Source organism: Anopheles moucheti, chromosome 2 (assembly GCF_943734755.1).
Source record: "Anopheles moucheti chromosome 2, idAnoMoucSN_F20_07, whole genome shotgun sequence".
In the NCBI taxonomy this organism is placed as follows: Eukaryota; Metazoa; Arthropoda; class Insecta; order Diptera; family Culicidae; genus Anopheles; species Anopheles moucheti.
Window position 1 is genome coordinate 52570976 of NC_069140.1, and position 141882 is coordinate 52712857.

The 141882-nt window shown below is 44.9% G+C and overlaps 7 protein-coding genes across 7 annotated transcripts; 5 read left to right on the forward strand and 2 right to left on the reverse strand.

Annotated features, from left to right (window-relative positions):
- The first annotated feature begins 734 nt into the window (after positions 1–734).
- LOC128310318 (endochitinase-like) lies at positions 735–3395 on the forward strand. The gene is made up of 4 exons (XM_053046932.1): positions 735–922; positions 1049–1435; positions 2045–2740; positions 2813–3395. Exons 1-4 carry the CDS (start codon positions 735–737, stop codon positions 3393–3395), a joined length of 1854 nt encoding a protein of 617 aa, XP_052902892.1.
- A 28688-nt stretch (positions 3396–32083) lies between these two features.
- Positions 32084–33682, forward strand: LOC128298968 (probable cytochrome P450 4d14). Its single transcript, XM_053034793.1, has 2 exons — positions 32084–32715; positions 32782–33682. Exons 1-2 carry the CDS (start codon positions 32084–32086, stop codon positions 33680–33682), a joined length of 1533 nt encoding a protein of 510 aa, XP_052890753.1.
- A 355-nt stretch (positions 33683–34037) lies between these two features.
- Positions 34038–35637, forward strand: LOC128310326 (probable cytochrome P450 4d14). Its single transcript, XM_053046944.1, has 2 exons — positions 34038–34675; positions 34746–35637. Exons 1-2 carry the CDS (start codon positions 34038–34040, stop codon positions 35635–35637), a joined length of 1530 nt encoding a protein of 509 aa, XP_052902904.1.
- Positions 35638–36682: 1045 nt separating this feature from the next.
- LOC128297292 (39S ribosomal protein L17, mitochondrial) lies at positions 36683–37829 on the reverse strand. The gene has a single exon (XM_053032911.1). The coding sequence runs from the start codon at positions 37710–37712 to the stop codon at positions 37089–37091; it is 624 nt and encodes a 207-aa protein (XP_052888871.1). The 5' UTR covers positions 37713–37829; the 3' UTR covers positions 36683–37088.
- An 869-nt stretch (positions 37830–38698) lies between these two features.
- LOC128298275 (serine-rich adhesin for platelets) lies at positions 38699–105427 on the forward strand. Its single transcript, XM_053034021.1, has 6 exons — positions 38699–39165; positions 47338–47818; positions 53853–57760; positions 69933–70106; positions 96169–96370; positions 103374–105427. Exons 2-6 carry the CDS (start codon positions 47509–47511, stop codon positions 103883–103885), a joined length of 5106 nt encoding a protein of 1701 aa, XP_052889981.1. The 5' UTR covers positions 38699–39165; positions 47338–47508; the 3' UTR covers positions 103886–105427.
- A 657-nt stretch (positions 105428–106084) lies between these two features.
- On the reverse strand, positions 106085–106902 carry LOC128298277 (uncharacterized). Its single transcript, XM_053034023.1, has one exon. It carries the CDS (start codon positions 106846–106848, stop codon positions 106210–106212), a length of 639 nt encoding a protein of 212 aa, XP_052889983.1. The 5' UTR covers positions 106849–106902; the 3' UTR covers positions 106085–106209.
- A 570-nt stretch (positions 106903–107472) lies between these two features.
- LOC128298276 (dual specificity mitogen-activated protein kinase kinase hemipterous-like) lies at positions 107473–115359 on the forward strand. The gene is made up of 9 exons (XM_053034022.1): positions 107473–107984; positions 108070–108302; positions 108364–108771; positions 108840–109273; positions 110718–111547; positions 111621–112217; positions 112856–113258; positions 113982–114068; positions 114155–115359. Exons 1-9 carry the CDS (start codon positions 107750–107752, stop codon positions 114291–114293), a joined length of 3366 nt encoding a protein of 1121 aa, XP_052889982.1. The 5' UTR covers positions 107473–107749; the 3' UTR covers positions 114294–115359.
- The last annotated feature ends 26523 nt before the right edge of the window (positions 115360–141882 follow it).

A 141882-nucleotide genomic window follows, 5' to 3' on the forward strand; every position in this document is an offset into this window, starting at 1 on the left:
CTAGTACATCAATTGTAATGGCATTTTATTTAACAGAAGAACAACATTTATCATACCGTATACACACACACACTCTTTACTGCATTTTGTAACTGCTCTTCTAGGCGGTTGCTTGGGCTGGCCACGCGTGGAATTTTCGTAGCGAATAGTAAATTGGTCGTCGCAGTTAGACATGCATTTAAAAGTATTCAAAACAACTTAATTAAAAGGTATAATATAAACCTTTAAAATAACAATTATTTGGGGGAAAAAACCCCGGGCACCACATTACAGATGGACTGCACTAAACGATTCTGCCCATTATTATCAATATTTGCGCTTGTGATTGCATTTTAGTTGCTTTTCTCGCGTACTTCAGTACGGTTGTGCATGCTGTTGATGATCAGAGCAACATTATCACAGCAGTGATGTTTGGCGCTCTCTCTGTATTGTCCTTGCTGATGTTCTTTATGTCGAATACACCCAAAAGTTCTGTTAATGCCGAGCGTGTAGTGTGCGGATTCTCAACCTCTTCCACAAAAAGAAGTGGCGAATATGGCTTTGAAGTTGCAGACATTCCAACATCTCTCTGTACCCATATAGTGTACGATCGAATGGAAATCGACCTGCTGGCTAGTGAACTTCTTTCCGGCATTCCTGTCTTGGATGCGTTAGACAGTGGATGGGAAAAGTTATCCGAGCTGAGGCGCACCAAACCGGAACTAAAACTTCTGGCAAGCGTGTACGATCCCGCTATGTTGGAGGTGGCAGTTGAGAAGAATTCCAGAGCAACCCTTATCAAGAACATGCTGCGATACATGGAATGGTTGCAGCTCGATGGTATTGAGGTGTTTTTGGGTGGAGGTTCACGGGAATCAGATGAAGCGGCCTTCACGTTGTTGCAGGAGCTTAAAAGTAGTTTCATAGCGGCCGGACATCCAACGTAGGAAGTGATCGTGTTGGTCGAGATCGACCGAGGAACTACCGATTTTGCGCGATTGTGTGGGTGAGTAGCATGTTCATTCTTGTCCTTCATCATGCATTTCTAATATCCGCTTCTTCCTTTCAGATTGGTCGACTATGTGCATGTTTTGAGTAGACCTAGACGATGGCCAAAATATCACGACAATAGTTCGATACCGGTGGCCAAAGCTACGTTCGATATAGATGATCATACAAACATTACTCTTCAGCGAGCCTTGCAGTACTGGATCGATAACAACTGTCCCGCGAACAAGATCGTACTTGCAGTCATATTTGTCGCTCGGATATTCAAGCTTGCGAACGTGGCGAAGAAATGGGAACAACCGCCAGAGCTTACGACAATGTGTTCCCTCTCGAAGGGAACGGGCTTTTGTCCGTATGTTGAGCCTTGCCAGAAGTTTAAAGAAGGCGAATGGACCGTGGGCTATGACGATACGGAAGGATTGGCACCGCACGCATTTCAGAGCGATCGGTGGGTGGCCTACGAGAATGAAGCGTCGGCTGGAAGGAAGGGTGAGCTGGCAAAAAAGAAAAAACTAGCTGGTGTGTATGCTTTTACATTGGATATGGACGACTTCCGAAATATGTGTGGAACGTTGTACCCGCTAACGAATGCCTTGAGCAGTTCATTCAAATCGACAACAGTCAAATTGGACAACCAAACTAATTAATCCGGAGAAATTAATTAAAAGATGGAAAAAAGAAAAAAAGAAAAGAAAAAAATTGTTTACGGTACTAAAGTGGTAAAATTGTTATATTTAGTACTGGAAATGAAGATTTATGTAAGACATGTTCTGTTAGTGTTGTTTAATCGATATTTTTTTAGAAACATTACTCATTAAGCATCGTCAATAACCACAGTGTTATTGATCAGCGTGAAGCAATACTACCAAAACCAAAAAAGGCGCTTGTTTGATTTGATTTAGCATCCAACTAGACGGTACAATCTACGTTTACCACCTCTTGTGACCTCGAAAAAAATTGTTACGAGATAATTTTGTTAAAGAATTCCAACACACTGAATGTTTAAACAAAAAATTCACTGAAAGAATCTGCACATGATAATCAATATGTACGCTAGTGATAGCATTTCAGTTGTTACTCAGGCGTGCTCGAGTACGGTTGTGCGTAGTGTAGGTTGGGACTCGAACAACTTTACTGTTGAAACAATGTTCAGTAATCGTAGCAATCGATCAAATAGCCTCCACTCTGGAGGAGTTTCTCTCCTTTCCTTGCTGATGTTATTACTGTTGAACCCTTCCAACGGTTCTGTGAATGCCGAGCGAGTAGTGTGTGGCTTGCAATCCTCCTCCACAGAAAGACGTGGTGAATATCGCTTTGAAATTGCAGACATTCCAACATCGCTGTGCAGCCATATAGTGTACGATCGTATGGAAATAGACATGTTCTCGAGTGCACAGCTTTTCGATACGCCCGACACGGAGGAAAGTGATTGGAAAAAGTTATCCGAGCTAAAGCGCACCAAACCGGAACTAAAACTTCTCGCAAATATTGGTAGCCCACGTATCATTGAGCTGGCTACTGAGAAGAACTCGAGGGAAACCCTTATCGAGGACATGCTACAGTACATGGAAAGGTTCCAGATCGATGGTATTGAGCTGTATTGGAGTGGTGGCGTATTTGGACCTGACGAACCATTGTTCCTGCTGATAGAGGAGCTTAAAAGTCGTTTCATAGCGGCCGGACATCCAACGTGGGAAGTGAACGCGATGATCGAGATCGAACGACAAACCATCGATCATGCACGATTGTGTGGGTGAGTTCACTGGTTGAGGGATATTTTTGGATCGAATATTAATATTTCTAATATCCGCTTCTTCCGCTTCAGATTGGTCGACTATGTGCATATCTTGGGTTTGGGTCAACGAAAACCCACTTATCGCGACAACAGTTCGACACCAGTTGCCAAAGCTACGTTCGATATAAATGATCATACGAATGTTTCACTTGAGCACGCCTTACAGTACTGGATCGATAACAACTGTCCCGCGAACAAGATCGTACTTGTAGTTTTATTACTCGGGCAACCGTTCACGATTGTCAACGGGATGGAGAATGAGGAAGAACCTCAGGAGCTTACGACATTTTGTGCCTTCTCGAAGGGATTGCCTGTTTGCCCGTACGTTGAGCTTTGCCAGAAGTTTAAAGAAGGCGAATGGACCGTGGGCTATGACGATACGGAAGGATTGGCACCGCACGCGTTACAGAACGATATGTGGGTAGCCTACGAGAATGAAGCGTCAGTTGAAAGGAAGGGTGAAATAGCGAAAAGAAAAAAAATAGCTGGTGTGTATGCTTTTACATTGGATATGGACGATTTCCAAAGCAATTGTGGAACATTGTACCCACTGACAAAGGCGTTGAGCAGATCGTTCAAATCAACATCGGCCAAAGCAGAGGCTACATCTTAAAACGATCATTGCTTGACGAAATAATACAACAATAAATGCCTTCAAAGTGGTGTGGTAAATAAATTGTGTAAAGACGCGGAACTGATTTGCTCGAAATTTTCATCTGGTGTTCCTTGCATATTGTACTTGTTCTTGATGAGAATTTCTAGTTTTTATTCATTTTAATTTTGTTTTACAGTGAAATTGTTTATAAACTTCCAGTCAACAATTTTTCTCTTTAAACGTTCATCATGTTGCAAAAAAATATATAATCCGAGTTTCTCTCCGTATATCTCTGCTTGAGGATGAAGTTTTTCGATGGATAGTTTCAATTTTGATCCACTTCTGATAATGAATTGTTCAAAATCGACGGATATTTTTTACATACAAAACATATTTTGTCGCTCTGGCTATGATTCTAGATTGGTTATAAATTGTTACCAACAGGCAGGAATAAACCATAATTATTCATGTGCTGTCATCGTTGCCTTTAAGAATAAATGTACCCCACTAGACAAAACATTACAATATTGAACACCGATAAGGATGGCTCGGGAAGGATTGGGAACGCCACAAGTTCGCACGAAAAGTTCCCCTGCCCCCCATACCGAATGCTGGTGGCAATACTTATCGCAACGAAACACATAAACAAACGCACCCCAATCTGGCTCTCCGTTCTGGTGGAGGTCACGAAAATAATAAAAAAAAAACATACGCTGATGAATCTTCCGTGACTGCGAGCACCGAAGAAAGGGGCCGGTTCGGACGCCAATCCCTGCACCCTGCCGTGGCGCGGATATGAATGAAGAGAACAATGAATGAGTCAGTTATAAGAAGGGTCGACATGCTGTCGCGTATGTTGAACGTGGCGTTACGCTACGCGCCAAACTTTTTGGCAAATTGCCCTAGCGAATTGGGTTGGACTTTTGGGTTTGGATGGCAGTGTGCGACCGTGGATGGGGTCATCGGCTGGCCGTGCATACGCGATCCATCTACATCGCCACTGACGCACGCGTATGGTCACGCGATGCTGCGGACACGGGGTTGGAGCGGTTCCGATTTGTCCGAGGTTAGGTTCTCGTTTTCCCGTCGCCAATTTTCTGGGTCACCGTATTTTGGCTCCATGTTGTAAAACAAAACAGTACAATCTTTAGTACGAAAATCGGAGAAAGCAGTCAGCATTGCTTCCGCGCCTTCACCATTGTGGCTCAAGCACACACTTTCCTCCCAATCGCTTTTCCCCTGTTCGAATGGGAGAAGATGTACAACATCAGTAAAAAAAAAGAACAGAAAATCTCAGTCCATCCTCCCTAACCTACTCGGCACAATCGATTTTGGCAGATAACAAGCACAGAAACACACATAGTGTACTAAAATTAGAAGCAAAAAGCATATTTTTTTGCCGTTTCGTTTAGAGTCGTAGCAATGCGAAGAGGAGGCACGGGTGAGTTAGAACGCGTTCTACTTTGCTTTTGACACAGATAAATATATTCATTTGTTAACACACTGTTTAGCATAAAGCATAGGCACACTGGCTGGGTGTACTGTAATGAGGCTCATTTGTGAGTATTTCGTCGTGTTACGCTTGCTTGCTTTCGGTGCCTGCGTTCGATGGAGCGCCGATGCAGAGCGATGATAACAAGATGTGTTTCCGTATCGATTCAATAGAAAAAAAGCTAATGAAACAAAAATTGATGTAATTTAAAAATTGTTTCTACTAAATTATAATGTAACTGTACTTATTCTAACTTTTTATAATTTTCACAAGGCAAGCTAATGCCATTATTCCGAAAAAAAATCTCTACAACATTTCATTACCTTACCATCCGTGGATTAAGTGGATGCGAACCATTACCATTAGGCACGGTGGCATTAAGTGTCCTTCCGTACGCCTTTTGCTTGTTAATATCATTGCTTTAAAATGGAAACGAAACAAATGGATTACTCCTTTTCGCCCAGGAAAGGGCAACATGTTCCGATTGCCAACAGCTCACAGCAACACAAACCCACGCAAATCGAGCATAGCGAAACAGGAACTGTTAACCGAGGCGAAGTGTTTCCACGGTGTCGTATTTCTGTCGACTGCAGGTGCCGTGTGCTTCCATTTATTGCAACCCTTCACCCACTGCTACACGACCAAAACCGCAAACAACGTATTCGTTTCGGCATATATCTTCTTTATCGGTTCATCGGAAATTGCACAAAAAATTCAAGGGTTGCCCAGAGAGTGTGAGAGAGAGAGGGTGCATTAGAAGATGCAGCTGTAACGCAACGTGACCACGCGAAAAAGATAGTGTGTAAAATGAAAAGTAGATAGAAAACAAACAAACAGGCGAACGGGTTTGCCGGGAAGAAAATTTCCATCGAACCGATTGCATCCGGACACGACCACAAACAAGAGGTTATCAATTTCCATTCGCCTATGAACTGACGAACGACGGTACTAAAGGCGCACGAATCCCAATATCCATAACCAAGTGTGCATGGCTTATCCAGGCACAGTGGGCCATGAAACTAAAATACTATCACGTTGGATTTTATTCATCTTTATCCTACAGACCATCTTTAAAATATAGGCTACGCACAACACCGCCAAACCAATGGGGTGAAATTTGGCTCTAATTTCTTCAATATTTCAGTTGCAAGATAAGAATACATTAATGATATTATAAAGAGTTCCTCCAAGTGCATCGTCGATACCTTTCACTCGCTCATTTTATATAATCTAGCTAACCGGCCCGGTTACAGAGCCCGGCATACGCAAACTCAATGATGTTTTCTTCCCAATAAGTGAACGTTAATTTTATTTCATTAGGTTCAATAAGTTGTAACATTTTTCATCTCGGGAGACCTTAGGTCTCATAAACTATTCGGTAAAGCATATCCCAGGACGCATATAGCTAATATTGTTGATATTGGAATTAAAAGACCTTGAACGTTAGTGGCTTCGTTCGTCTCTCAGTCTGAATATAGCCATTCGTCTGATCTGGACATCTCGTGTCTTGTTTTAAATATTTGGTCGTTGTAGTTAATTTGTCCCGAACCTTGATCAGTTATCACGAATGAAATGTATCGTAAATATAAACGACACGTCCTGTTTGCGTTCAGCTCCCACCTAGACTATGATGCTCATATGCAACATATCATTTTAACATGAGTACTCCAAATTACACCTAACCGTAGAGTTGCCAACCAAATTAGCGACTATGCTCCCCAAAATTGTGCGTCTCCAGACTCTTGGTTGTCTGATTTGATAAAATTTGCTCTATATAAGCAGAGAAGTAAACAATAGAGCACAACAACAACAACTTCTCATGAAACAGTAGTATCTGATGGTAAAAGTATGAAGAATTGCAGCAAATCAAGCAATAAAACAGCTTCTTAAATACCTATATAATAAAAGATGCTGTAAAATATGGTATTCTCTTCTATACTGCTACCTTTGTGGGTTTAATGGTCATTTCCTGTTATGGTCCTGCGTACGGTGGGAACGTCTCGAATAGGATTTTGTGTCAGTTTTCTCGTATAAGAAACCGTTAACACTGTATCACCGACCAAAATTAAAATCTTTTTGAAAATCTTGTACAGGATCCGAATGAAAACTGCTAGAAAACGCGCGATTACCCAAGGACAACAAATAAAAATATTCTGAAATTGCGCGTCTATGGACGTCGATACGCGTAAAAAACTTCTATTTGGTAAAACCATAGTATACATAGAAAAATAAACTGTTAGCGAGGGGATCATAGAAGGCGTTGCAAGAAAGGAGTTTAAAGAAGAGATACGAAATCAAAAATGCTCCACACAACAAAATGATCCATGGATGTGGGAAATAATGTTACCATGGAAACGTTATACAAATGACATAAATACCTGCATGAGTTGCACCGTCTTACAGTGGAAACGCATTAAATGCCATGTCGTACTAATAACGTTTAACGCCTATCATATCGGTTATCACATAAAGTATATCATGGCCTCTTATTATCTTAAAATAATTTATGGAAAATATTGAGGATTGAGAGGAAACTTCCAATCGGTAAGCACATGATTCTGCGCATCTTACAATAAGTTTTTTGCATTAAAACTTTCTCAAAGGTAACAATTACTAATAATTATTATCATGGTAATTAATTTAAACAAAATCAAAAGCAAATTAGGCTCTAATTTTAATAAATTTCAATAATAAAGTATGGATAATTCATATATTTTCAATTCCACCCTAAACATGTATTTGGCAAGAAATTGACATCCACATGACCACGGTTATATACGGACCGCTAGCCTTAGAGAACGCTTAGAGAAAGGTTTTCGTTATCACCTCCCCCCCGCCCTTGTACATGGGATGGCTGAACAAAGCATGAATGATGCTAAACAAAAGAAGAAGGAAAAAAAACGCTAGTGCAATACCATGCCAGTACGGTGTCGCTCCCATCGTACGGGTGACTTTCTTTCTCATTTTCCGTACCAAGACCAGACCACCGCGGCATGCTTTCGGCGCGAAGCAGAAGAAGACGATCGGTAAAGACGGTGACATTGTTTTGCTTCTCACGTTTGCATCGTGGCGGAATGCAGCAGTGCTTCTAAAATGCATAGAATCACCCTCATCCTCCATGCTGCTTCGCGGGGGACTGCTTCGTGTTCGCAATCTTAAGCAGCCTCCTGCTTATCCTGCTTATCTCATTCTGACTAATCCACCAGCGCCGACTGGTGTTGTTTGTTGTGTACGTCTGCAATCTTGGGCCGCCGCTTCAGAACCGTGCACCATTTTTGCAAAACCGTTCCGTTGCCCGTTAAACGCTCACATCCATTAGGTGCCATTCGGGCTGGGAGCACACGTTACCGGACCACGCTCAGTCTCGTTCATCAATGCCATCCCACCCTGGTTGGGTCCCCGGGTGAATCTGTTTTCCCTTCGAGCACAATAGTTGGCTCGGGCTTTATTTTGGTGCGCTTTCCATCACACGCCAACGCTTCAGATAGTGAGGTAGGAAAAACGTTCATATAGACCGTACTTTCTTACACCTTCATCTCAGCTGTGAAAAAAAAACCCCATTCGCGGTCGGTCAAGCGGAAGGTTTTAACATCATCCGTCAATGCAAGTAGTCACCCACACGCCACCACATCCAAATCAACTGCGTCATCAAAGCTTTTTCCGGTACGGGTGCGCGTTCAAAGCGGTGCTTTGCTTCACTTCCCGTTCCCACTAAAACACCGACACAAAGAAGGACAGCGAAAGCTCACCAGCTCGTCTTAAGAACGTGCCGGTGGTGTGGTACACATTCGTGGTCACTTGCATTGATAAATATGACAGAGTAATTAAAACTCAACCCACCGTCTCCTTTGCAGCGCAGCGAGGACAGACACGAGCTAAAGCGGGCACCGCAATGGAGTTTCCTTTTAAGCCAAAGTGACACGAGGACAGAGGCCACGTGCCCTGGCCACTAGTGGAATGTCATTATAATGTTTTGATGGGAAAATCACTCTATGAGACTTCCGTTCCCCTTGCGTTCTTTCGGATTGACTGTTCGGCTTTACTCTCTTGAGTCTTCGCAGTTTTGCTCTCTCAAAGTTTATAATTAAAACCATGTGCCTGCTGGTTCATGCTGCAGAGTTGCCCTTGCTTACAATGTTTCGGGTGTGGCAAGTCTTTTTGAATCGTTGACATTTAATGTTTGTGGTTTTTGTGGTTAATCATTTAAAAATATGACATTTGAGGTTCATAAGTAGGAAATTGGATATTAACGTTTGTGGTAGCTATGTTCGTTAGAATGAGCCCTTTTTGTTCGAGATAAAAGTATTACATTTAGAAACTCTTTGCCTGCATTCTCTATTATATGCTCTATTCATTTTAAATATGTTTATTCAAGCTGACATGGACTTGGGCTGTCAGTTAGTCTTGTTGTTTGGAATGAGACTTAATAGACCGCCGGTCATAGATCGAATATCAGCTGGAAAAATGAAGTTCTGACAGTTTTGTGGTTTCACGCAGTTTTATTCACCTAACAGACATTAATTCAAAGTATCCGGATGTATGGAGGACACCGGCGAATATTTGTTTTGAGTGTTCAACATCGCATTTGGGAGCATGTTAATGAAGATGTGATAATCAAGATTTCATCAACCTGATGTCGAAAAGTACTAATGTCGGTGCTCTGTAATTGTACATCTCTAACATAGCTAAAGTTTCTTAAGGGCAAACATGGCGATCTAACAGGTGGGCCGATAATTGTTTGGCCTATGATAGACCGATTATAGCCAGGTTTCAATTTTTCGATACCATTTTTGTAGTATTATTTGCCCCTTGCCTCAAAAAAGGCCTCAGTTTCGGCGAACACCTCTTTATCCGACGAAAATTTCTTCTCAGAGGACATCCTTTTGGGATCTGAGAAATGGAGTTAATCACTGGCAGCCAGATCTACGAAATACGTTGGGTGGCGAAGCAATTCGTAGCCTAATTCATGAATGTTTGCCATTGTTTTCACTGATTTGTGGCGCGGTGAGTTGTCTTGTCTTGAGAACAAAACTTTTTTTTCTTCAAATATTGGCTCTTTTGGCGATTTCGTCCTTCAAACGCTCACATAACTTGAGATAGTAGTCGCTGTTAATGGTCTTTCCTTTCTCAATATAATCGATGAAGATTATTCCTTGCGAATCCAAAAAAAACTGAGGCCATAACCTTGCCAACTGATTGTTGCGTTTTTACCCGCTTTGGAGCAAGTTCATCGCGTCCAGTCCACTCGGATGACTGTCTATTGGACTTTGGAGTGGAGTGGAGAAGCCAACACTCATCCACAGTAACATACTGACGCAAAAACTCGGATTTATTTCGCACAAACAGCTCCAAACGGTGCTTCGAATCATCAACTCGTTGTTGTTTTTGGATAATTATGAGCTCACGCGGCAGCCATTTTGCACAGAGCTATCTCATATCCAAATACTCGTGAACACGCTCCTTAGACATCTTTAGGGTGTGAGCTATCTCGATCAACTTCACATTACGGTTGCATTTAATAATGTTGTGGATTTTTTAAATGTTTTTTGTCTGTAACTACCTCTTTTGAGCTTCCACTGTGTTAACCGTCCTCAGGGCTCATTTTACCACTTTTAAATTTAGCATACCAAAATTTTATGGGTGATTTTGGAGGAGAATTGTCCAAAAACTCTTCATCAAGCCAATTTTTGGCTTCGACTGTATTTTTCCCCTTTCAAAAAGCAATACTTTATCATCACGCGAAATTCCTTCTTTTCCATGATTACTTAAAACAGAAAAGTTGCGTCACACAAAATGCTCTACCTCATTAGGTAATGGACCGAGTGCTGTCAAATTTGGACAGAACTCGTTTGAAGGTTGTTACAAACTAAATATGATATGGATTTAAATCTACTAGCGCGATCTCTGTATTAGGCCAAACAATTATCAGCCGACCGCGTTATAATTAGCAAAAATACCCAACAAACCCTAACGCGCAAGACTAACGAGACCTGTCTTTTACTGTCTTATGCTTTATTCTAACTTCTTGCACATAAATATGTCACCTCGGCAACATATCCCATACGAAATCCACCAAGTTGTTCTACATCTTCTAGAGTTATTGTATCGTTGTGTCGTAAATACAACTGCTTTATTCACAGTTCTAAGCCATAATCTCTCCCTGGATGTGGTAAAACATACATCACGATCCTAGTTAATTTTTCTTTCCGTTTTCCCCCATCCGCGGCTGGCTGTGCCACGTGTCACACAAAGGCTGTGCCGCTTTCTCGCCCAATTTACATCCCGCCCAAAACCCCATCAGTCGTCCTGCAGGTTGGAAGCTTCCGGTCGTGCTTTATCTTTTCCCACGCTCCCAAGATGTCAACCGATACGGAACCGGGTACCGATGGTGCACACGCGAAAGGTTACGATTAGCTACCACGGTAATGACACTCATCAGTCACTTCTGAGTGGGCGCGGTAAAGCGGTAAATAAATCCTTCCCAGCAGCAACGTCATAGGGTATCGCCGCGCGTAAACGCGTATCGGTACAACACGAAATGACCTTGGCCGGTGACGTTCGATGCCATCAAGGTCGGTCTGATTCTGAGTAAACCGATTGCCTTGAAGGTAAAGCCGTACTTGGTTTTTGGTTTTTGTTTACACTTTCACCATTTCCTCCACTTGCCAGATCGCCTTTTCATCCTCTTCCGGTGGACGATTGTCATGAGTAGTTAATTCAATATTTGTCTCCCAACTGTCGGCGAAGAAACAAATCGGCCGACAGAGCTTGCCCGCCGGTGTGGATGGATCGGTGCGCTGTCCGCTTTGGCTGTCCACACTATTGAGCAAGCGGGTAAGCGTATTCTAGACGCGTTCCACCAGCCCAGGCACTGGCAATTTTATCACACTGCCGCCATGGGCCAAGTACCATCCATCCACGTTTGTTTGCTGTGCTATTTTCCTGTCCGTTCCTTAAGGCAGCAGCATACGCGTCAATTGTCACGGTGGATTTTGAGCGATGGAAAAACGTATCGTCCGTCTCTTCCCGTTGGGCGTCCTTTTGCAAAAAACCATTTTTTGAACCTTATTTTTCGCTCAATACGGAAGTCTCAGCGACATCCCAGCGGAAGGGAATGACGCTTTCCAGACGCTAGATGCTGTCTACTTCTGACAAGTGCTCGGACAGATACGCAGCGGATGAAAAGATGATTGCGGTTAGGCATAACATGATTTTGTCATGCTTTTTATGCTGTAGGGTTTGATCACCTCGCGGACGGTGACGAAGGATTCGAAGCAGATGTTTTGGGTTTTTTTAAGAATTTTTTCAAATGTACCTTTTTAAAATGAGTATGTCAATGTGTTGTACATTTATATTATTATTTCTTTTATTATTATTATTATTATTATTATTATTATTATTATTATTATTATTATTATTATTATTATTATTATTATTATTATTATTATTATTATTATTATTATTATTATTATTATTATTATTATTATTATTATTATTATTATTATTATTATTATTATTATTATTATTATTAAAGCTTTTCGTATTACTTTATTTAAACCTTTATTTATTTCTATCGAGTTAGTTAAACCTTGGTTTGTTATTAATTATTAATAACCACTGGACATTATTAATTTTTTAGTTAATTCTCGCATATAACATGGATATAAACATTAAATTTGTGTCCTACTTTATCATTCATGTCAAATCACAAATAGCATCGATAAATAGCAATAAAACTCTAATAAGAAACAACATAAATTTCAAAAGTATAATATAATGTTAATATATAACAATATTTATATACCTTAAGTATCGTCGGAAAGACCAAAAAAAGCAAAATAAGCTTCATAAATAATAAAAAAACACGCCATCAGTCAATGGCTGATGGCTTCCTCCGAAGCCTCGCGAAAAAAAAGCGGATGAGTGGTTCTCGTCGTGGATCTCGATGGTTCTCGTCTTGGATCTCGACACCACCGTACCGGCGCAATTCCTTTGGATAATTTTTCAAACTTCTGCACCCAGAACGCGGAAGGATTGACACACCACTTAGCACTGACACTTCCGTGTGAAAGGTTATCATCTTTCCCGACTCTCTGCCCGTGCGTCGTCCATACATCCGTGGAGTGGTTCTACAACAACAACAGTTGTTGGTAAACGTGCGACGTTACTGCGACGAAATGCGATAAAAGTAAAAGTGATACCGAAAGCCTAGCCCGAAAGATTATCTCCTTTATTGGACATGGATTCACAAAACATTAAGCTTCCGGTTGTTGGTGTTGCGTGTGGCTAAGCAAAAATAACGCTCCATAAGCTAGGTTTCCGTACCGGGGAAGGCAGTGCAGGAAGAAACATTGCCCTCCACTCCAGAAACCCCGGCAATGAATCATGGAAAAAGTTCTAGTTAGCCACCGGCGCACCGCACGCACACACGCTGTCGCACACTTTCTGTCGTGAAAAATGAGACATTTTGGCAGCAATCGCAGCGTCTGCACGTCCGGCAATAGAAAGCAATGCAGGGAAAACATTAAGCTTTTTCGGGTTCCACAATTTATGGTCCACAGGCCACGAATCCTTTCCTCTTGCGATCGGAATGGGAAGGGGGTGGATGGGGGGGGGGGGGGGGGGGGGGGAGGTGGACAGAATGGGGGGCCAGTGGTATCAGATGGAAAGTAAAAGTAAGTTTCACCCTCGGTGAGGAAATTTCGATGACAACACACGCAGGAGCATTCGCGCGCGCGCCAAGCATATAAATCAATTCCACCGGCTAAGCACGCCGGAAGAAAGATCCCGCAGCGACAATAATATGGGACGCGAAGCGCGATGGGAAGCTAAAATATGGCTGCATCATCGGCTTTGATGGGTCAGCTGAAACGAGAAGTCGGTCAGATTTGTGGAGGAGCGATCGATATCCAATAATCGTATCGTGCATCTTGAAGCGAAAGGGGAGGAAAAAGTTTCTTCTGCGCCAAGACCGGCTTCTAACGGGGTTTGCTTCTTTTAAAGAGTCACCAAAATATTGGTATTTCACTGTACACGGGCAGGTGTATCTGTCAGCTAGTAGGACAGGTTTGCCGCATTCCAACGTTCACACAAAATGACCCACTTCAAAGATCTGGTTATAAACGCTTAAGACTTAAAGAGTTTGAATTCCACCACTGAGAACCATAAAGCAGATGATACTCACACCTGCTTGATTGTTTGTAAAGGGCCTTACGAAACGCCCCTTCGACAAAAAAAAAGACAAACGCTCCACAGCATCCGTAAATGGGATGTTTATTGTTTAAAATGAAGTACGTACCGCCATGAAACTTTGCTTCCATTGATGTTAAACAAGACGATGTAGTGCGATTGACCACGCGGAAGAGTTCAGCGGCACGAAAAACGAATCAAAAGAGTCATCATCAAAGAGATATTAAAACACGATAAAACGGCGCACTAAACAAACTCGCCGGCCAGGGCATACTACTACGTTCCTTCAACTTCAACCGTTCAACTCCCCAGTGTAAATGTATTCATGTCCGTACAGCGCTTACTATGATGCTTCGTTGCATGGCTCAAATGATAGTTAGTAAAAACAATTCCGAACACTTTAATTCCCACTTTGTTCTAAAACTTTACCTCCGCTTTTGTCTGGCCGCCGGTTCGGGAGAAGAAATGTCTGCACCAGCTAAAACTGGAAACCGAATTTTATTACCGCACACCGAAAGAAAAAAAAGAAGCCAGCCTGAACGAATGATAACGTGCGTTAACACGGTGAAACGTAATTTTATGGTTCTCCCCACACAGACGACGCCTCCACGCCAAATGACTTCCCATCAATCGTACCCTACTCCGGTCGTGCGGGAAACGACCGGGTCGTCCCCGCTTTATGATGGAAGTGTTACCGGGCGAAGGTTGAACTTTTCACTCCATAAAGCGCTAACCGGCAAACTCGGTGCGAGAGTTTAGACGCCAGTCAGACTTGAGTTATAGACTTCGCCTTCGCCAGGCAAGAAGGCAAACCACACTCGATCCACATCCTTTGAAGTCCTGACCGGAAGCCAAGGGAAAAAACTTCCTTTTCGAAGGAGATAAAAGCAGCATGCATACGACACGAGAAACGGGGCAAACAAACTAGGTCACCCCGGATGGTTTGTTATCAATCATATGTTAACTCCTTTACGGCAGCTATTGCCGTGAAGTTGCTTGGGGTTGAAAGGGGAAAAGGAAAAGGAAAAAAAACAGACCACGACAGCTTTCAGATGTTTTGGGCAGGTTGTCCGTCACGGCTCCCACGTAAGCAAACACCTTAAAGCCGTGCGTATTACTGCATTTGGCCTGGATCATTATGTCCACAGTTCCCGCCGTACCCGGGTCGAAAATGCTGTCGAAAAGGTGGCTAAAGATCTGTATTATTTTATTCGCTTCACAACAGCAACACCTACCAGCAGGCCAGCGTTGTTTGTGTGGTATCACCACCATCATCAACAACACGTGCTACTTCGGTCAATCCCTTGATTGATTTCTCTCCATTTGAAATTCAACCCACCAAATGTGGGACGATGTGTAGCAGGGTAAATGACTTAGCATGAGCAACAGCACCAAACGGCAAGCTTACATTTTGAGACCGATTGCCGATGATGATGTAAAAGAGCAAACAGGTATCATTGCACGCTAGAAAGTATCATTCCAGTGCACCGAATGGAACTGAAGAACGATTGTGAACTCAAAAGGATGTAAATATTCAAGCAGATGACCCCTTGCACTGTGATGTAATAGATTTCGATGTAATAGAAATTTAAATTAATCATTCCTTATGAAGATTCTTATCAGCAACAGACCGGTGTCATGATGGTGTACAGATGAAACACGCAAACACAATCACGACACCTTTCCACAATTGGGACTTGATTCTTCAATCTTCGACATTGACATTTCCTTTGAAGTTATTCCCTCCGTTTGGGGATTACTCGCGCGTCGCTCTGAGATGCTGCGGTCTGAAAAGTCGATGAGACGATTTATTTTCGACCTAACCCTTCACCTTCCGTTCCGTAGACGGTGGGCAAGGTGAGCACAACATGGTGCCCCCAATTGTGCCCTTTCGGTAGCGTGCAGAGTGTAGATTGATGAGGGTTCATTTATCATGGTACGCCCCATACCATACCCGTACCAAGTGGGGAACCGTGACGATGACGATGTCGTCGTACGGTTTCTGACGAGCGTGTGACGACTGCTGCTGCTGCTCTGCTCTGATTTGAGCAGATAATTTCGATTTCAACACCGCGCCTGATGTAACGATTTGCTAAACGGCTAAGCCGGAATCATGCTGCGGTCAAACGTCAAAACAGTCGCTGCGAGAAACCAATATCTTAATCGGTCACCTTCTGCTATTTGGCTTCCAATTAAACAAGCAACAAACGCGCGTGGCTTCACAGTGGGCACGTGGTTTCTTCCCTTTGTGGTAGCAACATTTAACGACCATTCGGTGTAAAACAGAATCCGCTACCGAATTGTATCAACCACCTGTTTCTGCGGAAGAATATCAATAAATTTCATCGACTTTTTCGAAGGTTCGTGAGAAGCACACAGATCGTGGACAGGGCAACATGCAAATGCTTTTCCACCCACGGGTGCAAGATTTCGTTACGTTTGGCCGGCGAGAAAAGAACCAAGTCAGGACCACCTGACATTCGCCGTCTAATGGCGAGAAAGTTAAACTTGAAACCGTTGGGAAATTTATTACCTCACTGGCGGCGTGTGGCCGTGCGTGCTTCTCGCGTTGCAGTTCGACTGTTCGACGGCGTGATGGATTTTGATGGTTTAATATTTGGATGTGTACAGCGAAAGGGCCCAGCCTTTTATCGGATTTGATTTATTATGTAAACGGACGATGCGGACTTAGTGGGGGACGACAGGTTTGAGAAATAATTTTATTGCACGAAATGAACCTTGCTGGTGGTCAATGCAATATATAATCGAAGTTGGCTGTTGGTGATCGAGTTTTGTTTTGAAAGGACTGTAAAAGATCTATTAATTTGTCCAAAATTTATGTCCATCCATTTAAGCGCGGTAAAACGGCAACAGGTTGTTCATTGGATTAAGGTTTTTTTTGCAGATTGGATGCAAGTGCATTGCTTATTTAGTGCACTGAAAAATTGCATTGTATGTTTTGAATTTGAGTTCAGTTTTATGTCCATTTTTTATGGGTGTTTATAGCAATATTCATTCTGTTTGTACAATCAATACGTTCCCTGTGTGATTACGGAATTTAATGATCTTAAACTTATTACTTTTTGGTGCAGTCCGGTGATGTATTTGAAGCAAGGACTATTCGGCTATATGGTCTAATATTCGATGCGGTCTAACGAAGAAAAAAACAATTAACTTTCTTTCGTTTAGAAATTAATATTTATAATAACAAGCTAATTTGTAATGCATTTTGACCCAACAAAAAATGTTATATGAAATATAGGTAATACTATAACATAATAATCCGTGACTGCAACTGATCGGCGACCTTCTGCAAAAGTCCTCTGATTAACTCAATTTGGAACAACGCAACGATCGTCGATCACATCAATCGTCTATCTCGGTGGTTCGTCGTGCTGGTGGACCTTATAATGAACATCACCACTTCATCCAAGTTGTGATCGACATCGCTTCCTCTGGGCATATGGCATGACCGCCTGTTACAAAATTCCACATTGTAGCGACTCCACGATTGTCTAAACACCTTTTCAAGTGACTTTGTTCGTTATCTTTCGTATAGACTCTGACTAGTCCATGTCCAGATGATTTGAAAGAATCTTCGAAAAGTTAGTGAACCGACTTGCGCTTAGCTTCCTTCAGCGTATTGATTAAAAACAAATAAAATTTTGGAACACTCTGAAAGATGGCGATCACGTCGATGCTCTGTATCTCATCCCTACATCAATCAGAATTAACAGTCAGGATTGCTAGCATTTGTGTACTTGTGACTGGAACACAATTAAAAATATGAAGTCTCAAAGCGGGTTTAGTTACATAGGTTACACGTTTATTACATAAAAGAACTAACTTAACCGCCTAGCCTAATCGCACACGCACCCTGCTTGATCGCCTGCCAATTGTCGAGTCCTTGGTGTGTGCTCGTCCTGCACACACACGATCCGCGATAGCCGCGCCCTGACGTTGCACGTGGACCGCTGTCAGCCTAACGTCTGATGGTTTGTCACCCGTAGTGACAAACGCAGTGTTGCATGTCGCGCGACGTTCTGTCCACAACACTAGCTATATTCTTTTTCGATTGTTTCTTTCACATTATTATTCACCGCATGGTTTAACCGACAGTCTGTCTAATTTACTAATAGCCATTGTTGGAATTTCAATAATTTTAAAAAGCAGAATCACGTTTGTGAAGAGAAGAACTCAATCCATATATATCAACAGGAATAGAAAAGTTAGGACAAGAAAGATTTGGATCAACGCAACCATATAGCAGAAGGAGAGATGGAAAATCAGTTAGTATCAGTTAGTAGTGTAGCGACCGTGGTAACGGTCAACGAGATTTGCGACTGTGGTGACAGTAGCTGTCACGCCGAACAAAACGATGCAAGACGCTAACTGTCAGGAGCAGACGTTTCCTGGAAGACGCAAGGATCACCCTTCCTTCTCAAGTGGCAAGAGAGAACGACACGTGATTTCGCGAATAGTGAAGAAAAAAGTGCGTATAGCAAATTACGAGATCTAAATATAAAAAAGCTTTATACAGAAGCTAAAGTAGTATTAGGTAGTACTGCTTGAGAAGAAAACATTGTAAGAGATTAATGGCAAGAGGTTATTGCAATATGGAGGAAGGAGTTTGGATTTTTAATACAAAAGAGAACACAACGCAGGGTATTACAAGCCAACAGCCATTGTTTTTGTGCTTATATTCATTGCTCATATTCATTATTTATAGTATGAAATCAAATTTTTATTATGCAAATAGAATTATTAGCGATCATTCGTGAGGTTATATTTATATTGAAGACCATAGCAATTTTTGTTTAAAATCCACCATTTATTCATTTAACCACCCCGTTTCAAATCTGATCCAATGTAAATGACAAATACTCAAATAACCCGTCGCATTTTCGTGCGGAACTCGCAGCACATTCCATGATGTGTTTATCTTTCTAAATAGTGCAATGAATCATGACATCCCATTCGAATCGTTTTGTCCTTGGAGTGTTCGATTGTCATGATCAAACATGGCCAAGGTTTCATGGACTCTGCGAATGCATTCTTCCGAAAAGGGTCACTGCCCTTGAAACCGAACAAATGACCAACCCCTAAGCGTGTGTTATACCAAATAATCAACCAAGATGATCCAAGTCATTATTAACAATCAGCGTCCACGAGAGCGTCCGTCACGTGCTGAAAGATAAAACGGAAGCTTGAAAACAATCGACAATGATTGGACAGAAAGTTCGTCGCTTTGATGAAACGGGCAAGCGTACCGGGGCGATTAGTTTGGAAACTGGTTGGAATATTAATTTCCCTACCACACCACACCCGAAAGGAAGCAAACTAGCCGTCTGCTGCTGCTGCTGCAAATAAAGACCCTTCGATAAACTATCGGTTCAAGCGTTACATGAGGTGGAAGCATTGGGATAACGTGATTGTGAGTTTTCCGCCCGCCAATGGCCGCGCCATACGAAAGACAGATAACGATCGCACGATCGGTCCTCGGTGGGTATTGAAGGAACCACATCTTTGTCGAACACTGCGCCAAGAAAACTTGCCTCTCTGCGTTCCTCAACCGAACCGAACCACAACTAACGACAAAAGCCACAAATTAATTTTCCAAATCCAAACACACTCCCAACGGGAAACCGACGGTGCCGGTCGTTGCCTGCGGTTTAAAGCCAACGCAAACTCATCTCACACAATGTCGGCGATCTAACTTGCTTCAGCAGCCGATGAATCCATTTTCCACGCTATTTTAATGTGGACCGTGGGTAAAACCGCCCATAGTGTACACGCACACACACTAGCAGATGCTTCATTTCGCAGGATTCGGTTCCGGAAACGCGCCTAAAAGCCAGCATCCTTCGTTCGTGTGGCGTCGAAAAGTTCCCCCGTTTGGAGATGGAATCCACCACACCGTACCGGATGATGTTGAATCTGCATCCATTTCCGACGCTTCCGCCGGGCCGTGTGTCAAAAATGAACTTGTTTAAAGGATGCATGCTGTGATACGTCCTCACCTTGGCTCCGCAACACAAGCAGTGGCGTTTTGCACGATCCGTCGCTTTCAACCTCCGCTGGTTGTCATTCCCATGCCGTCGGTGTCGGCACGAAGTTTAGCTGAGCGGTGCAAGTGGATTAAGATGATGGGAATTCATAATGCATGTGTCCCATCGAATGCATGCAGGTGCCGGTGAGAAAATGGTGCCAGTACCACACATCGCCTTCATCATGTTCTACAGGCTTCCATGGTGTCACATTCATCTGCCAACGCTTTGCCACAAGGCGTGTGGGCAATCGATAAGCATCCTCCAAGATGATTAAGATAATAGGATATATGACGGGGTACCAAGAAGAGTGCAGAACAAATGTTGCTCTAGCAGTTGTACACTTGGAAAAATATGCACTAATAAATTGATTTTAAGAGAGCATAATGTATTATTTATGCTTTACGACGTGTGTACTATACATATATAGACTATACAACGCAATATCAAATAAGATTCTTATGGACAGAAAGAAGATGTTCAAGCTTTAAAGAGCAAAATAAAATGGCTAAACCATCTCGATGTGCCCTCTACTGGTTTCTTTTCATCTATGAATATGAAATAAGTCATGGCATGTGAAAATCGTACAAGTACGTCCCAAACACATCCTTCGTCCAAATTTTCCAGAAAAAAATCTAGTCCAAGAAACACAGCAATGGAAGACTTCACATAAAAATGTTGCTTCCAGGAAGCACCATTGAATTTGGACCTTCTGCCATCTGAACTTGAAGGACTCAGTTGATTTGTGGTGGCAAAGCAAAGAAAAAAAACTGAACCAAACAAACGCATATGCTTTTTTGGAGCACGGACGGCTAACTTTCTTGGTCACGAATTCTCGTAATCCTGCTTCAGGACCCAGGACATTTCCATTTGCGATTGCATTTGCTTCCCAAAGTTTGTCTTACGACTGCACGAGTTCGACGTTAGAAAGTGAAGACACGCCATTGCTAGACAAACACCGCCAAGCAGACCACCGAGCATGGTGAGAACACGAACTCAGGCCCTTTTTTTTCGTCTAAGATTATGAGGTTTTGTGGTTTTGATTTGTCCCCGGTTCTGACACTAACCATGACAAATGCGCTTCCCAAATCGAACGTTCTCAATGGGAGTTTGAATCTGCACGAGCAGTTTGGAGTTGCGATGAGCACCCGTTTTAAACACGGCACGTACGTGAACGATCAATTTTTATCGGCTACAAATCTTCGTTTTGGGAAAAGGACATTCGGGTGTTTTTGTTCTCCGTTTTGTTCCACTTACAGCCAATAGTTAGCTAAAACACAAGAAGAAGAACTTAGATTATTGTCAACAAAACACCGTAATTACCAGCTGGTTTTCATCGACCTTCTGCATTTTCAATTCAATCGCTGAATTAACAATCGTATAATAACGGCGAAGGATTTACTTTCAATTATATTGTTTACCCCGTTATTGTAAGAAAAACTGAAAACCCACGATTGTACGACAGTAACTAAAGCGAAAAAACTTCCAATGGCCCGTGGAAAATAACCACAAAAATGCAATAGATCCAAAACAGAAGAGCAAATTTGAAATGCGGTTCAGACTGAAGGTCGACAAAATGGCGAACGGCATGGTAACATAAAGAATGGTTAGAGTGGTTTTATTTTTAGCGATTGTATGCTTTAGTTTATTCGTTTGTTTTTCACTTAAAGTACGTGTAAAAGGGAAGTAAACGAACAGATCAGCTGGTACTACAGTTTGCTTTCAGTTTTTTTCAGGCGAAAAATAAATTAAACGTATTTATTGGCAGTTTAAGTCTAACGCACTGTAACGTCAGATTTCGGTGAATTTGGATACGAAATTGGAGATTAATGGTAATGTAATAAAAACACAGTAGGCAGGGTTGGATCACCCACTACGCAAACTAATCTACCGCGGGGACCTCGAGGCATAAGCTTTAATAGCGTTTTTCGAAGTTCGTTTGTTTCTCGTTGTGTGTAGTTGAAGCATCATGTTTTCATAATCAACGGTATGTTATTTTCCGTTCTTCTGCTAATTTTCTCCACGTACTTGTGTATTTTTTTATTTTTCTTTATAGAATTGTTTAGTATTTAATTAGTTAATTTATTATTTATTTAGAGCGGCTGGTGGTGTATTGGTACCGGCGCCAGTCTTCACACCACAGTACCAATCCAAAATCCCATCCGGGCCAATTCCGTAGCTAGTATTGACTATCCGGCTACGTGGTAAAATTAAGTCTAGTGAGCCAGAAATGGTAGGCATGACCCCAAGAAGAGAGAGGGATTAATTGGTTAAATGGATTTTGTTTATAATTAATTTATATTTTGTGTTTGATCAGAAATACACAATTATAAACCGATGCTCCTCAAACATGATTGGATTTTTGGTCCTTCTCAATCCTATGCTGGAACAGCTGGTGGAACTTATATCTACCATTATTTTAAATTGCCATGCAGCAAACTTATAAAAGAAAATTATCTAGAAAGTAAATAAATGAATGCTTCCAAACAAATGTGTCTATCTGTCTGCTCTTTATTTCATTTACCGGCGTGCCTCATTGCTTACCGCATTATTTCTTTTAGTTACTATTATTCCTTAATTTTAACCAAAATTTTAAATTACTATTTTGTTATATTTTTTTTTATTAAAAGCTTCATTGTTGCTACATCATCATTAATTTCGTGTTGGTCAACTAATGGAATACTTCAACATTCTGCACAACATCTTAGTGTAGGATACGATCCATTTTGAGCTTCAAAAATCCAATAAGTAAGCAATTAATTGAATAAATCATGCTTCACCATACCGGATGCCATGCGTTCGAAACGGGCACTTACCAGTGTATACGTTTCACCAAATCGGATGTAATGTGTTCCAGGAATTTTACTTCCCACTTTCTCTCTCACGAAGGAAATCATATCGGTAGATTTCTCCATTACACTGACAGACTTTAAAAGTGCCAGGCCCACCGGCAATTGGGGAGATGAAATTAAATTGCTTTTAATTCGATTCTTCATAAACACACCCCATCACGGGCCCGGCACCCAAACGATGGCTGAAAAATGCTTACACAGCACAGCTGATGTCGTGTAGTACGGCGTCTGACTTTTTACGCTGCCAGTTTATTTAAGACAACCGGTCGGGAAATGGTTTGTCCTTGCCGAATGATCGCATCAGTCGCACCACTGACGCTGTGAACGGAAAGTAACGTGAAGGATACGCTTGATAGGAAATGGTTTCTTTATTTTTTATCGGTAAAAACTCGATAGGCATCTTACCGGCGGAATCGACGGAATGATAAATCAACATACGCGAGCAATGAAGTTATCAGTGTACACCAACAGCCAGTCAATCCAACCAAACCTTGGCAGTCGTGCCGTTAGAGGATTGATGAAAAATGGCATCAATAGCAGGCTGTCATTGTGTCGATAATAATCTTATTTTCGATTCCAATTCCAACGTCTTGATGGAGATGTACTGGGACAGCTATAGAAATTCCAACAAGTCTCAGTATTATGAATCGATCAATGATCACGTCAGGAGCGGTTCAATTGCACTTCTTCTTAGAAAATTTAAAAATGTTAAAGACAACTCAATCAAGAATAGTTATTTTTGATGCTTTGTTTCATATTTTACATTTGAAATAAACCAACGATAGGATGGAAACTAACGTAGCAATTTATAGCTGATTGATTATAAAGAAAATAAATTTTGTATTTTAACTATAATACTGTGTTATTATATATCTTGCCTCATTTCTATCGTAACGTTTATTAATTTGTTTTATTTCCTTTTTGGTTAACTGATAATGATAACTTGTCATTTTGTGGATTTTTTTCTTTAGTTCTTCTCTGATAGAGTAAGTTGACTGGTCGGTCTGGTAAACAAATTTCATCTAGCGGTCTTGCCGTAAAATAATTCCATTATACTTCAACTTTGAAATACTGTAACTAGTCGTTCATGAAAAAATTGATAAACAAATACTTAACATGATTTAAATTTGTAAAATAATTGAACAGTGAAGCAATTTCTGTTCTAAAATTGTTCTAAAAGCGTTACATTTTTATAAACAATTCAAATAATTTACGCTTAATCTCTCCCTAACAACATTTCCACTGTAAGCATCTTTGTTTAATAGTTGGAAATAACAATTAATAAATAAATATTTATTACAAGCACGGATATTGGGTGTTACGAAATAATATTTACCAACAAAAAATCAATCATGCCTTAGTTCCAATTCCAAATCTTGTACTTTCTGCAACTGAATGCTGTTGATAAGAACCATAATTAACTCAGACACAAACTTACCAAAGATAAGTCAAAGCAGGTGACAACCTTTTATCAAACGTTTACAAGCTTACCTTTTTCCATCACGACCCAAAACGTCCAACACATCTTTCGTCCGTTCAGCCGGATAATTAAACAAGTTGCGACACCGGACCATCAGCAAACCTGTCTTCCGGGTTCGGAACATCGGTTCTAGTGTAGCCGTAAAGCTCATCTCGTTCGCCCGAATGCTTATCTTACTCGCCTCCCCGGAACCGGATCATCTCCCACCGGTTCCACTCCGTGCAAGTTTAGTTAGTTGACCATGAAAACAAATCGGTTCCAATTAAAACCGAACCCTTTTTTCGTCATCACCCGGACACCCGCAGTGGGCTGATGGTTTACGCTGGCGTGCGTTCCATTTTTGGCTGTCACAAAACCAAGAGTTAATTGGGGTTTAATTGTGACAACATCGCCGTTTCGCAGTGTTTGCCAGTGTTGGTTGCTTTTGGAAGTTGTTTTGTCCGGTGTTGACAGCGCTGTGGAAGGTTATCCCTTCGACGGTTTCATGCTGTGAGAAGAAGGATATGCCACCGAAGGGACCAAATGAACCGACAGTAGCTCATAAAGCAAATGGAACGTAAAATGTGTGGAAGGAGATAGGGAAAAGTTGAAACAAACGCAAACAGCCAAGTTGGCAAAAGTTGCCCAATTAAACAACGGAAAAGTGTTGGAAAAGTTGTGATGCAAAAGTGTCTAATATTTCACCAAATCATTAAGCATTGTGGGCGTATTTGATTAACGTCGATCGCTTCAGGATTTTTCTCCTAGATCTTTTGCCTAAACTTTTCATCCCATCATCGATAGATTGCCACCAACGCAAACCGTACACCGTGCTAATGGTGCTTTATTAACACAACCTGAAAGCTATGCAAAGCGACCGACATTTCATTTTCAGTTGGCCCAGAGGCATGGCTTGCGGGGATCATGAATTACAAAGCTTTTCCTTCCGTTTTCGGGTGACGATGGGCTGGGCGATAAGTGGCGAAACCAGCCACAACAAAAAAAGGCCAAGCTATAAGGATGAATGCATTTTGATGGCCGTCAAGGGTACGATAAACTGGCGGTACCGTGGGCTCTGTCTCGCAGTCAGCGTGTGGTTGTGATGCGTGCCTAAAGTGAGCCGAGAACTTACTGAGAGGAGCTCCGTCATACATTTCTTCACATTCATGCTTATTTTTTTTTTCGATGGTATTTTTGGTGTGTCAAGGTTTCGTTTACCATCAATGATTGGGGCATCATCGTTCGAACCGTCTTGGCACCAGTGCGGTAAATCTTCATCTTCCCATTTCACCAAGGACGGATGTCCGGTTTTTAAGGGAATCAACCAATGGACAGTGCATGAAATAACAATACTGTTAGTGAACGTTATTTCCAGATATTTGTCACTAATAAGCAAATTTTATAGCAAATCGTTCAATGAGCTTTTAAAGTAATGGTTTCATTTTGGCTTATCAGCTCCATGTTTCAGCTTAAACCCACGAATGTTTAGCCTTGTTGTGGTGTTCCTATTGGGACCCCAAAATTTAGACATTCTAGTTAAAATATTTATGTGATACACACTGTATTTAAAATCCCAAAGCTTTCATTACAATCAATTAATTCAAATACATCAAGTAAATACAGTGTATCTCCTTTCGGAATACAAAAAGTGTTTCTACAAAGAAATTTAAAAATGTCATTCACAATTCATTCATGGCAAGTTTTATTTCTTACTTAAATTTGCCTTAAAACAACCGTGAGCAATTAAACACCAACAAGCGGTTTTATCACCTTTTTGATGGTTCATTTAATGATTCCAAAAAGAATGACAAATTCTGAAGTAACCTCAATTCAATTTAACAAGCGCCAACAATTGCTTTCGCTATCGCCATCTCTTAGAAATTTACATTTGTAATGCAATATTGTAATTGCAATTTTAAAGTACATTTATAATAAAATTTATACTAAATATATCCTTTTCATACGGCCCTCGGCCGTCAGAATGGAAAAATAAAATAAAAAATATAACCTTTTATGTAATCCAATAATATTATTAATAATAATAATAATCAAATAATAAAATAATGATAATAAAATTTATATTAAATATACCCTTTTATGTAATTCAATATTATTAATTATAAGTAACATGATATTTACCATTATCGCTTATAAGATTAGCAACCACTGTGGCTAGACGTGAACGGTTATCCAACCTTCATTCACTAGTTGCACAATCACTTACGACTCATTGAATCGGGTTCAGAATGTGTTTTGTTCCGTTTCCTTTAGAATTTTTATTTCCCGTATTATTTCTCCACCCAGAGCAGGCAGAAACCGTACCGGATCGATTTTATTTGGCCGCAAGGCGATCAGAACAATTGCGACGGATCTTGGACGGAAAATATATAATATTCAAAATTGGAAGCAAGAAAAACAATGCCACTCGTCAAAAAAAAAGCGAAACTTTTGTTTGAAAGTTTAGGCTTTCAAGTTTAAGGAGCAAAAGAAAGTTTGCTCCAGCCATACCTGCTAGTCGGTGAATTTTATTACCATGCCTTATTGTGGAGCAGCAACAATCTGGCACCAATCGGAGGGAATGGTGGTGGATGCTTTACAGTGATTCTTTCTTTTTGGTAATGATGGACGAGTCAGCCAACGACGGTGAATTGGAAATATTGCAAACGCAACCTTAATGTTCAGCTATTATAGGGAGAAAATGTACATTCATCATCTTGCCGTACCTTTCTCGCTCCTTCTCGTACCACTCTATATAACTTACACCTTACAATTTCTGTAGATTGCTCTCCGGGAGGGAAGAAACAACTTCATGGCTTTTTTTTTTCATTATAATAACTTTTAACTTACCACAAAAATGTTGGACAAGTCTGCTTTTCGTTCGGTTCACACACTTCATCCCGATCCCGAGTGAAAAAGCTTTCAAGCACCGGCGATACCTTTAGGCTGAAATGTATCGATTAGGAAGGTTTCTATCCAAGTTTGAACACCATTTGCAAAAAAAAAAACACCATTCCAGTTCATCCATTGTGATGAAGCGGCATTTGAAATGGCTTTTAATTATTATGACGTACCTTACATAAGCTCTTAACCAGCATCGAACGCCACGATGGTATACTCTGGCTCGAAAAAAGCCACACAAACAACGTGTCTACGCTGAAAGATCCATCCAAGCGTTATCAATAATAAGATTATGTAGCGCTAAGCCACAGGACAAACTCTCTGCCCTGTTGTCGTTTGGGGGGGATTAATTCGTCAAGCTGCAAAGCTCATCTCCGAGCAGCATCACGCATCAGGCATCAAGGTGCTCACGCTCAAAGGAATCAATAATTTGATTTGTTTGCCAAATTAAATCGTTCGGTTTGCCATGCTGTCACGATACCAACACCTTCAGCCCTAAACGGAGCCACCTGAAAAGCTGTTCCTCGCTGTAAGGATCAATGGTGTGTGTGTGTTTCTGTGTGTTTTTTTTTGTTTACCCAAGCTGCAATACCTTAAATTTCTTCCAAAAGCTAAAACGGAACGCCTTGAATTAGCTTTCTCCGATACCGTCCGACTTCCACCCACCGTTGGCATTACATGGGACAGACGGGTGGAATTAAACGTGACATCAAAGGACGATTCTGTTCGTCATTCGATCGAGTACGTTTGAACCGGCCGGTGGACAGCATTATAAGGGACAGCTCGCGGCATTCTTGGAAGCCGGTAAATTTGTCATTTGATTATTTTCTCCGCTTTGCGCAGGACACCAAAGGAATGTGGCCCATTTCTACTGGCGGCGGCTACCGATCTGGCATGCTGCTTTTATGCTCAAGGTGTATGACTTTGAATTTCATCGTGCACATCCATGATGCATGTGTTGAATAATTAGTTTTCTGAAGAAATTGGTAATCATGTATACCGTACGTCTTTCAGGATTGCTGGTAGCTTTACTAGTACTGTACTATACTGGTATAATCAATTTCTTTCGATTTTCTAACGCGATAGGATATGTCACTAATCAGTTCATCTTTTCAGGGAATTATGTTACACCATCTGTTTGCGTTGAATTGAATGCATTTTGAAGCGGGATGATTTATCAGCACTACCTTGGAAAGTTCCTATATTTTCCACTCAATTACCTTATTAGCACCATCGATCAAACACTGTCCCAATGCAAGACCTTCCTATTCGTCGCATCGATGGATTTTGTGCATTCGAGATAAGTAGCTTGACGGCTGCACGGTTCAAGGTGGACGAAATTTCACCAAACACCTGACCACCCGTACTCTGCGACAACCCTCTAACCCTGTGGCCCCATTGATGATGACGGTGGCTTATGCTGCATAAATTTTATCCTGTTTCGTACATCCCCGCCAGTAGCGCCAGTAGGTCCACCATCGCCAACGTGTCAGTATGATCGAAGACAATTGAGAGCGTTCACTGTAGCACCCATCTGCGCGCCCTTTCTCCGGCAGGATTGTCTTAAGCGGATAAATCAAACACAAACAACATTACACGGTTCTCGTTTCTACCACCGTACCTTTCACTCGGTGCGTTCGATAGCACGTGGCGTGGAGCCAGTTGTAAAAGACGAACAGATCCTGATTTACGAGACTTTACCCCACCGACAATGCCACCTGATCAGCGGCAGCGGCTAGGTATTTTGTGCTAAGGACACCTTCGTCCGCCATATATTCCTGTGTCGGTGCGGGTGTGCACTTTCCTGTTCGAATTATTGGCGGTTGATGTTATAAATTATAATCAAAGCTTCCCGGGCTAACCAACGGGCCGCAACGTAACCAAACGTTCTGCCCGTTCTGAAAATGGTCTAGTAGGAGATACCTTCGAATGGCGCTAACTATAAGGCAACACTAAACCCCGGGCACCTGTATTCATCATCGCCATTGCCGAGATTTCCGAAAGGCTATCCAGGGATGGCCAAGACCATCCATTGTTTATGGGTTCAGATTGTGCTTTTCGACGATTCGATAAATAATTGTAATAAATTCTGGAATGCCATACACGACGGCGACCAAATCCAGCCGACTGCTTCGCAAAAGGGCCTCCGCCGACCGCAAACGTGAAACACGTGTAGCTTTTAGACAATCGATGAATGAAAGGATCCGACCCGCTTCCGGACAAAACATCGTTTAGTATCACGTTTCGGTTTGCGTGCAAGATGTGTGGCTTTTGTAGGAAGAAGTCGGACTGTGATAGTAAAGATCAGCAATTCATTTATCGCGAACCAATTCCTGCTTCGCTCGGCAGATGACCTAGAAATCAACCCCATCGTGCATCGGAAACGAACTATAAATTGATAACCATTTCATATCTCGTTCCGTTAGAAGAAGCGGTACATTTATTCTCCTGGGGAGATCCGCACACAAGAGAGCGAAAAAGGTTATATTACATGCAGAGTATTCAAGCCGAACCACAGCTTTCCGAACCACATCAAGATTTGTGAAGGGCTTATTGATTTTTAACAACATTTTTCTTCTCGATGCGGCAACGAGATGCTGAATATAGCATCGAATAATAAACAAATAATCTGCAATCTTCCATTTCCGGCTTGATTCGATAGGTAAAACATTCATCCTGAATGTGGGTGGTTCGATTGCCGCGAACCGAACGCAGCAAGCTGTGACGTGGTAAGCGAATACGAAAAGAATACGACACAGCTGGAGTTTCTACTTGATGTATCCAGGAATTTGATGCGGTTTGTTGGGTTATGTTATCTTCTTCTTCCTGTTATGTTGTTCACTTTTGCCCCTACATCAATATTGATATTTGATTTAACGCCTGTCCTCAGCGTCTACTTCAAGAGTTCCATCACAAGTTACTCCGCTGCAGAACATTCTGTTGCCGGATAACCATATTCAAATTCATGCATTTCGATGCATTTTTCCACACTTCTCTCTCTCTCGCCACTGCACAGAGTTCGTTTATCCCCGTGCAATCATCATTGTATTGATGCTTTTGCAGCAGAAATAGGTATCTGATTGAGTGGATGGCAAAACTTACTGGTGAACGGCATGGCCATTCAAAACTGATCTTCCTTTTCGATGGGATGACAAAATAGCAGTAGATAAGAATCGTATCATATCTACTAGAATATGGATCAAAACAATCATATCCGGTTTCTTTATACCGTACTATTTGCGTTTGTGATTTCATGCAGTGTGAAATCTCCTGCATCTGCTTTTTTATTGCTTTAACGTTAATCGGAATGTTGATAATCAATGAATAAAAACAATTTGTTTTTTTTCTAAGGAAAATCTGTTTGTAGATTAGTTTATTAGTAGTTTATTAGATTGTTCTTGTTTGAGTTTGTTGCTGTTTAGTACGATGCGTCTGAAAATTAGTCAGTCGCTGCCTCGAATGTTCTAAAGTAAGGCTCCAACATTCCTAAGGCTCCGGATAAAAAATCCCTAAAAACGCAATGCACATATTACTTATTACTTATATTAGTAAAACTATCAACGAAAGCAAGTTGTGGGTTTGAAATGACAAAAAAAAAAGATAAATATAAACTCACGCAACAAACAAAAGCAATAGACAAACAAGCTAATTTTACACTCGTCACTTATTCCTTCAATGCTTTTCCTGCTGCGTTTGTGTAAAGACAATATGGACCTCAATTTCGACTTGAATGAACCTTTTAGACTACTTCAACTGTTTGAGAAACCGTTTCATTTAATTTGCTGTGAGTAGAAGGTATTCCACGGTGGACACGGTTCACAATAAAACATGCTGAAATCTGGATTTAAACCGCACAGCATCGATAGATAGCTTTAGTAATATTTTCATCAGTTTTGATATAGTTTGAGGTTGAAACAAGCTGTGTATGGATTTTCAATCATTCAGATTATAGATAATTCGCTGACGTAAATGTCCTAACGGGCCTCCCGGCATAGGTTACGAGGCTTGAGGAGTTGTTAGTCCGTAGGCGCTCCGGCGAAACGGACAGTTTCCTGATTATTGTGGTTGTCAGGATGCACTAAGCAAGCTTCCTTGGCTAAGGATGCGGATTCTCTATGAAGTTTCTCTCCTCTGACAATCCAAAAAAAATATAGATCGATATTTAAGTTCAATTTCAGTTGCACATAGTATTATTTCATCATTCTTATTACTCAGGTGTATCATTGATAACGTAAAATCTGAAATCCAGTCCCGCTCATCTGTATCCAGCGTTTCTTAGTTTCCTTTCCATATAAATAGAATAATACGTTTATGATTTAATAATCATAAATCATAATCATGAATCGAAAACTATTCGAAATCGTGTGTGAGTGAAATAACGTTTGCATCAAAGCGTGTATTTAAAAACAAACCACATGGTTTATTCCACGCCATTTCTATGCTGCGTCTAACAACTACTGCCTTGAGCGATGTATATTTTGGAACATTCCAAACCACAATAAACGGTCAACATTACACGTTCACCAGCATAAAGAACCGAATTAACTGAACGCACTGAAACGCACACTCACGCAGCGAGATAGCGCCCACCGGAGTATATTATTGACGGTCACGGCTAAACGCAAAGTTAGTTGTTTTGGTATACGACGACAGCAGCAGGTGTCCGCGTACAACGAGGTGCCCCTTTAATTAATCATCCGTTACGTCACAGAGCTCTCGAGTGTCACATCTTATTCTCACTATTCGGTGTAACCTTGAAGGTGGTCAAGATGTTTCTAGCGCTGCTAGCAACGCTCGTCGGCATTGCCATCGTCTGGGTGGTCACTACCATCATCCGGAACCGGGCTACTGTGGCCAAACTTGCCAAGCAACTTCCAAGCTTCGCAGTCGTACCTTCGATTCCGGTGCTTGGGTCGGCGTATCACTTTAAAGATCCAACACCCGAAGGAATCTTCGCCACCTTTACCGGGTTCCATAAGCGGTACGGTCGGAATCTCATCACCCAGAGTCTGTTCAATTATCCGTCGATGCAGATATGCGACCCGAAAGTGATCGAGCAGGTGATACAAGCGCGCACGATCGAGAAATCGATCATTTACGACTTTATGGTGCCGTGGCTCGGTACGGGGCTGGTCGTATCGACCGGTTCGAAATGGTCCCAGCGTCGGAAGATCATAACGCCTACGTTCCACTTCAAAATTCTGGAAGACTTCCTTGTGATCATGAACCACCAGACGGATGTGCTGGTTGAGAAGCTGAAGAAGAGCCCTCACGATAAGGATTTCGATATCTACGAGCATGTGACGTACTGTGCGCTGGACATCATCTCCGAGTCCGCCATGGGCGTAAAGCTGAACACACAGCTGCAACCAAACTCGGAATATGTGATGGCGGTGAAAGAGTAAGCGGAATTCGACTGCGTGTCAGAAGAAAAGTTCTTTTTGTCTAATTTCACTTTCATTTACAGAATCTCGGATATCATCCTGAAGCGTCTGTTTTCCTTCCTGCGTGAGTACAAATGGGCATTCCAGTTTACCAAGGCACACAACCGCCAGGAGGATCTGTTAAAGGTGGTGCACGGTTTCGCGCATCAGGTGATAAGCGAGCGCAAGAAGCAGCTGCAGGACGAACGTGAACGGCAGCGGGCACAGGAACAACTCGAAGAAGAGGACGTTTATGGGAAGCGTCGCATGACGCTGCTTGATCTGCTGCTAAACGTCACGATTGATGGTAAACCGCTATCCGATGCGGAAATCCGTGAGGAGGTAGACACGTTCATGTTTGCCGGCCACGATACAACGACGTCTTGCATCAGTTTTGCCGCTTACTATCTCTCCCGTGACGCCACCATCCAGCAGCGAGCGTACGAAGAAATTCAGGTCATTGTCGGTCCGGACGCTAAGAGCCAGGAGCTTACATACGGTACACTGCAGGAGCTGAAGTATCTCGACATGATCATCAAGGAAACGCTTCGTATTAATCCGTCCGTACCGATCATAGGCCGTCGATCGGCAGGCGATATGCTTATTGACGGTGTAACCATTCCGAAGGGTATGGATTTCGGCATTCTGATCTACGCGCTACACAACGACCCTGAACTGTACCCCGACCCGACCCGGTTCGATCCGGAACGGTTCAGTGAGGAAGCGTCGGCCAAGCGGCAACCGTACGGCTACATCCCGTTCAGTGTTGGTGCCCGGAACTGCATCGGGCAGCGGTATGCGATGCTGGAGGTTAAAACAATGCTAGTGAAACTGTTGGCCAACTATCGATTTATGCCGTGCGACGCCAATAACGCTCTGCGTATTAAAACCGACATGACGCTAAAACCGGTAAACGGTGCGTTCGTTAAGATTGTTCCAAGGTAAGGGGAGTCGGCCGATGAGATAAGATAGGATGAGCGAAGAATATGTATAAACCCCCACATAGCTCTAGATAAGTAGAATGCGTATGCGTTGAAACTATCTGGAAGCAATCGATTGCAATGCGTCAATCATATATAATAATAAAATGAAATTCTGTGGAATATTTCGCAGAATGTAGCGATTACACGAGCATAACGCGGAGAACAAGATAAGCGATGTAGTTCAGTTCTTGAGGTGATGACCTCATCACCAGTGATGATTGTCATGTTTGCAATTGCTTCTTTCCAAAATACATAAAAACCTTCTTGCCACGCTGTGCGATGGAACATTGCGAACGATCATTTGAAGTGCAGCAACGATGGCGATCAGTGTCCTACTATTCCTTGCTCTGTTACTTTACGCGATCCTGTACATCACATGGAAAGTGCTCCGGAACCGACGTCGTGCGGCGGCACTGCTGAAACAATTGCCACACTTTCGGACACTACCCTCGGTTCCGCTGCTGGGCAGTGCGCACCTCTTTCTGCACACCACATCCGACGGTGTACTGCGTGCGATAGTCGACTGTCACAAGCGGTACGGGAAGAATCTGGTCATGCAGGAGCTTTGCAATGAGTTCAAGCTGCTCACCAGCGATCCGCGCGTCTTCGAACAGGTGATACAGTCGAAAACGATTGTCAAGTCATCTTTCTATCGCTTTTTGCAATCGTGGATTGGCATTAGCAGTGTTCTGACTAGTGGATCCCACTGGACTGCGCGGCGGAAAGTAATCAATCCGGGCTTCCACTTGAAGATGCTGCAAGACTTTCTGGGCACTATGATCACTCAGACGGACGTATTGATGCTTAAGTTGGCCCCGCTGGCTGGTGGTCGGGACATCGACATATACGATCCATTGCGGTATTGTGCAATGGACATTATCTGTGAGACGGCTATGGGTGTACGGTTGGAGTGTCAGTCCAAGCCCAAGGTTCAATTTGTCGAAGCAACTGAAACGTAAGTAGCAAGTGTTCGTGATCTTGAACCATGATCGCGATAATCAGCAGTGCAATGTGTCTTCCCACAGAATGATTGACTTGGTGTACAAACGGGTCTTCAATCCGCTACTAACAAACGATACGCTTTACGCATGCACCAGTGCTGGGCGGCGCCACAAAGATGCCTTACAGGTAATCCACCAATTTACGGATTCCGTGATTCGTGAGCGTGTGAAGCGGATTCAGGATGCTCCTGCCAGGGCGGCCCGGGACGAAGAGAATCGTACGTGCAAGATGACGTTTTTGGATCTGCTGCTGGAAACCCGGCACGATGGTGAGGAACCGTTGACCGATAACGATATTCGCGGTGAAGTTGATACGTTTATGTTTGCCGGACATGAAACTGTTTCGTCGTGCGTTAGCTTTGCCCTGTACCATCTGTCCCGCAATCCGGCCTGCCAGCAACGATTGTACGAAGAAATTGTGGCCACTTATGGTACGGGTGAGGTTGGGTCTGTTAACTTGACGTACTCTTCACTGCTGGATCTGAAGTACGCGGAGTTGGTCATCAAGGAGACGCTACGGTTGAACCCTTCGGTACCGATGATTGGAAGGCTATCGGCCGGCGATATGGTTATCGATGGTGTTACGATACCGGCCGGTACGGAGGTGATGCTCAACATCTACGTCATGCAGAATGATCCGGACTACTATCCGGATCCGGACCAGTTCCGACCGGAACGGTTTGTAGAAGAGCCTCAACCATTCACCTATCTACCGTTCAGTATCGGCATCAGATCATGCATTGGACAACGGTTTGCCATGCTGGAGATGAAAACGATGCTGGTTAAGCTGTTCTCTAGATACCGGTTTCTACCCTGCGAGGAGGAAAATGCAATGCAGGTAAAGGCCGACCTCACACTCAAACCGTTCGGTGGGGCGTTCGTCAAAATTGTGGAAAGAAACTCATTAGTAGTTTAATTTTCGAATGTAACATGATATAGAACGTTCTTGCAAAATACACAATATTCCTCTTAACTAATCCAAAGGGATGATTTGCTCAATACTGAAGGTCGTTAAGCCCACGGTCCTGTGGAACAATTTGTCCCTCGGTCCCCCAACCCAGTGAAGAGTGTATGCCATCATAATTATGACCGTTGCACTTTCCGAACCATAAAAAACAGCTCTCGGCCTAACAGCCATTACGGTCGTCATTGTCTGGTCTTGCTGGCGTCAGACCGTCCATGTCTGAGGGCATGATCATGTCACTGCCATCACTTGTAATCAAATGCAAACATCAACTACAGACGGTTTCTGGTTGTACGGACGTGCTCCCCAAAACACATCTATCCGAACAGGATGTGAAGGAGTGAAGCTTGTCCAAATTTCAGCGTACATTTCCAAACGACTAGAGTCGGAACCAAGAGGAATGATATTGTTCCTGTTTCGGAGGGGAAGTCGTTTGTTAAATTGATATCTTGCGGACTTTTTATGAACTTATCGTTTCGGGTTTCTCTCGCATCTGCTGGTACGGAGGCTATTAACGTGCGTGCTGGTGCAATTTCCGGTAACCTGCCGGGTTTTCGGTTGGAGGAACGAGGAGTTGAGGGCAAGAATAATGAACTGGGTATAAAAATGTTGATTGCGTGCACAATATTTCGTTTGGCTGTTCCAATCATCAATATGAGTTTGCTGAGCATGGAGCCTACGCTGTTCATGTATCATGTGGGTATGGTAATTTGGCAGCGTGGCAACAAAGCACGTTTTCGACAATTCCCCCCAGCCACACGGTGCGTCATCTTTCTAGGTGAAGAAAATTTCCTGTTTGATGAATGGGTGGGCAAAATATGTATTTGTAAAAAATAAATAAAAATAATGCACAAAATTTATATTTTTTTCTTTGGATTGGGCCAAAAAAAAACGGTTGTCTGTGAAAGACTCAATGTTCGTTCCTCGCGGTATCGTGTTACATCCAATTTATTTTGCCCCATCCTCAAATACTAGTTTTCGGATGAGAAATGGGGGGGAAATCAAGCCTGCTGGATCCCATAATGATTCGGTCCTGCGTGTACTACACAGTTTGGTGAACGCACTACGATGCCTAACATCCTTGACACAGTTACGATTGTATCCTTCTAGTGTACGTTTGAATCGTACGAACAATGCATACACACAGCACCAGAATGATATGCCATGCGTTGTCCTCTCGTCCCCAGATAGCGATTGTAAATAATCCTAGCAGCATCCATGAGGCACCCAAAACGCAGAAAATCGATAAGCGTGCAATCCCGCCACACAGTATTACATTTAATCTTAGCGAGACCAGGAATTTTCTCCATTGCTCGCTCTGCTTTATTTTACTGTTATTTATCGTATTCGCGTTCTACTATAAATCTAAACAAATGACGTTATGGCTACAGATACACACTGAACTATGTTTGGGGTTGTGTCGCTTTTGGTTGTTCGCTGCTGGTCATATTTTCCCCGGCCGATCCTTGTACTGGCTGCGAACCTTCCGATCCAATCTGGGATGCTATTTCCGCATACTTTTCCCTCCGGTAGTCTTTCTTCGCTTCATCCATGAGCACATTATGCAGCAGGTTTCGATTGTTGGATTGGTTGGGAAGCAGCGATGGATAAGGATTGCCTCGGAGCTCCAAAACCGCTCGCTTTCGATACCAGCCCGGGTATTCTTTGGGGGCTTTGTACATTCGCGTTGCGGACACCTTGTACTCTTCGAACCGCGGTACGAGCACCTTGAACAGCTTGTGCACCAGCTGTTTCTCCAGCAGCCAATAATCGGCCATCTCCATCGTGGGTTTGTGGCAATCCCCGTGCCGTATCGCGTCCGATATCAGCCGTTCCGCGTATCCGCGTGCTTCGTCCGCCCGCTGATGATTTAGCTCGATTCGCTCGTGTTTCACCAGCGCCGTCACCGTTTTGCGCAACTTGTTTAACCGGCCTTCGGGACCGTCGGGATTTTTCAAGTTACGATGTCGTGGGCGAATCGCTATCCGCAGCTGGGACATTAACTTCGTTACTTCGGCTTGATTCATAGCGGAAAGCTGCCGTACTTTAAGTTGCTAGTTCACCAAAAAAAGACTGATTTGATTCAGTAAAAATGCACCGGCACCAAGATTCACTTGCGTTATTTAATCAAAACAGCACATTTTGCCCGGCTGTTCTTGTTGACAGCACAGCTGTCAAAACACGCAAAGGCACAGTGGTATTCGTTGCATCACGGTTTTTTTTTTGTTTTTGATGTGCAATATAGTTGTGGATAATTAATTTTAAAAAACGCGGATTTTTGAGTTCCTCAGCTTATTGTGTAGTAATATACCATTTTTTTTCATTTAACACTTTCAGGCTCCAAAAAACGGTAATTAACAACGAATGAAATTGTCAGCCCAGTCCCATAGTGCTAAACAGTCGCGCAGTAGTCGTACTCCTCTCGCAACAGTAAAAAATCGGCATATAAACACACGCTCTCTTTCACTTCGCAGTAAAGCCCGGTTGAAGCTCGGCAACATGCAGCCACCAGCATGTATTGCTAGTTTTCTAATTCAAAAGTTACCAAGCCGCGAAGGAACAACAGTGTTGGGCCGGCGTGTCTATTGCCTTTTTTCGCGTACACGCCAAAGTGGACACTATTAGTGCGAAAGTGCCGTGCGTGCCGTGGAGAATAAGGATTGGGCTCGCGTAACTCTTGGTTGTTCAAACAAAGCATCATCAGTGTGGAGATTATCAGCATTTTTATTCGATTAATGGTATTCATCCTTTGCTTCACATTTCCACCAACACACATGCACCTATATATGCGTGCTCCTGTTCTCTCTGGCACTTGCTCACGCTCTCCCTGTCTCTATCGCTTTGTGCAACGGTCCAGCGTATCTCGTTCTCCACCGTGATCCGAAACCGGTCAGCTATTTCCAGTTCTTCGGCGGTCCAGCGTGTCAGCAGCCTCCGGGAAACAGAACAAACAACCTGATCCAAAGAGACTCCGGAGTTGCAAACGCTGCAGTCGCAGATAATATCGATCCGCTCCATTGCTTGGCAGTTGTCGCGACAATTGTGTGCGGTAGTGTTTTGATTTGATTTAGAGTTTTTTTTTTGGTAAATTAATGCTAAAGATTCTATGCTTTGTGCAGTGAAACAGCAGTAATTGGGAATGTCGCGGAGTGGATAAAATCCACGCCAGTGTGTGAGTGAGACAGAAGAAGCTTTCTTCTGCGCAACCCGTTTTTTTTTCTTCGAAATCATCGACGAAGCGAGGAAATTCTTACCGAAGAAAAAAAGGAAAAGAAGCCGTGCTTTTCCAGCCCGCGTAGTGCGAGTGTGTGTTGACGTGTGCTGGCGAAGCAACAAAAAAAAGCGAAAGAAGGGTAGAAGATTTCTAGGCGAAATACTATATTTACGTGCTGAAGAAGTGCACCGTAGTGAAATCCGAAAAGTGCTGTTGTGTGCGTTGTAAAAGGACGTCACAAGGAAAAGCTTAGTGTGCAGCGACGAGTAAGTGTGTCCTTTTGTGTATGTGTGTGTGTGTGTGTGTGTGCAATTTGTATGTGTGCGTGTGTGTGTCCCAAAGTTCCTCAAATTCGGCTGGCGTGGTCGGTGGTTTGTTATTCTGAGCGAGTGAAAACTTCAAATATGGCAAACGCCGAGTGGTTTGGTTTGTCCGACGACCACCATGCCCGTTATAATTTCCTTCAGCCGATGTGGCTACACATTGAAAACAGTGCGAAAGCTGTCTGTTAACTCCTAGTTGTCTGCTTCCGTTGATGCTGCCTGCTGTTGCTGTTGGACCCCAAGGCTATTCCGCACTGCACTTGTTTTACAAGATCCGCGAGGCGTTCCACCCTACCTCAGCATTGAAGAGTCCTCTCTGGGCGGAAAATAGAGCTAAAGAGACGTTGATGCTAAATCTTCATTCGCTTTTATGATGAGGCATGAGAAAATACACGCGCTGGTGTGAAAACTGTGCAGTGTAAATAAGTGGGGCTGGGAACAAGCGCCCACAACGATGCGTAGGGGTTTGTTAGAATTGGTTAAAAGAAGGTTAGATATCATCTATTCAGCTGTGAAACGGAGACACGATGGTAACCCGGCCGATTTGATGACGGATGCAGCTAGAAAGGCGATATAGTAGTAGCCGATGATGGGATGAAACTCTTGAGCCTGCTTCCGTTCACATTCACGCAATGGCTACCTTGATCCGTTGCGTTCGAACAACAGCGTAAAAGCCCTGCTCGTTGCCTGTTGGCTAGACAAAATAAGCGTGGCCAGAGTGAGCGAAACGCAGGATGCAATCGGAACGGGAGCAAAGAACCGAAACGGGCCCCCAATGCGTGCGTGTGTAGAACAATGCAACACACACGGCACACATGCACGCAACCGGTAAGGGAGAGGATGCCGTCGATTTTGGAATCCATTCGCAGCAGCCATCGACCGGAGGCACGTTCGCCTGTGTGTGCGCCTGCGTGTATGGAACAGACGAAGCAGGCAGGGAGGAGAAAGTGCGATATTTAGAACGTGGCAAGAGGAGGAACGCCAGAACACGGCGTTAAGCTTGATGGGTATTATCCACCATCCGCACACACCTGTGCCTCGACTTCTGGTGGGAACGAGACGGGAAGAAGATCTCCGTTCTTGATCTAGTCGTCTGGCCGGTTTCGATGTGCTCTGATGTTGTGGGGGAAAAGGGTTTGTGGGAAGGGACTCCCTCTTCCTGCCACTCCCGCCTCTCGGATACCGGATTGTGTCCGGTTGGTAGTGGTTGGATAGCAGTGAAGCAAAAGAACAAAACAATAGGCTTTCCCAAATATCTCGCTGCGCGGAAATTGGAAGGAAAACTAGACAACTGTTTCCTATGTATGACACAACCGCCGGATTTTCCTCTCGCTGTGTGTGTGTGTGTGTGTGTTGGTGCGTGTTAATGATTTGGTGTGTTGGTAAGCCTCCCGCGTGAAGTGCGGTGAACCCCTGGTGCGCCATGATGCAAATGTTGTTCGATCCAGTTTCTGCTTTTGCGTACGGTTTTGTGCGCTTGCGATGAATGTTGTTGAAAAGGGGAAAGGGAAGAAGGAACACATGGAGGAGAGTCCGCAAAAGAGTTGTTTGAACTTTTCAGCTGCTACAGTTGCGGTGTGTTGTTGTTCGTTCCAACGCTTCGCTGAACCGCTCACATCCATCTCGTTCTCGCACCGGCATAGCAACAAAGATGGAATCGGTTGATCTCTCTTCCTCCTTCTTGATGTGACGTATCATCATCCTGTCTCTTTTCTCTTCTTGCATATTTAAGTACCGCACAGGGCTAGGAAAAGGATAGGGCTGCTCTGTTGTGATCGGTCCCGTGGACGGGTCGGCACTTGTTGTGTTTTCCCTTTTCTTTCCTCTCGTTCCATCAATCCCGCACACAGTTACAGTGCGATTTTTCCACACACGCTAGTGCGGTGCGTTGCTTTTCGTGCTGTCGATATACAACAGGGCGGCTTGTTTTCCGCCGCCCGCTTTTTGTTGTTTTTTTTTTGCTTAATCTGTGTGTGTGTGTGCCTATGAACTTTTGACAGCTTTTTCTCAGCGCCACCGCTTCGGGAGACACGGCTTTGCGTTCGTTCGGATATTGTTTGCCCATGCCGCTCCGGATGTTGTCCGTGGCTGCTGTTGTGGGGGCGGTGTGTATATATTTTTTGTTTGCTTCGTTTTCCACCAATGTGTCGTGTTTTCCCCACATTTGGTTGGGCTCTGTTGTTCCGATCTTTCCCAGGCGGTCACCCGCCTGTGGAGGGTTGGAAAAGTGGAATCCATCGCCTCCAACACACCCATTTTCCCGGCCCGTGCTTTAACCCTTGACACGGGTCTCGGCAATAGGAAGTGGCGTTTGCTTGCTAGGTTTGCCAAGTTTCCTGACCTTAATTAAATGGGCAAACTGTACCGTCCGAGTGTAACTTCGAACGGAAAGAAACCAACAAAAAAAATATCGCTATCGAAAGTTGAGTTCGCCATCAAAATTAACTGACGCGCGCACGGCCCAGCTCTTTTTGGCCAGTTTGATTTATCTTATCGCATCACGCTTTTCACGATGGTCGCGACTGGCGATCATGATTGACAGGCGGTAGTTGCGGGTTCGGTTTCAGCCGCCAACTGCGCACAGTGTGATGATAATGGTACAGGGCCAAACTGATAAAAAAACAGCCATCCAATAAACATAAAATAATACGAATGTCCAAGGTTCCGTCATTTTCCGACCTTTTCGGAGCAAAATATTGAAAGAAGCTTCACATTTGCTGCTCTCTATCTTTCGGAACTTAGAAATAGAAATCAAGCGGATCACGCTATTCCGTACGCTAGTGGCTTGATTTATTTTCGTGTTTTCTGCTCTCTGGATCGCCTTTGCCCTTTATTGATTTCCTATATACCGTCTATCGCAAGTCTCATCGATAACGGATTCCATTTTGATAAGGGAAGTCAGTTCAGCTAGCTGTCCGGAAGTATGGGTCGGGAGCGTACCGTCAATGAATAGCTCAGGAAAATTTCGATGTGGCTGATGATTCATCGAAAGTATTCGTTTATGGGTGTAATGATTGATACCATCAGGTGCTAGAAAAACACATTTCAATGGGAACATGCATAGCTCCAAACATTGGAAAACAAGATCCATAATATGCTAATAATTGAGGCCAACTATGAAACTTTTGCCCATTTGAAGAAAGGCCAGATCGCCAAACAGATATTCTATGCAGAACACGCGTCAACAGTGGTCACCGTTAACTCTGCAGAATTTGATGTTAAAGATCGAGGGTAATGTGATCTTGTTTTCTCTGGAGTCTGGATCAATCCAACAAACAGACAAGATGATCAATCGCACCTGACCAGCAGACCGATCTCCCAGAGGAGAGACCTGGGTCTCCCAGAAGGTTCTGAGTAAATATTACTTTACGAATGGTGAAGAACAACGTTTTCCCGTAGATCTCCAATCCTGTCAAAGCCACTCAGATGCAAAGGACAGAACTGTGCATGGCCAACCTCAACAGGGAAATTCAATAACTTTGATGCCAGTACGGAGTGACAGGAGATCACCAAGATCACCAATAATTGTGTTGGGTGGCGTTAGCTAATTTGTTGGTCAGGTAACGTAGACTAAACAAGAGATTTAAAAAGAAGATTATTAATTACACAAACCTTGTTGATTTTGAAATTTATTTGAGATTAAAGGAGGAACATTGAAGGAAACATTGCTTTTTTCCGTAACTCCGAGGATGCGGTATCTATAAGGTCCACCGATCAGTAGGTTACCATCGGAAGTCCTACCGAACGAACATATGTGTTCTATTGTTGTCATACAAATATAGTTCTTCTTATTTATCAGCATAACAACCTCACGAGGTCCAGTCCTACCATTTATGTCTTGCTTTGACTTTATTTACCCGTAACTGGGGGGGTCAGTCCTGCGGAGAGTATTGGTCCAAACGGGAATTTGGACCGGTTATGTTATGTGAAGAGCGGTGCTGTTACCAAATTCATCACGGGGTGCTTCATTTATAGTTATTTGTAAAAAAAAAAACGTTGAAGATCACCTTCCTCCACTTGCTGGATTATGTACATTATTTAACCAAAGTATTCATTTTCCAATGTAACGCTCGTTCAATTATCAGTATGATCGCCTCGGTATTTCCTATTACTTTCCCTGATTGCTCGTACTTTTCCGGTAAGAAAAGGGGGAAACAAAATATCTCCAATAGGTGTGGAATGCTGGAATGTAATTGATTTAGTTTTTCCTTTTTACACCATAACGTGTACCCTCTCCCATTCCAATTAAAGCTCCATTACACCTAGTTCAGTGACTTGTCCGTCCGTAATGGGCAGCAAGATTATCAATTAGGGATGGTGGTAGATCTTGCACCTTGGGCCTGGTGAAGCTAATAAAGCAAAACAAAACAAAAAAAACGAAGGAAAAACCCTCTAAACCCATCCTGAATCGGCGAGTAATCGGCTACCCATTGACTAAAACCAACCGGCCGGACGGTTTGAAAATTGATTCCCATTGGTTGTGTTTTGTTGGAGCCGTTGCTTTTTTTTTTCTTTCACTTGCCCATTACTTTCCTTCATATTACGAAACAGATTAAGGGTATCCAACGAACATAAGCCCACAAACCCACACACACAGACACACTCATCCTCTAGAGGAAAAAAAGTGAAGTCTTACCCTCAATGATACCCCACAATTTTCTCACCCTCTTCTGGAGCTAGGGGAGGGTGGTTTTTTGTGTTATCGTTTCGTCCAACCAATCGTCCATACCCAGCAGAAGAACATATTTGTTACGCATGAAAACACGCATAAACACCTCGCCGGTGAGGTCCACTTCTATCTGGCGTTTTTTTTTTGTTTTCTAAGCCAATAAACCGTATGTGCCCTTTTACGCACACCCACACACTCACACATGGTATGGGGCACTCTTCAAAATGTTCGCGCGAGTATGCACGCAAACAAGTGTGTACTGGTCATCCACCTGCGAAATGGTTGAATCGAGCGGCGCACGGGTGAAAGTACTCCCCGGGGTGATTGCAAAATAGGAAAAGACACAGTGCAAAACCGTCCTTGAAAATATTATACAAAAATCCGGTCTACCCGGTTCCACCGCGCCTGCCAGAAAGGGCAAAAACTGGCGGACGACGACGATGTGTTGAATGGAACTGTTTGGCGAAGATCGTAAGTGTGTTATGCTGACATGCCATTTTATTACTGCTGACACACACCACATTGTAAACCGGTCACAGCGGTTACACGCCGTATTTGTGGGGATGGGGGACAACATAGAAGAGGCTCCATATTTAACATTTCAACGACTCCCAACCGAGAATTGGGGAAGCTTTTTATGGTTTTGCTTTGTTTGATACATGCGCCAACGTTACCATTCGGAGCAGCGCGCATTTTATCTCGGGAAAGTGGACATTGGATGGGTAATAGGTAATAGGAGAAAAAAAAACACAACATCCGATGTCCAAATGATATTGTAGATCGGCAGTCAATGATAAGGGTGTGGACACTGACACAGAGAACCGTGCCCAACCTGTGTTGCGGCAAGTGTATGGGGGGGGAAAAGTTGTTTTAAAAAATGTATCGCTTCCACTTCAATTAGAGAAGTACGATCGACTTGTTGCTGACAGATAGAAAAGGGTTTTTTTCTGCTCTGGTGTTCGATACGAACTTTACGAAGTCAGGTTCAGGTGGTGTTTAATGAAGATAGGTACAAATGCAAATTGTTATGTAATATATTCGACGATGATGATCAATCAATTGGTTATTGATTTTTGTGGCAAATATCCATCATTCTGATGATCCTCGTGGACTCATCCCTTTACTGTTGACGTCTAGGAAATCTTGCTTTATATTCTCCTTCTTCAGTTTGCATTCTTCTATTCTATTAGAAGGATGAATGCTGCCTTCGACCAATGCTCACTTTATTTTGTAACGTATTGTGGACGCTGCTAGGATTGCATAAAAATTGGGCTGTAAATTGATGAATTTAATTTTTTCCCTCAAGTCTAAATAAAAGGTTGCGAACCCTTGCTCGAAAAATGTCGCAACAAAGTAATTTTCGCATGTTTTTAAAAGATTTTACGCATGATGATAGATTGTTGTTGATTAAACAGTGAAATGTTGCATGTTCCGTGGAAATTCTTCAACAAATTGTTAAACATACAAAATTTTCGAATAAAAGGTATCAAATAATTCAAGATTGCTGACAGATACCTTATTAAAATGTAATTTCTCTAACTTAACACCTCAAGGGTTGTAGGGGACCTTCGATTCCTGGCTTTCTCTAGCTTTATTTACCCGTTGCGGTTTAGTCAGTTCTGCATACGGGGCATTGGTCCGGTCCTGTCGTGTGAAGAACGGCACCGCTCCAAGGTTAAGGTTTTCGCGTATATAAAATTACGTGTTAAAGTATTATTTTTTCTATAGTTTTGTGGATATATTATCATTTTTTAAATTTATTACATATAAACTGGACGAATATAAGCTCTACACCAAGCAACACCAATAGCCGATATGATGATACATTAAAAGTAGCTATGGTATCTTTAAACAAACATAGATTTCCATTGATTTTTCCTTGTTTTTTTTTGGATTATGTAGACCTCTCAACATGACTTACCTCCAACATATTTGTAAGAAGAATAGAATAAGTTTTGCCACCTTCCTGTGCATTGCACTCTTTGCCACTGAGATTCTAATGGGATTTTAATCATAATCCTCCTTATGTTCTTCGTTGTTCCTGGGTGTGGAATCAACATCCATTTGCAAATAGAATTTTATTCTTGTATAATATTAGTAGGATTTTACTAGTAATTTCAAATGGGAAGGAATATTTTTTTGTAGTTTTCATCTTAAATCAATAACTACTTGTATAACATTTAACTAAAATCTCTATTGATGAACTCTTCTCCAAAACAAACTGTGAGATTTATCTCCCATAATACCCCCTTTCCTCCGCTTCTCCGCTACTTTCTCGCACAACAAGTCATCTTTCCGGGATCCAGGAGGGATAATTTGTACTTTCCAACAATTCCCTTACCCCAAATTGCACTTGTCGGAGCATAATGTTTTTATTGCCGCACCAAACCAACCAAACGATGTAACCCCCCCCCCCCCCCCCCCAAAGCTGATCACACTGATACTGTTTCCGCAACCGGACCTCGCTCGGAATGCACCCAGCTATCGGCTCGAAACTTTTCCTAATGAACGAATCGTTTAAAGCATTCCTCCCCGGATCTTGCCGGTGGTGACGGTTTGGGAGGAAGTCGCAAGTGGCAATTGCAGTCCACCAGCGCCCGTTTACAATTGATGCGATGCTGTGCTGCTTCGTATATCATTTCACACTGGAAAATTGGCCCCCAAACCCCGAGGGGGGGTTCTATCCGTAACAGTTAAGGTGACCGACACCACCCTCCCTCTTTTCCTTCCTTTTTTGGGGGGTGGGGGGGGGGGGGGGGTGATAGAAGATGAAGCGATGGGTGGCAATCTGTTTTCCGATTTTAGTAGAAAATAATGACATATTTGCATTTGAATGGTTGAAACGACGAACGTCGGTTAGATGGAGGCAGACCGCGGGTACAGCTCGCCCCACCATCCCAGCCTGGGTTGGGCTGGATTATTGTACCTTTCTCACGGTTTCATTGCGTGAAAATCAGTGGCAAAAATGGGTGAAGATGGGTTCGTCGAGGACAGGGAATATATTTCAAACAGTGTCAGCCGCACAAAAGTAATTAAGTTTAGATGGAAGAAAGAGAGAAAAGTAGACACAAACTTAGTGAAAGCAGCCGTCAACAGCGGCATTAGAAATGCGGACAGAATGGTGTGGAAATTGAGTAGGGGGTTGGGCTGCAAAAGCGAAACACACCGGTAGTTCAAACTTCCCAACGACCGCAGCCGCGCCGTGGCCTGATGCTACAATTAACCTGTTTGTTTGCATCTGTACGTCCGTGTGTTTGTGTGCATGTGTGTGTATGTGTGTTTGGTTTTATTTAACGTTAAATATATTAAATCGCTACGTTGGAAAATGAAATTGGATCGTCGCATTCTCTCTCTCACACTCTCTCTGCAGCTCAGCTTTATCTAAATCGCCTAACCATTTTCATCTTTCGTTCATTTAAATTTCGGTTGCCGGCCACTGAATTAAGGTGAAACATCCTCTGTCGATCAAAGGACGTAAGCGAAAGCAACGGATAGCAGTAGTAAAGGACGGCACAGGACGCAAAAGTGCCGAAGTCCGGTGTGACGATTTCCCATCAGCGGCTGCAACACTTTTGCACCAAAGCGGTAAACGCCTCCGCGCGCCACCCACTACCAGCATGATGGCCGATGCAGCAACTAACAATGGTGGCGCTTTGGCAACAGCGGCCGGGCAGACGGCATCGACGGTGGGCGGTGGCAGTGGCGGTGCTCTCGACCCCAACGTTATCCCCCAGTGGAAGAAAGAATTGATCCAGCGGCGTAAGAATCTGGCCAAAACGATCGGTGCCGTCGCGACACAGGTGCACGATTCGGCGTCTACCGTGGCAGCGGCCATTTCGGCATCATCGCCAGTCCAAACCCACCCGCGCACTCCCACCGGCGGCTTCCCCGTTGGCAGTCCATTTTACGCCGGAACCGGAACGAAAGGTACGATTTCTAAACCTCCATTGGTGAAGGGATTAAAGTTTCTCCACCCAGACCAAATTAATTTCGGTAGTTTTTTGTTGTAACATTAATTGTCATGATATCTATTGTTTTGTGTCCAATGCTCGATAACGTAGCTAACATTAATGCCACAATAATTGTTTGTTTTACCAATCAGCCACTTTTATTCTACTGCAAAAGTTATTGAAGCGAAAGCACACATTAATATTAGACAAATGATTAATTTCAGAGAATATTGCTAAGGAAGGTCAAAATCTTTTTTTTTTGTTTTATATTGGGCTTTACAAGTGTAGTAGAAGTAGAGATGACCTTTGTTCCTCAGTTTGCGATCTGATATACCGAAAGTTCATGAATCCGATCTCATCTGGGCTGGATCCTCCTCCATAAAACAAAAAGAAAACGAAGAGACGATGTAGAACTTGTGATTGATGATTCTTCTCTGTTATTCTTGTCTGCTTATGACTGACAGTACTTTTATCGATAGTGAAGTCGATCATACCTCAAGCTATTTTTTATGTATGCGTTTTTACATTTGGAGCCCGATCTGCAACAGGCCAAGTTAACCTTTCAATTGAAGGTTCGATTGTTTTCCTAATGTTAGTTTCAACCCTAAGCGTGACGAATGTGAAAACACGGCTGTTCCAGCTTGTTTGACCCATGTTAAGTTATTTGGCAAGTATCGCCTTGAATCTTTAGCTTTCTAGCTTAGAGTAGTACAAGAAAAAAAATCAATTACACGCCCAGAGGATCTGTACGTATTTTAATTTGATCATAAGCCTATACAGGAATACTGGACACCACGGCTTATTGGTGGGTGGAGTACGGAAGAGGTGCCGATCTTTCACGCGGTAGAACCAGTACCAAATGAAATTTGGGTTGATTTCCCCTTCTGAGTGCGCCCACCCTCCTTCCTAAGGGTAAATTCAAGTGATGGAAATCTTTAATACCGAACTTTTTAAGTTGAAGTGCCACAATAACACTGGTGTTACTGTGTATATAGACACTTAAACAATTTATTTTTTGTCATGTAAGTCTCTCATGCACGAGCACGATCCAATCGTTAACTGAACCCAATTCTGTGATGTAGTTGAAGATACTGATAGATATACCCGCTAGTATCGATTTAAAAAATTTCCTCAATTTAAATTGTGCCATATCCAATACCTTGCATCACAAAACCAAGCATTATCTAAATAATGATAAATTTATCTAACATCTGTATTACTTTTGCACATTGAAATTGTTCAAAAATTTCCGTTTTGCTTTTTGCAAATACATAGAATATTTCATGTTTCCCCATTATCACGGTGGAAACCACTTACACGATGATGATTCACTGGTGCCAATTGTTCGCTAATCCCCTGTTGTATGTTCGCCTCGTTACAACTACCAACCCGCCGCACTAAATCCACAACGGGCTTAAGACCGATCGATAGATCCTGGCACATAAAATACATCTCCCTCGAACACTGAGCGGCATGACAAGTGCATAAAAGGGGGGCCCTCACACACCGGCACGATAAGAATCCGCGTCTCATCTTGTTTACTTTTGCTATTCTCGTGGGAGGCTTAAGCGACGATTAGCTTATCGGGTGCGCTTGTTGTATGTGCGAGTTTTTCATCGCCGACCTACCTTTATCAGCTTGCGGTAGCGTTTTCAACTGCGCTCTGAACGCGTGACAGGTTTTTGATGAGTTCTGAATTGTAGGAAATGATTTTTGTTAGCATTTATTTCGCTTTGAATTTAATGTAGTATTTTACAGGGTAATTTGCAAATTATGAACTCAATACTCAATGCATTTGTTTCTCCAATATTGTTAATATTTTGAATGATTTTCCATCACACTTTTTTATGGGGTAATGTTAAAGCATTCTCAAATCAATTTTGTTACCCGCACTTCTGCTTGAGTATCCCATCAACTTCCCCTAACCTCTGCCAGTAGGCGAAAAAAAAGAAGCCAGCACACGGTGATTAGGAAGTATTCTTTCCGCCACTGTCCTTCACTGTGCTGTTAAAATGGTTTCATTTCATTGAGCCGCACAGTAAACGTGTCGTCGATTTGTTTCAATTTACCACCGGCAACCAAAGACAGGGACAGAACCGGCAACCGTCTCGCGATTGCTGGTGATAGAAGTTCACCCGTTGCAAAATGCCGTTGCCCGCACGATGGCGCTTCGACCTTCGCACGTACGAAAATGTGGTTTTGCTCGATGGCCCAACAGCATTCACTAGGGGTGCACAATTGTCTCACAGTGGCTCATCGGGGGATGTTTTTTTTTTGTTTGTTTGTTAAATAAACAAAGCAACCAGAGCGAAATTCAGTAGCAGCGCGCGCACATTCGCGGGGAGCTAAAAGCTCCCGCGCTTGTGTGTGCGGCTTCGACTGCCATCGGATAGAAAGTACAAAGTGGAATTCGCGCTTGAGCTTGCAATTAAATTCGGTGCTCTCGTCGTCGCCTCACACGACTTTTGGTAATTGATTATGCATTTTTGGTTTTTTGTTTTTGGAACAATGTTTTGTTATTCTTTTTTGTGGTGGTTGCTGCTTACGGGGGGAGGGTTGGCTGGCAGCATTAGTGATTTGTGCTATGGACACATTAGTTGTGGCCCCCGTTGTACCACACATAGTACGGCGGAAAGATCATGCTGGTCGGTGCGCGAGGTTACTGAAGAGCGAGGGTCTCATTAATTAGACGTGTGCTGCGCTGTGCGCTAATGGGTGATCATGGGCATGCTCGCGTCATCGAGTGTCAAGTGTGCGACGGCGGGGAGAATGGACGGTGGTAGAAGAGAAGGAAAATCCAACGTTCTTCAGTTAAGTGTGATGAAAAATTCATTAGCCCAAGGGAGAGGAAAAAAATCGGATTGGTATCAGTGATTAACCGAATTCAGGGGAGGAGTGGTCACAAAGTGATCAACGAACTAAGTAAATATTTTTTTTGTTCTAAATTGGAATTGCATTGGAAAAAATAGAATTTGGCACCGCTAAAAGACACACAATCTGAAATATAATCTAGAATTTGCTTTTTTTTGGCGACCAAGTGGGGAAACTTTATTTTTCTTTATTGTTGAACCACTCTGGCTGGATGGTCATTCCGTATTCTTCATTTACTTAAAAGATTTAAAAGCTTTTGTGTTTTGTCTGCATCGACAATAAAGTCAAGTGTAACCGAAAAATCAATCCGTTCCGATTGTGGTTTTGTTTTAGCTTTCGGTGAAATAATGTTACATTCAATTTGTGCTGTTTCTTCACAATATATTTTGTTAAATTCTCTTGCTTTTACTTCATCGGATGTAAAAAAAAAACAAACAGCAAAAACCGGGTGACAAATGCGTTCGATTTTGTTTGATTTTGGCTTGGTTGGCAGGGTTGCCAGCTTTGGTTGGTGAAAAAAAAAGAAAAACTATTACCACCGATGCAAATTTGCTGTGCCGGAATGCAAATGTGGCGCTGTGGCAATCTTCTTTTTTTGTTTGCATTGTCTTTTTTTATTGTTGGGTGCAGATAAAATTCCGTACTGGTCGAAAACCGGGTCCCGGGTAAACGAGACCTCCCAGACACCTCGGTGGACAAGAAGGGGGCTTTCGGTAGTTCACTGTGTTGCTCGATGTGTTCATATGCAAATGTAGACGCTAGGATAGTGTTGCTGAACCGAGTGACAATAATCGACCAAATGAGTCGAAATGTGATGACGCCGACGACGCCCCTAGAGGTTTTTTTTTATTTATACGAACTTTAAAAAAAGCCACCATCTATAGCATTATGCACACAAGATGTGTGACGATCTGTGGAGAGACAATTCCAAACAATCATTTTCATCGAAAACGTGTTTATCCGGTACGTTGGCTACGAAATTCGCGTTTTTTTGGTTGCTTTCTACCATTTCGGAACACTTTTTGTTCGCGAAATATCAATCGGAGTTTTTTCTCGTTTTGTTTTTTGGAATGTTTTTCTTGGCACCAAAATGGTTGGAACGGAATCCACGGCACACGGGGATGGGGGATCGTAAACGGAGCGGGGGAAAGGATGTCAAATGCAAAACGCGGGCCTGTGTATCGTGCTTACATATACATTAGTGCAAAAAACGCATTAACTCACGCGATTAATCGGATGTTTTGTTCCATTGCTTTCCTTAAGCATGGCAAAAACTACAAAAAAGCTTTCATGCAATTTGTCGCATTGGAATGGATTGGTAGAGTTTTTAAACCGGGCGCAAGCACTTTTATTTGTCTACTCAACACTTTTTACCGAGCCGTGCAGTGCGAGTTCCGCACAGTGCGGTGTACAGTTGAATTACCAATCGAAAGATATTTATAAATGTTTATTTTTCCCTTTTGCCACTTATTTAGCTTGTGGCGCACGAAACGGTTTAAAATTAAGCATTTCATTAACGAAAAAGGTCACCGTTGTTGTTATAATAGGATCTTCATTAGATCTAAGCTTAGTCCATTCGTTAAAACCGAAGAATGCACTATTGTTCGTGAAAGAGAACCAGAAACAGTGAGCGATAGCGCCGCACTGATGCTTCTTTGCCAGTTCCATTTTATTACACTGCTTATCTGTCCCTTTCCCTTACATTTTCCCCAAATATCGAGACCTCGGAGGCATATGATCATTCAGCATGCAACGTTGGACGGATGGGAAAATAAGCTTGTTGTTTACGGGTTTTTTACGGATCCTAATAAACCGTTCTACGTAGAGCGATTTCCATACAGCGAATGCCACATTGAACTTTTGCCGAAGACATTACGATCATTTGCAATGTATATTACTGTAGTTTAATCCTCTTTTTCCATGGATAAAACCACAAAAATGAGAATTTTTTTGTTTAAACGAAATGCTTCCATCTTCGCTTTCATTGAAATCTTTCGTAAGTCGTACGCGAGAATCAATACACACCATCAAAGAATTCTGATAATCTCCATTAGTGTTAAGGAGTTTTCCTTCGTATCGCTATGTGTTCATTAGTTTGTATCCGTAAATGAATACCTATCTCTCGCTTGGCGAACGATCGCGATCGTTTCAATGAACCTGCTACCATGCCATAGCCCAGCAGCTCCAGTGCCCTGTGCTCCGAAGGCAATGAACTCGGGCAGCGGTACTTTGATTTATGTTTAGACTTTGCTTCTCGTTTTCCCGCGTGTTTGCGATCTCGTTCCCACTCGCCTATAGGAACTGGCTTGTGCACTTCATTTCTTTTGCGTTTAAATGATCGTATTCTGTACCGAAACCCCCACCATTGCGTTGAACGAACGTGAAGTATAGGAACGATCGTGTGCTATAAAAAATAACCCTTTTGTTCACTCGATTATGGCTGTTTGGTTTATTGCAATTGTAGCATCATTGTTTACCTTTTAAAATGTTTGTTAAGTTTAGTTATTAAAACCTTGGGGGACGCACTGAATTTTAAATTGGTCGTATTTTAAATCATAAACATTAGTGTATTTTATATGGTATACATATAAAGAAGATTTAAGGTACTGTTTCTAAAAATAATCTTATTTTCTTATATTGGCTGTTAAATGAAAACCTTGGTAAACAAACAAACTTAAAACACTTAATATAGCTATGTTATCGTATTGGTGTTGTATAAATTGTAACTTAACGAAGGTATCCGGTATATGGTTTGTGTCTCGGGTAGTTTATAGCAGATATGTGTTTTCGTTGTGTTATCGCCTAACTAATTATTCGTTGTTGTTTATTTTCCTCTTCCCTTTCATTATCTCGTTTCCTCGCTGCGTCCGACATTCGTCATTGTGTGTAAAAATTCCTACTGCACCCACCACACGTCGTTATCATCAACTATCCGCACCGGGGGTCGGGCCTTCCTACAATACATGTATCCAATTTGAACGGTTGATGCGATCACTAATACCATCCTAATGCACTCTCTCTCTATGTGTGTACATATCGATCATATGTTGTGTGTGCGCTCCTCATCATCACCATTCGCGCACGCAATGGAATTTGTTTATTTCCTCGTTTCGTTCACTCTGTTGTGGCTGTGTGTGTAGATACCCTCTCCATAAACACAAGCTCCCCGCTCGATGGTACAGTGCCGGACAGCGAAACGTTGCACCATTCATGCCAGGTGGAAAACGAGCACGATAAGCACAACTTCACGCAACAGCTGAACCCCAATAATGATACGATTCCACCAGCAGTTTCATCACCGACAGCGACGACGCCCGGATCGTTCATCGGAGTTCATTATGGTGCGAATGAACATCTGCAGCAGCAACACAACAACAACAACCACCACCACCAGCAGCCGCATCGCGGTAGTGTTGGTGGTGGCGCAAGAGCCACAGCAAGTGAAGCCGTAGTGGTGCAGCCGACAGCAAGTGGACCATCGCCAACGTCGCTCCCGACGGCTAACGGAGCTCATTCGCATTCCAATGCCGGGTCGGAACACAGCGGCAGTAGTGCTGCCATCGTAACCGCAACGAACCGCACGGGCTCTGGCAATAGTGGCGTGATCGTCGAGCGTGAAAGTTCGTCCACCGTGTGCAATAGTGCCGTCGTGGTGAGCAACAGTAGCAGCAGTAACAACAACAGTGGCAAATCGGTAGTGCCCGGTGTGAACGGTCAAACGCAGCAGCAGCAACCCAATTCGAGGGACGGCGTCGCAGCAAGGAAGATGGTCGCAGCCACGGCCGCGGAGGAGATCGTCGTCGTCTACGAAAAGAACACGCTGCTCGGCGGTGGCCTGGATGCGACCGGTGGTGGTGTGGTAGGAGGCGGTGGCGGCATCGGTGCGATCGGTGATGCCGGTGAGGAGCTGAAGTACGGGCCCGGGATCGTGTCACGGTTGCGCTGCCGCTATCTCAGCCTGGCCCTGCGCCAGTCCGTCACCAAACAGCGCCCGTCGCTTAACAGTATGCGCCGTGCGACCAGCCTCAACAACCTGCTGGACGAAGAGAGTGAAGATCTGAGCGAACGCGAACAATCGATCGGCAGTGAGGGTACGGGTGGCGGTGGTGGTGTCGGTCATCAGCAGAAGAAGTATCAAACGCAGAATTATCACCACCACCACCAACAGCAGCAGCAGCAGCTGCCGCAACGCGAACACTATAGCAACGGAAACGGCAACAATCATAACCATAACCATAACCATCATCAGCAGCAGCAGCAGCAACAGCTTCATCCAACGGTAGTTCTGCAGCCACCTTACCAGAAGCAGCAACACCATTTCGCCCCAAAACAACAGCCGTGGATTCAGCAGCAGCAGCATAAAGAGGACGATCAGCAGCAGCAGCAGCAGGGTGGTGGAGTGGTCAAGACGGCACCGTTTCTGCGCGGCGTGCAAAACAGTTATACGCGAGCGAGCCGCCAGGTGGAGAAGAAGAACGAGTACAATCGCTACACCAAGCATCATCGTGGTGCTAGCGGTGCCGACGCGGTCCTGCTCAAGCGTGCTCGCTCAGTCGAGGCTCTGGTGCGCTACGATCACAAGGCTTGGGAGCGGGACGGTACCAACCCAGTAGTACCAGCAATAGCGACAGCACCAGCGCCAGCGGCCCTTGCCGTGTCGTCCTCCGCCGAGGTGGGCAGCAATGTGATCATACTGGACGAGATCGCGCTGGCAACGACGACGGTGGCTGCGACAACTCCGGCTGGTACAGAGGGGCACGGCACAACCAACGGTATTTCCAGTTCGGTCTCACCGACGGCGATGCTGATGAACGGCAAGGGTACCGCTGGTGGGGCGGGTGGCGCATCGGAGTTGCCGCTGCTGGTCAGCGATTGCGTGACGATCGAGGAGAAGATCATCAACGGGCGCGAGAAGGGCGATCCGAAGCCGAAGCGGCTGACCTCGATCATCGATGCCGACGAACGGCCACCGCCCGATGTGGTCAAGCAGACGATGAAGATCTTCGAGGCAAATGCAAACCGACGCGGTGGCCGTGGCGCAACCGGAACCAACAACGGTGGCAGCGAGGTAGCAACGAAGGTGGCTAGCTACCGTTCGATCATCATCTCCGGTTCGGCAACGGCCGGTGCGCAAACAGCGGCTGCTGCCGTCTCTTCCGCGGTCGGACCGGGTGACAAACCACCGATCACCCATCCGAAACCGCCTCTAAGCCCCAAGAAGCCAAATATCAAGCCACGCACCGCTAGTCCGAAGCAGCAGCAGCATCAGGCCACCTCAGCCAAGCCACCCCCGACACCGAAATCGTTGGAGGCTGTCAACAACCTAAAGAACGCACCCGGTGCAACTGTCAAAAACAATAACAAACCGCCACCGATGGGTGGTGGCACGATGGAATCCACTCCACCGTCACCGCCGGCGAGAAGTAAACACACGACCGCAGCCGCACTCAACGGTAGTGTTGGTGTCGCACTCGCGAAGAACATGCAAAGCAGCGTCGGGGGCGCCGGTAGTGATGGGGGAACCGCGACGGGTACGCAATCCGACCCGACGGACGCGAAGACGAACGCACTCAAGAATGGAAGTACGGTGCGCGATCACCACAACTACGAAAACGGCACGACACAGACACCGCCATCGACGAAGACGTCGACATCGGCGACGTTGCCTCCAGGGTCAGACGGTGGCCACCAACACAAGCACAGCAGCAATACAGCACAGGAGGCAACGGCAACAGTACCGACGGCAGCGGTGCTAGCGTCGTCATCGCCGTCGGGAATTTGCGATTCGCCTTCTATCCAGCAGCTCACGAGCAAGCTTGGCAGTCTACATCTGGCGACCTCTACGCCGACTGGAGCTGCGAACGGAACCGTCTCGTCGGTGCTGCACGATCGACGTAACCTCGAGTACGTTACTAGTGACGAAGAGGAAGAGGACGACGACGACGACGACGACGACGTGGACGGAGAGAACGGTAGCGGACGGCGCAACACCACATCCTACACGGTCAATCCGGAGTCGAGCGAGAGCGAAGACGCACGGGATAATCCGGCGGGTGGCAGCGAAAACGACGCGGACGACGACGAAGCGGAGGAGGAGGAGGAAGAGGACACCGACGGTGAGCAGCGCTCGGTGCGGAAGATTTCGCGCACCGCAATGGAGAACATTGCCCGTGCCGGCACTACGACGCAGTTCCGATTCAATGGAGCTGTCAAATCGTACCTTCCTGGGAGCGGAGGTGGTGGTGTGGCTGCTCCCAGCACCAAACCACCCGCCCCACCCATACCGAAGTCTCGCGAAAGCCTCGCCGGAAAGGCTAACGGTGCTTCGTCGGCGGTACCGATCGAGGTCAACGGGCGCCTACCGCCAGAGGGAGCTAGCGTAACCTCACCAAACAGTGCGAACAGTGGTGGAAATAATAATCATCATAGCAGTGCTATTGTCGGTTCTAGTGCGGTACAGGTCGTCGCGAGTGGTGTTGGTGGTGGTGGTGGTGGTGGTGCCGATTCTGCTGGATCCGCGACGTCGGTCGCGCCATCCCTGACGCGGCGCGAGATCGAAAAGAATCAAATCAATCGCGAAAAGAGTGGTGAACCCGCCGGTCCGGCGTCGACCGGCCCGAACAGCATCAACGGTAACGGTTCGGCCCCGCCGGCCAATGCTGGACCCGGTACGACGACCGGCAACGGTGGTGTTGGTGGTGTGCTAGTGGCTAGTGCGAATAATCCGAATCATGGCGGTGCGAGTGGTGTTGCGAAACAGACCACCGCCAACAACAGTATCAGTGCGGTCCCTGACAGTACCACATCGTTCGTGGCCAAATGGGGTACGGGTGGGGCGGGTGGGGCAGGCGTGACGGCGGTGGCCACTGCTGGACAGTCGCCCCTGGCCGGGTTGGTGCCGGCACGCAAAAAGGTGAAACCACCGCCCAACCATCAGCAGGACGGCACCAACACGATGGTGTTTAACTTCAGCGACCGCAAGGACGTGCCGGACTACATCGAGAACGATGGTGTCATCATCCGGCCACGCCCGAGAGAGCTGCCCAAGGTAAGTTCGGGTTCCATTCCGCGCCTCTGATAATACGCATGGGATTACGTTTGTGTGCATGTAATATTACAAATCTTACTTCCCTGGCAGTATCCTGGCCCGTGCGATAAGAGGTGGCTTGGGTCACTCAATCACAAACATTGACTCAATCGTGCGACGCTGCCCTATCTTATCGACCTAAATTTGTTTCCCTCGGTGCTTAATTCGGTCCCGTCTACAGCGGCAGAAAGAGCAAGAGCAAAATCATAGCCAATTTTTGCTGGTGGCTTGGTATGCGTGCCGCTTCCATAGGTCAATGCCGAGCTGCACCTTCTTTGCCGTAAACGTAACGTCACGATGATTCATACCGTGATTATTCGACCGGAAACATTCCCCTAAGCGTGCTGTATCAGTAGAATTTGCAAAACGGCGGCTTGATTAGGGTTCAGTCATTGTGATTTCGTGGATGGAGGTGATAACAGACCCACACTGCACAGGGTGTGCGCAGATGTGAGTCTGTAGCTCTTGGTTTCAACAGCACAACAGATTGGTCTACTTTAAACCGGAACGTGCAGGTTGTGTTAATTCCTCGTGCTGATGTGATGTTTTCTATCCGCGAGGTGCTTGTTGACATGTTTTGGACGAAAATAGACATTGAGGAGATGCGGCTAATCATTGGATTATTAGACGAATTTTTGAGCTCAGTTGTTACGAAACGATGGTCAAGATTATCTAATAAACCCAACATTATTTGCGTTTTTATTTCTTTATTGAAAGATGTCTCTTCAATGGATGTCTCTGGTATATGGTTAGCTACTATGTGGCTTAGTTGACATATGTTTACCAGTTTTTGCCATAAAGAGACCGATTCGGAATGGTGAAATGAACTACCAAAAATGTTTTTTTTTGTTAAGTACAAAATAAGTGTTCTTCATGATAAAAAAACGAGCGAATGAGCGAAAGTCACATATGTTGAAATCTGCTCTCGGCGCTTGAGTTAAAAAATAAATTTACACAGCAAAAAAAAGATGATTCTGCTTGAAGCTGACTCTTTGATGGCGTCTATTTCTTACGCTTTATGTACACACACTTTGCCCCCGGCAGCATCGTCCAAAATATTTGTGTGGTTGATTCATTCTTGCACCGCACTTCCGGGATCGATGCTTTCTTGCGCGCTGAAAAACGAAAAGAGCAAAAACATAAAGTCAAAACAAACGAAAATGACAGAATACAACTAAAGGTTACTCTACCTATCGTTACCTTGCAGTTTTTGGCGGCTCATATGAATTTCTGTCACGGTCAGCGTTATTAGCAGATCAATCAACGTTTAATTTTGAATGCGACTGGTTCTATCTGTGTCTGCGCTTTAAATCACCGATAGCTTTAACTTTTTCGATGGCGTTGGACTTCCGTTGGCAGAATCCGCTCGGTGTGCCTGTTCGTACTCCGTTACGAGTGTTCTCAGTTTGATGGCTTTCTCCAGTAAAAAGTGAAACCGTTTGCATACTCGGCAACCACCGTCACCAGCGTCCGATCGCTGATCCAGTTCAAACTCCATCGATTTCTGCGAGTTGACAGGACTCATCTGCGCTGTGCTTTGTGGTGTAAGGCCAAGTGAAACGCACCGCGCCGATCTGCTTTTCCGCGGCAGATCCGATTCGCTCGAGCTGGTATCTTGCACACTCGTGTCGGGCGAACGCGCCTCCTGGCTGTCGAGCTGCTCCTGCCAGATAAAATGTATTTTGCGCATCGGGAAGGACGGTTCGTTGCGGCAATCGGGGCAGCAGTCGCTCCGCATGGCCCAGTGCACGATGCACTGTTCGTGGAAGATGTGACCACAGGTTGTGGCCAGTATGCGCCCACATTCCAGCGATTCCCAGCAGATGGTGCAGATGATGTCCATGGTTGTTGTTTACGGTACTACGCCAGACACCAGTGGAAGGTTCAGGAAACAGAAAAGTTGTACAGTAAAATAAAACAAGACTGGGACAAATGGTTGCTATAGACAGCAGTGTTGCAATACGCTTGTTTTCTATACGTTGTCACAGGTTACTAAGGTTACGCCTATTCTGTATCACACTGCACACTGTGCTCACCCGCTGTCAAATTGCCATTGGCTTGCTTCGGTTTGATAAACCACACTCACGATCAAGATCGATCGTTTGATTAAAAGGGTTTTCACATTGGCAAAAGCTGTGGTGCAAAAGGTCTTCCTTTATGCGGGCCTGCCGTTGCACCGCGGCACACTCGTGGTCGTAGTTGCAAATGCAAATGTCAGGCAGGGTTTCCCGGGCATTGCTCCCAAGAAACAGCACATCGCGCACTACATTCTCGTGAGCAAAAATTGAACGCCGTCTCCAGCTGCCACTTTGCAAATACACAGCCAAGTGCAGGGATGCTTTTGTGTGCAAACATCGCTCCGTCACGATTCATCATCGTTCGGTAAGGGTGAGGTTTGTTTGGGGAGTTTTACCAGTCCCGATGGAGCACGACTTTGGAAGCAACCACCAATAAGTACCCAAGGAGACCTTTTGGCAACAAACTGGCTAGTTGTGAAATATGATCGTTTACCTGTTGTACCTTTCCACACCTGGAAAGAATCCTTCGCATTCCGAACGAAATGTGAAGCACTGTGGCAAATCGTCATCGCCCGATGTCCCCGGTGGAGGCTACTGATTTGCATTTTAGATTTTCTGCACACATTCCGACCAACGTTCAACTCCTCTGCCAGAGTCCCTTTCATTGGTGGGCTCAGTTTGACGGGATGATGTCCGTCTGCTGGCACCGCCGAGGTTCGTTCTTTTGCGATGCGTTTCCATCATTCATGCGTATTGGTCCCGCATCGCACCTTACACAGCCAATAAGTTATTCCACTCACTCGCATTACGGCCCGACCGCAGGAAAAATGTAATCGCGAAATGAATAATTTATCACAAACATTCAAATGTGTTTTGTCGCCAACGGCGGGCAGGGGAAGCATTGGAATTTGTTTGAAGTTTTTGTTTGGTGCGCGCCATTTTTGTAGCATAGCTGAGCGGGTTAGAATTTGAATATTTAAATCTTCCTAACGGCTTATGCCTTGGACGGGTGTGGCAAAAGATTCACTTTCGTTACGCTAAATGGCGCTTGGAATTGTATTGGGAGAAGATGTTTATGAACGAAAAAACCACATTTGTTTATCTCCGTCCCTCGTCTTCCACACTAATGTTCCGCACAGCGTCAAGATACGTATGACATAGCCTTGGATTTTCCCACAAAGTGACAAAGTAGATTAACGCAATGTCAATCTTCTTTGTGCAATTATGAAAGAGAAAAAAAAAACACTGCCGTGTTGTTAGTAATTTTTCTCCATCATTCCCCCGCTGCCACCTTGCACGTTCTAGTCGATACGTTGTTACGTTAACCCCTGAGTATGAGTAATGAACAATAAACCTTCGCACCATGACGCATCAAACGTTGGGCGGTAGTTCGATGACTTATCGAGATAAACGCTTCAGTGTGAGGAAAAACGTTTACGCCGTGCTAATAGAAGCGATTCTTAGGATCGTGTCGAACTGGCTAGACAACAGCACATTTTTCGCTCATTCGGCAAGAGTCTGATGTTTTTTCGGTGACTCACCACTGCTGTGTGAGGCAGGGAAATTTAATTACTTTTGCAATTTATTTTTTCATATTTCTTCGCTTTTGTATTATTTAAAACTTTTATCTTTCCTTTAATTTCTCGGAATAGAGCAGAGAAATATGGCACAACATGACAGTGTCGTCAACAAGACTTATTGGACTCCCTCAGTAAGCCTTTGCCGGTAGTATAGCTGCAATTTAGAACACATCACAGACGATATTTCAACTGAAACTGGGCGAGCTGATTAGCCGCTGCATAGCGGCCAATAGCGCTGTTTAATCGCCCCAGATGTAACCCGTTCGATTACATAAACTGCGTAGTAGGTACTCCTGACGTCTGTTTGTTACTCGAGTCTACAAAGTGAGTTTCATGAGCGAAGATAAATGAACCTACGCCAAATAGTCGAACCAGTTGTTTAGCAATAAACATATGCTGCTACTGGTAGACGGTACGCTAAAACGTGTAAACAGTCGTACGGTGTGTAGATCCAACCACTTGCAACCCAAATGTCATCTAACGAGCTCCACCAGTTTTTGTTTCTTCTTTTTCGTATACGATATGTCAATAATTGTCATTAGCCTAATTGATGGAGCAAATGGCGCAGCTACATCAAGTTTTTCGAGTGTGTCAAGTGTGTCTCGAGTCGGGTGTGGTTAGGGTGATAAAACGACAAACCCCTGATGTCCCTTGATGTGCATCACACGCTCAAAAAGTTTTCCCATACCGGAGGGTAGAGTTCGTGCACTACGGATGCTAGAACAGTGTTTGATTGCGTTAGCACCTGTTTTGTTAATTATCATAAACTAGAAGTGTACTTTTTTCGTTACTTTCTTCTAAAGGAAAATTAGAAAGTGTTTGAGTTTTGTGGCCCATCCGGAAGCTGCGTCTGCGACCGTTTCGGTTGGTAATGAATATGCCACGAAAAATATGTAAAATGTTTAAGCAATCACGCCCTGTACGGGTTTGTTTTTTTTCGGAACATCTCCTCCATATGAGAACATCCATTTTGGCAGCAAAGGAACGATGACACACATTCTTTCCCATCGAATGTGGGTCACCCTTGAGCCACCACACACCTTCTCGCTGTCTCTCGGCTCGCAACCGGTAGCGAATGTGCTTGTTTAATCCCTTTTTCTCTGCTAAGTTGGACGCTTTTCGACTGCGTTAGTGCAAAACACTGCCCCGGTACCGAATCGATCGGTCGGGTTGCCGAACGTGATGGGGAGTTGATCGCCATCCCCACACCGTTGCGTTTCATTGCACTCCACACGCCAACATTAAGCTTCTTCCTCCCTTTCAGTGCGAGAGTGGCCAGAAACGAGTACGAGATGCCGTGTGCCTCATTTCGCCCTGGCTGGACGCTGGGTGCGCTAATGTACGATGACTGGGTGCTGCAAGGTATCTCACCCAGGGCCGATCGTTGGAGAGGATACAGATTAAGATGGTACTTCTTCGCTGCTTGATTGCGAATGCTGTTGAAAATAATCTCCACGATGGGTACGTTGCCTGTCTGCCTTTTGACGTTTCCGTTTTCGTATCCCCCGGTTGATGAAGGGCAGGGAGGGTAGGGCAGGGCGAGTGCAAAACGGGAGAGTCGATTTTCCCCGAGATCGATAACCGAAAATGAGCACTCAAATTCCGACTGTGTGCGATTATCCGCGTTCCTCTCGTACGCTTCCATTTTCCATCTGGAATACTGGAGAAGATCACTCGAGAACCGTTCGAAGCTCCGGTGATCATCCGGCAGCCACCAGTCTGCCGTATACTCTGGACCGGAAGTTAGCCGTAGAGGCAATACCTCGGAATAGGAGTATGGGTAGCGTGTTCGGACGTCAGACACGATCTCGTTTCCTTTCTCGTACCTACCGTTGGGTCAAGTGGATGGTTTGCGAATTGGCAATTCGCAGCGATGTTACGGCGCTTATGTGCAGAAATAAAATAGAGATAGCAGAGTAGAGTTCAGGAAAATTGTAGAATGGGGTGCAAGAGATTTCGGAGAATAGTTTTCTGATGGAGAATTGCGAAATGTTGATGAAACTCAGTGGTACTATATCCCGTAGGTACATTAACTAATGTATCTTGGAGTTGGGAAATGGTAAATATTTCCACGATGATTACTTACTTGGAGCTTCTCGAATTTTGTAATTAGAAATTCCATTCACTTAACAATTACCTCGCAGAGAGAGAAGTTTCTTCATGCGCCCTGGGGTCTCTTGTTGTTGTGTTTACAGCCATCATCATCCCGGCTTACCTTTATCAGATGCTTACTTACGAATCCGCTTCCTGTTGCCCATTAGCACGCCTCTTCCTCCGGATTACCTTTCACTTGCTTTATTTTGCAATTATTTATTTTAGCAAACCACTATACACAGCCTCACACGCCGCGTTGCACAATCTAAAAGGCCAACTCGCATTTATCGTTGTGCTTGTGGTGAAAATTGAGTTGTTGCCGAGCGTGTAGCGTTGGACAAAGAACCAACGAGCTACGGCGGCTCTAAACCTGTTCTACGTCGACCAACATTCGAATCCGGTTATCGAAAGATTCTCGTATATATAATAAAAGAGCGCATGGCGCGACGGTTCCCCGTCAGCATGGGAAACGGTCAACACTGCACACGAAACTACGACAAGCGCAATGCGCGCCCTTCTTTCAGGAGGTGGAGTTGAATATTGCTTCGTTTCATATGGATGTGGCCAACCTGGCTGAAAGAACTACTGGAATCTTTGGATTCTGAGTCGAGGTTTTTGTTTGCTGTGTTGTGGGGCCAGTTTCGCCCCAATGGCAGCTGTCATTTTTCGCGATCTTCAAGGACATTAGCAGTAGTCACCAGTATGCCTTTGCCGATTTTGAAAGCGATCGTCTGAACATTTTAATTTAAAACGTAAAAAACTGGAAATTTCTCGAGGGACCTTCACGTCCCCATTGTGAGCAGGACAACTTTCATCCAGCAGCGCTTGTCATTTGTTCCATTCTGCCGATCGCCATTGGAGTTTGGTGGAGCTTGATCAAATCAGTAAGAAGTTGATCACCAATGGTTAAGGGCCCACCATAATTAAACATTATGTTGCAACATTGTTGTTTTGCGGGTTCTGAGGCATCTGTAAATAAAACGTCTTGTCGATTCGTGTTTTTTCCTTCCAGGTTCCCTTCAGGTTCGCTCTTTCGTACTCTTGTTCCATTTGTAGAAGTTAAACAATGTATTACGCTAACCGTATTGCGCAAACACGCGAGTATCGATTGTAGGGAATAGTGGTTGGAGTATGATGCACTGTCTACCTCCAAAAAAAGGGGAAATAACTAGCCGTGTGTGAAGCTTTCCACGATGGACGACAGTATGCAGACGCACTGATCCAGCAGAGAGTTCCTACGATTACGTGACATTGTCACATAGGAAACCGGGGCGGTTAGGCGCTCCACCACCGACTTATGCCGGGGGGGAAATTCAACGCCGCCCCCTGTGTGGAACCGCGCGTTACGCTTGGAAGAGCCTGCTCGCTCGGTACAGTGCGTTACGAGCGGTATGCCACTACTGTGTGCCACCCACAACCACAAGGAAACTATTGCCGCAATTGTCCGCAGTGATTTCAGTCCTTCCGGTTGACGATTCATGTGTGCTTAGTAGTACACGCGGCGATGCCGTTACGCACAATAATCTTTCCATGCTGCAATCCACCGTTGCTCCTTCTGTCCCCGCAAACTTGCCGGTCCTAGGTCGGTGAGATATTATTATGAAATTTTGGAATTAGTTACGCATCGATTACGGCGCCCTAGAGCACAAATGTTCGGTACCGCGGCGGAGTAAGCTACGTTTCCTCGCCCGTAAGCGTTGTTTAACAAACCAGGTAATAATGATATACTGTCGAACTTGTCGAACCATTCGTCTGGTTCGCAAACTGACCGCAGAGCATGTAGTGAAGCATTGCCAAGTAAAGAAACCCTACAAGACTTTCCCCGAAGCCTGCCGGTGTCAAGTTCTTCACTGGGGGAATCTTTACTTCCCGGGGCTGTAGGTCACCCCTTCAATCCCAGGAGCCTGCCGAGGGTTGTAAGTGCCTCAACGCAGTGCCCCAACGAGGTGCAAATTTATGCCCAATAAAGAAGCGTTCGCAAAACACCACCGTACGCAGAGACCGCCGTGCCCTTTTGGGGTGCGAGCAGCTGTGTGTGTGTGTTGCTGGTGGGAAGAAGCCGGAAATACTCTCACGAACCGATCGAATGGATGAGGAAAAACGAATCCAAAAGCGCAAGTAACTATGGGAGGGTAGCTCTGGCTCACACATCACCATCGACAGCGATCCGCAAGGCTCTTTGTGCTGCAACCAGTTCCGAAGGCACGAGAACGCTAGCGGAACCTACTAGCCCCCCTCCGGGAGGGGTGTAAAGCAGGCGCGCGATAGCAGGGAAGGATGACGGACGGGGTCGCGAACTGCCTTGAACTTATTTCATATCGCGCTCATGAGCTCGCACTGTGCACACGAAGCATGTGCACCACAGACCTTTTTGTCTGGCAGCAGGGGGGAGCTACTGGTTGGGGGAGTTGTGTGGCAGGGGTGAATTTTTATGAGGTATGAAGGGAAGTCTGTGCAGGCTTTAGTACCATCGTTTTATGCAACGTCCAATAAATCTATAATACGCTCTGATTCTTGGCTTTACTGCTTTTTTTTAAATTAAATAATTAAATATTCTTATGATTTGTTTAATGTTTTGCAAAAAACCAGAAATAACGTCATGCGTTATCTGACAGCTGTCAAATATAATTTTGACAGCCTTCAAATATCTAAATTCAGTGTGAACTTAACTTACAAGCGCTATAAGTTTATTCAAATTATTTTAGAATATTTGATATTTATGTTAAAATGTCAAAACCACAACATCCAGATCATAGCTTGACACTTGAATTGATCGACCTTTTTCTGATTTCTCCTCTTGTTTACCAAAATCATTTAAAAAACACACGTTTATTGCCGCGAATAGTAAGCCGAATTTTATGGCTTTTATGGCAGCTCAGAACGTGAATTGCACTACGAGCAGCATGTTGCGTGGAACATGGAAAAAAACTTCTCACATCACAGTTTACGACAACCTTTGTGCCGCTTAGTCACAGCGCGCGGCATGTTCGTTGACATTGCCCCTCTTGGCCCAACAGCCCCCACCACCTCCCCTCCCGTTACCTTCCCAGGTGTGCGCTAATGATCAGGGTACCGTACTACGCACCGCGGCAGCAGCAGCGATATCGACGATCATAGGAGGACAATGACATCGATCATGAGCTTTCCCTTCTATCCTCACCGTTTTTTTTGTTTTGCCCCTTTATCGTTTTCGTGCAGATCTTGTTGAATGTCGCACGCGCGATCGCAACAAAGCAACCGCACGCAAGCAAATTGACGAGTCGGGAAACCATTTTAAATTGAGATGATTAGACGTTCGTCACAAGTTTTGACGTTCAGTAGCTGGATCAGTTCCCGGGGTCTCTATCTCGTATGTCATCGACCTTTGAAGTACGCTGTCAGTCGAAGTTCTTGAACCATTTTTAACAGTGTTCGTGTTCGTGTTGCGTATCGCATCGTGCACCGTTCTAGCATTCTACAGCGCAAAAATCCGCCACCGCCAACACACGAATTCCATTAGCTCACATTATCGGACCACTCACTTTTTTGCACTCTTTACGCGTGTTCGTCCAACAGCTTTGCCCGGGAGATAATATTTATAGCTCCATCCATCGGTGGCTATTTATTATGTGCTATCGGACGCTTTCGCACCATTTGGCGCGGATCACTCGTTCACGTTGTACCGTGGCCACGGAGGCGCAAACATTAGTCACGTTCGTGTGACCGGTGACCGGTGTGGTTGATTCGTCCACCATCCATCGCAGATGGAGTCGACGGTCAATTGGCGATGCGCTATGAGCACCCACGCAGCTTTGGATGGCGTTTTTATCCTCGCAATATTTAACCCACTGTGGGTCATATGTTCAAGGGAGTTCTAGCTATTTTTTATTACTTGACAAGAAGAGCTTAAGGCGCATGTACACCTAACCTAAGGTTGCATTATTTATTACGTTTGTTACTAAAATTTTATTTACCAAATGTATTGATATACTAACTGAAATACCATAACCGGTGTTAGTGGGATTCTTCGTGCTAGGGCCAAACTTGTGTCCCTGAAACATTCAAATTGTTTGGCTTTTTCGTTTTCAGGAAATCGCAGGGAAATCGGAAAGTGGCAATATATTCAAAGAAAAAGACGTTACTACGCTCAAAGGGAAGCCATTTTCAGACCCAACTAGTGTCACGTGTGACAATTTAATTCGTGGTACAGATACAAACCCACCTCTCCCTGCTTAGTGGATCGGCTTTGTGGCAGCGATTGTGCCGAGTGGGAAAATTGTAAACATCTGTTCATCATTCGCCAAAGTGAACTTGCCGCCGCTAAAGCTAAAGTGTACATGGTACGTTTATAGCTGGCCACAGTTTGTTTACGAAAAAGAAAAGGTTAAAAGGGTTACGCGATGGAATGCAGCGGTGATCGATCGATCATACTTGCTGCTCCTTAGGTAGGATTTGTTTTGTTCCATTCCCCATCAAAGACTGCGGCGGTGGCCGTGCCAAAAGGGGAAATGGTGCTGGCGCGTGTTGTTGGTAGCGCACAATACAGTTTACGCCAATGAATATTAATTGCCATTGCGCCATCAAATGTAGGGGGAACCTTCACACCAAAACAGCGTGATATGCTGCTTTTACTTGATCGTGTGTGCGTGGTGGGTCTTTATTCGCAATTCGAAAATGTGCTGATGATGAACGTGTTTTTTTTTTTGGTACGCTTTATTTACACTTCTTAGACAAACAACTGATTCGTTGTGTGTTGGTTCTGGTGTTTTTTTTCTTCTCATTGGTACTAAAACTTGAATCGATGGAATTGAAGAAAACAACTGGTGTCTGGGGGGTTTTTTTGTATTATTGGGCACTCCAATTTGGGACGCCCTAAAAAGTAGTTCTGGAGTTGCAGCTAATAAATCACCCCTTGTCATCAAGAACAGATAGAAAAATTCATTCGATAAATGTGTTCTTTTGTGCTGTTTGAATTGAAGCAAACTCGCACACAACTCGTACAATTATTTTAACATTTTGTACTGCTCGTTACACTCCGTGTTTTATTTTTTTCTTCAATTTTTGAATATGTGTTTCCGGTTCGTTTCCTTCCTTTCATACCGCGGCATATTACTTCCTCTCCACCTCTCACTCGCACTGCGTTTGCCATCGATTGTTACCGTAACAGAGCTTAAAAAATCCGAATGTCATCTTAATTAAAGCAACACTCACTTCGCTTCTGCGTCGAACTCTCTTTCAGGCCGGTGTGCCTTAGGTGGCGTAATTAGATGGGTAATTATTATCGCCATTGCTGCCACACGATGGATCCCCTACACCAGTGTTTGCATCAAAATTTAAAGTGCAGAATATTGAATCACCGAAAAAAACAAACGGTCATTTGCTTGATGATATTATGCTAACACACACTCGCGTTGTTGTACGCCTCTTAGGGAAATCATCACGAAACGAACGATTTGTTTATTACTGGCCTTCCGAAAAAAGCATTTGCTTCCCGTTTTTTTTCTGTTAATGAAAACATGAAACCCCCATGCTTCATCATTAGCAAGAGGTTGCTGGTAAATTAAATGGACAAACTGCTGCTCGGCCGAATGTTGATCGGAATGGACAGTGTTGTTGTTGGTTTTTTTTTGTATTCTGTAGCTTGAATCAATGTTTTGACAGCTTACCACTCTATTTCGTCGGGTTGGTCGGGTGAGTTTCATTGGGATTGACAATTGAACTCGCGTCGTCCGGTGCTATCTTACCCCAGGATGGTAGCAGTCGTAGTACTTTCCGTTTTCGGTTTACGAACCTTGAGTTCCAATTTCATTTTAATTAAAAGTCATTTCACAACCACTTTTTTTTGCTGTTGCAAATCTTTATCTGATCGTGTCACGTTAGGCAGTAAGCATACTATCCGACACTTCTTCTTCAGGCGAGCCGGGCTTTCCACTGGCGATTCATTTCCAATGACCGGAAGCAACTATGAAAGCAAAAAACATCATCATTAAGCAGCGTTAAGCGATTCTGAACCATTTTCGTCTTCGGCTCGCCCGTAATCAAAAAGATACAGGGGGAGGGAGGTGGAGCGAGAGAAAATACTTAAAACGTAGGAATCCGCACGATAAACCTGTCGGATTTGGGACCCTGTTCGTGACCTCGTTTTATTTTTGCGCTGGTTTTTTATTGCACTAATTGCCATTTGATAACTTTTGCTAGAATTTCTAATTTACTTGCGCCGCGAAGTTGTGTTTCACCTTTCCTTCGCAAGAATCGAAAAACAAAAACGCCCACGGCGGAAGTAGCGGAAGTGGTCGTGTAATTTGTTGTTAATTTGGTGCTTTCGCATTTTCGCCCAGTGGAGGGAAAGATTTGAAGTTTTTGTTTTCCTCCTCTCTCTTCCTTCTTTTGTTTAAAGTTTGTTGTCACACAAATGATGCAAAACATTAATGAAAAACACTTATTTTATCTCTCTTCTTGCAGCCTGGCGAATCCGGTTTCGTGGTGTTGGGTGACCTGACGCTAGAAACCTCGACCGATCCGGATGATGGGTTGCCTACCGGGCCACCATCGCCGTGCAACGGTGAATTTGCCAACGCCTACATCGTGATCAATGGCAAATCGAGCATGAGAAACAAGACTAGTAGAAGTAATAAGGTAAGTGTGCGAAAGACTGCAGTCGAACGACGACTAACCATGGCCGAAAGATGAACGCTATTTTTTTACCATTTTATGCTATGAAATCTAATTAGTTTCAATTATTGAGCAAATTTATTACAAAACAGAAGGCACTTTATTGTCTGTCTTGGCAATGACAACAATTCTGTTTTGGATTAGGTTTGGATAATGGATAATGCGAAACTCAGGAAAGATCGCTCATTCTTGTTAAACATTTGTGGGTTCCAATCGTGTGTGGTACAATGGTCTAGTACAACAGAGGTCCGTCTGGTACACCGACATCCATGGATCGAATCTAACTCCTCGATCAAACCTCCCATAGCCAAATTTCGGTTAAAAATTCCACAATACTTCTCAGCTCAATGATAAAATAAAAAACTAAGTTTGGGTATGAAATTTACCGTTTCTTATGAACAAAAATTTAAAGAAAAGCGATGGAAAATTTTCATTCGGCAGGTTTTGTTTTTGTTGGTTGGTATGTCCAGTTTTTCAGTGAAGCTATTTTGCCAATAGTTATGAATTGTTGTGTCAACATGGACCGCGCTCGCTCTTATCATTCTCTTTTCTCTTCAAACAAGCAAACGTTTCTAATAGTAAATATTTCTGTTTCAACGCGCCTGACCCCCCCCCCCCCCACCCACTGTATGTGGCCAGTTTTGCAAACAGTTTTTCAAAAGCCTGGATGCCGCTCCTACAGCGCTCACTCTCTGCGATCACGATCACGTGTGTGAGACGCGAACAAACATTGGCCGTGTTTCTTTCCATTTTTGTGATAAGCGCTACACCACTCCACCGGGCGGCGCTACGACTCGTTACTACTATTTTTCCTTCCTGGTGGTGTGCACAAGCGTACGCCACTAAACCACGGCGTGTGTGTGTGTGTTCACTATAAACGCCCCACCTGGGACGTGGTGCAAATTTTGGGATTCGGCATGCAATTTGCTGGTGAAGTGAAACTTTCACGGTTCTCTGTGTGTGTGTGTTTTTTTTTCTTCTTCTTTTGCGCGTAACGTGGCACACGTCGTCGCCGGAAAATCAGCTTCATTACGGGCGCACCGTTTGCTGATGGCCCCGCGGAAAGGAAAAGCCGGGCAACGAGTGGCGTGTGCTGGTGGTGTGGTGCGTTGCTACTGAAAAGGAAGCAAACGGCGGTGTGGATATTTGAGCATATATTTTGAGTGGTTAGCCACTTCTCTGTGCCACCAGCAGTGTGTTGGGTGGAAAATTGCTCCACCATCGTACGATCGTGGAAGCCCATCTGCTGTGCACCACCCTCCCGCTGGCCTTTTCCTTCCAGTCCCCCTCTAAACATTTGCCGTTCCAACCGTTTCAGCACGCATATGCTGCACTCTTGATGTAAGGCAGACAAACAGAGGAAAAGCGGAGCAAGACGCCAAGAAGAAGAAGGAACTGTGGAAGCAAACCTTCAAACAAACAAAAAAAAAAGCAACAGCAACAAAATCCAACGCTCACAACCATCGATCGCGGTCTCTTTTCTCTCTCGTCTGGAAGATGGTTTTTCTTAATGAATGTTGAAACGCAGTTTTCCGCACCGCCATCGATACATATGCTCAGCGCAAAAAAAAAAAACACCACCATGTATGCGTCTGGGGGGTGTGCTGTGCAAGTGAAGGCGCGTTTGGACTTGTCTCCTGCGCAGCCTCCCCAAACGTCGCTGCCTGTGGCCACCTTTTTCGCTCGGCAGCATAAATTCAGCACCAGGCGAGACGGCGCGGCGTGTAAAATTCCGTTTCCTTATGTTGAGGGATGAGATTTTCTCCCTCCCGGACAGTAGTGTGCACTTGTTCGCAGTCGACTGTACGCGCACAAATGTACTGTAACGAAACCGAGTTGAGGACGCATTGCTGCCGCGGATGCAATGGTTTCGATGCCACCGGAAAATGCCCTAGCGCTGGCGGCGAAGCGCAGCGTTTTGGTCTACCAAGGAAAGCGAAGAGGTTGATATTGGGGAAAATTTTATCGCCATTTATCGGGTGCGCGGTTGGTTTTGGTTGGTGTTAGCTGCCGGGGAAGCTGGTGTGGTACTTTATGTCTGGCTCTTCTATGGAAGCATGGAGACCACATTTTAGAAGAGGATTCAGCGAAATGATTATCCATTCGAGAGATCGTATCGTAGCATGGCTTCGGGTGTTAAATGGCAAAGAATAAATTGAGACCGTTTCGTTTATGAGTTTTCTTTCGGACGGTTATGGCTTGAAGGCGTTATGGGGAAATTATGTCGTCCTTCGCCCTATCTGATAATTAAATAATTATAATAAATGTGAGGATACTTTATTTATCTGCCAGCGGTATTGTATCGATACTAATATTGCCTTAAATCTACAGTGCGTACCATATTTGTATAAACACATGAACTTGTTTAAAAGAAATAGCTAGTTCTTGGGTGTTTCGAATAGAGAATGTTTTTTTTAATATTACAAAATATTTAAAATCTAAAAATCTCTTAGATTAAAAAGAAAAACCTTTTGAGAAGTTCTTATATCTTTTTTAATTCAAGGCTTTTTGTTTAGCTGTATAAATACTTAACAATAATATTTCAGCTTTTTATTGGTACAAAATTAAAAAACCGAAAAAAATACAAAGTAACCATTTAAGACTGTTATTATCGTACTTCGGTTTAGCTACTACAAACAGAGCCCATGTGCAAACATCACTCTGCTGTACTTTTGATCTTGTGTTACTGCAAGCATTACCCATGTTTTGTCGTTCATCTGTGCAATTTGCAAACCAAAACCATTGTCTCGTCGCTTAGACTAATGAACCTTGAAGAGGCTGCAAAAGAGAGAAAAAACAAACCCAACTCGCAACCGTCCAGCAAATACTTTCAACGCAAAAGCAGCAGCAGCACAAATAAACTATGCGGTAAATCTTTCTCTAAACGAAGAGTTTTCAATTTCCCCGACCGAAGGAGAAGAGCAATTATCACAACCACCCACCCACCCACCGGTTTTTGTGCTGTCGATATTGGCCGACATCACGTCACCATCACCTTTTCCTCCCTTTTGCGTGCGCGTCTTTGTGTACCGAAGAAATGATGTGTCCATTTGCGGCCACATTTTGATCCACTGTCTGGGCCCGGGCGCGTGGAACACTCTGTTTAAGTTGAAGAGAAAACTCGTACCGTGTGCGCGTGTTTGCTAAGCAATTTTCCATTTAAAGACAGATCAACTTGACGACACGGACACGTGGATGCAAGCATCATGTCGCTGGCAGCTGGAGAGAAGTTGCTCCGCGAGGGGTTTCAGGTCCTTTCCAAGCGCTAAATCCGCAGACAGCTACTTGTCAATTGAAAACCGATCAACTCGTTATGGTGATGACGGTTGGGAGTGAAACTTACACCGATTGTCTTTTTACGATTGGAAAGTGAGGACATTAACCATTGAACGGACAAATTATTAGCAAATACTGTACCAAGTAAATAGTGATAAATGAGATAACTATTTTACACATTTTTTTGAACAACACTGTTGTTGAAATGATGAAAAAATTAGGTTAATTAAATTTCGATCCAAAATATGGGACATTTTATATCTTATCTTAAAACATTTGAAGCCTAATGAGAATTAGATATCTTATTATAAATACATCACTTTGTATTTCTTCCCGGCTTCGTACAATAGTTAGTTGATAAATTAAAAGAAAGCAATCTTCCTAATGATATTCTAATTTTCTTTAATACTGGATAGTTCCCAACATCGAGTAATAAAATTGAAAATCCCACTCAAATTCCTGCCGCGTTTAAATGAATCACTTGACCACATAGGACCCACGGAAAGATAAGAAATATCAGTGCATGACCGTAACGAATGTCCGAGTCCAACAGAACAGTGCGGTGGGGTGTGGGTTGTGAAAGGAATTCGACCGGCCGAACGAACTGCTGTTGCAGCAGAAAACAGAAATGTTTCGCTGTTTCTGCTGATAAGCGACTGTCATGTAGGGAAGTAAAACCGGCAGGGATTACAATTGCAATCACAGTCAGAAAACAGTGGTTTGTTGTTTCTTTGTTTTCCCGCGGCGACACGGGGGTTGTCAAGCTTCCTCGGTGCATCGGGTTTAATAGATTACACAACCACAAAAATTCAAACAAAGAGTGAAGAACAGCCATCAACAAAAGAAGATAACGCGGGTGGCCTTAATTAAAATATTCTTTTCAGAGATATTCTGCATAAATGTGTCCTTTAAATTAGAAAAAAAATTGATAATAAATAATTGGTCCATTATTCAAATGAATTACCACAATACCTATCGGCTTAATTGATTAATATTTCCACTCACATAAGCACATAAGCCTCAGCGATGGGTGAAACCACCGCGTAAAGACTCGAATATAAAAAAAAAATGTTGATAACAATACGAGAACTAGTTTTGTTTGTTTACTGCCTCTGCTGGCCATGCCTTCACACTTTGATCCATCCGTTTGCACGATATCGAAAACTAATCCCTTCAGTGAAAGTGATGGGTGGGTACCGTTTCGATGGCGGCTCCGAGTGGTGCGCTTTTATGGCTGCATCGTCGCATCGTTCGTTTGATGCAAACGGCGCTGTTGTCAGTGGGCTTTTGGGGTTTTGCTTTTCATCTAATCCATCTTTTGATGGGCCGTAAAACTGTGGTCTTATCTACTTTTCATAATTGCCCATTCGCTGCCTTTTCCCCGCTATCTTGGTAGACTAAATGTGTTGGCTTATCGGCGTTTTAAGCAGTTCTTATTAGTCGCCGGGCTACATTTAATTGGATCGTTGAACATTTCTCACGGAACTCAGCTACCCAAAGTTTTGTTGGTCGTAAAGCGGTGAAGCGATACCGATTCTACCTGGTCCCATGTATTGAAAGCCAACAGCTCTTTCATTCGCCAGCGCGGGACGATTTTTGTAAACCAAACAGCTTATTTTCTCGATTGACAATAGCGGAAATGGTGGATGGGGCTCTGGATGCTCTCATCAAATAACCCGCCCGCGATCCCGGCAGCAGCTTCCAAACGTGCAAATTAGTGCAATTGTTGCGGTTCAAGCGCACTTACGAAATTCACGTAGCCAACAGCAGAGCCATGCCGCGGCGCGCGCATGCAAAGAAAGGTGGAAGTTCGCGTACACGACTGGTACGATGAAATAACACACATTAATGCGCTGTGCACGCGTGCGTGTAAAACAAAAAAAGAGGAAGCCAGACAATCGAGTGACGCTAACAATGTTGCTGGGAAAATGCCACCATAGCGCCCACCCGACTTCACCGGGAGTTTGGCTTCAACTGTCTTGATATTGAGCGTTAATTTTGTTGTTCCACGGTAGTTTCGATCGAGCAATCCAAAGGTGTTATGTTTGTCTGTCACGCATCAATAAACATCCATGATACAATTTCCCCTTTTTTAGTGCAAAAGAGAAGTATCCAGCAATAGTCGTACAATCGGACAGTTAAAATTTACCAAATATGCCAATATACCAATAAATAATATACACATTGGTAGAAAATGAATAAATACGCAAAAAGTATGTGATTTGTCGAGAGTTTCCTTACAAAAAATGAAAAAATTAAAATCGCACTCCAGCGCCTCTTAGAAAAATGTATCAACAGATCGTTACCGATCAAACGATCGCCTCGGTCATCCTTTAGGTGAAAGTGCTACAAAATGCCCTTTTCCTTCACTGGCATCCAAATTCGGTTTTTGCTAGCGAAAGGCTGCAGCGTTGCACGTTTTTAATGTGATTGATATTGCATCATGATACCCAATGATTATCTATTTATTTATTTTTTTCAATATCAGTCGCGCGCCCCCTTTCTGATTTGCGATTTTCTCACCTTTGCAAAGAGCAAACACGGAACATTGCGCAAGTGACGCGAAGCATAAAATAGCATAGACTGTGCCCGTGCAGGGAGACAACCGTGAACCGGCCGGGGGGAGTTGGCACAATGGTAGCACGAGTGCAATTGGGTAACGGACCAGCATATTGATTGCTGTGGTAATCAGCAGCAGTACATCCAGTTACCAGAGCTTGTTAGCAAGACATTGTTCAAGAACTCAGGGTGCCGACTGTGAAGTTGTTTGAATATATCACTATTGGCAGTAGGGCATACGATGCCTCAAGCCGGAAAGTAATCAGTATTAATATTTCCAAGATCATGGATTTATCCTTTTAAAAGCAACACATAATATTCACCGATAACTCAAGAGAGATCGCAGTAACATGTAATACTATCAAATACATTTGCGAAATAGATAACTGGGGTCCATATGTAACTATACACCAAGACATTCCCTGGAGGTCAGAATATTTTCAAATCTCCTCTGCACGATAATTCTCTTTTGCGAAAGAAATCAGATTGTACGGTGTTAATTTCATGACATTAATATCCGATCATAACCTCTTGCACTGCTCAGTAATAAAGTGACTGTTCTACAACAACAGAGCTACGAACAGGTAAACCATAAGAATGAGGTCACAAAACAGCTTTCGGATTCGAAATTTGATCTAACTTTCGAGATTGTGGAACACTGTCCGCCATCACCCCACCAACCAACAACCTTGCGCTACGTGAATATTAAGGGGCGGCCCCCAACATTCTTCCCCTGCATATTCATGCTGTGCGTGTTCGTGTTACATCTTCCCCCCTGGGCCCCCCCCCAAAAAAAAGGACAGTTAAATCAGGTTTTTGGTCGATCAACCAACAAAAACGGCCAGCCAACGGTCAAAATGGGTCGGCGGCGACGCACCTTTTTTCCGTGGTGGTGTGTGCCGGCTTTAAAAATGAGTCCAATGACTGTGCACGGTTCATCGCGAATCATCGCGAACGACGAAGAACGACGCGCGCGCATTCCCCTTCACCGAAAGCTGTGCCTGAAAGCGGGCCGAAGAGGAAAAGTCGCTCAAGGAATCGTGTTGCGTGTCGTTGTGCGCTCGGTGTGCGGTATTGTAAATTGTGCTCACTTGTTTACTTGCCTCGATTAGTCGAATGTTCTTCACCCCACCGGGACGCTCGCTAGCGCGTCAACCTGCCGTCTTACGATGGCATAATTTCGGGACACTGGATGCTGCCCAGTGGGTTGGAACACTTGCTCCATGAACACGACGCCGTGGTGTTGGAGTGCCGCACCATGTGTGTATGTGTTCGAAAGGAAAAGGCACGGAGAAATCCTCGATCGGCGCTCATTGCCGCAGTGGGAAAGAAAACAGGCCCGAAAGAAGAAGGTCACTCTTCGTCTCCCCTTTTGTTGGTTGGTATTGGGGGTTCGCAGCTAACGGGAATGATCTGCTACATTTACACTACACCCCAACCCTCGGAAGAGACAAACCTCCATGAAGGGATCGCCATTGGGTTCCGGGTTGCTCCAAGACACCACCCCGTACGTCAATCTGGAGGCAGAACCCTCCTCCCCCCCCCCGCGATCAGCGAGAAAGTTTGTGGAAGCAGACGAAAGGAAAGAGTTGTAAGCAGAGATCGTGATCTTGCATGCGGTGTAGAATGGAGCACGAGATCGTCTTAACCCGTTGCTTTCTGATCTGAGTGTGCTGGGCGAGAAATCGTATCGCGTTTCCTCCCAAACCCCCACGTGTGCGTTTGTGTGTGCATGTGGTTCTGCGTAAACTGCGATCCCCGCACACACACATACACATCTTTGTGCACGCGCGTACTGCAACGCATCAAGCGAAAGACCCTCTGATTACGGCAGCACGAGATGGAAAGAGAACAGCCACCGGAACGGAAGAAGTCAATCAAATCCCTTCGGGTCCGTTCGCTAGAAGTCCGTTGCACATGCACGATGATGAGGCACACATACACTTGTGCGTCATTTCGCGGTTTAGCGACCCGCGGGGCCCAACTGTTCTTGGTACGACGGCGGCAAGCCTAACTGTACTTTATCTTTCTTTTTTTGCGTACTGCGTAGCGGTCCCCTCTGTGTTTGTGATCTTCGTAGTGTGCTCTTTAAACTCGCTGGAGCAGATTTTAACATCCACGTTCCCAATTTACGCAATGCGCAATAATTCTGACCAGATGGTCCCGAGTGAGCGTAGCTTTTTGTGCTCAAGATGCTCATGAGGTCTATCATAGGTGTAATATTTCTACGTAGGAGTGTGACCAGCGATCGTCACCTTACAATAAACCACATCGTCCAATTTCTGTGGCTGGCCCCATTTCGTAAGCTACACGATCATTTCACTAGAACAGGCTGTAAATCATGGTACAAACGCGGCATGTTGGTGTTGCTGAATTTGGCCTTCTTAAATTTAAAGCTAATTAACATCTTGCGCCTTTCAATTCATAGGAACTAGCTAACTTTTTTTGTGGAGCATTCTTTACAAGTGTTTGCAGTATTGAATGTCTACGATAATTAAAACTCGAATCTTGAACTTCGGCTGTCATACCGAGTGATATCATAGCAGCACCACAAATAACGCAAAGCCACCAGATGATATCACAAATAAAGCATTTTCGGATAGGATCAGAGTCAAACAGGCATTAATAACACGCGCCGAATTGAATATTTAATTTAATGTGTTATAACAAGTTAATCAAATAGCTATCAGTTATGATGAACACCTTTCATTTTCAAAATGTTCTACAATGCTTGTCGGTCTTTCGGCCCACATTCTCCTAAAACGCAGCATATTATAACAATGTGCTAATATAGTAAAACAATGTCAAAGTAGGGAAAGCAATAAAATTCTTGCCCGCATCGCGGGTACAGTTAAGCACTTTATCAATGTCCATAACACAAACGGCTAACTGAAAATTAGCCGACGCGCAGAATGTGATAAATCGCTTAAACGTGTGGTACTGCATCCATCAGAAGAAAAATGTTATTCAAAAAAAAAGAAGGAAATTAAATTCATGTGACAAAAAGTGCTCCCGCACACGTGCTGCCTGGAAGTGAATTCGGTGCGGGAAAGAATTGCGTTGTGCGTTGAGGAAGTGTGTGTGGTCAAGCTGCGTACAGTAGAATCATAAAAACGGGTTGGAAAAAAAAAACATTAAACATAACCCCGAAGCCTTAAAGGTAACGGATGGTCAAATTTGATTCCGGCCAGGGGCGTAAATTCGTGTGCCATTTTTTGTTTTGCTATTCCATCTATTTGCCCCATTCGCACATTTATCAACGTGCCTCGGCCGGCGGTTTTTTTTTGTGTTTCGCTGCTTGGGCGTGACAGAACAGGGAATAAAAACTGTTTCTGTCATTTTGTTAGCCTCAATTCTCTATTCATGCATTTTTTTGTATTAAGCTCATATTTCAAATGTTTCGTGTTGCTGTTGAAAAAGCGATTTGAAAAAAAGAACTAGCGCAATATACCCCCTTACCCAATGAAATATATTTCAGTTACCCTTTGTTTGTTTGTGATATAGAAGGAAATTTAAAAGCCTTTCCCGCTTTCAATCGACTCATTTAATTTTTTTCATATTTTTTCCGTTTTTAACATAAATCCAATTTAATTAATTCCCTTTAAAAAAGGAAAATTTTGCCCTGCAAAAGCTTATGTGTTTTTTAAACACCGAAAACCATGTACCCGGCAATGTTACTGTGGCAGCAAACTGCATTCTCTCTTTTTCTCTCTCATAATTCACCTTTCATTCGCCAAAAACGAATTGCGGAAGCGGGCACGTACCAGCACACGGTCGTACATTACAACCATCCGTCCCACTTCGGGAAGTTGATGAATGCGCACAGATGCAAATGATGCAAGCGCGTGAAATGCGATAGGAAATTTGTATCAAAAAAAATGTATATCGCATTCAATAGCGAACATATACGCCTGCCACGCAAAGTGCGATCAATTTTACTCACCGGGCGTATGAAGTTACATTACATAAATTAATTGTGCTTTAATTTGTTTAAAAACGCTCACCGACAGCTGGCAGGCGGCGACTAGGGAACAGTGGCTCGGTGTTTGCCTTGCCGTCACACCACTGATGATCGCTGGAAGATCGCTCGGATGTTGGCATAAGAAACTGGGGGCCTTTCTATTTGTAGTGCATAACTTCGCACGGGATGTGCCATTTGTAGCGATTGAATGTGATTTGTCCTTGTTTTTATTGTGTCAACTAACTTTCTACGTTGATGTTTTATTTTTTCGGCTTTTGCTGATGATGAGCCAATGAACTTTGCAACTCTGTACGTAACCGTACGCAAGCATATAATACAGGCTTGATTATTCGGAACGTACATTAATTTTCATTTGTTCTTCTCCGGTTTGCACGTGATGTTCCGCGCTTATTCGAGGGCTACAATCGCATGCATATTAATACACACACCAAACCGAAATAAAAGCAAAAGCATATAATCCACACATTTGCACACCACATCATTTAATGCACAAAGCGAAAAGCGCGTCTTGTTTTGACATTATTGCCACACAGCTTGCGTACACGTGTGTGACGCCTTGGGACTGATCTCGTCCGTTGCTCGTTGCTGTGTGTAATCAAAAAGGGGGTGGGATTTTGATGAATTTACAACAATGTGCTGCACAAAATGATGCATTACCGTCCTGTCGTCGTCATGCACAGTCAGAGCATCATAAATTCTATGGTTGATCTTTTTAACGGGGAGAACACGGTACCTAGTTGCAGTTCCTTAATCCCGATGCTTGGCTTTGTGTGACACTGACGAAACGGACTGGATGCAAATAATAAAACCGAGCTTACACAACCCCCCGGGATGGTTAGACGAAAGGATGGCAAAATGAAGTCAAAATCACTTGCATCGTTCGATGCATTATGCAGATGATGTAAGGTTGCAGTGTGTAATTTTAACCTTACCCTCTGCGTTCCCCCATTCATTTCGCTTTGATGCAACATAACAAACATAATCATGTGCTATTTGACGCATTTCAAAGTTAGAGCCATCTAACCAACCGTGCGCAGCAAATGATAATGACATGGCATGGCGGTATGAAAGTTGCGGCGTACCCGATTATCCCAAAATTCTAACACTCCGATGGAGGAAAATGAGATGTTTCCAAAATGTTTATTCGTACTCGGCAAAAACAACTTTTTCGGGTTACTTTTCCCTTTCCCATCATCCCCGCTTCAACTGTTTCCGTTCGTTCTGTGCATGATTTGTGTGCACAGAGAGCCATGAAGACATTAGGGCAGCGCTATGCGACCACTTGTACGTCATCGTTCGGTCCATCCCGATCCAATGCCGAAAATCTCTAACAAACCCAGGTGAAGAGGGGCTGAATAGTTTTGCATAATATGTTACACTACTCACTTTTTGACACTCGGTGACAAAGTTCAGCCAGGTTCAGTGATCCCACACTGTTTGAAAATGTTTGTGCACAGTCAAGGTCAAAAGTCACGTGAGAGGACACGGGTTTGGGTTTTTTCATGTCCACACACCACCACACCAGTCACGTAGAATTTTGATAAAATCAAAAATTCCATAAGAATTCACTCTCAAACAACGTCTCGACACAGCGCACAGATCACATCATTTTTTTCTTCCCCCGATCTGCCGTGTATCTTCACCGTTTGCCGTGAGAATGTGTTGTCCGGAAAGGAAGACGACCGACGATGGGTTAGATTTGTTTCACTCGCCGCCCCGCGTGTTGTTGGTGGGAGTTACCTTTTGCATTCCGTGGCGTGCGGTCCGCCACGCGGTACGCCAACATAAATGATGGTGAGAATTGTCAAAAAGAAAAAAAAAGCTCGGAGAATAACTTTAGCTTTCACACACCATGGCCCAAACAAGTAGATGGAAATGTTTTCATTAAACCATTGCGCCGAAAAATTCGGGGCGGACGGGCAGATGTTTTAATTCTCCCCATTTGCTGTCTGCTTGTTCTGTTTCGTGTAGCGAAGAACTAACGCATTAATGTGTTTGATAGTTATGAGATGCAATTTCCAGGAATTCCTTTTGAACATAAATGGAAATGGTGTTTGGTGGTCGCGCGCTGTAAGTTTTGTCGAGATCAACAAACACTGAACGATGTTGTGATGGAATTACAACATTAATGTCACTCGTCTATCAACGGCGTCTTAATGATTATGCTGCTTTTTTGCCCATTCTTAAGAAATATAATTTAATTTAATATTTGTGGATGTAGTTAGGAATTTTCACGATTGTGAACGTGAAACATGACACCTGACTTCCTGAGGGTATTCTAGAAGAGAAAAGATAAATCAAGATCTTCACAAATCCAACAAGTGGGCACGTGTAGGTGTGTATGACTAATGACATCAGTCCGGCAAACGGGTGTGGGACAGGTTGTATTGACTAAGGTCAAGATCACGATGATCACCGCTATAAGGTGCTACAGGCCATCAAAACTTCCGATACAAAGTAAATTTGTTGATGGCTACCGTCGAAAACATTTAAAATCCCACGCTTTTCTCCTACCAAAACTCAGCTCCTTGGTGGCAGCTTGACCGAACCTCTACTGCTGGATATGTAGTCAATGGCCTTCGGGCCCCCCCGGAATAGCGTGTCCAGGCAGTGGGTTTTGGACAAACGTCTGCTGAGTAGGAAGAGAATGTATCAAGTGGCGATAGTCCTTTATTAGCTTGCCCAACGCCCTCTTATTTCGTTTCTCTTATTATGGCGTTGAATCAAGTGCTGTGTGCTTCAAGGTCTTTAATTAAGATAGAAGATTAGACTGTAGACTGTTGGATTTCCAGCAACGTTTGTAACAATTGTATCAAATGTTTTAGCACATGGTCTTTTTAATACTTTTGATGAATGTAGTTCGTCTTGAACTCAACTCAGTTTGGAACTCGGTGAAGGAAAACAGAGTACAGGCAGTCCCCGAGATACGCGGTTCCTCTTATACGCGGATTCGGAGATACGCGGTTTTAGGAAATTTGACAGCTGAGCTAGTTTGTAGCACAAAATTTGAGCAAAATGGTGGAAAATTGGTCGAAAATACCTTGTTTTGTCACTTAAAACATTTCTTTCTAACTTATTTTAATGTATTCTTTCTTAAAATTGCCTGATTCGGTGAAAAAATTAAGTCCAGAGAAGGAAGTCGACTCTGTTTTCCCGGATTATAGCGGTCCACTATAATAGCGTATCTCGGGGACTGCCTGTACAGTGATTTGATTAGTGTTTTAATACACTGCAAGTAAATACATTCATGCTGATGACATCAAAAGCACGCGAATGACATCATCGAGAAACAAAAATGTACCACACAAATTGGATCATTGCAAGCGTCGTTCCGTTCGGTTTCACCTTCATTCCGTTGTGATTGGTGCGCGCTGGTGGTGGCTTACCAGGCATACCTGCCAGTGGCCAAGGTGGAAGCACGTTCAAGCTGTTGGCGAATGCCGTAAAATCCCGCAACACGCAGTTGTCACCTGTTTTTGGCTTGTGTGTAGCGTCGATGGTGTATAAATGTCTTGCTCACATAATGTCCACTCGGTAACCGCAGTCAGTCAGTCAGCCAGAAAAGGTGGAAGGAAATGCTGTGGCGTAGGAGGAGTGAATCGGACGTCCCCGGCAACAAATGCGATTGTTGTTACTGGCCGTTTTATTGGTTGCCCGGGTATCGGTTCGTATTATGCACTACAGTGCTGTGCAGCCCAGCAGACCACGGATTCGTTGTGCGGTCATGCAAATCATTTGACTCTGTGGACGCAGTGGACGGGCATTCCGCGAGCTGCGGCTCAATTTGCGTGACGGACACGAAAATTGCTTTATTGCGAAAACAATCTCCCTGTTTGTCGAACGCGTCTGGGTGCAGGATATCTCGACGACCAAATGTCACCTTCGCTGATGTCTTAAGCAAACCAACCTTTCCGGCATATTCCAGTACTGTCGAAGGTGCTCTGGGGGTGCAAAATTTTCCAACCGACAGTAAACGTACGTTCCCAACGATTTTCCCGACTCCTCATCTTGTGATTGCTTTTGCCTGTCTGTCGTCAGTCACTGTCACCACCGCGTTACCACGGTTATAATACTTCCGTAAAACAACGAAAATAACAAACATTAAACGAAACAGCACAAAAAAAATTGTCAACCAAAGCCACACCACCCTGACTTTACCGGAAGACAGACCACGTGAACATTATGTCGTCGTTTATGCAAATGTCTGCAGAAAGAAAGGATGCATTTTTGTGTTGTTGTTTTTTTTTAAACGATAAGGGCTTTTCATGTATTGTCATTTTCGTTGCTCGATTCGTTGTTGCATGAGTGCTTAAAATGAAAAACTGTGTGTGTATAAGCTTCGTTTGTCATTGTGCTGTCAATTTGGGATGCATTATTCCTTCTAGCGTCGTGTCCCTGCCACGGTGCTTCAATAATTCTTCACTTTGATCACCCCAGCGAGACAAAAGGCAAGGGGTTTTAAGACAAAAAAAAACACAAAAGCAAACCAGTGGTTGTGGACGCGACATTGGGGTTACTACCCCAAAGGGCGGGATGCCGTGCCGAGAAGCCCTACGATGCACAGGCGCGAATGCATTCGAGCGTACCGGCGACCGGGAGAAGAGGACCCACGACGATGGTGGAAGAAGCCAGTGTGCAGTGGGTCTGCTGCTTCTTGAAGGGCACACACAGCGCCAAGTTGAAGTTGAACGTTAACGTCACACGGGCTATGTGGTAATAATGTACGCCGTTTCGAGCATTATTGTGTGTGCTGCACCAGCAACATTTATCACCGGAGCACTTTCGTTCATAATTGTGGTTTGTTGTTGGTTTAGGTTTGCGAGGGCGATCGTCGGGTAGGCAAGGAAGTGCACGGCGACAAACGCGCATTGGATTGAATCGACTTTCGAGGTCACATTCGAATGAATTGCAAAATTAGTAGAACGAACCGATGGAAAAGCGCTATGTACACATTTGTCTTTCGCCGAGAGCGTGCCGAACGCTTAACGTACTTACCGTTTGGCTGCCTGTCTTTTGCATTATGGTATGGTTGTTTCTGCTAAGCTCAAGATAAATTGCAATATAGTCGAGAGTGCAATGCACATTGTATTTATTGTTTCTTGGGATTAGATAGGATAGGATTGGTTCTAATATTGGGTGTACAAGTAAGTTTCCAACGCCAAGTTCCAGTGGTGTCGGTGGTGTGTCATATTTCATTGTGGATTGATGTTTTATGAGTAACACTGTGGCTTATCGAATGCGAATTGTGCGAAGAGTGTGATTGAGGCTTGCCGTTTATTCTAAAACTAATTTTGGGACTGAATTCTTTTTTGCAGAATTAAAAAGGAATTCTATTCTGAGGGAATTCTAAAGTCTGAATACATCTCGACTCCAAACATCTTGTCACGACTAACGAAGCTGGCACTATATAGAACTAATACACCGTATTTTAGCGTGTATAACGACCCCCCAGAAGAGTTATCCAAGTTTTTTGGAAAAAAAAAGATTTTTTCTTTTTTTAACAATTGGAATAATTTTATTGTTACAATTAATTTTGAACATTACAACTCATAATACTCTTTCATATCTTCCTCACTGGTGTTTTCATACACATTTTCGTTGTCATCAGCCCCGTCATCACTATCTTCATAAATTGCACCATCGTCAGTTCCATCAAGATTGCTGCTGATTCCGCATTTTTTAAAGGATTTAATGACAATCGCATCACTGAAACGTCTCCATGCAGAAAGGACCCATTGACATGTATCTGGAATGGTGGATTTTTCATTCTTCCTGAAGGAGTCGAGTTCGAATTAGCCCCTTGTATCCACTTATTCCATTCTTCTCTTATTAAACCCTTAAACGGAAGTGGTTGCAGCTGACTGGTTAGACCTCCAGGAATGACTTCCAGAAACGTTTTGTTTTGAGGAACCATTTGTTTAACTTCTGCTGGTAGATGACCTCTACATGCATCCAGTACTAGCATTTCTAGTTTTTCGTAAGAGCTCCAAGTCTCTTGTTCTAAGCATTTTTAAAAATCACAGATTCATCCCCCTGTCTAATCAATCCATCCTTTTCCTTCAACAAAACGACCTTTAATGCTTAAAGCTAGAACGGAAAAGTTACTACCCGTGTATAACGACCTCTTTAATTGAACTTTGGTCATTTTTGATCTAAAAAGGGGCATTATACACGCTAAAGTACGGTAGTTTCGATACTCACATCTGAGGCATGATTTTGGGCATGGCATGGAGTCCAAAACTGAAGAAACTCTCTTAGACACTTCCGAGACAAACATGCTCTGAAGGATTTTTGGTTCCGTATGTGAGGAGGGATGATAATGGAGGAGCCACTCTACGAGTTGTACGACGAACTCACTGTCGTACAACGAATTAGACTCGCCAGGCTTCGGTGGGCTGGTCAGTGTCCTTAGTGTACCGGGCGATCCTGACCCGTAAATTCTTTTAGGTCGTCCAATGGGCAGAGGAGGTACTTCTGATACTCATGATCGAGGAGTAGTGGTGCTTTCGCCAGAAAAACCAGGATATTGGATTGGCCGATCGGCGACTCGATCGTGATCGGTTACGATGCTGCATCAATACCGAAGTTCGGGCATTGATTGATATTATTAAGGCGATAATCTTTATAGTGATCTTCACAGCTCAAACAATTTTTCAACAAGTTCACAACGGTGAAGAACGAAAGAGAGCATCGAACGATATCTGAAAATAGACAAGTGTCAAAAAATTTTACTTCTCAATGCACGTGATATTGCAGCAATAGTGAATGGAAAATTCTATCACATTTGTTCATCACCTCCATTTGTTTCGATCGATGCAGATCGCTCGCACTGAAAGCCACTTCCTTTTAGTAGAGAAAATCACAATTTGATTCATTGAAGTTAATGTTGAAGTTGACATTATTCACAAATTTAGGGAACAATGTCGCAAAGTTTCTTGTAAACATAATATTCTGTACGTATATTCGCAATAATTTCCAACTATTCTTTACATTATGACTCACGCGTTGGAATCGTAAAATCAATAGCACAATCTCTACCTCGACCCACGCCAAACCCACTTACACTTATAGCGAGCGATACATTCAAGTGCATTCAAGTGCATGCGTTCACAATTTCTCTTGTTTTCCCTTTTCTTTTCCTTTTTTTTTTTGCTTTACTTACTGACTGTCTAGCACGATGTTGTTGAGGTACGTTCCCGCCCTACTCTCTTACGTGGTTTTCGTTTGCATATCGTTCTCGTAGTTCCTATTGCGCCACGGTGCAACGAGCATATGCGTCATTGTGTTTTCCATTTATGGAGCTGGGGTTCTATAGTCGCGTGTATTTTTTGCTGCCGTTGGCGCCATCAATGCACTGCTGCGAATGCTACCATTTGCAAGCTCGTTCTTATCAAAGAATGGCCGTAAGAAAAGGGCAAGCAAAGTAGTCCCCCCTGTGGCAGTTTGCAGAAAACTGAAAACGTGGATGTGAACACAGTTGCATTCGCTTTCGTTTGACTATTGTTGTTGCCTGCGCATGCTTCTGCAGGTCCCCATGTGCAATTTCGCAACGCAAGCATTGCAATCGGACTGTGTGGAAGCACGTGCTGCCTTTACTTTCGGACCAGCATAAGGCGGTAACCTGACCTCACAGTGGAACGATCGAATCAAACCAGGTGGCTAACGTTCAGGTACATCGACCAGTTGTGTTCCGGTGTGTCCGCAGCACGATTGTCCATCAATTAAAAGTTAAAAGCTCCCTGCACTTTCCTTCTCACGCTTTATTTCGCGAATATGGTGCTCTTCGAAAGAAGCAAAACATGTTTATTGAATAACAAAAAATAAAGCATGAAATAAACAACTGTATGTGTGGCTGATGATTTAACAAAACAACACGTTTTGCACTGTTTGGCCGTTTCGCGACACGTATAAAGGCCGTTAAGCAGTCAGCAAACCTGATCAGCAGCTCATCAACAATTGGTTGCGGCATCTTACGGCAACAACACACACCTTCCATCTTTCTGTCCGGCAGCAAACCCATTTAACGATTGCTCAACAGCGATGGTGGTGGCGAATAAAATGCGCAAAACACCACAAGTGTGGAATTGTAAATGAAAATTCAAACGGAAGGAGGAGCACACGGTCAGCAACAGAAAAAAACAGCATCAACAACGCCAACAACCGATCGACAATTTGTTATGCTCATTTATGTTGTTGGAAAGCAATACTTTGCAGCTTGTTAATTTAATCGCAACCACTTTCATTTCCTCGTACCATTTTGATGAATAGACTAGCTAATCGGCCCGGTTACAGGGCTATGCAACAGAATTCCGTTGTGTGCGTAAACTCAAAGATGTTTAAAAAGAGGTTTTCATCCCAATTGGTGGACGTTGATTTTATTTCATTTAGTTTAATAATTTGTCTAAACTATTCCACAAAGCATATGCCAAGTCACATAGAGCTATTGTTGTTTTTTTAAGGTTTTACAGATATTGAGCCTTAGCGATCTCTTAGTCTGAGATAGCCATTTGTCTGATCTGGACATCTTGCATCGTGTTTTAGATATTTGGCCATTGTAGTTTCTTAGTCCCGAACCTTGGTCAGTTATCACGAATGAAATGTATCGTAAAAATATACCACACGTCCTGTTTGCGTTCAGCTCCCACCTAGACTGTGATGCCCATATGCATCATATCATTTTAACACGAGTACTCCAAATTACACTTAAGCAGTTCTTAAGAATCTTGCGTAAGATTATACCCTATGTTCCTTACTATGCATTCCTGCTTTTCGTCCGCACTGCACATAATTTCGTCGAAAGTCGACGTCTTTCACAATTGGAAAACTGCAACTGATTCCATATGTCCAAGGTCAAGTAGGTATTCCCATTCAGGTACCACTGGTTAAACATGAGTTTTTTCTGACTTCTTCTACCGATACAGTATACATGAGTCGAACCTTTCCTTTATCAGGTACATACATGTTTAGATTTCATACGGTGCCATTTTATCCGATGTGCCTGGTAATATATTTGGTAGCGGCACCAGTCTTCATTCGAAAGGACCGGTACAAATTTACATCCGAACCAATCCCTCGTGGCCAGGAACAACTATCCAGGTTACGGGTAAATCAAGTTAAATAAAGTGCTCAGTTTGTGTAATGGATTATTGAAGCACAGGCGATCTGCAAAAAAAAAAAAATGCCCTACTAAAAATGTTCTCGTCCTACAAAAACTCCAAACATGGACTGCAATCGCAAAACCGAAATATCCGGTTATATCTTGGGGAAATATCTTGGCTGGTATGATTTGAACTGACGATTGTTGACTATGATTTAACCGAGCCTTTCATTCAATGGATGTTTTCCTGAAGTTTATGGCAATATTACGTATTTTGCCTATTAGCATTTGATGGCATCTTGGCCATTGAAACTATGCTCCACAAAATTCTGCGTCCCCAGACTGTTGGTTGTCTGGTTTGATAAAATTGGCTCTATATAAACAGAGAAGTAAACAATAGAGCACAACAACAACAACTGCTCATGAAACAGTAGTATCTGATGGTAGAATTATAAAGAATTGCAGCGAATCAAGCAGTAAAACAGCATCATAAATGCCTATATAATATTAGATGATGTAACACATGGTATCCTCTTTTATGCTGCTACCTTTGTGAGTTCAATGGTCATTTCTGGTTTTCCTTGATTTGTGTTAAATAGGATAGTTAGTCCTGTGTACGGGGAAACGGCTCGAATAGGATTTTGTACCAGTTTTATTGTTTAAGAAACTGTTCACACTGTATCACCGACCAAAATTAAAATCTTTTTGAGAACCTTGTAAAGGTTCCGAATGAAAACTGTTAGAAAACTGGCGACTACCCAAGGACAATAATTTAAAACATTCTCAAATTGCGCGTCTGTGGAAGTCGATGCGTGTAAAAAACTTGCATTTGATAAAATCATAGTAAACATAGAAAAATAAATTGTTGGCGAGGGGATCATAGAAGGCATAGTGAAAGAAGAGATGTGAAATCAAAAATGCTCCACACAAAAAAAAATAATCCATGGATGTGGGAAATAATGTTACCATGGAAACGTTATGCGTCGCCTCCAACTAAAATTTGTATAGCGATTTTGGGTTTCCCGGGTTGTTTTTTTTTTCTTCTATGGCCGTTCGGTCACAGTGCAATCTATTGATTGCGCCATCTTTCGCTTGTATCTCCTACCGCCAAACCAACCAGATTACGGGCGGGGGGAGCAGGCGATAGTCCGAGCTTAACTGTCACAATAGATTGCTCTGAATCTAGTAAATAAAAGGAGGGAAAAAACTAGCGAATGGACAAATCGATGCACTTAAGTAATGTCACGGTGGGGAGGGGAACCTTAGCAAGAGGCCACACGACACAACTGCATTTGTGGTGGCAGATCAATGTTGAATTCTGCACAGTGTTTGCACTCCCTGCAGCCAGCCTGTTGCCTAGTTTGGGGTTCCTTTTCAGATGTTGATCGTGATTGAAATATTGCTCGCCTTCTTTTTTTCTTGTGCTGAACTATCCATGACCAATAGGTCCAATAGAAGGTGTATTGCTGAAAGCATGGTTTTACTGCAGAATCGCATAAATTGTAAGGAGACATGCACAACCGACGTGCACAAGAAGTCACGTAAGGCGTTGCTGCTTCGGACACTTCAGAGCAGTTCAAGTTGCATCAATCGATCGTGTTAAGCAGAGGTTAAGCAAATATTGATTGTCTACATAGATTTCCATTCATTACGATTGGGTGTTGATTGTATGATCGCCAACGAGTTACGTTGCGTTGACCTGTCCGCTGATGTTAATGGTTAATCCTGATGAGGGATAATGTGAACTAAACCAGCACCTTTTGGGAAACTGTACAAGTAATGCACTCTTTCCACTTGTTACGTGAGATAGAAGGAATTATCGCGCTATTTGGACCGATAACAAATTATTTCTTTAGTTTTGTTAGTACTGATTTAATGCAATGATTATACGACAGAACATTTTTGAATTCCTATTCGGTTTTGGTTCGGTCAAGGATTGCCAGAATTTAGAAGATTTATATCTAGAAACAAGACGAGATAGATCCTAATAGCCCCAGGTTACATCTAACATACCGAAGATCGTCGAACGAATTCATTCTGAATTCCACGAGCGTATTCTTGCAAGGGCTTTTGTTTCGGCTGTATGTTAGAAATAATTCTATAAAATTAACACCATGTCTTTAATGAAGCCCTAAAAAACAAAACAAAAATGTCAAGTATTTAATAGTTTGTGCTATTTTTCATTATTTTGTTCTAAATGTAAAATGATTTAAGAATATACGCTGCAAAACGACCGAGTACACCCGGGATAAGGTGACTGTTGCGTCCAGCAACGATGCCCTTTTCGTCGATTAAGAAAGCCGTCGATTAAAAAATTCAAGTCTGCTTTCTGGCGATAAAAAGAGCCCTGACGCCTCTTTGCACGCACTTTTATCCCTTTTTCGTTCCTTCCGATAGCGGTCATTACTCCTTCCTAGATTCATCCGAACCTCCGAAGGATCGAGCGGTTCGGATGAACGGCCCTAAGCCTGACCGACTTATCGTTTCGCCCTCTCGCCCGATAGTCTTTTTCGTCCCGCTGTCTGCTGACATACGAGGTCCGCTGTTAATAAATAACAGTGACCCTTCACTGTTTGGAGAAGGAAATGTCTTCAAACGAATGTGAATTGTACAATAGATTAAGTTACTCTTAGTTGTAAGCAATACAGCCTGGCCGTTCCTGAAGAAATAAAAAAAAAAGATTTAAGTTTGAAATATATTTAGAACAAGCAGAATTTATTTAATTAATGTAACTTAGAGCGATCCGGCACATCCAAATTTTCTCGTCGACCGTCTATTTTTTCTATTTTATTTTCCAAATCGAACGTCTATTTCAGCCATTTTGTTCAATTGTGGAGAAGTCTCTCTATAAGCACGGACAGTATAACTTCATTTCTCATTAGTCAAATTCGAACCTCATCTACGTTCAAGTTGAAATTCAATGAAAAATCTCGTTTAGTAAAGTGATTTTATGCATCCCATCTCTCACTCTCGTGCGAATGTGTGTCAGCATCGAAAAAAACGTTCTACACAAAAAAACCCCCAACACCACCAACACCAATGCTGCCGGCGGCGGGCGGGTCTTTCGCTCCTAGATAAATTTTCATTCAGGAAGTAAAATGTAATTGATGGGTTTGCATTTCAACCCATTTTCCTTGGGCAGCCCCCCCCCCCCCCTCTCCACCATGTCGCTGACTCAGAAGACAAGTCCCGGGCCTGGGTGGGTGGTTTCCTATAAACATTTTGCCTTCGAATTGGTTGTTCATGATTGGTTTTGCATCTGAATGCTACTCGCTTCTTTCCACCCCCACCACCTTGTGCTCGATCGTTGGAAGAACTTTTAACAAGCCAAATCAAGTGTTTGGAAACCAATATGATATGGAAGACCCGTTACCACTACTCGCTTGCTTTCTTTGCGCTAAGAGAAGAACCCATTTGGGAGTGATTCACAAAACCCCCTTCCTGGTGTGTGTGTGTGTGTGGGTCATGAGTTGGAGGCACAGTAAACGATGGGTGAAAAGTGATGCTCATTTTGGGCTCCCCCCTTCCCACAAGTTTCTTAACATGTTCATTTCATCCCGAGAGTGCAGCATCAGAATTGGCGCGTGTAGAATTTATCTTCAGAGGGGAATGGGGTGGTTTTTTCTTTTTTTTTTTTTGTTATGAGCTATGCTGGTAAAGTCGTAATTTTTGCACTTCCGTTCCGGTGGAATATTTCCCATCCGACCCCGAAGTGAGTGTACCGACGAGTCGGTTTGCAGTGATTTATCACTTCCGGCAAAAATAACGGTCCGAAAAAATAAGACAATGTTGAAATAGATTTTAATACATTAGTTACTAATTTACTTCGTTTAGAAGTTAGCCAATTTGACCGACATGTTCTACACGATGCGCCATTCTAATAGTATCGCACTGACAAGTGAATGAATGTGATCAGCTGTAATGTAGCGTAAACCCGATGAGGCGAAGCTAGGTCAGCACGGAAGGCACGAGGAAAAAGGTCATAAATATTATTCCACTCACAAACGGAACGGGGTCCATATTTTGGTTGGTCGAGTGGCCGAATGGAAGTGAATCAAGCGTGGCAGAGAAGAAAGTACACACCCACAATGCCGCAGCTCTCCAGCAGCAAATGGAAACAGTGAAAACAATATAGTTACCAGTGGTAAATTATGTTTTGATAGGTCATAATCACCCGTTTTCAAGCGCGTTCAGTGGCACGGGTTCGCCCGTTGTATGCTCACACCGGTCTGACACTGTTTTACATCCACCGCGCCCTAGCGCACCCTCGCTCGCTCGCCTCGTTATGTAGCTGTGATGTGATTTTACTGCGGAAGTGCGTTACCACCCGTTATCTCCCCCCACCAGTAACGCAACAACGAAGTAACACTAACACACACTGCAACGCTTCCCAAAAGCTCGTGTCGTTGTGTGGTGTGTTGGATTGTTCGGGGGTGGTATGGTTTTTTACTTAGCCGCCACCCCACAAGAAGGGGGGGGTTCAACTGGGAAGTGGGTGATATTTGATTTTTTTTTTGCTTTTTTTATTGTTGCTGCTTATTGTTTCTCTCGGTGCGCCACTGCTGCTGGTTGGAATTTTCTTTTCTCGCGTGGACTCGTTTGGATTTTCCATCGTGGCGCCGGTGGGGTGCTGAGGGTACGCCTCGGGTCGGTTGCGAACCGCTGCACATACTTTCCCTTCTTCTGTTTTCCACCCATTTATCATCATCCCCCTGACGCACACTGACTCGCACACATACGTACAGACGCACAAACACACCTCCCTTTAGACACTCAGCTCTAGCAGCTCTAGACAACACTAATTGTTTGTGGCTTCCAACAATGCGAGAAGTGGCCCGGCGCGCGGTGTTAGTTCCAGCTGCCTAACGCAACAGCAGCAACAGCCGCCTCTCTATTGCTCCTTGCCCAACAGGGGGGTGGCGCACGGGGCGGAAAAGCTTCTCCACTCCACAGAGTGAGCCTCTGTGTGCCTCTGGGTGTTGTAATTTTTACTTTTCGCGACCCACATTCAATCCGAGCAAAAACTACACCCACCCCCCATTCTCCCCCCCTCTGCGTGTCGTGTTGTTGTTCGGGAGGGTGCGCTAATGTGAATGCGCGCACACAATAAAACTTCCTTCCTTTTTGGTTGGTTTGGAGGGTGGTGGTGCGTGTGTTTCAATTTTAGGTTTTTTTTTACCTCCTCGCCACCTCGGTTTCCTCGCCAACTCTATTTGCTTGCAACCGTTAAGGTTCGTACACACACACAAACCGATTTGGTGGATCCCGGCATGGATGGGTGTTTTTTTTTGGTTCATTCCGTGGACCAATTGTCGGTCATTTCGGGCAACTGGGCACTAGCACACAAACAAGAAAACACTAAACAGCAACGATGGGTGGGTGGTGATGCTGATGCTGGAGACCACAGCTGTATGAAGATACGGTACCGGGGGGGTACTCCGCGCATTCAGTGCCGCAGGTGGGATTGGGATACTGTTGGATTGCCGCGTGTTGATCGTAGTTAATTTCTGAACTCAAATTTGTCACTCCACGATTATGTGCGGAGTTTGTTTAGACGTGGTACGCAGAAATAATTATTTCGATTATTGAAACATGTTTACCACCCATGGTCGAATCGATACGTGGCCAGAGACTTCACGTACATTGTTTATCATGTTGTTTACAGTACGGTCAGTGCCAATTAGAGTTGGGTCACATGAAACTAAAGCTGTAGAGTTCGATCAGTTCTTTTACGTGAACGAACGAACTTGTTTAGTCAAATTATGTTACTGCAGTCTCGCGAATAGTCTTATGCTTTCAATATAAAAATAATTAGGCGAACCCGCGAACTGGCATTTTAGGCGAAAGCGGGTTAAATAACGTGCGTTGAACGGCTTGTAACGCGAAATGCAGTTAGATCCGTTGATAACGCAGTTTAAACTTCTGGTAACACAACTAGAACGAAATGTAACGTAAGTGGAGCGTTCTAAAACGGCAGTTTGAGCGAACTGTTCGTTGAGTATAGGAACAATGCGACGAGCGACCTGGAACGACAGGTTGAGCGAACTGTTCGTTGAATGTAGGAACAGTTGGTGAGCGACCTAGAACCGCAGGTTAAACGAACTGCCCGGCGAATGTAGGAATAATTGCAACGATCTGAAGCGGTACGTTGAGCGAACAATATGCACGAAATCAATGATCCGTGACATATTTGTTGATGACAGAACAACTGTTCTGCACCGTTCGTTCAGTTCTTCACAACGAATGAACCAATTCGCTCAAGTTCTATCAACACTCATGATTTTCCCACCTCAAGTCCCAACAATCTTATCGAGGCGTTGGAATATATTCAACATAAGGAATTAGAAGAAATCTGTTCGAATGCTTCTTGGCGTAACGACCAACTAGATCATGTCTGCCATTTCTGTCTTACTAGACTTATTTTACCACGTAATCCGACGGTCAGTCCTACAAAGGATTAGTCCGAATGGGACCAATATATCCGGATATTGGAAGATCTCTGGTAGACCCATCTATCATGGAAAGATCTGCTTCTCCATGTCCACGTTTAAATCAAGCTCTATTTGAGAGATGTTCCGGTTCTGTTTCCTTGGTTATTTGATTTTACGAAATAAATTGTTTAGCTAATAACAATCGTCTCACATACGCTTAAACAAGGCAATAATTTATAATAATTTTCCAATAGCAGGTAAATCCTTCTTACGGCACTACCTTTTTCGAGTGCTTGTCCTAGAGCTAGGAGTCCTTGAAATCGTCACATTAAGATCACAAGAAAATGACTGGAACATGTATTTTGCCGATTACGCTTGCATTACTTACAAAAATGTAACATTTGATGATTTTTGGCTTTGGCGTTTGAACAACAAATATTCAAATTTTGCACACATCGCACAGCATTAGGGCAGCCCACTATCCTTGTCGGTTGGTGCCCTGAAACCCGGAATTTTATTGAAGATAGATAAATTTTGTTAAAGAGAAGCCAATTCAACCAAACACAGAACCAAACGGATCGGTCTTTTGGTTATCCAGATTCCGACATCTTAGTTTTATTTAGTATCGTAATGCCAAAATATTAATCCGTCCCTCGTTCTCTCCCTTTGCTTCCATTGCAGTTCAAAATTCAGTTCGACGATTCGCTTACTTCCACGTACGAGTATCCGTCGGAGACGTCCTTGCTCGACACGAACGGGTACGACGATGCGGATAACAGCACGGACACGAACGGGGGCAGTGGAGGTGGAATCGTCCCGCCAGCGTTCGCCGACAACGGGCTCCTTTCGCACACGAACAAACTCCTCTCCTCGGTGCCACTTGGTAAGTGTCCGACACCTTCCCATCCCGATCCGCCCCGCGATCCTTGCTTCCCCGCGAACCCTTCCCGCGTGCTCCACCACGATCCGATTTCGATACTCGGATAGCGCAGAGCGCAGAGTAAGCTAGCAATCGTAGTGAATAATCCTCAATATTATTACTAGCCGTAAGCTAAGTAGTGCGTAATATTTGTAGCTAAACAAAAAAAAAAGGCAAATCATACAACCCCCCATATTTTGTTTCTTCCATCCTCTTTCTCTCTCTCTCTCTTCCCCATTCTATCCTCTGGTTTTTCTCCACTTTCCCCGGCTCCCGTCGTATGTTTCTTGTTCCTTTCTCTTAGAATTCAGTATGGCACACACTCGCACGCACCACCACCCCCTACACACTGGCCCAGCCGTCCCGACCCCAAATATATCCTGTAGCCGTTAAGGTCCGCTTTCTTCCCGCTAACCCCAACCCCCCGTAGCAGACAGTCGTATGTGTAATCTTTGTGCGTTCCGTAATTTCGTTTCTACGCTGCTAACGGCCATTTACGCTACACTGTCGGCACGTACTTGCGCACCCCCAAAATACTGCCCCTCTTCCCAACGACGCGCTAGACATACATTCTGGGATAACGTCGTGATTCGGTAAGCAAGAGCACATCATACAGCAAACACTTAGTAAGTTACATTCGTAGGAACGCCAAAAGGCCAGCGTTGTAGAGTAAGAAATGTTATTCTTATGATTTATTCGCTCACATCTCTTCACAAGCTTATTTACACGTGAATGCTTCAAAGCAAACCTCTGGGTGGGTTGAGCAAATTGAAGTTTTTGAGAACGATTTGTCCGGAAGGTTCGATGTTTGATGAATGCTGCTGCTGCTGCTGCACCGCCGTCTAAGAGAACGGGGCCATGTTTACTTCCGCTTTTGGCTTAAACAAACACGATGCCCATGTATAGTGATGGAATTCTCTTGCAGCATAAACAAGATCCTAAAATAGAAGCGAACATGCGAACCACAACAGCAAAACAGTGAGCAACTGTTACCGGATCAGTCGATTAATGGTCGGTAGTTTAGCTTAACCTATGTTAGTTTTTTTTTTAAAGTAAAGTGGAAGAGTGGTGATTAATTAACTATCAACGAAGCGCATGATTGAATTAGGTTTTTTGTTTTGTGAAAATAAAATCTTAAACATACATCAAAAATCAAACCTTTCGTTTATTTAAATCTCGTTAGTCCCCGGGATGCATGGTTTATGATCGGATTGTAAACTCTCGCTACAATTCATTTTACAAAATATAAGAGAAAATAAAAGAAAATAGTTTCTTTAAATTTGATGCTAAAAAGTGCTCAAACGAGCAAATGATATAAAAACTATATAATACAGTGCCCGTATTCGCCATACGCCTATATTTCCGGTCCTCATAAATAATGCATCACGGGGACTACTTGTATATATGGATGTAAATTTCTCTAATCTATTGGACGCTTTGAAGTAAAGTAAAATAAATTTGTTTCATTTGCCCAAAGATGTTCCCAGCGATCGTTTATCAGTGCTGTTGACTGCTGATCTATCATGAACTTCAATCACAATGTCACGACCCATTGTTTATCGAACAAAGAATTTCATCACCACGCATGCACATACACGCTCTTTCTTCATTCCTTGCCGCGTTCCAATTACCGGCAGCGATTGCACAACGCGCGGAGATCCGATCGGGTGTTTCCCGACCCATCCGACCGAAGCATCTTCCGCGCTGATCGTACACGTTACTAGAGGGTATGATATTGCAATGTTGCATCAACTGCAATTCGATCCGAAATTTGAGACTGATTGGACGGGAGACGGCGCAGCATACAGTGTGTTGAGCTATATAACAACCATCCAATATCGGTCCGTGGACCCGCGTGGACCTGCAAAGCGTTCGGGAGAACCAATTGTGTGGTTGGGTGTCGTAAATGAAAATGAAATTGTTATCTACCAGTGCCGATGGCCAGTGATGATGCCAGTTATTAGTCCACAATTGCATTTACCCGGTTCGCTCTCTCTATGTGATGCAATGCAATCGGGACAGTAGGATCGTTTGGCCACGGAACGGAAAATGAATGCCTGTTGCAGGTCATCAGAGCGCAGATTGACGTCAATGTTGTGCCTTTTTTTTTTGTTATGCTAACCGCGTGAGTGAAAGTGTATCAAGAAAGAAATTAGGCTGCGTTAAAGAAAGAGGCTGCGTAGAAAGAAGATTTTAGTTAAAGCTAAACAAAATATAACTTATTCTCTTCCTTATTTGAAGATGGAAAAAGGGATTTTCCCGATGTGGTGTCGCATGCATCCCCAGCAATGCTCACGTTGGACGGACGTGTGGAATCAGCCATGCCACTTCGCATGCATCGAACTGGGTTAATGGGCGCAAAGCGCGTCCAGTACGAAAAGGCCACCTCGTTCGCGAAACCGACCGAGAAACACTCCGGAACAACTGTGCCGGCGATGGAGTTGCAGACGCGAAAGGGAAATGTTTTTGTTTTGTTTTTTTGCAAACCCGCTGAAGAAAATTAGCAAAGAAAACTCACCGAACGGAGACGGTCACAGTACATTTTTCTTCTTTTCGGCATTCGTCAACAATTAATTGGCGAGAAAGCTTCGCTACCTACTCCCTTTCCCGCATGTCCGCACCGGTCTTTTACCTGGACATGGGGTTAGAGGGTCTATAGGGCTGAGAATGGACGATGGAAAAGCATCACACACAACTTAAACGTTCATAGGGCGCTTGTGTGTGTGTGTGTTCCCATCAGCAAATTAGCCACCTTTAGAGGGTCGTTCGGTAGGTCTGCTTCTTGGCTACTTTTAGTAGCGAAATTCAAGAAAAAAAAGGAAACAACCTTTGTGTGACAAGTACAGAAGGACAAGTTGAAAGTGGTGACGTCGAAATGTATTTGCAAAAAGGGAAATGGGCCGGATATTGCACGAATGACTTCCTTACCCGTCTGATCACTTCCTGCAGAGGAATGGCGCGACACGTGTACGAGAAGGGGGAGTGTATGGCCTGCTTTTGTTCGCAATCTCCTCAACCTTACCGTACCGAGGTCGTGTGGCCTTTTTTGACGACGGGGGTGACGCATCATTAGCACGTCGCGACGATATCATTACGCCGATGGCCGGAACTTTCCTGACACGAGATGGATTATTGCTTGGTTTGCTTTGTTTTGTGGGGAAGGTAGAATTCCTTACTGGTGATCAATAGCCATAGTTATCGAGGCAATCCCTCTGGTTGGATCGGTTTGTGTATTTACCAAGCGGGCAAGTCGCATACATTCCTCCGGCTCCGGTCGTTCAAGAGATGATGGGCAGATGAGCAGAGAGTGAATGACGCTAATCTTCGCTTATCACACACAATCAACGCAAGAAACGATCTCGCTCAAGCTCTTGCGGTATGTCCGATGCGGAATGCTTCTGCTGCCATTACTGCAAGCTAAATGCACATTCATGGCCATCGTTTTGTTTTTTTTTTGCGCGCTGCATTTCACTAGCAAACGATTTGAGACATCTAAAGCACGCTCTCCAGCCCTGGGTTGGTAGCGATTCACTATATCAGACCATCGCGCGGTGGTCAAGAAAATCCACAGCGTCACACACACACACACAGCGTAAGAAGAGGGAAAATAAATGGTCCGGCATTTTAATTGAGCCTGTAGTAACTGTTTGGGAAAACAAAAAAAAACTGGTGTGTGTGTTTTTTTATCTTCTCCCTTTATTTGCTAGCCAGCCGCGCAACAAAGCCGCGCCCTGCCTGCCAAGCCAAGTCGTTGTGTTTTGCCCTCCCCTTACCACCACTCTCATTTCCAACGTCTGGCGCCACACTGTGGCATCTAGAGCCATCTTGGGTGCTAACTCGGGGGGCATCGGCTGGTGAACGTGATCGTGTTTGTTTAATTTTCACTCGCTGCCAACACCGTCGTTTCGTTTCGACAGTGAAAATCAAAGTATTAGAGGTGAGAAAAGGAAAATGTTCCAACACAGACACACGCACGCACGCACGCACGCCGCCCTACTATCACTTTCTACCGAAGGGTTTGTTTTGAAGCGTCACGAAACGCAACAACACCCCAGCTATGCTGTGATACGGATTGGGAAAACCGGACGAATCTAGAGAAGCCCCAAGAGAAGATCTCTCTCTACGTGAGGAGTGGGGGAAAAGGCAACGAGGTGCAGCTGCAGCAGGGTTGTTGCATTCATTAGCAAACTTAAGATGCAATTTGTCCATCGATATCTAAACGCGACAAAACTTACTTGCCCGTGCCACGGGGAAGGGCACGCATCAATGAACGCAACGCGACAGTGCGGGGTTGCGATCATCATCATGCGATCGATCCGCGATCGTACAGGTGTACACGGCCAGCCAGGCTTTCTCCAGGCGGCTGAAAAAGTTTCCGTTTCTTTTCCAAATCTGACCCGGTGGTATCACAGCGTGACAACCGCGCGCAGCAAGGAAAATAGAACGGGATGCATGATGCATGAACAACACCTCCCACCCGTGCCTAATTGGTGTGGAGCATATTGAATGGTTGGTACCCTTAAAACCCAAAACCGAAAACGGTATACACACACACACACCCGTGCACGCGTTCGCGATCCGTAAGATCATCCCGATCGGTGTTCGATAAATTATGGTTCCACATATATTTCATCCGAAAGAAAAAGTACCGTAAAATCTCTTCCCCTGAATGCCACACGATAGGCTGGGGCCTATATTAATATCACCTCTGTGCCTGTGGCTGCCACACCGCTCCAACGCCTGGTCATGTGGATCTGTAGAAGGAAAAATGAAGGTGCACTAAGGAGCGAGGGCCAGGAGGAAAGGGGAAGAGACTCCATGGGTTTTCAGACAAGGGTAGGCTGTCCGAACCGGTGTTTGTTTTCCATCGTCTGTGTGTGTGTGTGTGTGTGTGTGAGTTTGAATTGATGATCACTCAGCTGGAAACGATGCATATCTGGCGAACTCTTCTTCATTGGGCGAGCTTTTTTTGAGGTTAGAAGCAGGTGATTTATCGCATTATTGTGATTAATGTGGTTCCATCTGTCGGCTGTTGCTGCTTGCTTTTGGTAGTGAGTTGGAATATATACGACAAGAGTCCAATCGAATACGTGTGCGCATACTATTATGACTATACGCTGGAAGGCCTAACACAACGATGATCGTGAATCGAGTCTCGTCTAGACCTGCCAGGTACATGCGTAGCAGGAAGGACTTGAATTCTTCGCCTGCGTAATAGAATCAAATCATATTATGGCAGGAGTTATGCCTAGCATCTTTCAAGATAATCTATTTTCCTTTCAATTCCCGAGTTCCCGAGTCCCCCTTGGTTGACAGCCGAGTTAGTTTATAGCACAAAATTTAGGCAATTTTTTTGAAAATGCCTTTCTATGTCATGTAAAAAGTTTGTTTGTAATTTTTGTTAATGTTTGCTTGCACAAAGATGACTGAATTGCTGTATAAAGAAAGGGCTGACAATCAAATCCACTCAGTAACTTCGAAGCATAAACGATATTGCGCCAGGATTCGACTTACGCGGATTTTTCCCGGGCCTAAAAGACCCATTTGGGTGAAAGCTTTCTTTTGAGAGCTTTCTGTCTAATCACAATGTCCAATTCTAAATCTTTTTATTAAACTACAAAGCGTTTGACTTGGGCTAAAACATAAAAGATGATGGAGAATAAAGCTGGAGATTTACAGATTTAAAATTTACAGATTAGTTTGATAAATGCTTTCAATAAGAGAGGAAGCTTTTATGTAATTTATTTTTAACAGTTTGTTATACCTTTAAAGTATTATAATTCATCTGCAAATTGATTGAGAGCAGATTTTTCCTTTCGAAATAAAAAAAAAACATAATCAAACTTCTAATGAGCGGTCACGTGTTGTATGAATATTAATATCGTCAGCACAAAATATATAGTTTGCATTAAAATCATTCAGTCGTTCATTCATCATTCATTGCTGTAGTTTATATTACCTTAATTTTATTCCGTTTTAACATGATATGGTTGCAATGCAGACCGAAGAATGTATGCAATTCCGTTTGCTTGTAACACTCGCAGCAGCCAGCATCATTCATTACGGCGTACCCTAATTACATTCATTTAGAATTGGCATTAATTCGCTAAACATCACCCTTCGCTAGTGGTGGCCCCAACCACACAATCACATCGTCCATGGTTGAAACATACACACGCTGGACCTTTCTTTCTCGCTTCCGATGATGTTGACTATCATCGTCACTTTTCCTGTCCTTGCTGACGCTGGTTTGTCAATCAAAAGATACCGACATGTAGCGCACATACCTTGTGGTGGGTTTTGGCCCCGAGAAGGCAAGAATTCATCCGTGTTGTGTTCTTTTACTCATACCTGACCTCTTTCACACACGCTGCGCATCTTCAGTTGTCCTGAAGACGGGTCGCCCGCAGACGGTACAACAGCGGCGGCACCACGGTCTTCATGATCCAACCATTCCCGGCGTTCGTCGGAACCATCACCATCAGCAGCAGCAGCCGCTAGTTGCCGCCACCACTGCGAGGATGGTGAAAGCGAGCAAAACTATTTCAGCCGCTCAGCAACAGCAACACCGAGTTACTGCACCACCAACGCGGCATGAGCATTGGTGGGCACAGCAGAAACAACACGGCCACCATCATCACTATTCGCACCGTCCCTCGGTGGCACCGTTCGTACTGCGTACGCCCGAGACGACCGTGTACTTCCGGCGGGTGCACCAGAAACCGCGGGCGGCACTAACAACGACCACGCGTGTGGTGGTTCTTCCCATCGGCAACGAATCGATCGTTTAGCAGACCAATCTTCTAACTTAAGCGACAAATTTTGATGCGATGAATGATGCTGTGCTTTTGCCGTTCTTTTGAAGCTTTGAAATGTATATTTTAATAACCGCCACCGTTTTTACTAATATATAGCAGCCGTACCGTACTGAATAGACTGTTTTGTTCTTTCTTTCGCCATTCGGTAGGTTCGGCACCGTTCGCTAGTTATACCCCAGTAAAAGCCGCCATAGACACGACCTTCGAGCTGGGAGTGACCCGTACACCGTCGCCATCGGCAGCCAGTACGGCTAGCAGCACCGGCTCGAACGGAAGCCTTACCACCTCGAACAATAGCAGCAGCAGCAGCAGCAGCAGCAGCAGCAGCAGCAATAGTCATCAATCCGCCACCGGTCACGGTAACAACGGTGAGCAGAAGCAGCATACGTTGCCGCACACCGTACCGAACGGCCATCATCATCACCATCACCACAACCATCAGATCGACCGATCGAACAACAATAACAACAGCAACGGTCTGCACAGTAACGGCCATAGCAGCATTAATGGGCCATCGGACACGATCCTGAACGGTGGTACCGGCGAACCGCTGCTTAGCGGAACGGGCGAACCGGAAAGCATTCAGTACCTTAAGCCCGCCTCGGACGAACAGACGGTCAACTGGAGCCAGGGCACACGTGTCACGGATCTGCTGTTCTAATGCAATGTGCCTGTGTCCGGGCAGTGCCGTGGGAGAAGCGCTAGGATGTGTTCCCCACCCCACACACACAAGGGAGACACCTGTTGTACAGTATATACACTTTAGCTTGTAGAAAAGCATGGAGCTTGAAGAAACATCATTTAGTCGGTCAAACCTAAACCTCCAATGTGCATGCGGCGTGAGCGAGTCACATCAAAACCATACCATGCATGGGAATACATAGTGAATACAGTGAATGTTTGGAAATTTAAATTTTCTTTAAACTAAACCCCGGGCTACTAGATGTGTTCTAGCGCCTGCTTAGTAGAGTCGGCTCGAAGCAGCGCTCGTCGATGATTGTCGGTAATAGTTCACAGTTGAGTCATACAGTTTTTCTTGTTCTATTTGAAATTTTCCTCTTTCTTCGGCTAGAAGGAGGCCCCAGGTTAGCTCACACTAGCACCGGCCCCCACCCATTAGGATATTCACATTCCGCGCGTGTTATAACGGTTAGTGGCTAAATTTGCTATTCTACGTTTTTCGTTCGTTGCAACACATACCGATGGGATGGGAAGTTAGTGTGTCCAGCGCGGATTAAGTGTGTATTGACGACCGTTCGTGATTATGTAGGACTTTCTGGGAAGAAGTGGAAGCCACAAATATGTATCCAGCTTCCATTTTTTGGACGCCTTTTAGTGGCGCCATTTTATGAATTAAATAGAATAGAAATATACGCTGCTACAGACACACACACACACACACACACGCCACCAACTAGAGCGTCACGTGGTCGGTACGGAATGTTATGCTGCCTATTTACACTTGCGCGAGGAGAAACACACGAAACAAAAAGTTAAACTATTAAGCATTCCTCGGATCGGGTAAGGCTAAGCATGGTCATATAGAAATTTGTTTGCCTCTTCCCTGATTGTGTTGGTGGGAGGTGGAAGGTGGACAGCCATGAAACAAAGATGCAACCCTACGCCCCCAATAACAACAACAACATTGTGATTAATTGTATCGCTCTTGCAGCAGCGTGATAGGGCCACAGTAAAGCGAGGAGGTTTGAACGTGACGGAATTGGGAGAAACAAAAATACAACAATTACTGCTACACTATCACTACTCGTATAAACCACTATTATTATAATATTACTACTTGTGAAAGCTTGGATTGCAGAGAAGAATCGGGGAGTGTGTGTATCAAGCAGCACAGTGGAACACAGGACAGGCAGGAAGTGGCCGATTGGCTGGTTAGGGATAGGATTTTTCCTCTCTTTTTAAGAATTTGAATTTGTATAAAGCACAGCTAAAGTCCGATAGATTAGTAGGAAACGGTAACGCAAATAATAGGACCGTGAAGGTGATAAAAAAATCCATGTGCGGAGGGGATGGACGGTAAAATGAAGGGACAAATAATACAATATCAATTTGCATACATTGCATGCTGCTTTTTTAGATGCTTCAACGACAAAGAATCGCGGTTTGTGCTGCTTCTTACGATATGATGCGTACAAACGTACGCAGATTAAGTGGTCGTATTGGAAAATGCTGAACGTGAACGCTTTTCCGGCATTACACTGCCACACAGTGTCGCGCCGATCGGGGCGGAACCATTTATTTGCCAGGTGTGCGCATCTTTAGCGCTTAGTGTCGCTAGATTAACATGTGATTAAGCTTTGAAATTTTAAAAGCTTCGTTGTTTTTTTTTGGTTCGGGGAAGCTTTTTGTCCCAGCTGTGGGAAGAATGCTGATCGGTGCTAGACATGCATGATGCAACGGAATTGAAGTAACAATGGCAAAGAAGATAAATTTTGTACCACCAAAAACACTGCCGGACATAACGTCTTTCATGTGCCCAACCCACCACCCAACAGAAGGTTAAAGTGATGCTTGTGATGAGCACCGACGCCCAATTCATGTGTGATAGACAGGTGGACGTTGGTGGATTTTATTTAGCAAGCAGGAACACCACTCTTAGTCGGTCCCTTACAGCATTGATTCTCGTTCTGTTCTAACAGAAAATTGAATTTTAAATACATCTCCCGATCGTCGGTTGCCCCCGATGTACCAGGAAGAATTCCGGTTCGTCCCTAGTTTCGCGCCACCTTATCATCCCTCCTCCTCGTAATTCCGTAGCATTCGTTCTTTAGCGTATTTTTATAAATATACATGCATATAAATCGTATACAAAATAAAACCTATCGGCAAGACCGTCTTAATGCATTTTATGTAAAAACTGTATTTCTAGCCAGGTGTGTAGTAAAGAACCGGGAAAGAATTGTTTGTTTGTTCGCTAGTCACCACTTATCACATGTTTAGCTGGAAATGGTTCGATTCCACTGTTCATTCATCCTGCATGGGTTCGCCTTTAAATCTGCGGTTTTCCATTAGCGCTTCGCCGTTCATATGGGTGGAGATGCTTCGACAGGGAACAGCGCCGTCAGGTAGATGCAAATTGAGCGCATCTTCATACGTCATGTTCACCTCACAATTGCTCACCTCCTCGTCTTCGGAAGTTTCGCGTTCATTCGCCGCTGGTCCAGACGCGGGTTGGTCCTGTTTCTGTTGATCTTTTGCGTTGAGAAATATTCGCTTCATTCGCAGCACCTTATCCGTGCTATCCACGTACTGGTACAAATCTTTGATGTTGTTCTCGAACACGGGATCCAGGGTGGCTGTGGCTTTGGGATCCTTCTCAAAGAACACGTTTGTACCGAATGCTAAATCGGCCGTCCCCCGGTACACTTCGTCGTTCACTTGTATGATGGGTGTTTCCGTTTCAATTCCGATCACTTTGATGTGCAGGTTGGGGTCGTCCATGTCGAGGCAGATATCGAAATCGGCAAACACGGTGATTTCTTCCTCGTACAGATCGCCGTCTTTGTCACTGTGAGACGGACCAGGCGATTGTTTGTGCGATTCGACCTCCATCTTTATTTCATCCAATATCGAGCGCGTTGCGCTCTTTTGCAATTTGGACATCGTATTTTCTTTGTTACCGTATTTATCTCGAAACGAACAGTTGGACGTCTCCGGCGAAAATTATGTTGTTTGTTTACAATCTGGAATACTGACATGAATAGTTTGTGTCGATCTGTTTGACAGGTTACCTCTTAATTTAAATAGTCAACTTCAATACTTTATACTTCCAATAGTTTTCTATATTTTTATTCGTTTTTTCGTTGATTTTAATCAAAATGCGTTAGTAAACAACAATACATACCATAACCAAAATTTAAAGAATAATTCCTCATTTTTACTTAGTGTGTGCTGCAAATTATTTTCCCTTAATATCGGGAGTTTTTTCACCGGGAATTATTTCCGACGATGCACAACGGTCGATCCACTGCGCAGTGGTACTTTCTGAAACTCAAAATATATTGCAATCTTTTCCATGAAACGCATATATGTACAAGAAATGTGAATTTTTATTAAGTTGATCGTTCTTTCTAGAACCTTAATAAATAAGTCAATCAAAATATTGATAATTTCAAAACAACATTTGCAGCAGTCAGTAATCTGTCTGCGGTCGTGTCCAACCCCTCCACTTGAAGTGCGCAATGACAGCTGCGAAACATCACTGTGTAGAAAAAAGGAAAAGAAAAAGAAAAGTATATTTATCATATATTTTCGGGTGAAAAACTTTCCTGTTCCCAAAAAACGCCTTCAATTTCTCCGTGCAGGGTCGCGATTCTGAGAGCGAAACGCGACTCGGAACCCTCAGATGCGGAACGTCGTGGTGCAGTGAGCGCAGCGAGGAGAAGTTGGTTCGAACCTTTTCCTTCGCGAACGGGCACGGTTCGTTTCGGGTGCTTTGTTTACCCGCGTATCGACGAGCCATCGACTTTGGTAGGCGCTGCCGGGGCCAGAACACCAGGAGTCAATGCTTCCGACGGGAACGCACTCGGCCGCCCCTTCCGACAACAGTAATAACGAAGTCGGCAAGAACGGTAGCACCACCATGTCCGGCAGTTCGATAGGAAACCGCATCACGATGATGGAACAGATGATCCAGAGCCCCCGTGCGACTCCCTCACTGTCGCTGCCGATCACATCGCAGCCTCCGACGAATCGTTTCAATCGCACCGGAAGCGGTGGCATGGGCGGAGGGTCAGGACGTAAGCGACACTTGCAAAAAAAATTACTCCCGTATTGTCATTAGCTAACCTGCTCTGCCTTTCTTTCTCCCTCTTTCTATTGCAGCCAATCGACCATCGTTAGGTTTGAATCTGCCCATCGTATCCGGCAATCGGAGGAGCGAATCGGAACTCAAGTTCCAGAAGATCGTCGACAAAAGCGGACGGTTGAAGATAAACGATAAGATCTATCGCACGCAGCTCAGTGATCTGGAGGATTTGGGCGAACTTGGGAACGGGACCAGCGGTCATGTGGTAAAGATGCGACACAATCCGAGTGGTGCCATCATTGCTGTTAAGGTAAGAAACGTTCAGCCGTATGATTATTCCTTGCCTTTCAGTACCACACCTTTCTTTGCAGCAAATGAGACGCACCGGTAACGACGAAGAAAACAAACGAATTATAATGGATCTGGATGTGGTGCTGAAGTCGGAAAACTGCAAGTACATTGTGAAGTGTCTGGGTTGCTTCATCACCGATGCAGACGTTTGGATCTGCATGGAGCTGATGACGACGTGCTTCGACAAACTGCAGAAAAAATCCAAGACACCGGTGCCGGAAGAAATCCTCGGCAAGGTAACGGTGGCCACGGTACGAGCGTTGGCCTATCTCAAGGACAACCACCGGGTGATCCACCGGGACGTGAAACCCTCGAACATCCTGATCGACGATCGGGGCAATATTAAGCTGTGTGATTTTGGCATCAGCGGTCGACTGGTGGACTCCAATGCCCGTACACGGTCAGCCGGGTGCGCTGCATACATGGCGGTAAGCACACCCCAATGTATTCTCGTTCGCTCAACACTAAAGAAATACGGATTTGCTTCCACTTTCAGCCGGAGCGAATCGATCCTGCAAAAACAGTGTATGACATACGGGCAGATGTGTGGTCCCTCGGTATCACGCTGGTCGAACTGGCAACCGGTGTGTTTCCCTATCGTGGCTGTGTGACCGATTTCGAAGTGCTCACGCAAGTGCTCACCTCGAATCCACCGCGGCTACCAGAGGACCAATCCTTTAGTCCAGAGTTTCGTGATTTTGTACAGCTATGCCTGCAGAAGGATTATCAAGCTCGGCCCAAATATCCAGATCTATTGAGACACGCCTTCCTACAGCGTGCCGAGCACGACACTAACATCAATGTGGGCGAATGGTTCCGTAATGTGGCTGTCAATTGTGGCATTCAGCTTACAAGCCCGCAACCCCCGAACGCTGCAACCGCTCCAGTCACTTCCCCTCGAACGTGGGCCGTATTCTTGGAACAACCCAGGTAAGCAAACACTGTTTCGATCTCGGTACTGTTTCTCAACTCTCCACAATACGGTTCAAAACAGAACAAGTGCCTTCACAATCCCCAACTTGCCTTGGGGATCGTTTGTCCGCGACGACACAGATTGCTACATTTTAGATTTTTCGGCATGGTTTTTTTGTTTTCCAAACACGTTTATAGCAATTGTGCAGATTGTTTCTCTATTTTAACTGCTCCTCCTTCCGAGCTACGCACAATCAACTGCAGAATGAGTAATATCGTGAACTCCATGTTAATGATTTGTTTTTGTTTGAAACATGTTTACCAAAGTTTTTCTGCGTGAGTTTTCTTACAATTTCATCTCACCTTAACGCTCTTCTTAACGACTGCTAAACTTATACTAATGTTTTCTATTTTAAACCAAAATAGCTAAATTACGGTCTGTTTTCAACCAGTTTTCTTGTCCTTTTAAACTGAAAACGTATGCCCAGTCTTTGTGCAAGAAATTTCCAACGTTTTATTTTTCCTATCTTAACAATGTTTTCCCGTTTCCGTTTTGTCTGTTTGCTGTTTGTTTTAAAATTTGATTTCTCTTATTTGTAGGTAACTATTTCTTTAGTAATTTTTAAGTTGTTCTATGAGTAAGTATACCACACAATCAAAACACCTACGATCACCTTATTATACACGCGTCCTGTATGTCCTTTCGCCTTGCTTGCTATCGTTTTCGAAAACATACACACACATACACACACACACACACACACACACACACACACACACACACACACACACATCTACTGTTTGTACATGCACATGCTCCACACACCTTCCTATCCTTCCTTCCTAGGCTCAGGTATGAGCCTAGTTGCTTTATCCTTTCTTTGTGTGTTTATGTGCTTTTTGGCCATACTGTACTGCGGTTCTTTTGCGTTTGTGTTGTATTTTTGTCAAAATTCTGTGTTTCTCTATTTCGAATGTCCTTGTTCCCTATGAAAACAATTACTTAACACCCATTAGCCATACTTTTCGTGCATGTCAGATCCTAACCTCTACTAACCGTGTACTGTGATTGCAAATTTGAAAGTTGATTCAAGTGGACCATTCCAGGTATCGTAGTTACACTCACCGCAAGTTACAGCAGATGCAAGGTTCTTACTCGTTCGATAGATATGTAAAAACTATGCAAAAACTTAGCGACAACCTTGATCGTTCTAGAATTATGCAAAAAAAGCAAATAGGCAGCCCAGTCCCATCACAAGAACGTAGCATTGTACATACATATCAATGTGGGTCGTTTTAAGTGCCGTGATTTCCTTATGCTAGTTTTACTTATTCTATCCCTTTTTTCTTCTATTTCTCTTTTCCTCTCGCCGATTTGCTGCTTCCCGCCGGTTGCTTCATTTTCCTTCTATCTGTCTTATTGCGCCTCTTTCTTCCATTGTCCTGCTGTATGCGTGCAAAGAATACCGACACCGCTCGGAAGCATGACGGAAGCGGTCCAGGCCCAATCGAACCAGCAAAAACAAACCATCGCTATCGCCGCCTCATCTATCCCGATCAAGTCAACCGCCACCATCCTATCTCCCCACATTGCCAATGAAGCACCTAGCAACCTCAGCAATCTGCAGCAACGATCGCAGCAACAACAGCAGCAACTTCTTCAGAGCAAACTTAGCAACATTAGTCTAGCGTCCTCATCATCCTCCATCTCGGCAGCAGCAGGCACGACACCAGTAGCAACGGCCGCTAACTCCATCGCCACCTTCACGCCGCCTACCTCGTCTTCCTCCCCGGCCGCATTCGACCCGCGCCGGTCACCCTCACCCCAGGCCTACTATTTAGCGAAAATGCAGTCAAAAAGTGCCATTACTAGCACTAGCGTACCGATAGCGACGGGTATCGGAGGTGGACCGGGACTGGAGCGAAACGGTTCACTCGAACCAGCACGAAAGTACAAACACTCGCCGTTTCTTACGCGACGCACCGCCTCCGAGTACGGCAACGGTAGTCCGAAGAAGGAATCGACTCTGAGCAGTTTGGGGCAAAGTATCTTCAAAAACCTAACGACATCACCATTTGCACAGCGAAAATCACTTCCGCCGGGCGAATCGAAGCTTGCCTGCTCAGCGTCTACCTCACCATCCCCGATGCCGGTATCCTCCGCGCTTTATGCAAACGGTGCTGGACCAGCTAGCAATCCGTCCTCACCGTTGTTGCTGCTCCGCAAGGCGCACGAGGTGCCGGAATCAGATACGCAGTATAAACATCTGCACGGAAACACTAGTCCAATTGGTGAGTGAGAAACGAAAAGTTTGTTAAATGAACTCAACAGTATTGATTGCGTTTTCCATTGTTTATCTTTCAGTTCTACAGCGATTCTATCACCAACAGAATCAGCTGATCGAGCAGCAAAGGGAAGCACTGCAGCAACAGCAGCAGCAAGTTGTTTACGGGTACTCTTCACCTTCTCCAGTTCCTTCGGCAAGCGAAGCATCGCCCCGCCCAACCCGTTACAGTCCACTACCCTCTCATCGAACCGTACACCACGGGGTACACCCGGTACTGAGCACCTCGGCCCTACACCAAAGCGCAATTCCGCTCTACGTACATCACGAACCTACGGCAGGGACAGCTCCTATGCCTCCACCTCCCGCTTCCGGCATACCCGTGTACCAGCAATCGAGTGGTACCACAGCAAGTCCCAAGCACAAATCTTCGTCCTTCTTCAACACGTTCAGCCGCGGCATGAAAAGTGCCGGTCGGGGTGACAAGGTGATTGATCGTGGGGGCAGCGCTGCACCCACGCTGGTGACTGGGGATCGCCCACTGTACGCCACAACTAGCCAAACCATGTATCATCACCAGGGACAGGCGAGTGCGACGATGCTGCATCGACACGGCGCACACACAGGTATCAGCAATGGAGGGATGGTAGTACCGGACGGTAGTAAAGAAGAGACAGGTAACGTGAATGGACGATTAACTCCATCCCTATTGCTAGAGATATCGCTTGCACTAAGCTTGTGTGTGTGGCTTGCGGCGAAAACGTTCGATAGCGCACGATTGTAGATGACCGGTTCCCTATGATCACGTCTGTCACCCGTGGCGGGTGTGTATTTTAAACGATAGATCTACGCTGTGTACGCTCTGGACAGTTTCTCGCAAGCAACACCCGTCATATTCGTCATTTGGAATGCATTCATTTAGTTTCGTTTTATTTTTCTTCTTCTATCTCTTCTTTTTAATTGTTGTTTCATTATGTTGCACTTGCCCGCTGCTCGCCCGCCTATTTGCCGCCACCTGCCGCCTTCAATCGTTTGTGCGTGGCAATACTACTTATTGATTATCATTTGCGCTTTCTGTACATTGGCTATCGTTGGCCCCATTCTGCACGCATTTGCATGCACAATCGTATACAACCATGAAATGGACGGCCAAAAACTGTGTTTATATTGCACACCCACTCACCGCGTCAAACTGCGCTCATTCATTCATTCATGCTCGGGCGAATTTCTTTTGCGTGTTTGTTGGGTCGTTTCCTTTTTCGAACCGATCAATACGACCGTCAACGAAAAAAAAAAAATCGACACACACACACAGGATGGTTCAATTCCTTTGCAGATATCAAGCGAAAGTTTGCCTCGTTCGTGAAGCTTAACATAAACAACAATGGGACGGGGACGAGTGGTGCGGGCACCGGTGGAACTACCACAATTGGAGACAAGCGGACGCTAAAGGAGAAACACCTGCAGCAACAACAGCAGCAACAGCAACACCATCTTCAATTGCACCAACCGCAGCTTTATGGATCGAATTCCTTCGATATGCCAGCAACAGCGGGAACATTGACGGCGGGTTCTACCGGAATTTACGGTGCGGGAGCATTTCCCGGTGCTTCGGCTTCGTCGGTAGTGCAACCACCGTCCGCCATACCACCGATGGCGCACGTGCTCAACAGCCCAGCGACCGATCGACGGCACCGTAGTCCAGATCCTCCACCAAGGTGAGTTCAGAGCCTTTAGTATAATGGAAAATGTGAAAATAGCATTTCAGATTTGACCTACCCATAGTGATGTCCTCGCATCTTTAATTGCTACCCTAGTAGTAAGGACCGAAAGTCGGGACTTTTCGAGATCGTTCATTAGACCGGGTTCGGGTTTCGAGTGATAACATTAGGTGTAGTAGGTTATTATGCTGTAAGAGGTTATGTTAAACATAAAAAAAAAGATTCCTCTTGAGTGCAATTGGAATAAGATTCATGGCGCAAGAATCTAAGCAAAAAGATTGCAAAAAAATTGTTCCAAATTGGTTGTTTTTTTTTTTTAATTTTAGTAATTTATTTGTTCAAAATCGCTTTCTCCTGATCTGCTGTATAAATTTAGTTCAGAGAAGGAAGTAAACTATGTAACTTACGACTTACACGGATCATTGACGGCTTACTGCAGTCCGCTAGGTCCGTGTACTCGGAGACTGCCTATACTAACGTTTGAAAGTGATTTTATAGCACTGTTACCTCGGAGGACTTCGCCAACCATGCTGGTATAGTCTAGATTTTATATTTAACTCTAAACTAGAGCTGAGTTGAGCACGTCGCATTGATATGGTCACATTTACATTTTCTCCAAGATGTTTTCAAATACATGCCTAAATCAGATAGTCATTTAGTTTATTTTTAATGTCGAGAGAATTTCTTCTGCATATGTTTAATGCATCTATTTGGTTGCAGGTTAAACCGCGGCCAATCACCGCTACTTCTGCAGCGGAAACTCGAACAGCTCGGTCACACCGGATCGCCGTTGCTGAATAGAAGACCGTAAGTATCATGGGGCATAGCACTTAGTATTCTCGGCTAGAAAACAAACGCGCTTCCATTGATAATCATCTTCTCCGCAATTTTAGCTTTAACTCTACCTCCCCCTCTCCACCACCACGCCGTGGTTCGGAAAGTGTTCCCGGATCTCCGCAACATTTGCGTGCTCGCATCAACTACACACCGGAACCGCACAGACGTCCGTACCGTACTACGATCGACCAATGAGTGGGACTACAAATTCTGGCCATGTGATCGATGTACACCTTTCTCGACTAGCTGCGGGTGTCCGTGTGCCGCATGTGTTCTTGCGGTTTGCTGCTTGCTTTCGTTGCTTCGAAGCTGCAATTGTGCTACCTTATGCAAGGTATGTAGCCAAAGTGGGATGCTAAACGCGAATCGCTTCTCTCACATTATAATACCCGGACGCAATATGGATGCAGTACCAAACGTGCTAGTAGGAACCAGTTTAAAAAAGACGCTCATACAATTACGCTGCCTCAGGTAAAGGATGGAATGATAGGGTAAAACGAAAACAAACAAACAAACAAAAACGAAAACGATTACAAAAGAGAGGAAAGGGATGTGCATGAAAAGGAAAAGGAACAAACCAATCGAGCACGAAAAGTCAGCGCACGCAATGTATTCCCCGCTCAAGGTTTACAGAAACAATCCACCAAAAAGCCACCGCACGCAGCACGCGTCAAATCGTAGCTAGCGTGTGCGTGTGTGTGTGTGTGTGTGTGTGTATGCGCATAGGAACATTAAACGCTCATTCGCTTGCTTTAAAAATGGAGCCGCCACCGTGCTGTTGCTAGTTTGTAGGTTAAAATGTTTAAAAACAAAAACAAGGAACGCTACGGCCTTCCTATATATCTCTCTCACTCTCGCTTTTGAGGCCGGGTCTGTAAAAATATTTGTTGAATGGCAACAAAATGGCGGTGTATTATAAAAGGAATATAGAACATTCTATGTCAAATCCAAACATAACAACATTTTTATAGACTCGGCTCGTTAGTATCAGCATTGTTTGGATGCTTGATGCAAATGCGAAAGTTTATCTATTGTGATTGTGAATGTTTTCTTCTGGTCTGTGCGATATTACCACACAACATTTGATGCAACATGATAATGTTCCCTTACGAGCTGTTTTTACCTGTCCATTTCATCTTATTTGTCAATGCTTCGTGTTTAATTTTCTCTCCATTTTCCGCTTCTGCTTTTTGCAATGTTTCCAAATTTACATTACCTCACAAATTGTATGATAATCAAAAAACTATACTATAGTACATATATAAATACATACACATATTTATATAAATAGTTATATATATATATATATATATATATATATATATATATATATATATATATATATATATGTAGATGCAAATCGTGCTCTCGGGTCCGAAGTGTCCTTTACGTCGCTTTACACACTGTGTGCAATTAAGCTCCCGGAAGCGCAAGTGCGGAAGGATAATGCCTTCCTTACGTAGTAAAAAAGAGAAAAAAAACACACGCATACACACACACACACACACGCATCGTTCTAAACAAAATAGTTACGCAAGGAAACGGTGCGTATATATTGTGCATTTGACTGTGATTTATAGCTTTCGTTTGCAGCATAGTAAACACTTTGTATGGTTGCTATAGGCGGGTTTTGAGTAAGTGTTGCTTCGTTCATATCGGACAAACACGAACACGTGTAGTGTAGGATGGCCAAACAACTTTCAGTAGCTGCCTGGAAGAGATAAAAAGCATACTAAACTGCATTTCGTTCTGCTCAGTGGAAGTTGAACATGAATCTTCTTCTTTTTTGTCGCATCTGTCTTATTCTATGGAACATGAAGCACTCACTTAACTTCAAACGGCTTATATTTGGATTTGGTAGTGCTGAAAATGCGTGTACCACGCCTGGTTGCTATTGTTTGCTTCATAAAGAATTATTCGTTTGAGATAGTTCCACATTATCTTCCAATAATTTGTCTCACTATTTACTGGACACTGTTTAAAGTTACTTTTCCTGTCATTTTTGATAAAGTGTTGGGAACGAATCGTGTGTAGCATATTACCATTTGGAAGAATCATTTCTAAACACAAACGGGACAATGCATAGCAAATGTATGTAAAAAAAAAGAAAAAAATATGCTGCCAAATGTTAGCCTCACACATAAACGAGATGCAGATTTTGCTCTAAAATGTACAGAATTTTCTATACATTACGTAACACTACATTCAAAGAGTTTTTTCGTGCCGTTGTGCGAAATCGGTAACGGTCGATGAAATGGAAAAATAGACTAAAACAATAATTTTCCGAAGAATCAAAATCCGCAATTCCGCACAAACACACACACACACACACAATTACACTCATACCGTTACTGTAGGTGCAATCTCTTCCTTACACGTGATGCATTTCTTTCACGCTACAAATCATTCAGGATATTTGCCCTTGTACCTTGGTCAAGATTTTTGCAGCATTTTTGCAGCACCATCATCAGCAGAGTGGGAAGCAAAATGCAAGCTTAAAAACTGGAAACACGCGTGGTGGCTAGTTGGCGAACGGTGGCGATAGGCAAACAAAACAAGACGACAACACAAAAAAGGCGAAGGCGAGAGTGGAAAAAATGAAATCGAAAAAATAGTCATTTATTATTATATTATTATTGTATAACGAAATACTATAATTATCATTATCATAAATATATTGCAAAACAAACAAAACGAAACACTCGGTGTGTCCAACTGTGTGGCCACAATACTGCTATTCTGACGAGACTCGCGAGTGTCGAGCGTTCAGGGCGATTATTTATAATGCTGCAAACAAACACATTAACACACGGAAAAACACTTTTTCCCAACCGATGGATTGCGCGTAGATGGGAAAGAGATCGGGTCGGCAGTAAGCAATAGCAGCGAATGGGAGATTTTGCATGTGTTTTTTGTGCATGTGTGCGTTTGGAGTGGTTTTGGTGCCAGGACACATGCTCTACGCTCCGGTCAAAGTCGAAATGGAATGCTAGACAAAATGTGGTTTAATTTTGTAAGTACGAACGAATCGGATGAAAAGGATGTGCGATAAATAAAATCGAAATGCGAATGAACAGAAAAGAAACACAAACCGCGTTTGATGGTGTTAATTTGGTAACCATGGAAAGTGCATTTGAGAAACCCCGGAAGACAAAAAACTGTTGAAAAACCATGTAAAAACTATAAAAATTCTTTACAAATCTACTTACGACCGGTATGCAAACGCATGACTCGAAACTGCTAGTTAAAATCAGTAGAAAGCTCTGCAAAAAATGGCAGAAACCACCAGGGAAACATGGAAATATGTTGATCAGCGGCGGATCAAACGGTACGCGGAGTAGACGGTCGCCTAGGGCCTCGCCGTGTTGGAGGCCCCAAACAATTTGTGCCGATTGTGCGATTTTTGGAAATTTAACAGCAGAGTTAATTTATAGTGGTATGTTCACAAGGGTTTAACGTTTAAAAGGGCCGTAGCCGTATTTATTAACTAAAACAGGATACACAGATACACGATATTACAAAACAGATTAAAACAGCGTCCGTCGTGTGCGAGCGGTCCGATCGAGAGTATCCTTGCTTGGCCATCCGAATGATCGCCAAACCGAGGCTACTCATTTACCGATAACGGCGGGTTATCGGTGAGTGCCCTGCGCTCGGCTTCAGGTGTGCACAACACAACATATAGCAAAAACTTTAATTAAAAAGGTAAACAATTGATCAAAAATATCTTCCTTGGTTATATAAGACATTTGTTTCTATGCGATAAATTAAATGCAGAAAAGAATATCGACTTTGTGACTTAGTATAATAAGTATAAACTTATACTTATGAAAGTATAAGTAACATAAGTATAAGTTTATACTTATATAAGTCACATAAGTTTATATAAGTCACATAAGTATGTGACTACCAGAAAGCTACCAGTTTAGTACCAGGAGAGCATCCACGGAAGAGGTAGCACCTAGTACAGCAAATTGGCGCGAAAACCACCGCCAAATCGCTTCGAATGCTACCAGTTTAGTACCAGGAGAGCATCCACGGAACAGGTAGCACCTAGTACAGCAAATTGGCGCGAAAACCACCGCAAAATCGCTTCGAAAGCTACCAGTTTAGTACCAGGAGAGCATCCACGGAAGAGGTAGCACCTAGTACAGCAAATTGGCGCGAAAACCACCGCAAAATCGCTTCGAAAGCTACCAGTTTAGCACCAGGGGAGCATCCACGGAAGAGGTAGCACCTAGTACAGAAAATTGGCGCGAAAACCACCGCAAAATTACTTCGAAAGCTACCAGTTTAGTACCAGGAGAGCATCCACGGAAGAGGTAGCACCTAGTACAGCAAATTGGCGTGAAAACCACCGCAAAATCGCTTCGAAAGCTACCAGTTTAGTACCAGGAGAGCATCCACGGAAGAGGTAGCACCTAGTACAGAAAATTGGCGCGAAAACCACCGCAAAATCGCTTCGAAAGCTACCAGTTTAGTACCAGGAGAGCATCCACGGAAAAGGTAGCATCTAGTACAGCAAATTGGCGTGAAAACCACCGCAAAATCGCTTCGAAAGCTACCAGTTTAGTACCAGGAGAGCATCCACGGAAGAGGTAGCACCTAGTACAGCAAATTGGCGCGAAAACAACCGCAAAATCGCTTCGAAAGCTACCAGTTTAGCACCAGGGGAGCATCCACGGAAGAGGTAGCAAGTAGTACAGCAATTTGCCGCGAAAACCACCGCCAAATCGCTTCGAAAGCTACCAGTTTAGTACCAGGAGAGCATCCACGGAAGAGGTAGCACCTAGTACAGCAAATTGGCGCGAAAACCACCGCCAAATCGCTTCGAAAGCTACCAGTTTAGCACCAGGAGAGCATCCACGGAAGAGGTAGCACCTAGTACAGCAAATTGGCGCGAAAACCACCGCAAAATCGCTTCGAAAGCTACCAGTTTAGTACCAGGAGAGCATCCACGGAAGAGGTAGCACCTAGTACAGCAAATTGGCGTGAAAACCACCGCAAAATCGCTTCGAAAGCTACCAGTTTAGTACCAGGAGAGCATCCACGGAAGAGGTAGCACCTAGTACAGCAAATTGGCGCGAAAACCACCGCAAAATCGCTTCGAAAGCTACCAGTTTAGTACCAGGAGAGCATCCACGGAAGAGGTAGCACCTAGTACAGCAAATTGGCGCGAAAACCACCGCAAAATCGCTTCGAAAGCTACCAGTTTAGTACCAGGAGAGCATCCACGGAAGAGGTAGCACCTAGTACAGCAAATTGGCGCGAAAACCACCGCAAAATCGCTTCGAAGGCTACCAGTTTAGTACCAGGAGAGCATCCACGGAAGAGGTAGCACCTAGTACAGCAAATTGGCGCGAAAACCACCGCAAAATCGCTTCGAAAGCTACCAGTTTAGCACCAGGGGAGCATCCACGGAAGAGGTAGCACCTAGTACAGCAAATTGGCGCGAAAACCACCGCCAAATCGCTTCGAAAGCTAGCAGTTTAGTACCAGGAGAGCATCCACGGAAAAGGTAGCATCTAGTACAGCAAATTGGCGTGAAAACCACCGCAAAATCGCTTCGAAAGCTACCAGTTTAGTACCAGGAGAGCATCCACGGAAGAGATAGCACCTAGTACAGCAAATTGGCGCGAAAACCACCGCAAAATCGCTTCGAAAGCTACCAGTTTAGTACCAGGAGAGCATCCACGGAAGAGGTAGCACCTAGTACAGCAAATTGGCGCGAAAACCACCGCAAAATCGCTTCGAAAGCTACCAGTTTAGCACCAGGAGAGCATCCACGGAAGAGGTAGCACCTAGTACAGCAAATTGGCGCGAAAACCACCGCAAAATCGCTTCGACAGCGACCAGTTTAGTACCAGGAGAGCATCCACGGAAGAGGTAGCACAGCAAGTTACAAGTACAGCAAGTTGGCGCGATAACCACCGCAAAATCGCTTCGAAAGCTACCAGTTTAGTACCAGGAGAGCATCCACGGAAGAGGTAGCACCTAGTACAGCAAATTGGCGCGAAAACCACCGCAAAATCGCTTCGACAGCTACCAGTTTAGTACCAGGAGAGCATCCACGGAAGAGGTAGCACAGCAAGTTACAAGTACAGCAAGTTGGCGCGAAAACCACCGCAAAATCGCTTCGAAAGCTACCAGTTTAGTACCAGGAGAGCATCCACGGAAGAGGTAGCACCTAGTACAGCAAATTGGCGCGAAAACCACCGCAAAATCGCTTCGAAAGCTACCAGTTTAGTACCAGGAGAGCATCCACGGAAGAGGTAGCACCTGGTACAGCAAATTGGCGCAAAAACCACCGCAAAATCACTTCGAAATCTACCAATCTAGTACCAGGAGAGCATCCACGGAAGAGGTAGCACCTAGTACAGCAAATTGGCGCGAAAACCACCGCAAAATCGCTTCGACAGCGACCAGTTTAGTACCAGGAGAGTATCCACGGAAGAGGTAGCACCTAGTACAGCAAACTGGCGCGAAAACCACCGCAAAATCGCTTCGAAAGCTACCAGGTTAGTACCAGGAGAGCATCCACGGAAGAGGTAGCACCTAGTACAGCAAATTGGCGCGAAAATCACCGCCAAATCGCTTCGACAGCGACCAGTTTAGTACCAGGAGAGCATCCACGGAAGAGGTAGCACCTAGTACAGCAAATTGGTGCGAAAACCACCGCAAAATCGCTTCGAAAGCTACCAGTTTAGTACCAGGAGAGCATCCACGGAAGAGGTAGCACCTAGTACAGCAAATTGGCGCGAAAACCACCGCAAAATCGCTTCGAATGCTACCAGTTTAGTACCAGGAGAGCATCCACGGAAGAGGTAGCACCTAGTACAGCCAATTGGCGTGAAAACCACCGCAAAATCGCTTCGAAAGCTACCAATTTAGTACCAGGAGAGCATCCACGGAAGAGGTAGCACCTAGTACAGCAAATTGGCGCGAAAACCACCGCAAAATCGCTTCGAAAGCTACCAGTTTAGTACCAGGAGAGCATCCACGGAAAAGGTAGCATCTAGTACAGCAAATTGGCGTGAAAACCACCGCAAAATCGCTTCGAAAGCTACCAGTTTAGTACCAGGAGAGCATCCACGGAAGAGGTAGCACCTAGTACAGCAAATTGGCGCAAAAACCACCGCAAAATCGCTTCGACATCTACCAATCTAGTACCAGGTGAGCATCCACGGAAGAGGTAGCACCTAGTACAGCAAATTGGCGCGAAAACCACCGCCAAATCGCTTCGAAAGCTACCAGTTTAGTACCAGGAGAGCATCCACGGAAGAGGTAGCACCTAGTACAGCAAATTGGCGCGAAAACCACCGCAAAATCGCTTCGAAAGCTACCAGTTTAGTACCAGGTGAGCATCCACGGAAGTGGTAGCACCTAGTACAGCAAATTGGCGCGAAAACCACCGCCAAATCGCTTCGAAAGCTACCAGTTTAGTACCAGGAGAGCATCCACGGAAGAGGTAGCACAGCAAGTTACAAGTACAGCAAGTTGGCGCGATAACCACCGCAAAATCGCTTCGAAAGCTACCAGTTTAGTACCAGGAGAGCATCCACGGAAGAGGTAGCACCTAGTACAGCAAATTGGCGCGAAAATCACCGCCAAATCGCTTCGAAAGCTACCAGTTTAGTACCAGGAGAGCATCCACGGAAGAGGTAGGACCTAGTACAGCAAATTGGCGCGAAAACCACCGCAAAATCGCTTCGACAGCTACCAGTTTAGTACCAGGAGAGCATTCACGGAAGAGGTAGCACCTGGTACAGCAAATTGGCGCAAAAACCACCGCAAAATCGCTTCGAAAGCTACTAGTTTAGTACCAGGAGAGCATCCACGGAAGAGGTAGCACCTAGTACAGCAAATTGGCGCGAAAACCACCGCAAAATCGCTTCGAAAGCTACCAGTTTAGTACCAGGAGAGCATCCACGGAAGAGGTAGCTCCTAGTACAGCAAATTGGCGCGAAAACCACCGCCAAATCGCTTCGAAAGCTACCAGTTTCGTACCAGGAGAGCATCCACGGAAGAGGTAGCACCTAGTACAGCAAATTGGCGCGAAAACCACCGCAAAATCGCTTCGAAAGCTACCAGTTTAGTACCAGGAGAGCATCCACGGAAGAGGTAGCACCTAGTACAGCAAATTGGCGCGAAAACAACCGCAAAATCGCTTCGAAATCTACCAATCTAGTACCAGGTGAGCATCCACGGAAGAGGTAGCACCTAGTACAGCAAATTGGCGCGAAAACCACCGCCAAATCACTTCGAAAGCTACCAGTTTAGTACCAGGAGAGCATCCACGGAAGAGGTAGCACCTAGTACAGCAAATTGGCGTGAAAACCACCGCAAAATCGCTTCGAAAGCTACCAGTTTAGTACCAGGAGAGCATCCACGGAAGAGGTAGCACCTAGTACAGCAAATTGGCGTGAAAACCACCGCAAAATCGCTTCGAAAGCTACCAGTTTAGTACCAGGAGAGCATCCACGGAAGAGGTAGCACCTAGTACAGCAAATTGGCGCGAAAACCACCGCAAAATCGCTTCGAAAGCTACCAGTTTAGTACCAGGAGAGCATCCACGGAAGAGGTAACACCTAGTACAGCAAATTGGCGCGAAAACCACCGCAAAATCGCTTCGTAATCAACCAATCTAGTACCAAGAGAGCATCCACGGAAGAGGTAGCACCTAGTACAGCAAATTGGCGCGAAAACAACCGCAAAATCGCTTCGAAAGCTACCAGTTTAGTACCAGGAGAGCATCCACGGAAAAGGTAGCACCTAGTACAGCAAATTGGCGCGAAAACCACCGCAATATCGCTTCGAAAGCTACCAGTTTAGTACCAGGAGAGCATCCACGGAAGAGGTAGCACCTGGTTCAGCAAATTGGCGCGAAAATCACCGCCAAATCGCTTCGAAAGCTACCAGTTTAGTACCAGGAGAGCATCCACGGAAGAGGTAGCACCTAGTACAGCAAATTGGCGCGAAAACCACCGCCAAATCGCTTCGAAAGCTACCAGTTTAGTACCAGGAGAGAATCCACGGAAGAGGTAGCACCTAGTACAGCAAATTGGCGCGAAAACCACCGCAAAATCGCTTCGAAAGCTACCAGTTTAGTACCAGGAGAGCATCCACGGAAGAGGTAGCACCTAGTACAGCAAATTGGCGCGAAAACCACCGCCAAATCGCTTCGAAAGCTACCAATCTAGTACCAGGAGAGCATCCACGGAAGAGGTAGCACCTAGTACAGCAAATTGGCGCGAAAACCACCGCAAAATCACTTCGAAAGCTACCAGTTTAGTACCAGGAGAGCATCCACGGAAGAGGTAGCACCTAGTTCAGCAAATTGGCGCAAAAACCACCGCAAAATCGCTTCGAAAGCTACCAGTTTAGTACCAGGAGAGCATCCACGGAAGAGGTAGCACCTAGTACAGCAAATTGGCGCGAAAATCACCGCCAAATCGCTTCGAAAGCTACCAGTTTAGTACCAGGAGAGCATCCACGGAAGAGGTAGGACCTAGTACAGCAAATTGGCGCGAAAACCACCGCAAAATCGCTTCGACAGCGACCAGTTTAGTACCAGGAGAGCATTCACGGAAGAGGTAGCACCTGGTACAGCAAATTGGCGCAAAAACCACCGCCAAATCGCTTCGAAAGCTACCAGTTTAGTACCAGGAGAGCATCCACGGAAGAGGTAGCACCTAGTACAGCAAATTGGCGCGAAAACCACCGCAAAATTACTTCGAAAGCTACCAGTTTAGTACCAGGAGAGCATCCACGGAAGAGGTAGCACCTAGTACAGCAAATTGGCGTGAAAACCACCGCAAAATCGCTTCGAAAGCTACCAGTTTAGTACCAGGAGAGCATCCACGGAAGAGGTAGCACCTAGTACAGCAAATTGGCGCGAAAACCACCGCAAAATCGCTTCGAAAGCTACCAGTTTAGTACCAGGAGAGCATCCACGGAAGTGGTAGCATCTAGTACAGCAAATTGGCGTGAAAACCACCGCAAAATCGCTTCGAAAGCTACCAGTTTAGTACCAGGAGAGCATCCACGGAAGAGATAGCACCTAGTACAGCAAATTGGCGCGAAAACCACCGCAAAATCGCTTCGAAAGCTACCAGTTTAGCACCAGGGGAGCATCCACGGAAGAGGTAGCACCTAGTACAGCAATTTGCCGCGAAAACCACCGCCAAATCGCTTCGAAAGCTACCAGTTTAGTACCAGGAGAGCATCCACGGAAGAGGTAGCACCTAGTACAGCAAATTGGCGCGAAAACCACCGCCAAATCGCTTCGAAAGCTACCAGTTTAGCACCAGGAGAGCATCCACGGAAGAGGTAGCACCTAGTACAGCAAATTGGCGCGAAAACCACCGCCAAATCGCTTCGAAAGCTACCAGTTTAGTACCAGGAGAGCATCCACGGAAGAGGTAGCACCTAGTACAGCAAATTGGCGTGAAAACCACCGCAAAATCGCTTCGAAAGCTACCAGTTTAGTACCAGGAGAGCATCCACGGAAGAGGTAGCACCTAGTACAGCAAATTGGCGCGAAAACCACCGCAAAATCGCTTCGAAAGCTACCAGTTTAGTACCAGGAGAGCATCCACGGAAGAGGTAGCACCTAGTACAGCAAATTGGCGCGAAAACCACCGCAAAATCGCTTCGAAAGCTACCAGTTTAGCACCAGGGGAGCATCCACGGAAGAGGTAGCACCTAGTACAGCAAATTGGCGCGAAAACCACCGCCAAATCGCTTCGAAAGCTACCAGTTTAGTACCAGGAGAGCATCCACGGAAAAGGTAGCATCTAGTACAGCAAATTGGCGTGAAAACCACCGCAAAATCGCTTCGAAAGCTACCAGTTTAGTACCAGGAGAGCATCCACGGAAGAGATAGCACCTAGTACAGCAAATTGGCGCGAAAACCACCGCAAAATCACTTCGAAAGCTACCAGTTTAGTACCAGGAGAGCATCCACGGAAGAGGTAGCACCTAGTACAGCAAATTGGCGCGAAAACCACCGCAAAATCGCTTCGAAAGCTAACAGTTTAGCACCAGGAGAGCATCCACGGAAGAGGTAGCACCTAGTACAGCAAATTGGCGCGAAAACCACCGCAAAATCGCTTCGACAGTGACCAGTTTAGTACCAGGAGAGCATCCACGGAAGAGGTAGCACAGCAAGTTACAAGTACAGCAAGTTGGCGCGATAACCACCGCAAAATCGCTTCGAAAGCTACCAGTTTAGTACCAGGAGAGCATCCACGGAAGAGGTAGCACCTAGTACAGCAAATTGGCGCGAAAACCACCGCAAAATCGCTTCGACAGCGACCAGTTTAGTACCAGGAGAGCATCCACGGAAGAGGTAGCACAGCAAGTTACAAGTACAGCAAGTTGGCGCGAAAACCACCGCAAAATCGCTTCGAAAGCTACCAGTTTAGTACCAGGAGAGCATCCACGGAAGAGGTAGCACCTAGTACAGCAAATTGGCGCGAAAACCACCGCAAAATCACTTCGAAAGCTACCAGTTTAGTACCAGGAGAGCATCCACGGAAGAGGTAGCACCTAGTACAGCAAATTGGCGCGAAAACCACCGCAAAATCGCTTCGAAAGCTAACAGTTTAGCACCAGGAGAGCATCCACGGAAGAGGTAGCACCTAGTACAGCAAATTGGCGCGAAAACCACCGCAAAATCGCTTCGACAGTGACCAGTTTAGTACCAGGAGAGCATCCACGGAAGAGGTAGCACAGCAAGTTACAAGTACAGCAAGTTGGCGCGATAACCACCGCAAAATCGCTTCGAAAGCTACCAGTTTAGTACCAGGAGAGCATCCACGGAAGAGGTAGCACCTAGTACAGCAAATTGGCGCGAAAACCACCGCAAAATCGCTTCGACAGCGACCAGTTTAGTACCAGGAGAGCATCCACGGAAGAGGTAGCACAGCAAGTTACAAGTACAGCAAGTTGGCGCGAAAACCACCGCAAAATCGCTTCGAAAGCTACCAGTTTAGTACCAGGAGAGCATCCACGGAAGAGGTAGCACCTAGTACAGCAAATTGGCGCGAAAACCACCGCAAAATCGCTTCGAAAGCTACCAGTTTAGCACCAGGAGAGCATCCACGGAAGAGGTAGCACCTGGTACAGCAAATTGGCGCAAAAACCACCGCAAAATCACTTCGAAATCTACCAATCTAGTACCAGGAGAGCATCCACGGAAGAGGTAGCACCTAGTACAGCAAATTGGCGCGAAAACCACCGCAAAATCGCTTCGACAGCGACCAGTTTAGTACCAGGAGAGCATCCACGGAAGAGGTAGCACCTAGTACAGCAAATTGGCGCGAAAACCACCGCAAAATCGCTTCGAAAGCTACCAGTTTAGCACCAGGAGAGCATCCACGGAAGAGGTAGCACCTGGTACAGCAAATTGGCGCAAAAACCACCGCAAAATCACTTCGAAATCTACCAATCTAGTACCAGGAGAGCATCCACGGAAGAGGTAGCACCTAGTACAGCAAACTGGCGCGAAAACCACCGCAAAATCGCTTCGAAAGCTACCAGTTTAGTACCAGGAGAGCATCCACGGAAGAGGTAGCACCTAGTACAGCAAATTGGCTTGAAAATCACCGCCAAATCGCTTCGACAGCGACCAGTTTAGTACCAGGAGAGCATCCACGGAAGAGGTAGCCCTAGTACAGCAAATTGGCGCGAAAACCACCGCAAAATCGCTTCGAAAGCTACCAGTTTAGTACCAGGAGAGCATCCACGGAAGAGGTAGCACCTAGTACAGCAAATTGGCGCAAAAACCACCGCAAAATCGCTTCGACATCTACCAATCTAGTACCAGGTGAGCATCCACGGAAGAGGTAGCACCTAGTACAGCAAATTGGCGCGAAAACCACCGCCAAATCGCTTCGAAAGCTACCAGTTTAGTACCAGGAGAGCATCCACGGAAGAGGTAGCACCTAGTACAGCAAATTGGCGCGAAAACCACCGCAAAATCGCTTCGAAAGCTACCAGTTTAGTACCAGGTGAGCATCCACGGAAGTGGTAGCACCTAGTACAGCAAATTGGCGCGAAAACCACCGCCAAATCGCTTCGAAAGCTACCAGTTTAGTACCAGGAGAGCATCCACGGAAGAGGTAGCACCTAGTACAGCAAATTGGCGCAAAAACCACCGCAAAATCGCTTCGACATCTACCAATCTAGTACCAGCAGAGCATCCACGGAAGAGGTAGCACCTAGTACAGCAAATTGGCGCGAAAACCACCGCAAAATCACTTCGAAAGCTACCAGTTTAGTACCAGGAGAGAATCCACGGAAGAGGTAGCACCTAGTACAGCAAATTGGTGCGAAAACCACCGCAAAATCGCTTTGACAGCGACCAGTTTAGTACCAGGAGAGCATCCACGGAAGAGGTAGCACCTAGTACAGCAAATTGGCGCGAAAACCACCGCAAAATCACTTCGAAATCTACCAATCTAGTACCAGGAGAGCATCCACGGAAGAGGTAGCATCTAGTACAGCAAATTGGTGCGAAAACCACCGCAAAATCACTTCGAAAGCTACCAGTTTAGTACCAGGAGAGCATCCACGGAAGAGGTAACACCTAGTACAGCAAATTGGCGCGAAAACCACCGCAATATCGCTTCGAAAGCTACCAGTTTAGTACCAGGAGAGCATCCACGGAAGAGGTAGCACCTGGTTCAGCAAATTGGCGCGAAAACCACCGCCAAATCACTTCGAAATCTACCAATCTAGTACCAGGAGAGCATCCACGGAAGAGGTAGCACCTAGTACAGCAAATTGGCGCGAAAACCACCGCAAAATCACTTCGTAATCTACCAATCTAGTACCAGGAGAGCATCCACGGAAGAGGTAGCACCTAGTACAGCAAATTGGTGCGAAAACCACCGCAAAATCGCTTCGACAGCTACCAGTTTAGTACCAGGTGAGCATCCACGGAAGAGGTAGCACCTAGTACAGCAAATTGGCGCGAAAACCACCGCCAAATCGCTTCGAAAGCTACCAGTTTAGTACCAGGAGAGCATCCACGGAAGAGGTAGCACCTAGTACAGCAAATTGGCGCGAAAACCACCGCAAAATCACTTCGAAATCTACCAATCTAGTACCAGGAGAGCATCCACGGAAGAGGTAGCACCTAGTACAGCAAATTGGCGCGAAAACCACCGCCAAATCGCTTCGAAAGCTACCAGTTTAGTACCAGGAGAGCATCCACGGAAGAGGTAGCACCTAGTACAGCAAATTGGCGCGAAAACCACCGCAAAATCACTTCGAAATCTACCAATCTAGTACCAGCAGAGCATCCACGGAAGAGGTAGCACCTAGTACAGCAAATTGGCGCGAAAACCACCGCCAAATCGCTTCGAAATCTACCAATCTAGTACCAGCAGAGCATCCACGGAAGTGGTAGCACCTAGTACAGCAAATTGGCGCGAAAACCACCGCAAAATCACTTCGAAATCTACCAATCTAGTACCAGGTGAGCATCCACGGAAGAGTTAGCACCTAGTACAGCAAATTGGCGCGAAAACCACCGCAAAATCACTTCGAAAGCTACCAGTTTAGTACCAGGAGAGAATCCACGGAAGAGGTAGCACCTAGTACAGCAAATTGGCGTGAAAACCACCGCAAAATCGCTTCAAAAGCTACCAGTTTAGTACCAGGAGAGCATCCACGGAAGAGGTAGCACCTAGTACAGCAAATTGGCGCAAAAACCACCGCAAAATCACTTCGAAATCTACCAATCTAGTACCAGCAGAGCATCCACGGAAGAGGTAGCACCTAGTACAGCAAATTGGCGCGAAAACCACCGCAAAATCACTTCGAAAGCTACCAGTTTAGTACCAGGAGAGAATCCACGGAAGAGGTAGCACCTAGTACAGCAAATTGGCGTGAAAACCACCGCAATATCGCTTCGACAGCGACCAGTTTAGTACCAGGAGAGCATCCACGGAAGAGGTAGCACCTAGTACAGCAAATTGGCGCGAAAACCACCGCAAAATCACTTCGAAATCTACCAATCTAGTACCAGGAGAGCATCCACGGAAGAGGTAGCCCTAGTACAGCAAATTGGCGCGAAAACCACCGCAAAATCACTTCGTAATCTACCAATCTAGTACCAGGAGAGCATCCACGGAAGAGGTAGCACCTAGTACAGCAAATTGGTGCGAAAACCACCGCAAAATCGCTTTGACAGCGACCAGTTTAGTACCAGGAGAGCATCCACGGAAGAGGTAGCACCTAGTACAGCAAATTGGCGCGAAAACCACCGCAAAATCACTTCGAAATCTACCAATCTAGTACCAGGAGAGCATCCACGGAAGAGGTAGCATCTAGTACAGCAAATTGGCGCGAAAACCACCGCCAAATCACTTCGAAAGCTACCAGTTTAGTACCAGGAGAGCATCCACGGAAGAGGTAACACCTAGTACAGCAAATTGGCGCGAAAACCACCGCAATATCGCTTCGAAAGCTACCAGTTTAGTACCAGGAGAGCATCCACGGAAGAGGTAGCACCTGGTTCAGCAAATTGGCGCAAAAACCACCGCAAAATCACTTCGAAATCTACCAATCTAGTACCAGGAGAGCATCCACGGAAGAGGTAGCACCTAGTACAGCAAATTGGCGCGAAAACCACCGCAAAATCACTTCGAAATCTACCAATCTAGTACCAGGAGAGCATCCACGGAAGAGGTAGCACCTAGTACAGCAAATTGGTGCGAAAACCACCGCAAAATCGCTTCGAAAGCTACCAGTTTAGTACCAGGAGAGCATCCACGGAAGAGGTAGCACCTAGTACAGCAAATTGGCGCGAAAACAACCGCAAAATCGCTTCGAAAGCTACCAGTTTAGTACCAGGAGAGCATCCACGGAAGAGGTAGCTCCTAGTACAGCAAATTGGCGCGAAAACCACCGCCAAATCGCTTCGAAAGCTACCAGTTTAGTACCAGGAGAGCATCCACGGAAGAGGTAGCACCTAGTACAGCAAATTGGCGCGAAAACCACCGCAAAATCGCTTCGAAAGCTACCATTTTAGCACCAGGAGAGCATCCACGGAAGAGGTAGCACCTAGTACAGCAAATTGGCGCAAAAACCACCGCAAAATCACTTCGAAATCTACCAATCTAGTACCAGGAGAGCATCCACGGAAGAGGTAGCACTTAGTACAGCAAATTGGCGCGAAAACCACCGCCAAATCGCTTCGAAATCTACCAATCTAGTACCAGCAGAGCATCCACGGAAGAGGTAGCACCTAGTACAGCAAATTGGCGCGAAAACCACCGCCAAATCGCTTCGAAAGCTACCAGTTTAGTACCAGGAGAGCATCCACGGAAGAGGTAGCACCTAGTACAGCAAATTGGCGCGAAAACCACCGCAAAATCGCTTCGAAAGCTACCAGTTTAGTACCAGGAGAGCATCCACGGAAGAGGTAGCACCTGGTACAGCAAATTGGCGCAAAAACCACCGCAAAATCACTTCGAAATCTACCAATCTAGTACCAGGAGAGCATCCACGGAAGAGGTAGCACCTAGTACAGCAAATTGGCGCAAAAACCACCGCAATATCGCTTCGAAAGCTACCAGTTTAGTACCAGGAGAGCATCCACGGAAGAGGTAGCACCTGGTTCAGCAAATTGGCGCAAAAACCACCGCAAAATCACTTCGAAATCTACCAATCTAGTACCAGCAGAGCATCCACGGAAGAGGTAGCACCTAGTACAGCAAATTGGCGCGAAAACCACCGCAAAATCACTTCGAAAGCTACCAGTTTAGTACCAGGAGAGAATCCACGGAAGAGGTAGCACCTAGTACAGCAAATTGGCGTGAAAACCACCGCAAAATCGCTTCGAAAGCTGCCAGTTTAGTACCAGGAGAGCATCCACGGAAGAGGTAGCACCTAGTACAGCAAATTGGCGCGAAAACCACCGCAAAATCGCTTCGAAAGCTACCAATCTAGTACCAGGAGAGCATCCACGGAAGAGGTAGCACCTAGTACAGCAAATTGGCGCGAAAACCACCGCAATATCGCTTCGAAAGCTACCAGTTTAGTACCAGGAGAGCATCCACGGAAGAGGTAGCACCTGGTTCAGCAAATTGGCGCAAAAACCACCGCAAAATCACTTCGAAATCTACCAATCTAGTACCAGCAGAGCATCCACGGAAGAGGTAGCACCTAGTACAGCAAATTGGCGCGAAAACCACGGCAAAATCACTTCGAAAGCTACCAGTTTAGTACCAGGAGAGAATCCACGGAAGAGGTAGCACCTAGTACAGCAAATTGGCGCGAAAACCACCGCAAAATCGCTTCGAAATCTACCAATCTAGTACCAGCAGAGCATCCACGGAAGAGGTAGCACCTAGTACAGCAAATTGGCGCGAAAACCACCGCAAAATCACTTCGAAATCTACCAATCTAGTACCAGGAGAGCATCCACGGAAGAGGTAGCACCTAGTACAGCAAATTGGCGCGAAAACCACCGCAAAATCACTTCGTAATCTACCAATCTAGTACCAGCAGAGCATCCACGGAAGAGGTAGCACCTAGTACAGCAAATTGGTGCGAAAACCACCGCAAAATCGCTTTGACAGCGACCAGTTTAGTACCAGGAGAGCATCCACGGAAGAGGTAGCACCTAGTACAGCAAATTGGCGCGAAAACCACCGCAAAATCGCTTCGACAGCGACCAGTTTAGTACCAGGAGAGCATCCACGGAAGAGGTAGCACCTAGTACAGCAAATTGGCGCGAAAACCACCGCCAAATCACTTCGAAAGCTACCAGTTTAGTACCAGGAGAGAATCCACGGAAGAGGTAGCACCTAGTACAGCAAATTGGCGCGAAAACCACCGCAAAATCACTTCGAAATCTACCAATCTAGTACCAGCAGAGCATCCACGGAAGAGGTAGCACCTAGTACAGCAAATTGGCGCGAAAACCACCGCAAAATCACTTCGAAAGCTACCAGTTTAGTACCAGGAGAGAATCCACGGAAGAGGTAGCACCTAGTACAGCAAATTGGCGTGAAAACCACCGCAATATCGCTTCGACAGCGACCAGTTTAGTACCAGGAGATTATCCACGGAAGAGGTAGCACCTAGTACAGCAAATTGGCGCGAAAACCACCGCAAAATCACTTCGAAATCTACCAATCTAGTACCAGGAGAGCATCCACGGAAGAGGTAGCACCTAGTACAGCAAATTGGCGTGAAAACCACCGCAATATCGCTTCGACAGCGACCAGTTTAGTACCAGGAGAGCATCCACGGAAGAGGTAGCACCTAGTACAGCAAATTGGCGCGAAAACCACCGCAAAATCGCTTCGAAAGCTACCAGTTTAGTACCAGGTGAGCATCCACGGAAGAGGTAGCACCTAGTACAGCAAATTGGCGCGAAAACCACCGCCAAATCGCTTCGAAAGCTACCAGTTTAGCACCAGGAGAGCATCCACGGAAGAGGTAGCACCTAGTACAGCAAATTGGCGCAAAAACCACCGCAAAATCACTTCGAAATCTACCAATATAGTACCAGGAGAGCATCCACGGAAGAGGTAGCACTTAGTACAGCAAATTGGCGCGAAAACCACCGCCAAATCGCTTCGAAATCTACCAATCTAGTACCAGCAGAGCATCCACGGAAGAGGTAGCACCTAGTACAGCAAATTGGCGCGAAAACCACCGCCAAATCGCTTCGAAAGCTACCAGTTTAGTACCAGGAGAGCATCCACGGAAGAGGTAGCACCTAGTACAGCAAATTGGCGCGAAAACCACCGCCAAATCGCTTCGAAAGCTACCAGTTTAGTACCAGGAGAGCATCCACGGAAGAGGTAGCACCTAGTACAGCAAATTGGCGCGAAAACCACCGCCAAATCACTTCGAAAGCTACCAGTTTAGTACCAAGAGAGAATCCACGGAAGAGGTAGCACCTAGTACAGCAAATTGGCGCGAAAACCACCGCAAAATCGCTTCGACAGCGACCAGTTTAGTACCAGGAGAGCATCCACGGAAGAGATAGCACCTAGTACAGCAAATTGGCGCGAAAACCACCGCCAAATCACTTCGAAAGCTACCAGTTTAGTACCAGGAGAGCATCCACGGAAGAGGTAACACCTAGTACAGCAAATTGGCGCGAAAACCACCGCCAAATCACTTCGAAAGCTACCAGTTTAGTACCAGGAGAGCATCCACGGAAGAGGTAACACCTAGTACAGCAAATTGGCGCGAAAACCACCGCGATATCGCTTCGAAAGCTTCCAGTTTAGTACCAGGAGAGCATCCACGGAAGAGGTAGCACCTGGTTCAGCAAATTGGCGCAAAAACCACCGCAAAATCACTTCGAAATCTACCAATCTAGTACCAGGAGAGCATCCACGGAAGAGGTAGCACCTAGTACAGCAAATTGGCGCGAAAACCACCGCAAAATCGCTTCGAAAGCTACCAGTTTAGTACCAGGAGAGTATCCACGGAAGAGGTAGCACCTAGTACAGCAAATTGGCGCGAAAACAACCGCAAAATCGCTTCGAAATCTACCAGTTTAGTACCAGGAGAGCATCCACGGAAGAGGTAGCACCTAGTACAGCAAATTGGCGCGAAAACCACCGCAAAATCACTTCGAAATCTACCAATCTAGTACCAGCAGAGCATCCACGGAAGAGGTAGCACCTAGTACAGCAAATTGGCGCGAAAACCACCGCAAAATCGCTTCGAAAGCTACCAGTTTAGTACCAGGAGAGCATCCACGGAAGAGATAGCACCTAGTACAGCAAATTGGCGCAAAAACCACCGCAAAATCGCTTCGAAAGCTACCAGTTTAGTACCAGGAGAGCATCCACGGAAGAGGTAACACCTAGTACAGCAAATTGGCGCGAAAACCACCGCCAAATGACTTCGAAAGCTACCAGTTTAGTACCAGGAGAGCATCCACGGAAGAGGTAACACCTAGTACAGCAAATTGGCGCGAAAACCACCGCAATATCGCTTCGAAAGCTACCAGTTTAGTACCAGGAGAGCATCCACGGAAGAGGTAGCACCTGGTTCAGCAAATTGGCGCAAAAACCACCGCAAAATCACTTCGAAATCTACCAATCTAGTACCAGGAGAGCATCCACGGAAGAGGTAGCACCTAGTACAGCAAATTGGCGCAAAAACCACCGCAAAATCGCTTCGAAAGCTACCAGTTTAGTACCAGGAGAGCATCCACGGAAGAGGTAGCACCTAGTACAGCAAATTGGCGCGAAAACAACCGCAAAATCGCTTCGAAATCTACCAACCTAGTACCAGGTGAGCATCCACGGAAGAGGTAGCACCTAGTACAGCAAATTGGCGCGAAAACCACCGCAAAATCGCTTCGAAAGCTACCAGTTTAGTACCAGGAGAGCATCCACGGAAGAGGTAGCACCTAGTACAGCAAATTGGCGCGAAAACCACCGCAAAATCGCTTCGAAAGCTACCAGTTTAGTACCAGGAGAGCATCCACGGAAGAGGTAGCACCTAGTACAGCAAATTGGCGCGAAAACAACCGCAAAATCGCTTCGAAATCTACCAATCTAGTACCAGGAGAGCATCCACGGAAGAGGTAGCACCTAGTACAGCAAATTGGCGCGAAAACCACCGCAAAATCGCTTCGACAGCGACCAGTTTAGTACCAGGAGAGCATCCACGGAAGAGGTAGCACCTAGTACAGCAAATTGGCGCGAAAACCACCGCAAAATCGCTTCGAAAGCTACCAATCTAGTACCAGGAGAGCATCCACGGAAGAGGTAGCACCTAGTACAGCAAGTTGGCGCAAAAACCACCGCAAAATCGCTTCAAAAGCTACCAGTTTAGTACCAGGAGAGCATCCACGGAAGAGATAGCACCTAGTACAGCAAATTGGCGCGAAAACCACCGCCAAACCGCTTCAAAAGCTACCATTTTAGTACCAGGAGAGAATCCACGGAAGAGGTAGCACCTAGTACAGCAAATTGGCGCGAAAACCACCGCAAAATCGCTTCGACAGCGACCAGTTTAGTACCAGGAGAGCATCCACGGAAGAGATAGCACCTAGTACAGCAAATTGGCGCGAAAACCACCACCAAATCGCTTCGAAAGCTACCAGTTTAGTACCAGGAGAGCATCCACGGAAGAGGTAGCACCTAGTACAGCAAATTGGCGCGAAAACCACCGCAAAATCGCTTCGAAAGCTACCAGTTAAGTATCAGGAGAGCATCCACGGAAGAGGTAGCACCTAGTACAACAAGTTGACGTAAAAACCACCGCAAAATCACTTCGAAAACTACCAGTTTAGTACCAGGAGAGAATCCACGGAAGAGGTAGCACCTAGTACAGCAAATTGGCTTGAAAACCACCGCCAAATCGCTTCGAAAGCTACCAGTTTAGTACCAGGAGAGCATCCCTGGAAGAGGTAGCACCTAGTATAGCAAATTGGCGCGAAAACCACCGCCAAATCGCTTCGAAAGCTACCAGTTTAGTACCAGGAGAGCATCCCTGGAAGAGGTAGCACCTAGTACAGCAAATTGGCGCGAGAACCACCGCCAAACCGCTTCGAAAGCTACCATTTTAGTACCAGGAGAGAATCCACGGAAGAGGTAGCACCTAGTACAGCAAATTGGCGCGAAAACCACCGCCAAATCGCTTCGAAAGCTACCAGTTTAGTACCAGGAGAGCATCCACGGAAGAGATAGCACCTAGTACAGCAAATTGGCGCGAAAACCACCGCAAAATCGCTTCGAAAGCTACCAGTTTAGTACCAGGAGAGCATCCACGGAAGAGGTAACACCTAGTACAGCAAATTGGCGCAAAAACCACCGCAAAATCGCTTCGAAAGCTACCATTTTAGTACCAGGAGAGCATCCACGGAAGAGGTAGCACCTAGTACAGCAAATTGGCGCGAAAACCACCGCAAAATCGCTTCAAAAGCTACCAGTTTAATACCAGGAGAGCATCCACGGAAGAGGTAGCACCTAGTACAGCAAATTGGCGCGAGAACCACCGCCAAACCGCTTCGAAAGCTACCATTTTAGTACCAGGAGAGCATCCACGGAAGAGATAGCACCTAGTACAGCAAATTGGCGCGAAAACCACCGCAAAATCGCTTCGTAAGCTACCAGTTTAGTACCAGGAGACTATCCACGGAAGAGGTAGCACCTAGTACAGCAAATTGGCGCGAAAACCACCGCAAAATCGCTTCGAAAGCTACCAGTTTAGTACCAGGAGAGCATCCACGGAAGAGGTAACACCTAGTACAGCAAATTGGCGCGAAAACCACCGCAAAATCGCTTCGAAAGCTACCAGTTTAGTACCAGGAGAGCATCCACGGAAGAGGTAGCACCTAGTACAGCAAATTGGCGCGAAAACCACCGCAAAATCGCTTCGACAGCTACCAGTTTAGTACCAGGAGAGCATCCACGGAAGAGGTAGCACCTAGTACAGCAAATTGGCTTGAAAACCACCGCAAAATCGCTTCGAAAGCTACCAGTTTAGTACCAGGAGAACCACGGAAGAGGTAGCACCTAGTATAGCAAATTGGCGCGAAAACCACCGCAAAATCGCTTCGAAAGCTACCAGTTTAGTACCAGGAGAGAATCCACGGAAGAGGTAGCACCTAGTACAGCAAATTGGCGCGAGAACCACCGCCAAACCGCTTCGAAAGCTACCATTTTAGTACCAGGAGAGAATCCACGGAAGAGGTAGCACCTAGTACAGCAAATTGGCTTGAAAACCACCGCCAAATCGCTTCGAAAGCTACCAGTTTAGTACCAGGAGAGCATCCACGGAAGAGATAGCACCTAGTACAGCAAATTGGCGCGAGAACCACCGCCAAACCGCTTCGAAAGCTACCATTTTAGTACCAGGAGAGCATCCACGGAAGAGGTAGCACCTAGTACAGCAAATTGGCGCGAAAACCACCGCAAAATCGCTTCAAAAACTACCAGTTTAGTACCAGGAGAGCATCCACGGAAGAGATAGCACCTAGTACAGCAAATTGGCGCGAGAACCACGCCAAACCGCTTCGAAAGCTACCATTTTAGTACCAGGAGAGAATCCACGGAAGAGATAGCACCTAGTACAGCAAGTTGGCGCGAAAACCACCGCCAAACCGCTTCGAAAGCTACCATTTTAGTACCAGGAGAACATCCACGGAAGAGGTAACACCTAGTACAGCAAATTGGCTTGAAAACCACCGCAAAATCGCTTCGAAAGCTACCAGTTTAGTACCAGGAGACTATCCACGGAAGAGGGTAGCACCTAGTACAGCAAGTTGGCGCAAAAACCACCGCAAAATCGCTTCGAAAGCTACCAGTTTAGTACCAGGAGAGCATCCACGGAAGAGGTAACACCTAGTACAGCAAATTGGCTTGGAAAACCACCGCAAAATCGCTTCGAAAGCTACCAGTTTAGTACCAGGAGACTATCCTCGGACAGAGATAGCACCTAGTACAGCAAATTGGCTTGAAAAACCACCGCAAAATCGCTTCGAAAGCTACCAGTTTAGTACCAGGAGAGCATCCACGGAAGAGGTAGCACCTAGTACAGCAAGTTGGCGCAAAAACCACCGCCAAATCGCTTCGAAAGCTACCAGTTTAGTACCAGGAGAGCATCCACGGAAGAGGTCGCACCTAGTACAGCAAATTGGCGCGAAAACCACCGCAAAATCGCTTCGACAGCTACCAGTTTAGTACCAGGAGAGCATCCACGGAAGAGGTAGCACCTAGTACAGCAAATTGGCGCGAAAACCACCGCCAAATCGCTCCGAAAGCTACCAGTTTAGTACCAGGAGACTATCCACGGAAGAGGTAGCACCTAGTACAGCAAGTTGGCGCAAAAACCACCGCAAAATCGCTTCGAAAGCTACCAGTTTAGTACAGGAGAGCATCCACGGAAGAGGTAGCACCTAGTACAGCAAATTGGCGCGAAAACCACCGCCAAATCGCTTCGACAGCTACCAGTTTAGTACCAGGAGAGCATCCACGGAAGAGGTAGCACCTAGTACAGCAAATTGGCGCGAAAACCACCGCAAAATCGCTTCGACAGCTACCAGTTTAGTACCAGGAGAGCATCCACGGAAGAGGTAGCACCTAGGGCAGCAAGTTGGCGCAAAAACCACCGCAAAATCGCTTCGAAAGCTACCAGTTTAGTACCAGGAGAGCATCCACGGAAGAGGTAGCACCTAGTACAGCAAATTGGCGCGAAAACCACCGCAAAATCGCTTTGAAAAATACCAGTTTAGTACCAGGAGAGCATCCACGGAAGAGGTAGCACCTAGTACAGCAAATTGGCGCGAGAACCACCGCCAAACCGCTTCGAAAGCTACCATTTTAGTACGAGGAGAGAATCCACGGAAGAGGTAGCACCTAGTACAGCAAATTGGCGCGAAAACCACCGCAAAATCGCTTCGAAAGCTACCAGTTTAGTACCAGGAGACTATCCTCGGAAGAGATAGCACCTAGTACAGCAAATTGGCTTGAAAACCACCGCAAAATCGCTTCGAAAGCTACCAGTTTAGTACCAGGAGACTATCCACGGAAGAGGTAGCACCTAGTACAGCAAGTTGGCGCAAAAACCACCGCCAAATCGCTTCGAAAGCTACCAGTTTAGTACCAGGAGAGCATCCACGGAAGAGGTCGCACCTAGTACAGCAAATTGGCGCGAAAACCACCGCAAAATCGCTTCGACAGCTACCAGTTTAGTACCAGGAGAGCATCCACGGAAGAGGTAGCACCTAGTACAGCAAATTGGCTTGAAAACCACCGCCAAATCGCTTCGAAAGCTACCAGTTTAGTACCAGGAGAGCATCCCTGGAAGAGGTAGCACCTAGTATAGCAAATTGGCGCAAAAACCACCGCCAAATCGCTTCGAAAGCTACCAGTTTAGTACCAGGAGAGCATCCCTGGAAGAGGTAGCACCTAGTACAGCAAATTGGCGCGAAAACCACCGCCAAACCGCTTCGAAAGCTACCATTTTAGTACCAGGAGAGAATCCACGGAAGAAGTAGCACCTAGTACAGCAAATTGGCGCGAAAACCACCGCCAAATCGCTTCGAAAGCTACCAGTTTAGTACCAGGAGACTATCCTCGGAAGAGATAGCACCTAGTACAGCAAATTGGCGCGAAAACCACCGCCAAATCGCTTCGAAAGCTACCAGTTTAGTACCAGGAGAGCATCCACGGAAGAGGTAACACCTAGTACAGCAAATTGGCGCAAAAAACACCGCAAAATCGCTTCGAAAGCTACCATTTTAGTACCAGGAGAGCATCCACGGAAGAGGTAGCACCTAGTACAGCAAATTGGCGCGAAAACCACCGCAAAATCGCTTCGACAGCTACCAGTTTAGTACCAGGAGAGCATCCACGGAAGAGGTAGCACCTAGTACAGCAAATTGGCTTGAAAACCACCGCCAAATCGCTTCGAAAGCTACCAGTTTAGTACCAGGAGAGCATCCCTGGAAGAGGTAGCACCTAGTATAGCAAATTGGCGCAAAAACCACCGCCAAATCGCTTCGAAAGCTACCAGTTTAGTACCAGGAGAGCATCCCTGGAAGAGGTAGCACCTAGTACAGCAAATTGGCGCGAAAACCACCGCCAAACCGCTTCGAAAGCTACCATTTTAGTACCAGGAGAGAATCCACGGAAGAAGTAGCACCTAGTACAGCAAATTGGCGCGAAAACCACCGCCAAATCGCTTCGAAAGCTACCAGTTTAGTACCAGGAGACTATCCTCGGAAGAGATAGCACCTAGTACAGCAAATTGGCGCGAAAACCACCGCAAAATCGCTTCGAAAGCTACCAGTTTAGTACCAGGAGAGCATCCACGGAAGAGGTAACACCTAGTACAGCAAATTGGCGCAAAAAACACCGCAAAATCGCTTCGAAAGCTACCATTTTAGTACCAGGAGACTATCCTCGGAAGAGATAGCACCTAGTACAGCAAATTGGCGCGAAAACCACCGCAAAATCGCTTCGAAAGCTACCAGTTTAGTACCAGGAGAGCATCCACGGAAGAGGTAACACCTAGTACAGCAAATTGGCGCAAAAAACACCGCAAAATCGCTTCGAAAGCTACCAGTTTAGTACCAGGAGACTATCCACGGAAGAGGTAGCACCTAGTACAGCAAATTGGCGCGAAAACCACCGCAAAATCGCTTCGAAAGCTACCAGTTTAGTACCAGGAGAGCATCCACGGAAGAGGTAACACCTAGTACAGCAAATTGGCGCAAAAAAACACCGCAAAATCGCTTCGAAAGCTACCATTTTAGTACCAGGAGAGCATCCACGGAAGAGGTAGCACCTAGTACAGCAAATTGGCGCGAAAACCACCGCAAAATCGCTTCGACAGCTACCAGTTTAGTACCAGGAGAGCATCCACGGAAGAGGTAGCACCTAGTACAGCAAATTGGCTTGAAAACCACCGCCAAATCGCTTCGAAAGCTACCAGTTTAGTACCAGGAGAGCATCCCTGGAAGAGGTAGCACCTAGTATAGCAAATTGGCGCAAAAAACCACCGCCAAATCGCTTCGAAAGCTACCAGTTTAGTACCAGGAGAGCATCCCTGGAAGAGGTAGCACCTAGTACAGCAAATTGGCGCGAAAACCACCGCCAAACCGCTTCGAAAGCTACCATTTTAGTACCAGGAGAGAATCCACGGAAGAGGTAGCACCTAGTACAGCAAATTGGCGCGAAAACCACCGCCAAATCGCTTCGAAAGCTACCAGTTTAGTACCAGGAGACTATCCTCGGAAGAGATAGCACCTAGTACAGCAAATTGGGCGCGAAAACCACCGCAAAATCGCTTCGAAAGCTACCAGTTTAGTACCAGGAGAGCATCCACGGAAGAGGTAACACCTAGTACAGCAAATTGGCGCAAAAAACACCGCAAAATCGCTTCGAAAGCTACCATTTTAGTACCAGGAGACTATCCTCGGAAGAGATAGCACCTAGTACAGCAAATTGGCGCGAAAACCACCGCAAAATCGCTTCAGCTACCAGTTTAGTACCAGGAGAGCATCCACGGAAGAGGTAACACCTAGTACAGCAAATTGGCGCAAAAAACACCGCAAAATCGCTTCGAAAGCTACCAGTTTAGTACCAGGAGACTATCCACGGAAGAGGTAGCACCTAGTACAGCAAATTGGCGCGAAAACCACCGCAAAATCGCTTCGAAAGCTACCAGTTTAGTACCAGGAGAGCATCCACGGAAGAGGTAACACCTAGTACAGCAAATTGGCGCAAAAAACACCGCAAAATCGCTTCGAAAGCTACCAGTTTAGTACCAGGAGAGCATCCACGGAAGAGGTAGCACCTAGTACAGCAAATTGGCGCGAAAACCACCGCAAAATCGCTTCGACAGCTACCAGTTTAGTACCAGGAGAGCATCCACGGAAGAGGTAGCACCTAGTACAGCAAGTTGGCGCAAAAAACACCGCAAAATCGCTTCGAAAGCTACCAGTTTAGTACCAGGAGAACCACGGAAGAGGTAGCACCTAGTACAGCAAATTGGCGCGAAAACCACCGCAAAATCGCTTCGAAAGCTACCAGTTTAGTACCAGGAGAGCATCCACGGAAGAGGTAGCACCTAGTACAGCAAATTGGCGCGAGAACCACCGCCAAACCGCTTCGAAAGCTACCATTTTAGTACCAGGAGAGAATCCACGGAAGAGATAGCACCTAGTACAGCAAATTGGCGCGAAAACCACCGCAAAATCGCTTCGAAAGCTACCAGTTTAGTACCAGGAGACTATCCACGGAAGAGGTAGCACCTAGTACAGCAAATTGGCGCGAAAACCACC

What these genes read in the sequence shown, in the direction of transcription:
- LOC128298968 (XM_053034793.1), top strand. Translation starts at nt 32,084, where the DNA reads ATGTTTCTAGCGCTGCTAGCAACGCTCGTCGGCATTGCCATCGTCTGG. An exon ending in TATGTGATGGCGGTGAAAGA is followed by an intron (nt 32,716 to 32,781) that starts GTAAGCGGAATT and finishes TTTCATTTACAG; the next exon opens with AATCTCGGATATCATCCTGA.
- LOC128310326 (XM_053046944.1), top strand. Translation starts at nt 34,038, where the DNA reads ATGGCGATCAGTGTCCTACTATTCCTTGCTCTGTTACTTTACGCGATC. An exon ending in TTTGTCGAAGCAACTGAAAC is followed by an intron (nt 34,676 to 34,745) that starts GTAAGTAGCAAG and finishes GTCTTCCCACAG; the next exon opens with AATGATTGACTTGGTGTACA.
- LOC128298277 (XM_053034023.1), bottom strand. Translation starts at nt 106,848, where the DNA reads ATGTCCAAATTGCAAAAGAGCGCAACGCGCTCGATATTGGATGAAATA.
- LOC128298276 (XM_053034022.1), top strand. Translation starts at nt 107,750, where the DNA reads ATGCTTCCGACGGGAACGCACTCGGCCGCCCCTTCCGACAACAGTAAT. An exon ending in CATGGGCGGAGGGTCAGGAC is followed by an intron (nt 107,985 to 108,069) that starts GTAAGCGACACT and finishes TTTCTATTGCAG; the next exon opens with CCAATCGACCATCGTTAGGT. An exon ending in CGGAAACACTAGTCCAATTG is followed by an intron (nt 111,548 to 111,620) that starts GTGAGTGAGAAA and finishes TTTATCTTTCAG; the next exon opens with TTCTACAGCGATTCTATCAC.
- LOC128297292 (XM_053032911.1), bottom strand. Translation starts at nt 37,712, where the DNA reads ATGAATCAAGCCGAAGTAACGAAGTTAATGTCCCAGCTGCGGATAGCG.
- LOC128310318 (XM_053046932.1), top strand. Translation starts at nt 735, where the DNA reads ATGTTGGAGGTGGCAGTTGAGAAGAATTCCAGAGCAACCCTTATCAAG. An exon ending in ATAGCGGCCGGACATCCAAC is followed by an intron (nt 923 to 1,048) that starts GTAGGAAGTGAT and finishes TCTTCCTTTCAG; the next exon opens with ATTGGTCGACTATGTGCATG. An exon ending in GATCATGCACGATTGTGTGG is followed by an intron (nt 2,741 to 2,812) that starts GTGAGTTCACTG and finishes CTTCCGCTTCAG; the next exon opens with ATTGGTCGACTATGTGCATA.
- LOC128298275 (XM_053034021.1), top strand. Translation starts at nt 47,509, where the DNA reads ATGATGGCCGATGCAGCAACTAACAATGGTGGCGCTTTGGCAACAGCG. An exon ending in CGCCGGAACCGGAACGAAAG is followed by an intron (nt 47,819 to 53,852) that starts GTACGATTTCTA and finishes CTGTGTGTGTAG; the next exon opens with ATACCCTCTCCATAAACACA. An exon ending in AGACTAGTAGAAGTAATAAG is followed by an intron (nt 70,107 to 96,168) that starts GTAAGTGTGCGA and finishes CTTCCATTGCAG; the next exon opens with TTCAAAATTCAGTTCGACGA.